This window comes from Paramisgurnus dabryanus, chromosome 11 (genome assembly GCF_030506205.2).
Source record: "Paramisgurnus dabryanus chromosome 11, PD_genome_1.1, whole genome shotgun sequence".
NCBI lineage: Eukaryota > Metazoa > Chordata > Actinopteri > Cypriniformes > Cobitidae > Paramisgurnus > Paramisgurnus dabryanus.
In genome coordinates this window covers 34,055,838-34,200,016 of record NC_133347.1, presented here as the reverse complement: position 1 = coordinate 34,200,016, position 144,179 = coordinate 34,055,838, and the positions used below count along the sequence as shown (strand labels likewise).

At 40.4% G+C, this 144,179-nt stretch overlaps 2 protein-coding genes and 1 long non-coding RNA gene across 3 annotated transcripts; 2 read left to right on the top strand and 1 right to left on the bottom strand.

The window, feature by feature from the left end:
- Window positions 1-13,542: 13,542 nt before the first annotated feature.
- On the top strand, window positions 13,543-23,608 carry LOC135753290 (uncharacterized). Its single transcript, XR_010533566.2, has 5 exons — window positions 13,543-14,088; window positions 14,913-14,950; window positions 15,050-15,085; window positions 16,636-16,680; window positions 22,950-23,608. It is a non-coding gene; the product is annotated as an uncharacterized lncRNA (long non-coding RNA).
- Window positions 23,609-55,440: 31,832 nt separating this feature from the next.
- On the bottom strand, window positions 55,441-108,503 carry LOC135753278 (taste receptor type 1 member 1-like). Its single transcript, XM_065271311.1, has 6 exons — window positions 108,322-108,503; window positions 107,011-107,308; window positions 94,656-95,399; window positions 88,613-88,825; window positions 88,408-88,528; window positions 55,441-56,375 (listed from the first exon to the last, which is right to left on the bottom strand). The coding sequence occupies exons 1-6, from the start codon at window positions 108,501-108,503 to the stop codon at window positions 55,441-55,443; spliced, it is 2,493 nt and encodes an 830-aa protein (XP_065127383.1).
- A 19,061-nt stretch (window positions 108,504-127,564) lies between these two features.
- Window positions 127,565-129,222, top strand: LOC135753326 (C-type mannose receptor 2-like). Its single transcript, XM_073816140.1, has 4 exons — window positions 127,565-127,679; window positions 127,768-128,109; window positions 128,286-128,618; window positions 128,858-129,222. Exons 1-4 carry the CDS (start codon window positions 127,643-127,645, stop codon window positions 129,220-129,222), a joined length of 1,077 nt encoding a protein of 358 aa, XP_073672241.1. The 5' UTR covers window positions 127,565-127,642.
- The last annotated feature ends 14,957 nt before the right edge of the window (window positions 129,223-144,179 follow it).

The following is a 144,179-nucleotide window of genomic DNA, read 5'->3' as shown; positions in this document are numbered from 1 at the left end:
TGAAAAACTAAGTGGATGTCCTCATTTGAGGTGTACGAGTGGTGGTGGCTTACAGTTTGAAATACCCACAGTATTTCGGCCTTAAGTGTACCTACATTCGCAAAGCTGCCGAAGGCATTGCTTGATGAAGTGGACAGCTTTGTGGGAGGCTGAGAGGTCGAAGTGCTAGGTTCAAGAGGAGAAGATGAGAAGATACTAATGGGCAAACTACTTGCCTGGGACGACATATACTTCTTGTGCTTCTCTGCTGTCATGTGCGAATTGATGGCTATGTGGCCCATGGTCCCCAGCTGTATCGTCTTTTTACATAACACACACCTCGCTTCATAAATACTGTTTTCTTCAGCCACCCCCGATACTTTTCCTCCTCCAACCATTTGTCATTAAACACACATTTGCCCATTCTCGCGATTTCGTTGCAACCAAAACACCGTGGTGATGAACCATCAACACAACGCATTCATCAATCACTTACTCGTCAGTCATCTATGGAATGATGCAGGTTGCACCCACGTATATATAAGTGCTGCCCCCAAATGGTGCGCTGGTCAAATTGCGGTTGAAAAAAAACGATGACGAGTCGGACATGAAATTTAAGACCACCTTAATGAAAACTCTAGATTTTAAGACATTTTAAGACCTTAAAAATCAAAAATTAAATTTAAGATGTTTTAAGACTTTTTAAGGACCCGCAGGGACCCTGTTGTATTACTGTTTTTGGGTTTAGTTAAATCAAGAATGGTTATTTTAATTATATATAATTAAAATATATATAATTTCCCCAAGTCAATTATCAAACCTATCAAGTTCCACCAAGTCACACCCAGATGTCTGTTTCTGGAACCCCTTTGGCAGTTCCACCTGTAAAAATAGAGTTCACAAACTTTAATAGTAGTGAAGATGATGATCCAGTTGCATTTATTGAGCGATGTGAAGAATATCTAGCCATTCGACCACTGTCTGACTATTAAATATTGGCTTATCTTACATCTGTTTTAAAGAGCACCGCAAAAGACTGGTGGGTGGCTGAGAAGAGAAATGTACAGACCAGGGAGCAATTTAAGAAAGTCTTCCTACGTTCATTTTTAAACGAAGACTATGAAGATGAAACAGGTAGAAGGCTCCTAGAGAGAAAACAAGCTGCACAGGAGAGCATACGAGATTTTGCTTTTCACTATAGAGCCCTGTGTTTAAAATGGAAAAAGGATATGTCAGAAAAAGAGATCTTGCAATCCATTCTTAGAAACTGTAACCCCCGTTTGGCTAGCCTACTTCGTGGAACAGTACGAGATGTTGGTGAATTAGTCAGAATTGGCACACAAATTGAGAAAGATTTGGAGGAATCAAAAAGGTACTGGAATAATGTGAACGCTGAGGCTCAAAAGAAGAAATTACAACTTAACCGAGAAACAGTTCCTAAACCTCCCCATGCTAACACTAGAGTAATGCAATCTAACCAAAGTTCTCCAATACAAGATATGAATATGATTACCTGGCCTATCTTGCTAAGAAACAGGTACCTACAAGCTGTCATCGATACAGGAAGTACTCTTTCTTTGATCCAGGAATCCTATTGGAGACAATTGAAAAATCAGGAAGTATGGAAATCAAGTAACGGACAAACATTTCTGCTGGCTAATGGACAAAGCCAAACAGCTTTGGGAAAATCTGACTGGGAGTGTGAACTTCAAGGTAAAACATTCAAGTTAACCTTGTATGTAATGAGGGATTCTGATCTAACCGTTCCAGTCATTCTAGGTATGGATTTCTTGATGACTTCAGGAATAATGTTAGATTTCAAGAACTTGCAATATAGTTTTCCTTCCAAGGATGATGGTGCTGTGCAGAAGTTTCCGTTTTGGTCCCATTAATCTCCCAAACCTTTACTCAACTTTCTATGTTGCCCTACCTACTCCACAAATGACAGTAGAAACATTACAATCGATCAACCAACTGGTCCAGAAATCAGACTCCTCTGATCAATTTAAAAATCAAGTAGAAAGTCTGATGAGAAATTGGCCAATTGTTTGTACTAATGAAATTGGTCACTCAAAAATGGTAAAACATAGGATAATAACAACAGATGAAATACCTGTTAGGAAGAGAGCATACAGAGTGTCAGTATCTAGACAACAGTTCATTGACAATTCAAGAGCTATTAAGCAAGAACATTATTCGTCCCTCAGTTTCTCCATGGGCTTCACTTGTTGTTATTGTACCTGACAAAGTAGGTGATTTGAGATTGTGTGTCGATTATCGTGGACTGAATACAGAAACCCACTTAGATGGTTATCCCATTCCCCAGATCCAAGATATATTGGAATCTTTGCATGGAGCATCAATATTCAGCACTCTGGATTTGAAAAGCGGGTACTGGCAGTTAGAAATGGAACCTGACAGTATTTATAAGACTGCATTTGTAACCACAGCAGGACAATTTGAATTTTTTCTCTTCCCATTTGGTCTAAAAAACTCGGCAGCATCATTTTAAAGGTTGATGGAGTTTGTTCTCAAAGACCTTAGAGGAAAATCTTGTTTTTTTACATAGATGATATATTAGTGTATTCAAAGATGAACAAGAACACTTACAACATCTTGAGCAAGTCTTCAACTGTCTCCAAAAAGCTGGTCTTACATTGAATCTGAAAAAGTGTAACCTTGTGCAACAGTCACTTGCCTTTCTAGGTCATGTGGTATCCTCTGAAGGAATAAAAATGGACCCTTCTAAAGTTGAAGCTATTTGTGGTTTTCCAGTACCCCAGTCTCTTAAAGATTTACAAAGATTCTTGGGATTGTCTGGATGGTACCACCGTTTTATTCCAAATCTGTCTGAAAAAGCCGCACCACTTCATTCACTAAAGAAGCAGCAAGCTACGTGGACATGGACAAAGGCATGTCAACAGTCATTTGAAAGAAGCAAGATTTGTCGAGAGCTCCTGTTCTTATCCCTCCCGATTTCAATAAACCTTTCAAGGTACAAACTGATGCAAGTGAAATAGGCCTCGGAGCTGTACTGACACAAGAGATTGATGGACAAGAACATGTGATTGCATATGCATCTAGGCTTCTTCGAGGAGCAGAACAGTCATATTCTGTATCTGAAAAAGAATGTCTCGGAGTTGTGTGGGCTATAGAAAAATTGAGAAATTATTTGGAAGGAACACAATTTGAGGTAATCACTGATCACGCCGCTCTCCAGATTAACTCGCTGGACAATTCGACTTCAAGGTTATGAGTTTAAGGTTAAGTATAGAAAAGGACAGTGTAACATTGTACCTGATACCTTATCCCGAAGTTTAGACCCGACCTCAACACACATGATTGCAATAGTCAAAGCCACCAGAGATTCGGATGCCCCAGCAAAGTTGCCTGTTGACTGGTCAGACATTGCTATAGCACAACAGAATGATCCAGAAGTACAGGAGTTGTGCATGAAGGCTAAATCACAGACAAGTTCAGATCCATCTAGAATTCATTATGTTATTCAAAATGGATTCCTGTTCCGCAGTGCACCAGATGGACAAAGAGGGCCAAAGTTACTGTTGGTAATACCATCTTGTTTACAACCTGAGTTTTTAAGATATGCACATGACAATCCACTAAGTGGACACTTGGGTAGACTTAAGACACTATTGAGATTGATGGAAGTTGCTTATTGGCCAACATTGAGGAAGAATGTGTGGAAATATTGCAAGGAATGCCAAACATGCCAAAAGTATAAACCAACCCTTACTAAGTTATCTGGCTACTTACAGTCTACTCCTGTTGTAGACCCTGGACACATGTTGGGTGTGGACTTGATGGGACCTTTTCCAAAGAGTCCAAAACAGCATGAACATTTGTTAGTTGCAGTGGATTATTGTTCAAAGTGGGTTGAATTGTTTCCGTTACAGGTTGCCAAAGCACCTCAGATAGCACGCATCCTCATTGATGAGATTTTCACAAGGTGGGGAACCCGGGTCTACCTAGTATCTGACAGAGGGGCACAGTTTACCTCGAATCTCATAAATCTTGTATGCAAACAATGGAGTGTAATACAAAAATTAACCACAGCATATAACCCTCAAACCAACCTAACAGAACGCATTAACAGGACACTTAAAACCATGTTCGCTTCGTATGTGAAAGACAATCATCGTAACTGGGATAAGTGGCTTTCAGAGTTCAGGTTTGGCATTATCACCGCCTGGCAAGTAAGTACTGGATTTACCCCAGCTGAAATTGCTATAGGACGTAAACTAAAAGGCCCACTAGAAAGAGCTCTAACAAAACCACCCGATCCTAGCAATCCCACCTATGATACAGTGGAGTGACAAGAGAACCTCCTCCAGCTTGTAAAGGAGAATGTGCAATGAGCTCAGTCTAAGCAGAGGCACTACAATAACCTGAGAAGAAAACAGACTGTCTATAAAGAAGGTGATCTCATCTGGGTTTGTACCCATCCTCTGTCAAAAGCTGATGATGGTTTCATGGCTAAGCTATCACCAAAATGGAAAGGTCCTGCCAAAGTGTGTAAATGTTCGGTAAATTACACTATTTCTTTCCTTGATAACACTGACATTGTTGATACTTGTCATGTTCAAAACTTGAAACCTTTTTTTGGGAGTTCAATCTTCAAATGAGGGGGGTGATCTGTAACAGTCACAAGCCTGTTATAGGGTAAGTTTTCCTCCTCACCACTAGGGGCACTAGAGGGCAAAGTGTGGGGATATAACTCATGTAAAAGGTAGAGGGGGTAGGTGTATCAGAAAAAGGATGAAGCCTGGGTTGGCCATGAAAATGTGAAGTCATGGTTGAGAAACATTTGCTTGATGCTCAACTTTAAAGACTTGTTTGTGCTGGAGGAGCATAATCCATGAGAAGAACTATGTAAATGGATTGGGACTGTTCTTTTTCTGGAGGATATACTGGACATTTCTGGACTTTGAGGCCCACAGATAAGACTTTATTATTCTTACTTGCATCACCCATGGACATTGATTGTCTTGAACTTTATATACATTTATATGGTGTGATTTTTTTGAAGTGAATATTTGTGATGGAAGGTTGAACTTGATTGGTGTGAATGTGTTTTCTTGCTATATAAACTACAAAGATTTTGCATTTAATGAAAGGCTTTAGTGTGGGTTTATATTTTGTTAAATGGACTATGTTAATGCAGTAGGTTTCCTTTATAAAAAATTGTATTACTGTTTTTTGGGTTTAGTTAAATCAAGAATGGTTATAAGTCTTATAATACTAAAAAAATACCAACCTACTTGGAGAGGCATAATCCATCAACAAGGACTTTATCACCGACAGACAGTAGTTAAGACATCAAAGCAACTTTCCATATTAAATCTGAAGGGAATGCAGTTTGTCCTCTATTGGGACGTATCCTGTAAATGCATCTATAAATGTGCTATTGGTAATGTATGTGCAGGGTAGTGGTATGTACAATTATTAAATTGAAGTCCCTGTAAAGTCAATCTTGAAAATTGTTTTGTAAACTCACCATAAAACAGAAGTAGCAATTGCCTTTTTTCCACATGGTTACATACAGGGCTTGACATTAACACCCACCAACCCGCCAAATGCAGGTAGATTTCGGCTGTGGCGGGTAAGACAGCCAATCCCACTAGCCACTTTGGCAGGTTGAATATAATTTTTTAATTGTAGTTTTCTTAAAAGTTATGCGAAATGATAAACGATGCACAATGCAACACTGGGAAACTACAATTCCCATGAGCTCTCTGCATCCAGCGCAATGCACAGAGACCATTTGTTGAGACGCTTGCGCGATCAGCGGAGCATTGCGGACCAAAGCGTCACCTTCAATCAAAAGGAAATCAAAGGAAACTCGCCAGCTAAGAGGTTCGCACATTATTTTAATGTACGCTAATTTGGGCAAAAATAATGCCCTCTCGACATTAGTCATTAACTCTTTCACCGCCAGCATTTTAAAAAAAAAGTTGCCAGCCAGCGCCAGCGTTTTTCATGATTTTCACCAAAGTTTAATGCCTTCCAGAAAATGTTCTTCTTTAAATATATAAACATACAATATACCAAATGAAAGAACAGACCCTCTGCTTTCAAACAAAAAAACCCCGTTTCATCATACCTTTAGTGGTTCTTTTGTAATCAGCTTTTGAATATGGGTAGGTTTCTGCAAAAACACCCAAAAAAATTTTTTGTGACGGACTTTTCATAGAGATCCCATTCAGAGCGATCTTTAAAACAGACACGGACATGCAGCCGCTTGCCATAGAGCAATACTTCCGGGTTTAAAAAGTTGCGGAAGGGCGCCACCCGGTGGATAATAGCGGTATTGCGGAAAGACTGAAAATCTCGTCATTAGCGGGGAAGCGTTTTCTCTTAATTGACGAGATATCTCGTCAATGGCGGGGAAAGAGTTAAAAGTCTTAAATCACTTTTAACAAAACCATGATCAAGGTTTAGTTGACATAGAATTTATGTACATTTCTTGACAGTATTTACTGCTGTTTTTAATAAATATTTAAAGTGGTTGTCGAAGGGTTTGTGTTTATCTTTTCAGTTAATCTTCTACACCCCTGTTCCACTTTTAATATATTCATTCAAAGTTAATCGATTTATGTGTCACGGGGTGATTCAAGAGCGGAACTAAAAGTGGCAACTAATGGTTCCGCCTGGACGAGAATCCGTGATGCACCACTACTTCTTGGTTACTCTGGGCAACCGAATTTGGGCTTCATTGCAAGCAGGTGTGGAAATAAACGTGGCGATTGGTGATTGGGTGAATCCAGGAAGAGGTAGAGTATAAAAAGAGCATTGAAGGAACAGGAAGATAAGTTGTTATTCCGGTCGAGAAGGGAGGTGAGACGGAGCAGCGAGTGGGCTGAGAAGGAGAGAGAGAGAGAGAGACATACTAAGGATATTGTGGAATTGGTAGCACACCCGAAGAGGAATTAAAGAAGTAGTGAGTTCCATATATGTAAGAAGTCTTCATTGCAATCTTGTGTTTACATGCACTGCTTGCTCTTCAGTCTCCCGTGTTGATCATCGGCTTCATTGAAGGACGCATTGGGGAGGATAAGGAGAGTGTTTCACCCGTCGGGTGCTTTGTGGACATCGGACAGGAGAAGGACATTGTCGTGGATCGACAAACCCATAAGTATGCATTGTTACAGCTCTTGTAATGTTTGTATGAGCGGTGTATGCCAGCATGACTCAAAGGAGAACACCAGTGTGGATTACGGCTGCGGGGTGATGCCTATCTAGCCATCCTTCACGTCAGCCTTTCTGTCTGCCATCCCGGGTCTACTCCTAGCTCTTGTGGCGATGCGGCCTTAAGTCACCGTGAGTGTGTGGATTGCTGTGGGTGAGTCTTGTCACTGCTGTGTTTACACTTAAATATTTTCGTGCAGTGGTGTGTAAATGTTGTCAGCACTCACCCCTTAGGCTGAAGAGGAAGCTCTGGATGAAAGAGAGTGAGCTGGTGTCGTTGGATGACTGCTACCTTTATACATACCCAGACGGCGATCTATAATCCATCCCTTCCAACTGCTGGTGCTGTGAACTTTGTAAGGAGAGGAGTTCGCTTTGAGTATAGTGTGAAGTACTAGGGCGTAAAGATTAGATCAACTACTGTGTGGAAAAGTGGACGTGCTGTATTGTGTGTGAGTGTTTCAGATGCCCGCCCCTATCTAGATCTCTGGTCACGCTGTGGAAGAGAGGAGAGGGAAGCGTTAGGCCGACTCATATAGTACATCCTTGGTGCGGTTCTGCAATCTGGGATACCCGCCTGAGAGATTCTACCTGTGGCCGTGTGAGGCCCGACGTGCAGCAACCTGCCTTGTACTTCCACCGAGTCCAGTGGTGATGTATTCGTATTTATCTGCTCACTGAAGTATTGTCGTCGCTTATAAAGCTCTGTGTGTGTTGCTGCAAATCCTTAGTTTCGAGCCAAGAACTCTGCATCGACGAGGGACTGTGTCACGATACGTTGGGAGTCCCTGTCTAAGTGTGTGGCCACCAGGAATCCGTCCCAGTAAGGAGGATCCGCTGAGTGTGTGGGAAACTACGTTCTCTCTCGGGGTTGAAGGTCTGGGGACTAAAGTTGTACTCCCGTCGTCTCCGGGTTAGTGAGTTACATCCGTAAGGCTAAAGTTACTTCCCCTTTAAACTTACCTGTGCATTCAAGCTACGAGCCCAGTGCATTTGCCCCTTGACACCTACCTGTATATCCAAGCTACGAGCCCAGTGTATTTGCCCCTTAACACCTACCTGTATACCCAAGCTACGAGCCCAGTGTATTTGCCCCTTGACACCTACCTGTATATTCAAGCTACGGGCCCAGTGCATTTGCCCCTTGACCCCTACCTGTATATCCAAGCTACGAGCCCAGTGTATTGCCCACTTTACACTTACCTGTGCATCCAAGCTACGAGCCCAGTGTATTGTCCCTTTACACTTACCTGTGCATCCAAGCTACGAGCCCAGTGTATTGTCCCTTGACCCCTACCTGTATACCCAAGCTACGAGCCCAGTGTATTGCCCACTTTACACTTACCTGTGCATCCAAGCTACGAGCCCAGTGTATTGTCCCTTTACACTTACCTGTGCATCCAAGCTACGAGCCCAGTGTATTGTCCCTTTACACTTACCTGTGCATCCAAGCTACGAGCCCAGTGCATTGTCCCTTTACACTTACCTGTGCATCCAAGCTACAAGCCCAGTGCATTTTCCCTTTACACTTACCTGTGCATCCAAGCTACGAGCCCAGTGCATTGTCCCTTTACACTTACCTGTGCATTCAAGCTACGAGCCCAGTGTATTGTCCCTTTACACTTACCTGTGCATCCAAGCTACGAGCCCAGTGCATTGTCTCATTACGCTTACCTGTGTATCCAAGCTACGAGTTCAGTACATTGCCTCTTTACACTTATCTGAGTATCCACGCTACGAGTTCAATGTCCTTACCTGGTTCTCCTGTGTTGTTGTTTGAAGTTGTGAACTCTGCATAATACCTTCTATACTTACCTGTAGAAGTCCCCTGACGTCTGGAGACGGAACGCTGGACCCTTTTATACTCTCCTAAATAGCCGAATACTCACCTGTGTGTTTTCTAGGCCGTTCTAGGCTGACCCCCGGGACCCCACTGATTCACTGGACACCTCCGTATACGACCGCAGGATACGTATCTGTTGGGCTAAACAACCCCAGGTACCCGTTCTCTTCCATACTTGCCTTCATACCTACCTGTGTGCGTCCTTTCCGTCCAAGAGCCAGGAGTGGAGGAATTGGGCTGCAACGGCTGTGGACAAAAAGGAGGAGCTCGATTAGGAATACCCACTGCAAGTCACGGACGGACACGATCTCACAAAGGCGGAGCAACTTGCCCCCTGTCCCCGTGAGAGTCCAGGCGACTCTGAAAGACCCCGCTCTCCCTGGCCCGGAGAGTTAGAGTTTTAGTGTCCCCTTCCCCTTGCCCTTTCTTTATTTTGAATAATTTAATAAAATTTGTTTTAATTGTTACTTACTGTCTCATGTGTCTGGTCATTGGGGTGCTTTTGGGACCTCCTCAAGGTGGAAACTAGGGAGGGGAGAGACTCACGACATCTGTTGTCCGCTCCGACCTGTGACATATGCCTTACTAGCATGTTTTTCATGAACCTAAATATATGATATGATCTATACTGATATACCTGGCATATACCAGATAATAAATGTTTTCTTAATTTGGGTGGTTAGACTGCATTTGAAATTCAAAATGCCTCCAAATAAGCTAAAGCAAGTAAATTTGCTCGAATTAAAGTCATTTTAGGATGCCAAAGTCAGGTTTAATCATATAAAATTTATTTGACCAGCATCAAAATTGTGGACAGTAAAAATGCTGAGTGGCTAGTAACTTTGGAAAACAACTAGCCACTTTGGCTGGTGAGCAAAAAAGTTAATGTCAAGCCCTGGTTACATAAATACGAGTGAAACCAGCTTCTCAGATGAAATAAGGCAGGGCTGGATTTGAATTTGTCCATCGAGATCTGATTGATCATTTGAAGTTTGGTTGTGTTGGTAATTGCTAATCGCAGCGATCTTCTCATGTACCCCATATCATATGACTGGTAGTAAAGAGAGATCATTTTGAGGAGGGGAGGAGATTTGCATTTTATTTTCATAGAGACTTTAACACATTATAAATATTCAAATTATATTGCTGAAACACAGCACACAAACTGTAAACTATGTATTACTTAATTGCCGAGTTAGATCGTTAAACATTTTTTTTTACCATTTCTGAGTTCAGAATATCTCATTCGGCCTCGGCTCGATGATGCACTTAAACCACAGTGCATGGCTCCGCCCATAACACAATCGAAAGTATCTATTCAGGTTGTAGCAGTATTAAAAGTTGAGATGGACAGCAGCTTTCCTGTAAGTGTGCGTGGGTTTAACACTGACAGCAGAGAATGCTGCCTACTTTTCCAAGATTTCAAACAAATTTTATTTAGTTGCCATTTTTCCATTAGTTGCCAAATTTGATTGGATTGCTAATAGCAATGTGTTCATAGTTTGTCACACCACAGAAAAAAAATTGTATCTTATTTAATATCTCACAATTAATAGGGACTTTTAAATATGCATGCGTGAACTCCTGGTTTAAGGGGCATGTACACCAAAGCGTTTAAACGCAGCTGAAAAAGGCAGGCGGACACCGACTGTAGGCGTTTGCCAGCTTTTTATTAGCTGAGTGCTTTGGTTGATACTTCTGCTTTGTTTATTTAATTTGTTGAATGATGTGCTGGTTGGTTGTTGTGATATTTGTCCTGCCCCTCCTCCACTATGATTGGACAGCCGAGTGAGAACTGACATTGGTTGAAATGCCCAGCTTGTCAAAGTTTAAATTTGTTTAATTTGTCGCTCAGCACAGAAAAAACGTCAGCTGCTGGCGCCATTGGAAACAATTAAAAACATATGCCGGCCACCAGCGGAAATGCTTTGGTGTGCTTGCTACCTTTGAGAGGTCCGGGGAAGTTTGCTCACAAGAAAGTGACAGTCATTGGTTGTTGCTACGTTACCTGGATAATTCAGGCATGACAATAGCTGTAAGTGTGTTTTGGTACTCGACCCGACTCCCTTTTCCAAAGTGTTTTTCAAAAATCAGGCAAAAGGGAGTTGGGCCGAGTACCAAAACACACTTGTATCTAATCAACAGTAAGGGGCGTGTCTACTAACTGACATTGTTGCCTGGGTTGTACATGTGTGGGGCAGGTCAATCAAAAGAAGGTCCAAATGGGATAGGTGTGTGTTTGTTTAAGTGATTAATTCTTCTTCTATTTCTTTACGCCATTACAGCATCTACGGCTATATTCATGGCAAGAACAAGTTAATCCATACACAAGTTTTATTCAGACAAGTTGATCCATACACAGGTTGGGGATTTGGCATCTTCAATCTGCCTAACTTGCATGTTTTTGGCCTGTGGGAGGAAACCGGAGTACCTGGAGTAAACCCACGCTGACACAGGAAGAACATGCAAACTCCACACAGAAAGGCCACCTGCCCTAGTTTAGGTGATTTCAAATGTCAACATTGGCTTACAAAAGATGTTGGGAGTAACGCATTACAAAATATAATATATTACAGTAATATATTAGTTTTTGCTGTAACGCAGTAATTTAACGCATAACTAATAAAATTTTGGTAATATTTTACTCGTTACAGTCTTAGTAACGAGCGCGTTACAACAATGCATTTCAAAAATAGACGTGTTATTTTAATTTTTTTTATTTTTGACCAATGCGCGCGACCAGCATCCACACAGGAAAAAGCTGCGGGTAAAATAGTAATGGCTGCGTCCCAAACAGCATACTTCCATACTATATAGTAGGTGAAAAGCACTACTTCTCGTACTCTTTGCCTACTATATAGTATGGACGTAGGCGGTTTGGGACGCAGCGTATGTCTGTTTCCAGGTGCTGTATGCAGCATGTTTTTTTTTTTTGTTTTTTGTTTTTTTTTTAGCAGTAGCTATTCTGCTCAAAAGGAGTAGGCAGAAGCAAGAAGCTTATAAACGCCCTCCCCAAAAATTAATATTACAGTAATACAAAAATCATAATACAAAACAACACGACCACAATACAACATCAAACAAAACAAATCAAACAATATACAATCAGACAAAATTTATATACACTTGCAATGTCCAATGATAACAATACTCCTAATGATAAACACGTTCTTCTTCTTTATACCTTTTAAAAATCTTTTGTTTGTATTTATATTTAAATAGATTAATATTTGGACAACATTTCATCTCCATCTCCAAATTATTCCACTGTCGCACCCCATTAACTGTAAGGCTAAAACTTTTCAAGGTTGTACTATGTTTTTGCATCCTAAAATTCATTTCATCACGTAATGCATAACCACCAGTGCGTTCTTGGAACCTTCTTTGTATTTGGCTTGGTAACAATTTGTGCCTTGCTTTATATAGCATCTGTACTGATTGAAACTCAACAATGTCATAAAACTTCATGATCTTAGATTTTAAAAATAATGAGTTTGTATGGTCCAAGAACCCAACTTTGTGAATTAATCGGATAACTCTTTTTTGCAACATTACTATTGGTTTTAATGTACTTTTATAAGTACTACCCCATACCACAGAGCAGTAATGTAAGTAAGGCAAAATCAGAGAACAATATAAAGTATGCAAAGCTTTGGTGTTTAAAATATGCTTTACTTTTGCAATTACCGAAATGCTTCTTGAAATTTTAGTACTTACATATTTAATATGAGAGTTCCAAGTAATTCTATCATCTATAATAACTCCAAGGAATTTAATTTCATGCACCCGCTCTATAACAACGTCCTGTATCTGAATTACTTCCTGAGCATTAGAATTACCAGGTCCGAATATCATCATTTTGCTTTTTCCCAGATTTAATGATAATTTATTTTCTTTGAACCACTTATTAACACGTTTGAGTTCCAAAGTAACTATTTGACACAGTTGTTTTAAGTCGTTTCCAGACGCAAAAATATTTGTATCATCTGCAAACAAAATAAATCTAAGTATTTGAGATGTTTTACAAATATCATTTATATACATGTTAAACAGTTTTGGGCCCAGTATTGAACCTTGAGGCAAACCACACACGATTTCTTGATAACTTGATTGATAATCTCCTATTTTCACATATTGTTTTCTATTTTCCAAATAACTGATCATCCACTGTAATGCGACTCCTCTAATTCCATAATGTTCTAGCTTATTAATTAAAATATCGTAATTTATTGTGTCAAATGCCTTACTGAGGTCAATAAATAATCCTATTGCATATTTCTTTTTATCTACAGCATTAGTTATTTCATCAATTGTATCAAAGAGTGCATGCGAAGTTGAACAATTATTCCTAAAACCAAACTGATTATCTGAGAGTAATTTATTTCTTTCAATAAAACTACTAAGTCTAGAATTAAAAACCTTCTCTAAAATTTTTGAAAATTGCTGTAAAAGTGAAATAGGCCTATAATTAGTAAAGAGATCCCAACAAACATGAGACGTCCAAAGGACGTTCAGATTATGTCCATATCGGGTCGGTCGGTCCAGAACCTAATCTGCACCTAATCTGCACGTCTTAACGACGTGCAGATCCAGTACAGTATTTGGACGTCTGACTACGACGTCTTTTGGACGTTGATATGCAGTTCAATATTTGAGGGTCCGTTCTTGGACGTCATTTAGACGTTCAAAACAGGTTCAGAAAAAAAATATAAAAACGTATGCAATAAAAACGACAAATGAGTTCTGATTCAAAACAATGTAACATGACGTTTTTTTTGTGAAAATTCTTTAAGGTGATAAAATATGTTATATTTTTATGAATGAATGTTCACAACGCGTGCCAAAATCTACTGCATTTCTTTTGTGTAATTTGCAAATTAAACCAAATTCAAGTGTGATTTACAAAAATAATCAACATTGCAATTTTAAGTTTAACCACACGGGTGTGTAAAAGCTTAGGTGGCGAGGTGGCGCGTGATCTTTTTTTGCACGTGATCAACAGACGTAATTAAGCATCGCCAGCGTAAACGTACTCAACGGACACAACCTGCTGTGAACAGGTAAGTTATGTTTATCCATTCCAAACAGTGTGTGTTTATTTTGTTTTGTGTACTTATTTTATTGTCAAAAATATTTTTGTTAGAAAACGTCGAGTTTTTCGAGAATTGTTTTCGATAAACTGATGACAGAATTTGACACCGCGGAGGATAACGTTCCGTAGGCTATTTTTAGACTTGGTTAGTTGTTATTAACGAACTGATGCCTTGGTTAGTTGTTAATAACTGACTGTTAATATGTTCGCGTATTAAATATTTTTCAGTGAGTTATTTTAGACCGTCTTGGGGAACTCTATTATCTCTTTCAGTCCGAGGGGGACTCGTTCCTTAATAACAGCCACGTGAAACTAAATACACGGTCGTAAAATTGACTTTTTCTTCCCACACAAAAAATGACATCCGTCCTTTTATAATATTAACCATTTGAATGCATTTTTAATGATTTTGTCTAAGTGACATGCTTGAAAGTGGGCTTCTATGGTAAAAGTTCACCTGTCAATCAAAGAGCTCCGTTCAATACAAGCGCACAGGCACTGTAGTAGACAGCCAGACAAAGAAGTGATTAAGTAAGGAAACTAACATAATGATAACTTGATAATGACCCCCTTTGCCTTGCAATCTATTCATAAAATTAAGAGCCTTTATTAACCTTTGGAATTTAAACAAAATAGAATAATTGTCTTTTCTGTCATGTTCTTAACATACTGTTTAGTCAATAAAGATGAATGAATACTGAATGCATATTAATTTACAAAGGCATTTGCAATATATTTGACTTCTTTTTCTCCTTTCTGTTTTTGTAAACAGGACCTACAAACACCCCAAAGGCTCTTTTCAGAGCCATTTGACCAAGCATCTTTGTACAGTAAGTATTTGTTTTGATTAACCTCAAAGAAAACAAAATACATTTTAATATATGCTGACGTTTGTAATATCTTGCTCTTTTTCAATTATGTTTCAATAGTGCCGGTTTTCCTTCAGTAGTGCCAGTTTTCCTAAGGTAATTTAAGATCTTTTTAATTAACCATTTTGTTCAATTTCATGTAAAGGTCCCGTTTTCCGGATCCCATATTCCAAACTTTAGTTAGCATTTAATGTTGCTGTTAGAGCATAAATAATACCTGCAAAATGATAAAGGTATATTTTCTCTAATACAATTCACCTTTCAAAGCCTTCAGTGACCTGCCGGTTTGTACTACAGTCCTCTACTTCCTGGTTGAATGATGTCAATATTAGAGGTGTTTTTTCCTAACCTCTACCCACAGGAATATATCAGTCACCAGCTAAGCTCAAATGCAGTGTTGCCAGATAGAATTGATGGTTTCTACCCCAAAAACTGTCCAAAACCCACCCAAAGGCACAAAAAATGCCCAAAACATTTAATCAACATTTTGATTCAATTTGATCAGCATTTAGTTCTTTAACTACCACAGTTATTGCACTATAGACTACTATAGCTAGCAATTAAACCCCAGCAGCTACAGAATCACAATAGTAAAATGACAACATAACTCGTTTACATATACAGCTATGCCCCTCACCACATGCAAAATGCACGTTTACAGTGTATATTTAGATAGTTTTGGGATAATACAAATATCTAATTCGTTATTAATAAATTCAACAATGTCTGATTTTATCTATTTATATTATTAATAATAATATACCTGTATTATACTCCTTATAAACAGGTGTGTGAGTAAGAGCTAGAGATCGTATAGGCTAACTTTTAACGTTAAATGCACAACAATAATTGGCTGTATGTTAACATGCAAGGATGCTGAAAAGCACTATGAACATCTGAACCTTTCAGAACTATGTAGCCTACGAATCATTTTGATTGGTTGATTCTTTGTTATTTATAGGGGCGGTTTCCCGAACAGGGATTAGACAGAGCTGTCCAAACTGAAAACAACTTGCAGTGACATCTTAAAACACATCAGTGCTCTTTGTTTTGGTTCAAAATGCACACAAGTAGGGGTGGTTTCCCGAACGGGTATTATTTTATGCCGGGATTAGGCCTTAGTATAATTAGGAATTCTAACTAGTTTTCAACAAACATGCCTTACTAAAAACATTACTGGTGTCCATTTTGAGGCTAAACAAAGGACACTAATGTATTTTAAGATATATCAGTGCAAGTTGTTTTCAGTTTGGACAGCTCTTATATTTATTTTAGTCTAGGAGGACTAATCTAATCCCTGTCCGGGAAACCACGCCGTAATGTTTTTAGTAAGGAATGTTTGTTGAAACTAGTTATATTTCCTAATTAAACTAAGGCCTAGTCTTAGCTTAAGCTAATCCCTGTCTGGGAAACCACCCCATAATGTCCCATGTTTAAGACTGCATATCTATACACACGCATGTAATAACTTTTAATTTGCTTGTCTTGATTATTGGCATCCTAAGATATTATATAACTGCCTGTGACATTCTTGGAGTTTGACTTTAATAATAACATAATTCTCAACACTTGGTAATGACTGTACTGTAATATTGTGTGTCAACAATTGCAAATAACATATTAATGTTCTTTCTTTAATATATTAGATTTTACCTCGTCCTCCACTGCCTCCAGTAATTCCTGGTTTTAAGGTTAGTAATTTTTTTGTTTGTTTTCAGTGCCATTCGTCTCAACCCTGACTTCCTAAATAGTCTAAATTTGAATACAAAAATCTGGGCTTGATTTGGTTTTTCTGAAGGTGTTTAAAAGATTTACTGTTTTTGATCCTCTGGGTCTAAATGACCCTACAATGTGAATAAGACAAGTTACAATTTTTTAATAGTTTAATTTGTCGAAAAAAGAAATGCATCCAATATTAATGTGAAAATAATATACATGTACAAATCCCCGGTTCTAGAGAACAAACATACATACTTTCTTAAGCACACACAAACACACAAGTAGAGTTTTTTTACAGATGTTATATATACATCAGGGTTCCCCAAATCTTACCCTGGAGGGCCGGAGGACTGCAGAGTTTAGCTCCAACGCTGATCAAACACGCCTGAGCAAGCTAATCAAGGTCTTCATGATCACTAGAAAATCACAGGTGGGTAAGTTTGATTAGGGTTGGACGTAAACTCTGTAGTGTTCCTTAACTCCAGGATAAGATTTGGGGAACCCTGATATACATAGTCATCATTCAGTTATTATTGAAGAGCCACACAGATCCAAAATCGAAACTGACCTGTATTGCAGTGTGTCATGTAGCTGCCCATCAATGTAAACAATGTGCAAAGTAGTTGAACCAAAAACTTTAATACAAGTTATTGGCTTCTAAAGTAGGTCGACTCTTACTCACTGAAACGAGTCGTTATATGGACTGATTCTCCTGCCTGACATTTTCCACGTCACACGAACACTTCCACGTCACACGAGATACTAATCTCCGCCTACAGCCTTGCCTGCGGGAGAAACGAAAACTATGACCTGCCCAAAGCTAGTTAGTGTGTAAACATCATGCTGTGTTTTCAGTTTGTGCTGTTTTCACTACCAAAGGAGACATTTTCAAGGAGGGTATACTAAATGTTTGGCTGTGAAGAATCTGTGGTTAAAATTAGGGGTCGATCGATTATCAATCTGGCCGATTATAGACGTCGATATTAAGCATTTTGCCGACTATCAACATCGGACATTTTAAAAGCCTATTTGCCGATAATGTAATTTGATTTGAAATGCACTATTTCGGCTCTGACGCAGCCATGGATTTAGTGAGAGCCGTCGGAACACGGAACAGGGCACTCTATTCAGTTGCCTACAGCAATGCCTGCCCCTCGCCCATCTGATTTGTTGGGAGTCATGAGTCCGGCCAATCAGCGCAGGAGGCTGAAGACACCGCAGAAAGCGCTTGCTAACTCGAGCTGCTTTGCAATGATTTCGCTCTGTGAGTTGACACTGCAATACAAGAGTTTAGCACGCGTTTCAGGCAGTTGACCGAGCTGGCATTTGCACGTCAATGTAAGTCATGTCATTTTAAAAATACAAGCCACTTTAAAGCATAAAGAACTTGACCACTTTGGTCTTCACTCAGTGTGCTCTTATGCACGCGCACACAGCCGCCTGCTTGCAACAAGTAACAGATCAAGTTATTTTTTGCGACTTATTTATTACACAGAAATGTTCATATACACACGGGTATGCTTAAATGCCTGTTTTGAGGACATACAGTTGCAATCAGAAATATTCAACCCCCTCACCTCAAAAAACATTATAGTGATGTTGATAAAAAAATAATAAAAATCTCTTGGAATGTTAAATATTTTGGAAATCTTCTTATACCCAAGGCCCTTCAGATGTGATGAAATAATCTCCTCTCTTAGCTTTTGTGGAAGCTCCTTTGTCTTTCCCATGATTGCAACTCACCTTGAAGACCTTGATGGTTGGAGTTTATATATGCATCACAGCTGAAGCAAAATGGATCGTTATAGAGTTCCTAAAGGCTTAATGAGGTTTCAGCTGCACTTCAGGCCATAAAATCTGTCAGAAAGCTTTAAAAATAACAATATTATATAGGGGTTGAATAATTGTGACATGGCTATCTTAACAAAATATACTATTACACACAAATACTACATCAAACATTTTCTGTTTTGATTTTATGCCTCACTTAACTCATAAAAACTCATCCAAAGCAGAATCCCGCACTTTGAAAAGATTTTTATTTATAAATCCTTAAAAAACTCTTTGGGGGTTGAATATTTCTGATTGCAACTGTATATACTTAAGGAATAGGCTGTTGAACCAACTAATTGTGCCTATGATATGGTATTAATGTTATAGTTTTATGAAAACATTTGTAGTCTTTTTAAAAACATACAGAATGAAGCTATGAAGGCAATTAAATTAATTACACCTATTACATAATACAAATTGTTTAGTTAATCATTATATCCATATGATTAGGGATGCTCCGATCAGGATTTTTGCAACCAATACAAATTACCGATCTTTTATCTTCGCGATCGGCCGATACCAATTCCAATTTTTTTAGCTGATATGCAAGCTATTTGATGACTGTAACTGTTACATTTTTTTCTAGATAACGTAATACCACAGATGTTGCCTTTGTTATATTACTTACAGTAATTGGGTATATTATTGTTTTAATAGAGAATCAAATAAATTAGCACTCTTCTCCAAAGAGTTATTTAATATCTCTTTAAAAACGTTTGTCTCCTAAGAGTACTGAAAATAAAACACTTCACAGTCTTTACTGTATGTATTAAATATACACACATTCGTATGAAGTATAACAGTTCCTTAGTCAAGAGCAGAGAGTGATTGTATTGAGAGATGAATTATGATACTGTAGCTTTAAGACGTGAGAGAGATCGCTCTGTTCACTTGCACTGATGACAGGCTGCTGTGTGTGCGTGCGGCGGCTGAACGCAGACAAGAGCAGCTGTGAGGAAAATGAACGTTTAAACGCTCAAATGTTGTTATTATTAATATGATTGTTATAATTAACATTTCTTAGAGTCAGAAGAATTAAAAATGTTTCAAAGCATTGAGAGTTTTTGTCAGACCCTGAGTCTTAATTTTGACATTAATTTTCATTTTTACACCAGCCATATCAGTTCAGAATATCAGTTGTCGGTCTACTTGATCAGTAATAATCGGTATCGGCATTGGCTCTGAAAAACACATATCGGTTGACCTCTAGTTAAAATAAATTTTTCACAGAGGGATTTATTAACTTAGACGTTTGGCAATGAAAGATTGTTCAGTACCCACTTTATTTGAAACAACATGCGTCTCCTAACCACAACCTGTAAGTATGAGTATAGCTACATACTTGCTTAAATGAGTGTAAAATGCCTATCATCGTTTTTATTGCTTCGTTGTTTAAACTCGGAGAGTCACGTTAGCAAGCAGTTAACGCATGCTCACTTATTGTTTTGCTATGACCCGGTTAGTTTACATAAATGCTTAAATGAGTGTAAAATTGTTAGTTTCTATCGTCGTTTTTACTGCTTGGATTAATGATGAATGATGGAGTTGTTTAAACTCTTAATATACTGTCAGAGAGTCACGTTAGCAAGCAGTTAACGCATGCTCACTTATTGTTTTGCTATGACACGGTTAGTTTACATAAATGCTTAAATGAGTGTAAAATTGTTAGTTTCTATCGTCGTTTTTACTGCTTGGATTAATGATGAATGATGGAGTTGTTTAAACTCTTAATATACTGTCAGAGAGTCACGTTAGCAAGCAGTTAACGCATGCTCACTTATTGTTTTGCTATGACACGGTTAGTTTACATAAATGCTTAAATGAGTGTAAAATTGTTAGTTTCTATCGTCGTTTTTACTGCTTGGATTAATGATGAATGATGGAGTTGTTTAAACTCTTAATATACTGTCAGAGAGTCACGTTAGCAAGCAGTTAACGCATGCTCACTTATTGTTTTGCTATGACACGGTTAGTTTACATAAATGCTTAAATGAGTTTAAAATTGTTAGTTTCTATCGTCGTTTTTACTGCTTGGATTAATGATGAATGATGGAGTTGTTTAAACTCTTAATATACTGTCAGAGAGTCACGTTAGCAAGCAGTTAACGCATGCTCACTTATTGTTTTGCTATGACACAGTTAGTTTACATAAATGCTTAAATGAGTGTAAAATTGTTAGTTTCTATCGTCGTTTTTACTGCTTGGATGAATGATGAATGATGGAGTTGTTAAACTCTATGGGGCGGTTTTCCGGACAGGGATTAGACTAGTCCTAGACTTAAACACTTAAGAGCTCTCCAAACTGAAAACATCTTGCACTGACATATCTTAAAATACATCAGTGCCCTTTGTTTTACCTCAAAATGCACACAGGTAATGTTTTTATTAAGGCATGTTTGTTAAAACTAGTTATATTTCCAAATTAAACTAAGGCCTAGTCCTGGATTAAGCCAACCCTGGTCCGGGAAACTGCCCATATATACTGTCAGAGAGTCACGTTAGCAAGCGGATAGCGCATGCTCACTTAGGTTTTGATATGACCCAGTTAGCTAACATAAATGCTTAAATGGGTGTAAAATGTTAGTTTTTGTTGTCGTTTTTATTGCTTGGATTAATGATGAATGATGTGTATTAATGTCGATTAGGGATGCAGCGATTAACCGGTTTCACTATTAACCGCACTTTAAAATGTCAGGGTTAAGTAACCGTAAAGTTTTCACTACACTGCGTGTTTTTGTTTCACGCACGCACAGACAAACCAGATCCACGAACCACCAAGAGGCGCATGCATCATGATGCACTGTATGACAAAGCTCCGCGTTCAAAAGAATATGTGGCCGCGTGACGTGTCTCTTGGTTGTTCGTGCATCTGGTTTGTGTGAGTGTGTATGTGTGTGTGTGTGCGTGCGTGCGTGCGTGTGTGTGTGTGTGTGTGTGCGCGCACTTACATGAGTACGTGAAAGAGCCAAACTCCATGTCTGTACAGCATTAAAAACCCCCTGCTCGTGGATCAAACCTGGGCGGGGCTCCTGGTGGTCTGACTGCATTTCCTTATGTTGAATACTTTTAACGCGTTTATGATTAATTAATGAATAGCTTGAGTTAACATGTTAATCTTGCCACCCCTAATATTTATATTTTATTTTTGTGTAATATAAAGCTACACCTGTCAAAATGACTCGCAGTACCTGGTCCAGGATGACCCTGTGTTATTATTCGTTTTGAGAACGACTTAATGAATTCGTTTTACTTCAAACAAACCAAAATAATATACATTTATTCAGTCCAAATGTAAAATTACATTTATTCAAAAGATCATTAAAATGAATAGCCTATAGGTTTCAAAAGACACCTATAATGTTTAAGTCAAAGCCAGCTAAGTTATTATTATTATCATTTGTCCAAGAATTGTAGAAAAATACACAAACTGAAAATACAGAAGAATTTAGCAATTGTTAAAAAATTTATTCATGTGATTTTATACATTAATGTTGTAAAAGAAATGAATTCTTAATAACCGTAAAACCGTGATTATTTATCAGACTATAACCGCACCATCAAAATCTATAATCGCTGCATCCCTAATGTCGATAATGTCTTCTCAGTAAATCATGTTAGCACTAGGTCAATACATGTTGCACTATTGTTGGTCTGTGCCACTGATCTGTGGTCTGCGCGGAGACTCTGTCAGTTGTCCAATCAAAGCAGTGTAGGCTACTGAAAGGTGGGGTGTAAGCAGACTAAGTCGTTGAATGGCTTCACACGAATAGTTGGGGGATCTCTGAGAAATGGGTTAATTTTAAATGTATATTTTGAGAAAATTACAGTGTGTTTTGACCTTGCATGCGTTTAAACCTGTTGTCCGGGACTAATAAACAGTGATAGGATGCTTAAAATTGTCATCTTACTGGCTCTTTACTTAATGTTTAAAATGTTTTAAATATTTTTTGTTTCAATGAAATGATTCAAAAAAAATATTTTTAATACAAACATGGCTTGAATTGCCTTTAATTCATTATGTCATGTCAAGAATAGCGTTTTACAATATTAATAACTATAGATTTATATCTAAATTAGCTATATAGTATGTAATATTATTTGTTATTACTGTAATAAGTAAAAAAATTAATCTGTCAATATAGGTATTACAGTAAAATACACTAAAAATAAACAAGAAATAGACGTGCTGCCAGTACTGTAAAAATACAGGGAAATTGTTAACAGATGATAAATCATGAGGTGAAAATTTACACCTAGAGGACAGTTGGTACAGTGCTGCAAAAGCTATGAAGTAAGGGTGTACAAAGGATTTAAACCTTGCTGTTTTCTTATAACATGTATGTGTACTTGGTGTATGACTACAGGCTGCTTTTGCATATTTATATTTTTTGTCTTTCCATTTTTACAGGTGGAGTAATGGAGTAAAGATGCAACGGAGCAGCTGATAAGAAAACATGCTTAAGATCATCTTAAACGTGCACCATCAAGAAAGGGAGGGGTACACAATAAACATTTTTTTTAACATTACTTTTTGAATAGATGCACTTTTTAATTTTTTTTTTAAAGTATATATATTGTTTATTTATGTTGTTTTTAAATGTTATAATTGTATTGTTTTTATTTGTTGTATTTAGCTTTTATGCATTTGTACACACACAAACACACAACCACATTTATACAAAATAAGTTTTGAATAAATACGTTTAATGGAGTGCAAAGTGTGAGTCTTTATTTAGCTAAATGATGTCTAAAATGAGTCTGCAGTTGACGTTATAAGACGTTGAAAATATGTCCACAATGACCACATTTCAACTAAATTTGGACCTTAAAAAGACGTCCTATGGATGTCATTATTGGACGTCCAAAAGACGTCAGAAAAAGACGTCGGAAAACCTTTCATTCTGCACCCTGATGGGGACGTCTTTTCAACGTCTTTATTGGACGTCCAAAAGACGTCAGAAAAAGACGTCGGAAAACCTTTCATTCTGCTCCCTGATGGGGACGTCTTTTCAACGTCCGACAAAGATGTTGAAAAGACGTCTTTTGGACATACTTTTGCTCAGTGGGATGCATATCTCCTGCCTTAAACAAAGGAATCACTTTTGCTATTTTCATACCTTCAGGAAATTGGCCAGTTTGCAATGATAAGTTACAAATGAATGTTAACGGCTTACTAATACTTTCAATAACACTTTTTAAGGTCTTCATATCCATATCATAATGATCTGTCGAGGTTTTATTTTTACACCCTCTAACAATGTCCAATATCTCATTTTCCTCAACAGGTATAAGAAACAGCGTTTTAGGATTTGTATCTATTAAATCACAATTGTATCTCTTAACATTTGCAATATTTGCAGCATGTTCATTTTTACTTTAATTTTGTATTTGACGCGTTTCTTAAAGAGCCGAATCTGGGAAGTCCGCGGCTGTATAAGCATTGACTAAAGTGGTCGCAATCAGGTCCGGTGTTGTGTGAAATTCTGTCCCCGTGAAAAACTGTCCCAATGGGCGGAGCATACATGCATATTCATGAGGTTTCTTCACAAGATGGGCGCGGATTTTGTACTGCGAGCGATCGCATGGAATGGTCATTATTTTTGTTTCAACTCTTGTTTGATGGATTAGTTATCTAAGGTAATGAAGCCGAACTGTCATACGTTTCATTTAGATGTACAAGAATGTTTGGTTTTTTTTACAATTTAGGCTAATGCGCTTTGGGCAAATAATTTGATATGAAAACGCTATGTCATGGCTACAAAACATCGTTTATGCTGTTTAACTTACGCGTGTGATAAGTGCACAGATCGAGCACATTTCTCTTGTTCCTCGTTTGTCTTTGTCCTGTCTTTTAAAGTTCTCCTATAAGCTGTAGTGTATTTTAATGCATCATAACTTTTACAAGAATGATCTGCAGTAAAGCTACTGTAACTGAATGATCAAATAAACACTTTGAAATGTTCTCTGTCTGTTGTTGTTTTGCTTCTTGTCAGTTTTTAAACGCAGTTTTACTTTAAAGGGCCTGTCACAAATAAGCCGTTGCAGTTATTGTAATGCATTCAGATTTGCAATAGCATCTTATCATGGTCAAAAACACAAAATCACGTATGAAGGACAGATTTTCATGACATAGTCTGTGTACTCATGTTTCCCTGGTGAGTTAAACATGTTAATGAAATGAAAAGTTTTAGACCCCTATTTGAACAGCTTATCTAAATGCAAGACCCATGTTGTGAACAGCTGAAATATTTTTTTCAAAGTATTTTCCTGTGTGCTATGAAAATAGGTTGAGACAGACCAAAAAGGTATACCAGTTATATAAGGAAATTTACAATTCGTAGGCGAAACAAAATAGCTTGTCAGTCCTTAAAACAAAACACACAAATTAACTTAAAGTATTGTATTTATTGCTTAAATACATAACATATATACATATTACAAAATTAAGCTTAACGTAATTTCAAAGTTGCCATCCATTACAAACCTAAATGACTCTATAACAAAAATACAATTAAACCAAATTCAAAATCGGCATCCGTGACAAACAAATACATTAGACAGACTGGGTTGGTTTACACATTCCCAGTGAAACCAACTACTGCAACAATCACACTGAATCTGAAAAAGAAAAAACACACATGACAACATGTTTTAATGCAAGGTAAAAATGTATAGAGCATACTGCTTTTATTAACACACCCAACAGTCCTCAATGTCATCCGTGAAAGAATGTTGGTCTCCACATGACAAACATAATTCGGACAGATCATCTGTGGAATAGAAGGCATCAATTTGATGCACATAATGTTAGAATATTAAGTAAGTGTGTTTGCGTGTGTGTGTGTGTGTGTGTGTGTGTGTGTGTTATACCACTTCCTTGTAGCAGACAGAGGCCTATTTGTTGGCGTAGCAAAGAAATGTTGTCTGCTGTGCTTGCAAACTGGAAACTGCCACCTGTGAGAATAGCTTCTGCAAACTAAAAGATAAGGGCAAGAAAACTTAAACACATTAATTCACATGTGAAATATTACAGACTATGCATAACAGCAACTTACTTTACAGACAAATACACCACATGAATTGCCGTCCTGTTGGAAGCAGTGCGGTACAGTGGAACATTTCCACTTTCCAACCTTTCCCCTTCTGTCCATAAATTTGCTTTGTTGGGTTCAAAAGTATTTATAATGTCAATACAAGTTAACAGTCAGACCAACAAATAAGAAATGACATGGCTGGCATATTTTAACTCAGTGGTTCCCAAACTTTTTCAGCGTGTGGCCCCCCTTGTGTGCGGGGCATTCCTTAGTGGCCCCCCAAAGAAAATTTGTGACAATTTTTTTTTCTAAAACTCAACATTTTAATTAAAAAAACATTAAATTATACAAAAAAGTAGTGATTTTGGTTAGTAGCCTTATTTTTTTTTAGGTTTAATTACACAGAATTCATGATAAATTTATGTATTTCATAAAATGTCATAAAACTGGGGCCCCCCTGGCACCATCTCGTGGCCCCCAGTTTGAAAACCACTGTTTTAACTGACCTTACAGCCTTTTCGCACTGAAGCAATTTAGTCCGGTTTTACCCCAATGAGTTAATGTATAAAATACTCCATTCCTTACGATATATCACCTGTAAAATGTTAATGAAAGAATGAATCAGGTCCTAAATTTTTTCACTGTGGTTTCTAAAATGTTATGAGTTCAGAATGGAAAGAAACAGACCAGAAGTGTCCAGTGGTGATTCTCATTAATGGACCCAATCAGTACATCATATTCATCTGGATTCAGCTGCAGTACAGATACATAAAATACTGTTAAAGCTCATTATACTAGATTTCAGATGACATGAAAGATTTAATTGCAGAATTCAGAAATTTTACCCTCTTCATAGAACTGCCATTGCCCTTCCAGATGTTTGTGGCCTGAAAGGAATCAATGACATATGCCTTGCCTGCATAGTTTTTGGTCAGCAAAGTCAGATATGCATTGATTACCTAAACAAAAGAGAACAAAGTTCACAGTTATTTACAGTCTTTTTAACAATGTAAAAACCTACCCAGTCTCACAAAGTTTTGTGATATAGTCACGTATTTTTTTGATTATTTTTTCGTGCTATTATCACGAAATTTCGTGTTTTTTCGTGATCGTATAACGAATTCCTGTTTTCGTGTGATTATCACGTATTGGTTACTCAACTGCTTTTTCCTATTTTTAAACCATTGTCGCTTCGGTTTAGGGTTAGATTTGGTGCTTGCATTAGAATGTCACTTTATATATTGGTTTATACTATTTTTTCTGATTTATTTTTTTATATGTCGCCTGGCGTTGGGGTTAGAGTTGGGTTTGGTTAGGGATGTCATTTTATGTAAATCTAACCCTAAACCGAAGCGACAATGGTAAGAAAATAGGACAAAACAGTTGAGTAACCAATACGTGATAATCACACGAAAACAGGATTTCGTTATACGATCACGAAAAAACACGAAATTTCGTGATAATAGCACGAAAAAAGAATCAAAAAAATACGTGACTATATAACGAAATTTCGTGAGACTGGGCTGGTAAAAACAGGTATGACTTGCATCACCTACTTCACTTTCAAGCCTTTCTCCAGGTCTGAGGCGATCGACATCCCACGTGAACACTTTGTATGGGCCAATTTTACTGCACAATACACCACCTTTTCTTTTGGCCCATATTTCTTGCAATACTGTGTGCAAGATAAACATTTATTTCCAATCCATTTGTCTACATTGAAAATAACATTTCTGTAATTCATATAAAGATGTACATGCATGTCATCAGAAAAATACATACAGATTGCACTGTTTGGCTGGGAGGTCGAGGCACAGACTGGTGGCTGGGAGGTCGAGGCACAGACTGGTGGCTGGGAGGTCGAGGCACAGACTGGTGGCTGGGAGGTCGAGGCACAGACTGGTGGCTGGGTGGCAGGACAAGCATGTTCCTCCAAAAAATGAACTAAATGGTCCTTGTTAATTTTGGGAAATGGTTGTCCTTTGTCGTCCCTTAAATCTATAGACTTACCGTCTACACTCATCACAGTGTATGGACCAATGAAGTCTGGGTCCAGTTTGCCTCCCTTCCTCTGCCTGCTCCGTATATTTTTCAGCAAAACCCTGTCACCAACCTTAATGTCTAAAGACAATTGTCACGGCCGGGGCGGACCCAAGCTAGCTACCAGGCCACGCCCCTCTCCTTTTTTCACTTCGAGGAGGTTCCCAAGACCACCCCAATGACCAGACAGACGAGTATACTACAATTAAAAGGAATCTTTATTAAATATTTAAAAGGAAGGGGAAAAAGGGGAAGGGCAGTTTAAAAACAATCTGCTTCTCGCCTCCAGGGCGGGTTGGACCAGGAGATGGGGGCCAAGGGTCTTCTTCCTTGTTTCTCTTGAGCTCGTGGCGCCCTCCGCTTCCTCCTGGAGGCAAAACAAGGAAAGTACAATTAATGTTGGTCCAGCACAGAGTCACAACTTATCTGACTGTTGTTTCTGTCTCTCTCTTGCCCTCAGGTCACTCCGTCTCGACCTCACTGGACGCAGGGGATCCACCACAAGGCGTGGCTGCAGACACAGGTAAGTTACCCTCTGTACAGGTAGGTTACTCACAACACTTGGGCCTTTGGTTCGTTCCAAAGCATACGTGGACACAGAGATAAAGGGTTTCTCACCACTGACACTGCTTGGTTTCCTTCGAGGCGTTGCTGCAAACACAGGTAAGTAATACACTGCACAGGTAGGTTACTCACAACACTGGGGCCTTTTGTTCACTCCGAAGCATTCGTGGAGACAGAGGTGAAGGGTTTCTCACTACTGACACTGTTTGGTCTTCTTCAAGGCGTTGCTGCAAACACAGGTAAGTGATACACTGCACAGGTAGGTTACTCACAACACGGGGGCCTTTAGTTCACTCCAAAACATTCGTGGAGACGGCGGTAAAGGGGTTCCCACTACTGACACTGCTTGGTCCTCTTCGAGGGGTTACTGCAAACACAGGTAAGTGATACACTGCACAGGTAGGCTACTCACAATACGGGGGCCTTTGGTTTACTCCAAAGCATTCGTGGAGACAGAGGTGAAGGGTTTCTCACTACTGACACTGCTTGGCCTTCTTCGAGGCGTTGCTGCAAACAGAGGTAAGTGATACACTGCACAGGTAGGTTACTCACAATACTGGGGCCTTTGGTTTACTCCAAAGCATTCGTGGAGACGGGGGTAATGGGTTCTCACTACTGACACTGTTCGGTCCTCTTCGAGGCGTAACTGCAAACACAGGTAAGTAATACACTGCACAGGTAGGTTACTCACAACACTGGGGCCTTTGGTTTACTCCAAAGCATTCGTGGAGACGGGGGTAATGGGTTCTCACTACTGACACTGTTTGGTCCTCTTCGAGGCGTAACTGCAAACACAGGTAAGTAATACACTGCACAGGTAGGTTACTCACAACACTGGGGCCTTTGGTTTACTCCAAAGCATTCGTGGAGACAGGGGTAATGGGTTCTCACTACTGACACTGTTCGATCCTCTTCGAGGCGTTGTTACAAACACAAGTAAGTTACACACTGCACAGGTAGTGGTTGGTTTCTCTCCTCTGGCTCGGGCCTCAACGTGGTATTTTCTTCGCACAATCTGCACGGGGCCCGGGCGGCTTCGGTTACTGTCAATACAGCACACACACAGCAAGCTTAGTGAAACACACGGTAAAGGTCACACTCACCACAGCACTCTGCACACGCACTCCACGTGAAGTTAAGACTTGGCCGCCTAGGTCTTGGCTGCTCGAGAGGCGGGTTGGGCGTTCTACACGCCAGCAAGAGAGAAAAGATTTCACAGAGGAATATGTTCAACAACGCCCCTCTGTGTCTCCTGGTTACCTCTTCGGCTTACCTACGCATTTAATCCCCGCAGGGCCGGTAACCTTCAACACCCCCACAAAGACACCAGTAACTCCTCTTCTAGATAGCACAGAGCGTTTGTTTCGATTGTTTACTCACGCTTTGTTGTCCAACCGATTCCCCAGTCATGCATCCAACAGCGTCGCGTTCTCTTTTCCACATCCAAATCACACGATAACTTCCTTACTCCAACGTTGCCAACCTCTCGTCTTCCCTAAGGGATTAAAGGGAGTCAACCCAGCCGATCTCCACCGTAGCAACAAGCGCAAGCAGCAGATTCACAAAGTGCCACCAACAACACCCACGGACATCTTCAAAGGTCTTTATATGCTCAACCTTCTCTCCTTATCAACCTATCAGTGATCGCTGTGTCAATCGCTCTCACCTGAATGTTATCGGGCTTGATTTAGTGTTTTTGGGGAAACCCCGGGAATTCCGGTGTCTCGCATCAGTCGTCCGAGCGGAATCAATCTCACACACTTTTGGTTCCGCCCTCACAGATCGTCACTTGGTGACACAACCTTGTTCCAGCTTCCTTTTTTTGGCCTTCTGTTGGGCACAACTAATAATGTCCCGGACTGTTTGGAAGATCCGGTCTTGCCTTTTTATGCATTCAGAGATGCACTCCTCAGCCAGAATGTCCTCCACAGATTCATTGATCTGTAAATAAAATGTTGCATAGTTCAGTCTTAAAATTAATAAATATAAAACGTAAAACAAAGCAAAGTTAAAAGCTGACCTCATATTTGTCAGGTACCTCTGATGGATACCTTGCCTCCCGGCCAAACATCAAGTAATATGGAGAATACTTGGTGGGGACTTGTTTTTTGGTGCGGAGACCAAACATTGTGGCCTCCAAATAATCAGCCCACTTGTGTGGCTGCTTTCCCACCAGCTTGCTTAAAGACCTTTAAATAAGAGAAGAGTCACAGTAGTAAAACATTTATATGGCAGCTCTGACAAATCTATCTGCGAGCTGTGAATGTGGGAGACAAGACAGAGGCATTCTTCATTTACCAACTATACACTAGGCAAGTATTTATTTTAACTACATTGTCAAATATTCAATTATTTATAATCTAACTATTGTTTTTATTATTGTTATTATTTTTTAAATGTAAGTTACCTCTGTATTGTGCCATTCAGCCTTTCGACTAGACCAGGGATGGGCAACTTCGGTCCTGGAGGGCCGGTGTCCTGCAGAGTTTAGCTCCAACCATATTTAAACACACCTGAAGCAGCCAATTAAGGTCTTACTAGGCATACTAGAAACTTTTAGGCAGGTGTGCTGAGGCAAGTTGAAGCTAAACTCTGCAGGACACCGGCCCTCCAGGACCGAAGTTGCCCATCCCTGGACTAGACCATTGGCTTGTGGGTGGTATGGTGCACACAAACTCCTTTTGATTCCCAGCAGCTGACAGACACCCATATTGACCTACATACACATACAAAACACACTCAAATTATACTTTTCAATTTCAGAAACAATTTCCAACAAGTAAATGAAAAGTAAATTCTTTGCCCTGGTCAGTTAATAGCCTTTTGGGGGTGCCAAATTTGTAGAACAGTTTCACAATACAGTCTGTGACCTCCTCAGCACTTTTGGTCTTTAGTGGGAAAGCCTCACACCACTTAGTTAGATAGTCCACCATAACACAGATATACTGATACCCATCTTTTGTTGATGTGAGCTTTCCCACTAAATCCATTCCCACAATCTCCCATGGCTCAACCACCTGTGAAAAAGTGACCTGTTCAATGTGGTTGCTTTAAGCAGAAAATAACACCAGCATGTCATTTACAGAAACTCACCTCAATTGGTGTATAATCTGCATGTTTTTTATGTCAGCTTGGTTTGCTTGGCAGGCTGCACAGTGTTTGACCTAAAAAGAGATTCATGTTGTAATGCTATGCATGACCACATCAAACAGTATTCATTGATTACTTACCCAATTTCTAATGTCCACACTCATCGAAGGCCAATAAAATCGACGGCTGATGGCATCAGTACTTTTTACAATGCCACAGTGGGCCCCGATGGCATTGGTGTGGAATTCTGTGAACACCTCTTGGGCCTCACTGCAGCACAATACTTTGGCTAAACCACCCTCTTCCTTTCTTCTTATGTAGTACAAGAAGTCATCTAAAACCAATACGTTGTGTTCATTAAGAAATCTTTAAAGACCAGATAACTCATCCAACCAAACTGTACATGGGTACTTAACCAAATTTGCACCACTCACCTTTAATGACATACTGCTTTGCCTTTCTTATGAGTACTCTTTTTTTGTTTTTTGATAAACCACCAGGAACCTTTCCAGACTTTTTCAAATCAAAAAGCAACTGGTATGTTGATCTGTCCATTTTGCCAATTAAACCGAAAAATTTGAAATGGTTTGTTGGGCTTTTATCAGAGGTTGGACCCTTCACTAATTGGTTTGATTTAGCTAATTAAGAAGGATGTTCTTAATTATCCAATTGTCTAAATGTGTGCAGGGATTGTGACTAATAAACAGATTAGAAACAGTGATTGGCTTTGAAATATGTTTTTTTACTGGTTTTGACCAATAAACCAGAACATTTTGGGATAGGTGCTTGACCTATGATCAGAGTTGGATGTGTAATTTAATGGTTTCATTTAGCCAATTAATACAGATGCTAATAATTAACCAATTGTTTAAATGTTTGCAGGAATGTGGGTAATGAACATATTATAAACAGTAATTTGCTTAGAAATTTGTGTTTATACATGGTTTATGAACAACATTTCTTTGGATTGTGCCACTATAATTGTGTATTTCTGTTCTTAATGAATTGAGGACCACTCCAAACCTTTGCCAGTAGTAGATGTTTAAGTTTGAAACATCTGTGTTTTACATTTGGATAAATAGCTTTTCAAATATGCATGTGTAATGTTTTTTTGTTTGTTCCGGGAGTCATTTTTTATTGTGATGAATGGCACTTTTGAAATTACTTTAAGCTTTATTTTGTAATATGCATATGTGCAATGTATTTAAGCAATAAATACAATAAGTTCATGTGTTTGTTTTAAGGACTGACAAGCTATTTTCATTGGCCTATGAATTGTAAACCTCCTTATTATTATTCCTCATTTCAGACTAATGGGTCCATATCAGAAGAAAAACAAATTACAATACATACAAGAAATAATTATTTACAAACAATATACGAAATTTAAAAAACATACAGGCTTTCACTCCAGTGCTCCCAAAGACAGGAATTAAACCTTGTATCACTTAATGTAATATCATTTAAGACCATTATGATACTATTTTTTGAATCACTCAACTGACACATGAAATTATACTTTTAGTTCCTTAAAACAGCATACAAGGTGGGTACATTATTAGTTACAAACATTTGGTTTGCACTAGTCAACCTTGGGAGTGCATCATAAGGGCTATATGCCATCTGGAGCTTTTTCATTTTAGTTTTAGTATATTTACACCACAAATGGGTTTTATGCTTGTATAACTGGTATACCTTTTTGCTCTGTCTCATCCTATTCCCATAGCACACAGGAAAATACTTTGAAAAAAAAATATTTCAGCTGTTCACAACATGGGTCTTGCATTTAGATAAGCTGTTCAAATAGGTGTCTAAAACTTTTCATTTCATTAACATGTTTAACTCACCAGGGAAACATGAGTACACAGACTATGTCATGAAAATCTGTCCTTCAAACGTGATTTTATGTTTTTGACCATGATAAGATGCTATTGCAAATCTGAATGCATTACAATAACTGCAACGGCTTATTTGTGACAGGCCCTTTAAAGTAAAACTGCGTTTAAAAACTGACAATAAGCAACACAACAACAGAGAACATTTCAAAGTGTTTATTTGATCATTCAGTTACAGTAGCTTTACTGCATATGATTCTTGTGAAAGTTATGATGCATTAAAATACACTACAGCTTAGGAGAACTAAGAACAGGACAAAGACAAACGAGGAACAAGAGAAATGTGCTCGATCTGTGCACTTATCACACGCGTAAGTTAAACAGCATAAACGATGTTTTGTAGCCATGACAAAGCGTTCTGATCAAATTATTTGCCCAAAGCGCATTAGCCAAAATTGTAAAAAAAACAAAAACATGTTTGTACATCTAAATGAAACGTATGACAGTTCGGCTTCATTACCTTAGATAACTAATCCATCAAACAAGAGTTGAAACAAAAATAATGACCATTCCATGCGATCGCTCGCAGTACAAAATCCACGCCCATCTTGTGAAGAAACCTCATGAATATGCATGTATGCTCCGCCCATTGGGACAGTTTTTCACGGGGACAGAATTTCACACAACACCGGTAGCGCCGCATACGCAAAATTCTGTGAATGAGAGCACTAAGTAAAAGCAACAAAGTTTCTATCGGTCTCCTGTGCTGCTTGAACCTCAGAAGTAAAGAGACTTTTAGAAATTTTTCCAGTAAAATCCATTTCACCACACCAGCAATGACAAGGTAAGCTAACGTTGCTATGGTTACAGTCCATATACATAATAGATTGCTAGGCTATTTCTATGCTATCTACAGTTTTATTACAGACAGCAACCTAAACTACAACATAACATTAATGTAGACTTAAACATGGTTATTTAAATAGTACATTTAAACATCACTGTTTAAAGTTTTTACCAGTCTTTGTATGGGAGCCTATTTTCATTGTTTGGCAAAAAGCAGTGTTCCTCTGTTTGTCCGTGTTTTATTAAGCAATTATATGTTAACCTACATGTAATCCTTATATTGTACTGAAATGAGCTGTATTACTTAAGGCCTGATCCTCCAATAGCACTTTTTGATAAGTTGTGTCAACGCATGCCAGGTTTGTGCTGTGAATCTGAGTTAAAAGTGAATTAAAGAATAGAAATGAAAAGAGGTTGCGTGTCTTGCCATGTTATTAGTCTATACATGGGTTTCAGTCATGTGACTTTTTACGTTATGCCGCCATCTTGAGGACCTACCGAGTACCAGTAGGCTACTGACAAGCATTGGCTGGCTTGCTACGATTTACGGATTTCTTATCTTTTACGGTCTATGATTCTTATGGATACGGGAAATGGCTACGAAAGACAACATGTCGCACCTCGACTGTCATGAAAAGAAACGCGACTTTAAAAAAATATACCTTGGTTTGGGTGTGATGCCTACTCAATCCCCGATACGTTCTTCCAGCCGCTGTTCGCTGCTACCGAACTACCACTATTTTACAACACTAAGGCGGCGCGTCACAACATGAAACTTTGCTCGAAGTATCACCTGGATCTCTACTCATGAACGCGAACATTGAGAACATTGTTTGTGTACACAGAGTTTAATAAAAAGAAAGTTTTGTACAACTGATTTTGGCTGTTATGGTGTCTGCTCGTCATCCCTGCCAGACGGAAATAATCGATTTCTGAATGCGAATGAATGAATCTCATATGAGGCTCCTTTTTCAACTAGAAGGTCAATATTGTTTTTCACTTGCGACAAAACAACGAATTATCTGTGCATTTATATGGAACTATGCTTTAGGAGCTATCCATCTTTACTCTCCTCCCTCCTTACGTTCCATTCGCAGATCGATACATCTAGACTGGGAAGATGGCGGCGAGCGGAAGCCAAATCAACCAAAGTCAGTTGTTCAAAACCTTCTTTTTAGTAAACTCTTTGTTCACAAACAATGTTCTCAATGCTCGAGTTCACGTGTAGAGACAGGCGATACTTCGAGCAAAATATCATGTTTTGTCGAGCCTTCTTAGTGTTGTAAAAATAGCGATTTTGATGCTCACAACATATTGAAGGCATAGCTTCTAGTTCTTTTGCGACCACTTCAGGTCCTCAAAATGGCGGAAGACAAGAGAGTGGCGCCAGCTGAAACCCATGTATATCTAGCTTTATTGTGTTTGGTATGTCTACCATCCTTTACCAGACTTTTACCAGATCATTTGTCCATGTTTATGACTCTGACAGTCATTGTTACTGTTTTTTGCCATAAGTCTTCACTGTGCCCATTCAAAGCTCGAGGTCCAACACATAACTTCTAGATTTATAAGCATCATTAAACTACATTTTAACATTTTATAATGCCTAGTCATACTTCTGTTATTTTGATGAAAGTAACTCAAAAGTAACGCAAAAGTAGTGTAACTTATTACAGTTCAGAATCAGTAATATTGTAATGTAACTAATTACTTTCAAATGGCAGTAATTTGTAATATATAATGTATTAAACTTTGGAAGTAACTTGCCCAACACTGCCCTAACTACAGACACTGAATGAAATACACTACGTTGTACAGTACAAAAATGTTTGGTCTTCCTTCCTTATACTGCCTTATAAAATTCCAAATCAAAGCATTAACAAAATTATCAAGTAAGTAATGAACAGCGTACAACAAACGTTCCCCCCCCCAACTGCTACATTTGGATTGGATTTTGGTGGGTTAACATAAACCTGTGTCCAGTCAATCAGATAAGGCTGCTCAGACAACTATTTTATAGTCCACAATGGTGTCAAAGTGGGAAGGGGGAGGACGTTTTGATTGGTCCACAGCATTTATCCTTATCATCCTCTCGAAACCCATTCACCCCATCAGAATCCAGGCCGATCGTAAATTCCTTAAGCACACAGCATGACTTTACAAAGGATTGGCTAAACCAAAGGACAAATCTTTGCATCGTTCCACCATCAAAATGGACTTAAAACTATTACCTATTTACTTTATATTCATTTAAAGACACTAGCATTCTGAATTAAATCTATGTGTTATGAAACTGTTCAAATAATCACAGTAAATAACATATAAATTAATGAATACATGTTTGATGTGGTAACATTTTGCAATCATGTTTATACTTTTTACATTCAGGATAATGCCAATGGTATTTCAGAAATGGTTTGGTAAGTGGAAAATGCTTAGATGAAGTTCTAAATACAAAGTTAAACTCTATACTTTATCCTTTGCAAATGACTTCCTCACAGTGAAGAGAGGTGGGCCACATTCTGTGGGCTTCCTCTGACATCCACACAGTGCCGGCGCCAGCCGAACGCTGATGAGGGGGCGTCTAAAATACCAGAGGGGGCGATCAAATGAATGCATATAATTCCTCCAGCTAGAAAATACATAGGTTTGGTACATTAAGTTTTAAAGTGTTATAAACAAACATCTCTGTAATACAACCACAAAAACTACAGCTATAGTGAGCAACGTACAGAGCTCTGAACAATACAACAACAACAAAAAAACGCATACCTAACGTTACATATTAGCACAACACTGCTCATTTGAAGTTCAGACCCAGATGGTAGAAATAAATTTTACGTAATGGTGGGGGGCAGTGTTGGCAAATAGAGTTGATGGTTTTCAGCCCAAAAACGGTCCAAACGCAACATTTTATCAACATTTTGGTTCAATTTGATCATATAACGTAGTTATTTTAACTGCCACAAGTAATGCACCATAAGCTAGCGATTAAGCAGCTACAGAACCACAATAGCAAAATGACAATAACTCGTTTACATATACAGCTATGCTGTAGGATAGGCTAATTCAAATTCGTTAATTATAAATTTAACAATGTCTGTTTTTTATCTATTTACTCCTGATAAACAGGTGTGTGTGAGAGAGAGAGATAGTACAGGCTTACCTTTAACGTTAAATGCAGAACAATAATAGGCTGTTGGTTGTACGTTGACTTGCAAGGATGCTGAAGAACATGAACATCTGAACTTTTCAAAACTATGTACAGTCTGGCTGAAGTTCATGGTGCCCGAATTGACTTAATGACAGCCGAACATTTGGATCTTTGCACCTGAAATGCTCCGATAATTCATCCACGCCACGTACGGCATTAATTGATGTGTGACAATCCGGAGTCCGGTTTGTAGAACTTCCAATGCTATTTTCCATATATCCATTGCTACAGGGCAGGCCCAGGTCACTCTCACACTCCTGTCTGTAAATTTTTATATAATTTCCCACTTCGACATCTTGATTTCCCTATGAGACTCAGAACGCGGGCTCATTGTCGGCGTGCCTCAAGCCGTCAACACAAACTTGTTCAACTTCAGGCGCGGCTGCAAGAACCAACAACCACATGACGTCAAAGTACCGCGAGAACGATTCGAGAAATCATACTAAGTGTCGTTTCGTCTCGCTCTCGCGGCATTTTGACGTCTTCGCCTGAAGAATTCGAACAAGCCTATAGGCTACACATGAGTGGGCGTGTGTCACGGTAGAATACATGCACACTTGTTTTTTTGTTTTGTTAAATAATTAGACTTTAAAATTCACTTTAGGAAGACAATACACAAGGCAAACGTGATTTTTAAATAGCGCATTTTATCATTAAAATCCCATTCAACATTAATGGTGATCTGAGGGGGCGGGATAGTGCCAGTGAGGGGGCGACGCCCCCTCACGCCCCCTCGTGGCGCCGGCCCTGCATCCACAGCCAATCACCATTCTGCATCAGGAAAGCGCCAAGATGCAAACTCCTCCTCATCTAAAGTTATAAAAGTACTTTTTTCCCCTTAACAAATCTGCATGTTCCAGATTTGTAAAGGACCTTCTGCACCGACTATAGGACCGAGTCTGCATGTTCCAGATCGCTACAATCCTCTTAGTGCTTCCCGGAGATCAGCATTTTTACAGCACTTTGTGCTCAAGGCTGTTGAACTGAACCTGACTCTTTCCCATTTGCATCACGGAAAAGCCTGACCCTTGGACGACGTTTCACCACCGAACAGCTCATTCAACCACACAGAACGTAAATATCACATAAGCAAACCTCTTTCTTGAAACCATGGCATTGGTCTATTCTATCAGTAACTATATACCATAGTTGCTTTTCAATATTGCATAACTGAATTCTTAAATGTTTAGCAGATAATTATTTGGGTGATTAGAAATAACAGAGGCGTCATGCCCATTCAAACTGTGGGGGCACGTGCCCCATCTGTTTTTTGAGCCAAATGGATTTAGCATGCAACCTCAAAATCAAAGAAGCGTCCATTAATCTGTTACTTGTCTTTTAACCTGTTTAATATGCAAAATATTATTAACTCAATGCTGCCTCCTTGTCACTTTTCGGAGATTTTCGCTGTTTTGATTCAACTATGTCACTTCAATTTTCTATTCTTTTTGGATATTTGTTAGTATTTTAGTATCATTTAGTAGTGTTTTTAGTTTTTCATGTTTATCTTTTGTTAATAAATTCCATTTTATTACCACTGTGTCTTCCTTGTGTTGATAATATAGTTAAAGGGTTCTAGAAGCTGGTCCGAATCTCACAAAATCCTTCAGATAAATTAGATGACAAACTCCCTCCAAAATTTGCATATTTTAAATTAAAGCAACACTATGTAGTTTTTTTACCTTTAAATAATGTCTCTAAAATTATTTCAGTGATAGAACAACTTATAACTGGACAAATTGTCCTGTTGCTGCAACCTGAGCAGCCTCCTAGCTGCTACAAGCACACTCTGAAAGTGGCGGTGGAGAGTAGGAAACACAGCCCCGCCCCTCCCCCTGCCTGCAGAAGAGTGTCTGATACCAGCCACTGTTGAGCTTTTCAACCACATGGGGGAGCTGTAAGTCATTTTTACATGGAAACTACATAGTGTTGCTTTAATTGTTGCCTGTTTTAAAATCACTACAAGTATGCCTTGTCAATGTCTTGTCTCCTTAATGCTCCACTGTGTAGTTTTTTGAGTTAATTCTTAGCAAAAACCCATGTGTTCTTTCAAAAGTATGTGCTCATTCATGTGTAATTACTTCTACCCACTAATCAAAGTATTCTCGTAAGTGTAGAATCTGCTATTTAAAATACATACGGTCGAGTAGCTCGACTGGCTGAATCCATGTTGTGCCTCCATCTTTGAAATACATTCGCAGACGAGAGACATTCCTGAAATTCAAGCTCCGCCTTTCGCGCTTTCAGACTACACTCACGCTGGTGTAGGCGGTATACGTCATTAAGACAGTCTTATTTCAGAATATTAACAATTATAAAGCTGACAATTATTCTTAGTTAATTGTAAATTGATGAAATATGCTCATGACTTGCGAATGTAATGCGTAGACTGAAATCCTTCGGATTCAACAACAGCCGCACACCATGATAATCCCGCGATCTAATGCTTTGATTTGAAAGCCTGTTGAAGACATATTCTCGAGGACATTAAAACAAGTCACCAAGGACGTGAAAAAGAGATTTAAAACGACAACGCGACAGGAAAAACAACAAGACCAAAGTCAATAATGGAGTAATGTTAGTTTCCCAATATCATGAGGCTCACGGGACGCCGAAGTTGCCTGCTTTCTATCTTCACAGGTAATCAGTGTTCGAATTATGTAAATGCTTATATAGGGGTCCCCTAGCTAAGCACATGCCCCCCCCCATTATAGAGTCGCTGTGATTTCACAAAGTAAGATGTGATCCTGGATCAACAATCATCTGATCCTGGTTTTAATCAAAGAAACCCCAAAATACCCTTAACTCAAATCCTAAACATTTTTTATTCCTTAAATTAGTGTACTTAACTTAGAAACACTGACAAGGCCAGAAATTTTTAAAAGAAAAGGGGTGAAATAGGGTGGACCTCAATGACTTCTTTCAAATTACATAATTTTACTATATAGTAGTGGTTAAATGGATTACATTGCGTTTTCTGAGTCATAGATCAAATAATTTTCGGTTCAGCAAAACTGGGGGTGGGAAAAATGAAATAAGATCAAATTAAGAAATTATGAGCATAGCATATAAAAATAGAAAAGAACAAACTTACAAATAAAATTAGATCTATTAAGGTATATAAACAGAATCAAATAAACATTTACACTGTCTTCTTCATTGTATAAATTAAATATAATTAATCTGTTTAAAGATACAGAAGTGATTTTCCTTTGTTTGCTGTTGTTAAATTAATATGAATGACACAAACATAAGCAGATAAGAACTGCTACTTTCAGAAACAAAGATCTGATTTCTTTCTGAACTGTTTGCACTCACTTTAAGACATAACGGAATAACTGAATGTTTTTATAAGAATAGGTATCAAGACTGTGGTATTTCGAGATCGTTCTGTGTTTGCATGCTAGGAAACGGTCGTCTTCGCTTATGAGTGTGCGTCATTGTCTGTGCGCACACAAAACAGCTCACTTTAACATTTTGCGCTCAAATAGTTTAAAATTGTTTGCTTGTAAACATTTGCAAGGCTTCAAACCACACCTGCAAAACATAAGCTTTCTATAAATAGTTATTTATTTCTGAATGATGTATATTCGAGCGATTATAAAGAGACTATAATTTATTATCATTTATGCGTGGTATCTTCTGCTTTCCCAATAAAATATTTGTGTTTCTTTTGACTGGGGGGACCAGCCTCACCACTGGTGTTAAATAATAGTTTGAAAAGAATTAAAAAATAAAAACCTAATCCTAAAGATTCTTACCGTCAATGAGGTGAAAATAATCCACAACTCGTCTGTCAATTCCTCCAGAAAACAGCGTGAGGCGCACCTGAGAGTTAATATCTATTTCAGACAGAAATCATTTGAATTAGTTTACTTTGTGGCAGCGCAACATGAGAATTTTAAATTCACGTAGTATTTTAATTTTAATAAAAACCAGGGGACCCCCATAATTTTGTGCTTTATGGGGGGTCCCTCAAGGCTTATAGGAGGTCCGGGACCCCCCCAGACCCCTCAATTCGAACACTGCATGTAATTCAGCATATTTGTTTAAATCTATACAGTCTATGGTGTAAACTTAAAGTTTTATAGTTCTTTGGCTAACTATAGCATGGTTATACGCAGAGGTGGGCACAAATACATCAAAAACTATTTTGTTACAAACTACAAATAATGGTTCATGAAATGTAACAAAATACAATACAAAATACTGATAAGAAAAATGTATTTAAATAAAATACAAGTAATTGGTATTTTGAAAATAAAAAAATACTCCCACAATAATCTTAAGTCTTTTTTATAACGTTACTGCAAATGTTGGGGATAGGCTAGTACTCCAGGGGGAAAAATAACAGACGGAGAATGTTCGTCACAAAATCAAAATTCCATTTTAATAATAATATAATATATCATTAATCATATTAATTATAATATGTGTGGGTTTGTTTAACACAAGAGACTCTAACTGCCCTGACCGTGTATGCCTTTTCCATAGTAGAATCTCTCTGCGTGCGCAGTTATTGAAAAACAAAAGGATTTATTATTATTTTATACAAAATCTGACACAATATCAATATTTTTCATAAGTAGTATGTTTAAAAATGTGTACAAACTGCAAATGGATGTTATATTGTGAACGCTTGCTTAGCATGGAGATTTCAGTGGAGTAACGACAGATGGGCTGTTTCATAATAAGTAGGTATGATGTCCTTTTATGATCATTGATCTCATGAAGCACAATTATTTTCTCTATAATGCCATTCAGTGTGCAATATGTGTGTGTAGACTGTATATTTTTTACAAAACACTTAACCTTAATGCTGTTTTTAAGAGAAGCAGCGCCACCACTTCTCCTGTGTCAAAACTCATTCACTTCTTGGAGCCCGGTCTACAGGGTGCCACTTGATTCTCGTGAATCTAATCTGGACATTGCTAAGATCAGACCGAAAATATGGCAAAATCTTTTACTATGGTGATAAGCATATGGTGATTTTTAATGAAGTTCTAAACGTATGTTCGGGAGGAGCCTAAACATTCAGGCCTGTCAATCATCATCATCATGGGCGTATATAAGGCAGCCTTCAGGCCTCCACATCCAGCTGCTTTCTTTTCCGGCATCCCTCCTCCTCCCCATCTCCTCCTTCACTCTCTCTTTCTTCCTCTTTGCAGTTCTGTTGCAGGGGGTTCAACTTGGGGCTCAAGCCCCAGCCTCAGGTTCGCTCTCTCTGAAGGTTCAGAGCTCAGGTACAGAGCCCCCATTGAGGACAGCAAGCCAAGTTCGTTTACCATTAATCATTAAGACCTGAATGCGCAGACGAACTAGTAAAAGCATTTAAGTATTTGAAATACTCTAAATACATTCCCTAAAAATATTTTGTTACAAACTACATTTTATTTTTTCCACACCTGCAAAATATAAATAACAAAATACACTAAAGCAGTGGTTTTCAATCTTGTCCTAGGGGACCCACAGCTCTGCACATTTTGTATGTCTCCCTTAACTGACACACCCAGTTCTGTTCATGGATCTCTCCCTTAACTCTTTCACCGCCAGCGTTTTTAAAAAAAGTTGCCAGCCAGCGCCAGCGTTTTTCATGATTTTCACCAAAGTTTAATGCCTTCCAGAAAATGTTCTTCTTTAAATATATAAACATACAATATACCAAATGAAAGAACAGACCCTCTGCTTTCAAACAAAAAAACCGTTTCATCCTACCTTTAGTGGTTCTTTTGCAATCAGCTTTTGAATATGGGTAGGTTTTTGCAAAAACACCATATTTTGAGCAAAAAGCAGAGATAATTCCATTTTTATGGCGAACTTTTCATAGAGATCCCATTCAGAGCGATCTTTAAAACAGACACGGACATGCAGCAGCTTGCCATAGGGCAATACTTCCGGTTTTAAAAAGTTGCGGTATTGCGGAAAGACGAAAAATCTCGTCATTGGCGGGGAAGCGTTTTCTCTTAATTGACGAGATATCTCGTCAATGGCGGGGAAAGAGTTAATGAGCAGATGATCTGAATCAGGTGTGTTAGACAAGGGAGACATGCAAAATGTGCAGGGCAGTGGGTCCCCTAGGACAAGATTGAAAACCACTGCACTAAAGTAATTAAATACGTATTTAAAATACATTTAATTGAAATACTGCCCATGTCTGTATACGCCTTATCAGCGATCAAAAGATTCATTAATACTCTTTTGATGCATGGTTACATATCGTTTTCTCTGATGGACCCCCAAAAAAGTAGCCTTGCACCCGCTTCAATAGTTCTAGTTCCACCGCTGCACCTGTGTTCCCAGGGGTCTACCATCCAGGTACTAACCAGGTAAGACCCTGCTTAGCTTCCGTGATCGGATGATACCTGGCGTACTCATGGTGGTATGGCCGTAAGCACGTGCTGTCGGGAACGACTGGGCCTTTGAAAAATACCTGTGAGCTGAACCCAGGCACGTATATGCTGGCCATCTGTCCGCAGCATTAGGCATGTTGAAAATTATTAAATGTAATAATATTGTTGTATCAGTCAAACTTCATACCTTTGCATCTCTCACCGGACAAAATAAGTTACAAAATACAAGCTGCCAGCCTGACAGGTAAACATAGTGTGGTATTGGGAAATCTATTTATGTCTGTCCAGTAGGTGGCAGTAACGGGATGTGTTGGCACTGTTAAAAGCCTCTGAAGAAGAGCTATCGGGGCTCACCACTGTTCAGACTAATGTGTGTATGTTTGGCTGCTGTGATGTGTCCTAAATAAAAGCGACCATCAAGAATGACTTCTCTGCGTATTTCTAGTTGATATCTCAAGATATTACATATGGCGACGAGGATAAACTGAGAAGAATGGAAGATTGACAAACGGCTATTTCCTGGAAATAAGTGAAAAGCAAGACCACGTGAAGTGATTAGGAGGAATAATGGCTGGAATGATCGGATTGGTAACGCCATTTGATAGTAAATCACAATCATGGGAAGAGTATTGTGAAATACTGAATCATTTTTTTGTGGCAAATGATGTTGAAACTCCAGAGAAGAAAAGAGCCATATTGTTAAGTTGTGTGGGACCACAAACATATACATTGATGAGAAATTTGCTAAGTCCAGAGAAACCAGGTGCAAAGAGTTTTGAAGAATTGGTGAGTTTATTGAAAAACCACTTTAATCCAAAGCCAAGTGAAATTGTACAAAGATGGAAATTTAATTCAAGAAACAGACATTCTGAGGAAAGCATTGTGGAGTATGTGGCGGAATTAAGAAAATTGGCACAAGATTGTAATTTCGGAGACACACTCACAGTTATGCTACGAGACAGATTAGTTTGTGGAGTTAATGATGACAGTATACAACGAAGATTACTGGCTGAGGATGGATTAACGTTTGAAACTGCACTGAAGAAAGCTCAGGCTATTGAAGCGGCAAACAAAGATGTGGCAGCTTTGAATAGAGAGAAGGGCAATCATGTGAGTACTATTTTTAAAGTGGAAACTGCAAAAAGAAGTAACTCAAATGACACAGTAACCTGTTATCGATGTGGTGGAACTAATCATATGCCCAAAGATTGCAGATTTATTAATGATAAATGTTACAAGTGTGGAAAAATTGGACATGTGAAAAGAGTATGTAGATGGAAATCACAAGAAACTTTTGTTAACAAAGGAAAGAAACTGGGAAAATGGAAAGAGGATCAGACAAAGAGAGCAAATTATCTTCAGGAGGAAGAGGAAGAGCAGTGGGAAGAAGCTTTTACTATGTATAGCATACAAACAGCCCAGTCACAGGTGCCTCCTCTCACAGAAAGTTTACTGGTGAATGAATGTCCTGTGAAATTCGAAATTGACACTGGATGTAGTGTAACTGTGTTATCACAAGTGGAATATGGCAAACTTCAAGTTAAGAAAAAACTGCCTAAATTGAAACCAAGCTCTCTCCATTTAAAGACATATACAGGTCAATCAGTGGATGTTCTAGGAACTAGCCAAGTTCAAGTGAAACATAACGGAGTAGTTAAAGATCTTTCAGTGGTGGTTGTGGCAGGATCTGGTCCTAATCTGCTGGGAAGATCATGGCTGGCAGAATTAGAAATGGACTGGAAAATGGTGAATAAAATTCAAACAAGTTCAGAAATGTTGCAAGACATGTTACAGAAGCATGAAATTGTCTTTAAAGAAGAACTGGGTACATTAATTGGAGCCACAGCAAAGATTCACGTAGCCAGTGGGGCAAAGCCTCATTTTTTTAAACCACGGTCATTACCTTTTGCCATGAGACAAAAAGTGGAGGCTGAACTTGATCGTTTAACTAAAGAAAAAATAATTGAACCTGTAAAATTTTCAGAGTGGGCAGCTCCTGTCGTGCCTGTGTTAAAACCAGATGGATCTTTGAGACTTTGTGGAGATTACAGAGTGACTGTTAACCGAGAATCATCACTAGAAGCAGTATCCTATTCCTCGGATGGAAGATATGTTCACAGTTTTGTCTGGAGGTGACAAATACACGAAACTCGACATGAGTCATGCATATCAAACGAATGCTTTTGGATGAAACATCTAAGAAATATGTTACGGTAAATACTCACAAAGGTTTATTCACTTATACAAGATTACCTTTTGGAGTGAGTTCCAGTCCAGCAATATTTCAGAGAACTATGGAGGGAATTCTAAAAGATATTCCAAGAGTAACAGTGTATTTAGATGACATTCTGTTGACAGGAAGCAATGATCAGGAACATCTGAGAACATTGGATCAAGTGTTACAGCGGCTTGAGGAGTATGGATTAAGGCTGAAAAGAGGAAAATGTAAGTTCATGGATAAAGAAGTGGTGTTCCTGGGACATAAAGTTGATGCCACAGGTATTCATCCTGTTCCAGAAAAGGTGCAAGCAGTAAAGGATGCACCAAGGCCGACATCAGTGACGGAGCTGAAAGCCTACTTGGGTTTGTTGAACTTTTATAACAAATTTCTTCCAAACCTTTCCACTCTTCTGGATCCTTTGCATAAGCTTTTAAGGAAGGATGTGCGTTGGAGTTGGGAAGAAGAGCAAGAAAAAGCTTTCCAGAAATCTAAAGAATTGTTACAGTCCAACCGTGTGTTAGTTCATTATGACGAAAGAAAAGAACTGATACTTTCTTGTGATGCTTCAGCGTATGGTGTGGGAGCTGTGTTAGCCCATCGTATGAAAGATGGAACTGAAAACCTATTGGATTTGTGTCCAGGACATTGACAAAAGCAGAGAAGAACTACTACAGCTGGAGAAAGAAGGATTGGCTGTTGTGTTTGGAGTGAAAAAATTCCATAAATATCTGTATGGACGTAAATTCTTAATCTGTACTGATCACAAACCTCTATTCAGTCTACTAAATGAATTAAAGGCTGTTCCTCAAATGGCATCTCAACGAATTATGAGGTGGGCAATAATGTTGGGAGCATATGAGTATGTGATTTCTTATAGAGCTGGGAGAGATCATGGCAATGCGGATGCCCTCAGTCGTCTCCCTGTGTTACAAAAATCTTTGGAAGAACCAGAGGAAGAACAGGTACTTATGTTGGACAGTGTAATGGGCCCCTTAACTACAGCAGACCAACTTAGGCACTGGACTAATAAAGATCCTGTTTTATCACGAGTTCGTGAGTATGTGCTTAAAGGCTGGCCTGATCACAAGACATCTTCTGAATTTATGCCTTATAAACAGAGACAGCAAGAGCTCAGTGTTCAGGATGGATGTGTGCTGTGGGGAGCCCGTGTTGTTGTTCCAGTACAAGGACGTTTGAGTTTGTTGGAGCAGTTACATCAGTTTCATCCAGGTATGTCAAAAATGAAAGGGTTGGCCAGAAGTTATCTATGGTGGCCGAAACTGGATGCTGATATTGAGACTCGAGTGAGAGATTGTACAGAATGTCAAGAACAGAGGAAAGCTCCTGCAAAAGCACCACTTCACCCTTGGGAGTGGCCCAGACAGCCCTGGAGGAGAATTCATATAGATTATGCAGGTCCATTTCTGGGAAAAATGTTCTTAATTCTAACTGATGCTCATTCTAAGTGGATTGATGCCTATCCGGTAACTGCAGCAACAACAGCTAATACATTGGAGTGTTTGCGGAAAAGTTTCAGTGTACATGGGATTCCTGAAATGATAGTGTCTGATAATGCCCAGTGTTTTGTGAGTGAAGCAAGCAAGGAGTTTATGTGTAAGAATGGAATAACCCATGTTACTTCTGCACCATATCACCCTTCATCTAATGGTTTGGCAGAACGAGCAGTTCAAACTTTTAAAGATATGATGAAAAAAAGTGTTGGCGCTACACTGGAGACCAAGTTACATAGAGCTTTGTTTAACTATCGTATTACACCCCAGTCTACAACCGGACTGTCGCCTGCTGAAATGTTGATGGGAAGGAAATTGCGTTGCACTTTAGACAAACTGCATCCTGACTTCTCTAGCAAAATGGAAAGGAAACAAGATGTTCAGAAAGAGTATCATGATCAACATGTGAAACACAGACATTTCCAAATTGGAGATCACGTGTATACGAGAAATTTTGGATATGGCCCAAAATGGGTACCAGGAGTAATTCAGGACATTACAGGACCTGTATCCTATAAGGTAACTTTGGGAAATGATCAGGTAGTGCGACGTCATGTAGATCAATTGTTTAGTCGCCCACATAAGGAAATAACTGACTTTCAACCAATGAGAGAGCAGTGGTTAAATTGGCTTTTGTAGGGAGGGGGAGCCCTTATTTATGGTAAACAGTCATCATTCAAAATCACGCCGAAAAATTACTTAATGTGTTTTACACTAAAGGGGCTCTTTTTCCAGTATTAATGTGTAAGGTAAGGTTGAGTAGTTATTCAAACAAATATAAATACTTTACAATTCACTTACAAGTTTCAGCTTTAAAGCTGTGCCAGAGGTTGATCCAAACTTTAAAACCTGAACTTTAAATTATGCTAATCTATGAGTCTGACATCCTATATGCATTTGTTGCACATGTTATTATGCACAATTGATCAAACTTCGAAAGAAGGTATAAGACTCAACCTCCTTGACTAATTCTAAGCATAAGATAACCCAAAAGATTAAATTAACAAGAAAAACGACAAACTGAATCAGCATCAATATGTCTTATAAATTAGCCATAGAGATAAGCTGGTCAGCAGTTAGTAAAACAATCACTATAGTTAGGTTGTAATTGATTTGTATAATCAAAATACATTATTTTATTAAACTATACAATAAGTTCAGTGTTCTCTTTTAACATAGTGTAATGAGATGAGTGATATGGCTATACATACTTTAATCATTTGTTTCTAGACTTCTATTAAGTTTTCTCAAGGTGTGCACCACTCTTACCTCTCTATCTCTCATCTCTACAATGTCTAATGTCATCCTGTGAGAATGCGCATTCTTGAGGATCTGAGTGAGACGCGGGGCTGCGTACCAGACCAGTGATACCCGCCGGTTGTTTGGATCGCAAAAAAGACGTCTGTGATTTTGGCCGATTCGGACGGGATAAAAATTCTCATGCTATTCCTGAGAAAGGTGTCTGTTTCATGCGTTTTGGCGTTGCAGAAGATCACGTGCTCTGGATATGCGTGTTTGCAGCCTAATGTTTGATATTTTGCTTTAAATGTAAAATTATTACAGAACATGTAATTTATTAATTTAATTTTAACTAATCAAAATAACTTATACAAATCATATAAAGTAGCCTACATGTTTTATATAACTGGCTGCTTATAAAAACCCAAATAACTTAAGAAATAATGATAAGTAACAATTTATTATCTTTATTTACATTACCATTCCAGATTGAAACAAAATAATGTTGAGTTTATACCTTATAACGTTACTGATATTACAGTGTTTAGTCTTAGTGGATGATATTCAGCTCGTCTTGATTTAATTATTTTATTCAGCCAAATGGAAAAAAAACATCCATATCTGAATGAATGGGACTCAAGACCTATACGGCAGATTGTGTTGGTAAAAAACACCAAAATAACCGCTTTTTCAAAAGATATTGCGACAAGACACAGATATTTGCATCCGGACGGGATTACATTTATCAAAAGACCTCTGAGTTTGGCGAAAAAAAGTAGGTAAATTGCTCTGGAATTTTTACAGAGGCTGCAAAGAAAAACACAGACATGGCCGATTCGGACGGGATTAAAATCACAGTGGACCTCTGAGACGCATGATTTTCTCAGAGTAAAACTAATCCCGTCCAAAATTACAAAGGTTTAAATGGCATTTTTAATGGCCCAATTTAACCCTGTTGCTGAAGGAGACGGAGCTGAGCTCCGGCAGGGTGTGTTGTGGACTTGAGGAGGCGGAGCTGCGCTCCGGTGAGCTCCGGCCCAATTTAACCACTGTGAGAGAGACTCAATTGTGTGAGGATGTGGTGTCTATAGATACTGATGCTGCTGAAATGTTAACATCACCCAGTAGTTCCCCAAAATCTATCTGTTCTGCTCCTGAGGAAAATGAACTGGTAATGGTACAACCCACACTATCAGAATTGTCAAGTACTCCTAAAACACCTAAAGTAATACCCCGGGCAGAAATAATTGAAACTGTACCTTCTGTGGGTTTACGACGGTCTTTGAGAGACCGGAAACTACCCACACACCTTAAAGACTTTGTGATTTAAATGTGTGGAAAACCTCTGAACTTTGTGAACTTTATTGTTAAATTGGTAATGGGTAATGCACTTTATTGAAAGTATTGAAGGTGAAAACAAAGATGTATGGCCTATTTTTTTGAAGAGGAAAGTGTTTGACTTAAGTGTGGGGGGAATGTGGTATTGGGAAATCTATTTATGTCTGTCCAGTAGGTGGCAGTAACGGGATGTGTTGGCACTGTTAAAAGCCTCTGAAGAAGAGCTATCAGGGCTCACCACCGTTCAGACTAATGTGTGTATGTTTGGCTGCTGTGATGTGTCCTAAATAAAAGCGACCATCAAGAATGACTTCTCTGCGTATTTCTAGTTGATATCTCAAGATATTACACATAGGGTGACCATACATGCCATTCTTCCCGGACGCATCCCGTCCAGGATTTCGGTGCGTCTTCCGGAAGTCGTATTTGTTGACCGCATACGCCATTCAGTTAAGAACATAAGATATACAATCGTAGTTTCATTCTTACCTTAAAATGTAACGGTTGCTTTTCTGTAATAATAATAATAATCCTCTATGACGTATGCGGTTGACAAATACGAGTTCCAAAAGACGCACCCGAAATCCTGGACAGGACGGGTCCGGGAAGAATGGCACGTATGGTCACCCTAGGTAAACAGGCGTGTTGATTTTATGACGTGTGCATGTCGCACTGGCTAATCGGAATCAAGTTATTACAAACAGTAGATGCGGACGACTTTATGCGCAAGATTGCTCGGCGTATGACGTCAGTTTAGTGCAATAACAATGGCAGAGCGAGCGCTGATCAATGACAGCAACTCCCTGAAACCTGCTGACAAAATCTTACAAATAAGTCTCGTATTAACGGAGAAATGGAGAAAAATAAAAAGCCAAGTACTCGTGGCACAAAAAAAACTCAAGATGTTTAACTCTTTCCCCGCCATTGACGAGATCTCGTCAATCTGCAATACCGCTATTATCCACCAGGTGGCGCTCTTCCGCAACTTATAAAAACCGGAAGTATTGCCCTAGGGCAAACAGCTGTATGTCCGTGTATGTTTTAAAGATCGCTCTGCATCTGATCTCTATCAAAAGTCCTTCACAAAAATAGAATTATCTCAGCTTTTTGCTCAAAATTTGGTGTTTTTGATGAAACCTACACATATTTGAGAGGTGATAAAAACAGAACACATGAAGGTAGGATGAAACTGATTTTTTGTTTGAAAGCAGAGGGTCTGTTATTTTATTTCATATATTGTATGTTTATATATTTAAAAAGGAGCATTTTCTGGAAGTCATTAAACTTTTGTGAAAATCATGAAAAATGCTGGCGGTGAAAGAGTTAAAAAGCAAGATAATTTTTTCCCTGGCATAACTAGTGTAAAGTAGCCTGTGCTAAAGCCCCTACAATTCAAAATAAAGAAAAGGGCTGCTTTTATTCATCTGAGTGTGTTGACGTTTTATATTTCACGCAAGACAACATAAAACGCTGTGAAAATGTATACCCCAATTCGCTTTATAAGCCCTAATAAATCTTGCTTCTACTTAGATCAATGGGATTAGCCTACTATCAGTTGCCAGCGGATTCAAAAAAGAAATTAATTAATTAATTAATTAATGATTCCTATAAATGAATAAACGAACCATTTAATACTATTTACAATAAATTTTATCATATTTATTCCTATAAAGTTTTCTATTTGTGTTTTTACACTGTTTCAAACAAATATTAACAGAACATTACGGTCATTGCTAATGCTACATGATATAAGCTGGAAGTGTGTATAATTGTCTTTCTGTGGACTGAATAAAGTCTAAGATTGGCATCTCTTTTTCAGTTTGCATTTTTTTTACAACCAAACACAAGGCTGTGTTTTTATTCTTGAAGTGAGCTTCATGTAGGTCAGGTACTGTATGATTATTAGTTGGACTGGACTGCCACCCTTGAACTTGAAAACGCGCCGTGCATTATACCCAACGATAGCACGGGTGAACAGCTAGAGCTTAAAAGAGTTCATAATCCCGTCTTTTTGGCTTAAACGCTCATATGTCAAAATAGCTGTCTTAGTGAGTGGCACAGTAAACACTTGGTTACTGTACGTCTTAAACGAATAAACATTTTATTGCATTCAGTCTCAAAATAAGCCTAACCTTTTCAAGTCTCTTTCATTAAATTATATTAAATAACAAAAGAAGAAGAGAAAATCACCCACTGCTCCTGACGTAGTAACTTTTGAAACTTTGTAGAAAAGGATGAATCTATGTTTACTTAAAAAAATCCTTATTTAATAAGGGAGAAATGGAGAACAACAAAAAGCCAAGCACTCGTGGCAAAAAACAAACAAACAAAAAAACTCAAAATGTTTGAAAAGCAAGATCTTAGTCAATAAAGTCTGTTTTGTATCACACATGATGTTGTTTGTAGCTCATAATCTGGAGTCACTTATATTTAAAGTTATTGCTACCTGCTCTAGTAGCGGTTGGATCAATTTTAGGATATTTATCTCCTAAGCCAAGATACCTATATCCTTATATATAGCATAACTAAACATTCACTGGACGAGTGTTGGCACCTTTAAGTGTGCCCAGAATGTGTCTGTAAAGTTTCAGCTGAATTACCCCATAGATCAGGGGTTCTCAAAGTTTACATTCAAAGGTCCAAATCTGAATTCTCATCATTTTCATAGGTCCGGAAAAACTTTATGTAAATAATTTGTTTATATAACAAATCAACACAAATAGTTTGGGAAAAACATAAATGTATTTTGCATTTAAGGTAAACATTTTTTTAAACATAAACACAAGAAATATGCCAAAAGTAACCAGGTGCAAAATACAGAGCAACCTGATTAGATAAATGGCACAGTTTGTTCTCCATCAGATGCATAAACCATGGCAAAAAAAAAGTGTGGTTGGTAGGCAGAGACACTGACCAAAATTAGGGGTGCACCTATAAATTGGCTGATGATGCTTGCTATGCTTCTCAATGAATTACGGTGAAATGTCGCTACATCCAAAAGGTAGGGGGCGCTCTCAGGCAGAAACTTAATATGCGCTGCAGACGAAGAACAAGACACACGCAGCTCCAGGAAATGTCTTAAGGATATATTTATATTGCTGTTCTTCAAACCTTTTCAGGTATTTTCATGATAATAAAGAATATGTATAAAGATTATGTTTGACGAGTGTTGCTTTTTCAAATGCATGTTTTAAATCATTGGTTCTTAACGTTATTCCTCGAGGCCCACTGCCCTGCACATTTTGTATGTCTCCCTTATTTAACACACCTGATTCAAATCATCAGCTCATTAGAAGAGATCTCAATGAACTGAACTGAGTCTGCCAGATAAAAGAGACATACAAAACATGCAGGGCAGTGGGCCTCCAGGAATAACGTTAAGAACCACTGTTTTAAATAACTCAAAACAACAGTGATTTCAGATTGATAAGGACTTACTGATCAAAAGCCGCAGTACATGAAATAGCTGTGCATAATATCTGGGTGTGATGGCTACAGCGTCACACAGGAAATTTTTAAATAACTCGTTTTATTTTCGGACCAGGAATACTCTTAAATCTAAAAAGAAAAAACAACTAAACGAATGGTTTACAAGTTTAATATGCATTTTTAAAGTAGCAAATGCACACATTTATCAGTCACATAGAAATGTATGCACTTGTAATATGAAGTGGACGCGGGTCCGGATCAAGTTCCCGTCGGGTCCGGATCCGGACCGGAGTCCGGACTTTGAGAACCCCTGCCATAGATCATTGATTATGGCATGTCCAAAATGCGACCGTGAGACTTGGTTTAATATGAGGATTAAAAAACTAGGAGCGGGTGGACTTTTTTATCGTAGGTTGGTTGTGTTCACACACTGCCAACACACATTTTGTCCAAACACCTTGTAAAAGTGGATTGTGCATTATAGGTGCCCTTTAAATAAGGATGGTGAAGAATGTTTAAACTTTGGCTCTGATCTACCTGTCTGATGTTCAAACATAAGATTAAACTTGTTTTGGGTATATCTAACCAACAGTCTTTGGCCACATTAATAAGCATTGGGCTACCAAAATTTTTCCTATTTAAAAAAGTGTTGCTTTAATATAATATATATTCTTTATAACGATCTATTAACATAAAATAACCCATCATTTAATGTTTTTAAAAATAATTTTGTAGACTTAACAACATTGTAGGTAACACATTGTCTCAACTATGTCCAACTAAGAACATTAGTTCAACTTAGTTATTTTTGCTCTTTCAACATTTTATTAATTGGCAGGAATATTGGTTACCCTTTGAAAAACAATCCTACTTCTGATGGCCTTTGTTGTAACTCTGGGTCTGACAATATGGTCTGCAAACCCTTTCCAAATGTCAAGTCTTATTTTACCACAACATTACCACCTGCCAGGAACCAAATCCGTTTAAAAAGCTTTTAATGTATGTGGTCAATATTTAATACTTTGGTATAAAATATAGCTTATTTTGTCAAAATAAAGATAAAAACAGCTACCACATTTGTCTGTATGTAATGCCTTTATACAGATTCCAAATGTATATAAATTTATCATTGATACCTAAGTACTTACATTACCACACTTGCTGATGCCACATGCACATGTGCGCTATTATGTTATGAGATGTTGTTCACATGTGGTGATTTTGTCCACAACAATTTCACATATTGTCCACATGTGAACAACTTGAAAAACATGTGAAATTCATGTGCTTTTTAATCCTCAGTTTGATATTAAAGCAACACTATGTAATTTTTTTTACCTTTAAATAATGTCTCTAAAATTATTTCAGTGATAGAGCAACTTTTAACTGTACAAATTGTACTGTTGCTGCAACCTGAGCAGCCTCCTAGCTGCTACAAGCACACTCTGAAAGTGGCGGTGGAGGGTAGAGCACACAGCCCCGCCCCGCCCCCTGCCTGCAGAAGAGTGTCTGATACCAGGCACTGTTGCACTTTTCAACCACATGGGGGAGCTGTAAGTCATTTTTACATGGAAAATACATAGTGTTGCTTTAAATAATCCTTTATTTTAGCACTGAACAGTCACTAGGTTTCAATAATTTAAAAATGCATGCAGTCTTGATCTTATGCAATTTTTGCCAAGTAACTTAATTCTGAAAAAAAAAACATAAAATCTTAGTTTAGCTAGCAAACCATTATGATTTAAAAAATGATTTAATGTTGAATCTACACTGACCAAAATTATAAATGCAACACTTTTATTTTGTGTAACCTATCTCAAAGTATTAATTGTACTGAGAAAATGTTTAGTTAATGAAGGCTTTTATTTTGTCAACAATAACAAAGAAAACAAATGTGAGTGATTATGATAATCACACGATTTTTTATTTAAACTAACTGATAATAACATGTCAATAAAATGAGGTTGCCCTGCGTAAGACACATTTTACACTGTAGACGCACAGGGCTCAAGCTACAGTCAAAGGTCAGAGTTTTACATTGGCTAAAATATTTACAGTAAGAACAACATAAATAAAATTAAACAACGTTATGGATATGTTCAATATCAAAACCCAAAATGCCAAACCCCTCCACCTGGAAATCTCACTCCAAGCTGAACTCAATAGTTGGTAACATTTCCGTTGTGATTTAAGTTCTACTAATAGTTTGTGTGTAATTCTGAATAGATGTTTGAAAGTATGCAGCAGTGTTTTTCTTTGGTTGAAATAACATGATGTAAGATTTTGGTATGAAATAGCTTAAGAGAATTCCATATATACTGCTTATTTGGGCAAGTGCGTTCAAAAGCAGGACGTATTTGCTTTTGAAGCTGAGATATATTGTGAAATAAATAATCCAGCTCAGATAGTACATAAGCAGACTGAAAGTTATTGATTTGGCCTCATTGTAACTTTTTGGCAAATCTCTTCCCATGTAAGAAAATGAGATGCACAGGAAACCAAGAAACCAACTTATGAACAAAACAATGCTGATGGTTACAGTGTTCCTCCTTTCACAAATGAGCATAGTTTGGTCATTAAAAGTAATTGAGTCCCTGACGGGATCATCAGGTGAGACAGTTGCCCATAAAACACAAGAAATTAAATGAATAAAAGAAGAAGACATAATGAAGAGCCACTGGCCGTTGTGCTTTACCCACAAGCTGTGTAATTTAGGGAACTCTGCAGCCATTTTGAAGACACAAACGATTTGAAAGGAACGAACGGTCAAACAAGAGAGACAGATAGTGAAGAAAAATGAAAATATAAAATTTCTCAAGACACAATGTACAGATGTGGGTTGTCCAAAGAAAAAGAACACACTTATGCTCGACATTGTTAAACACCCTAACATTAAGAAGCACATGTTGCCACCAGCAGATCTCACCACTGGTGTGTTGTAATTGTAGGCAAAAAGACAAAAGATGAAAATGAGCAGAGCAATGAGGCAAACAGTAGAAAATATGACAAGAATGGAGGCAATGTCTGTAAACTGTAGATAGACGACAGTACGTATCTTACAGGTTGTGCTGCCCTCATCAGACCATTCACTCTCTGCACATGGAAAACAGGTATAAGGGTCTCCTGAAAAATAAACAACAACAAAAGAGTGTGGACATTTAGTATTACTGCCAAATTATTGTGGTCCCCTCCTACTCCACAGCATATGAGGAAAATCAGAATTTTATTGTAATATGTCTATGTGGTGTTTTAATATGTTTCTAAATTGTGGGCAAATACACAATTTAACACCATTGATGAGTATTATCTAAATAAAATTAGAAACAGTCTCATTCCCCCATGGATTAGTATTCTGAGTCATAGAAATTATAATTGGATGCCCTCATAGACATGGTGCTGAAACGATCACAGCACTGCTGCTTCAGCTCTGCTTCTGTGCTGCTCAAACATACAGGGTGAGTGCTGTAACCTGTTAATATCAGCGCTTAAAGATTAGTGCTGCAAATGCGCAAGTTTATGTATGCATTGTGTCAAACAGGACTTAGCAGTTATGTGTCTGAAACTGCCAAATGTAGCATCTATTTACATATATATCTATGGTCTGAGGTCGTGCCAACGAATGGAGATGGGGACTAATTTGTATATTCATATCTATGGTCCAAGCTGTGCAATTGAGTAGAGGCGGGGACTAATCAGTGTATTCATGTATCCACATATTCATAGAGTTACATTCAAGAGGTTTTAAAGCAAGAAGAAATTACTGTGACAGATAAAACTATATGCTATTATGGTGCTCAAAGATGAATGAATAAAGATTTATTCAAAGATGAATAAAATTCTTGACTACAAAACTGGATTAAGATCGCTCAAGGTGACTCATCAATGGCAGGAGAAGAGTTACATAAACTCCTGGCTCTTCTCAGCCTTAAACAGCACATCCAAGTGAACTGATGAGTTTTTGTAAGTAAATGATTTCTAATTTAAACAGTTCAAGATACGATCACTGTATACATTGGTAAACAACAGTTACACTGATTTCTGGGAATGATGGATTAATACAGATGTGGCCTTTAAGAATGGTTGTTTTCTCCCAAAGCATCCGGTAATTTGTCCCACAGTGTCTTAGGCTGCAGTCACACAAAAAGCGCTTTAAACGCTTGCGACGCGGCTTTTCATATTGCTAAGCAACCACCTGTCTTGTCAATCAAATATTGAAGCGTGAGCGCTCTTTTGCTGTTAACTGTCATATCAGCAGAAACTTTAAAAAGAGGGCGCTTGCTCTGACGTTGTTTGAGGGTGAGAGGTGCACAAACACACAGGAGAGAGTGAGCGAGCGGTGTCCGGTTCTTCAAAGCAACTGTAAACTTCCCTCACCACAACGTAAGGCCCGCCTCTCCCCTCATTCGATTGGACAATGGAAAGACACAAATGACGTCGGACGCTTCTCCGCTCTCAGCGTTCCTTCAAAAACGCGTGCGCGGCAGGCGGCAAAAAAACGCAAGGCGCTCGGCGCGCATAAACAGCGCCCAAACGCGCCCTGCCCATAGAATATCATTCAAAAAAGGCGCCTGCAACTGCCATAAACGCTTTTGGTGTGACTGGCCCCTTACAGAATCTTGTGAGTGTCTTTCTTACAAGTTAACTCAGTGTGTTTCGCTTCACAAAATATCTCAAAACACTCAACACTCAAAAGTTTTTTAAGATTGTATAATATGTATATAGATTATTAAATTACATTTCAAAAGTTGAGATTTTTTATTTTACTTCACATTACATCATGATTGTGAGAAAACAGCCACAATAAAATATAAATTATAAATAGTAATAGACACAAATATTTACAGTAGTGTATATGGTAATACGTACATTTGAAAATCTACACTATTCAACATTTTAAGTAAACCCAAAAGGCTTAAAGTACTAAGACAAAAAGGGGAATTGGTCAAAAATTTTAGACAGTGTTTATGAAATGTTTTTATAAAATGTGGTCGGTCATTGGGCGCATCCAGATATCATAACCCAGTCAACACTTTTAACTCTCAGTGAAGTCACCATGAGCTTACAAGATCTCAAAATGTTGTCACAATGTGTGCGTCACAGTGAGCTAAAATTGTAACCACACAGCGCACTCACGGTTTGCTCATATATTAAGGTCACCATATGAGGTCACTGTACACTCACTGTCAGCTCATACTACCCATAAAGCACATGGGATAAAAGGACCTGGGCCCGTATGTATAAAACTTCTCAGAAATGCTCTTAAGAATAGTCTTAAGCTATGACTTAAGTGTCAAAAAAATTCTTAGTAAGGAGTAGGACCAGTCTGTGAGTAGGAGACATTTATAAAGGAGCTGAAAGCAACTTTCAGTAAAGGGTAAGACTCATTCTTAAGTGCTGACTTAAGTGCTGCAAACTGAGAACTTCAATGATTTTAACCTAAAATGGCCGCCCTTAACCTCTGAATCAGCCAATAGAAAGCAGGCAATGTTATACAGTCACAGCAGCATGTGACACCATACATTTATGAATCATGAAGACATTTAAATTATATTAGTATTTAAATATTTTAATTTTAATTTCCCTCACGAAATGTTTAACAATATTACAAATAAGTGCATGCATTTATTTTACACGATTTTGCACCATCTTGATTAAGTTTCAACATGTTAATGAAATAGACAAACGTAATGCTAATTAAAAAAAATTAAGATGATTAATCACATCATTTTGATTTTACTCACAAGCTGTTTATAAAGAAAAGGCTAAAGTTTGCAAACACTTAGATAAAAAAACTTTGATGATGAAGCCTGAACAAGATGATCAAGTTAAGTTGGATTCCTCCTTTAAACACAATTGTAATTTTTGCCATCTTTGTCACTTTCACCTTTGGCTTGCTCACTGCTAACATTGCTAACATTATGTTTTGGGTTAGGGTTTTATACTCTATTAATATCACTTTACATGTAATGGTGTAACTGCAATCTTGTAGATACTTCACATTTTTTATTGTAGATTTTATTTACATTTTATGGGATTTATTTACCTATCATAAACTGTAAAATGTAAAAGCGGCTCTACTTAAAAACTTACTTCAATTGGTATCACCTAATATTTAATTTTTTTTACTTTAATTATTTCACTTAAACTGAGAAATTTAAGTTGAAAAAACATGAAATTTTTAGCCATTATCAATAATTTGATCCAACTTTAACTTTTTACAATGTATATTATTCAAATTTATATACATTATACCATTGCTGTCTTGATAATCCCATAAAATTTCTTGGTACTGTGCAAGCACTTGAATAAGTTTCACTAATATACATTTTATACTGTATACATTGTGTAACATAATATACATTGTATAGAAAACCATTTACTCTTGGTTACACGCACAAGTCTGACTCTCTAACCACTAGGCCACAGGGCTTGGACAAATAAATCTGTGAATCCTGGTCCTGGGCCCGTATGTATAAAGGCGCTCAGAGTAAAATTTTAGTCTTAAGTGTGTCAAAATTCTAAGAATGATGTCATTTTACTCTTATTCTTAGACTTAAGAACCTAGTTAAGAGTAACAAGAGGGCAGCAGAAAGGCGGAGGATCATGCACTTTATTACAAAGAATGTGTTAAAATGACTTTAATTCAAATGTATTTTTATAGCACTTTTGAAAAAAAATATTGTTGCACTGTTGCAGAGCAGAAAATGTACAATAAATACATGTTAGTAGTATATAGACAGTAGACAGGAATTAATATAACATTATGAAATATAGAGAGTATAGGGTTTTTATACAATGTATATTATATTACACAATATAATATACAGTATAAGATGCATATTAGTAAAAAAGCACATTCAAGTGCTTGCACAGTACCAATAATTTTTATGGGATTATCAAGACAGCAATGGTATAATGTATATAAATTTGAATAATATACACTGTAAAAAGTTAAAGTTGGATCAAATTATTGATAATGCCTAAAATGTAATGTTTTTTCAACTTAAATTTCTCAGTTTAAGTTAAATAATTAAAGATATAAAATGTTTAAATATTAGGTGTTAACAATTGAAGTAAGTTTTTTAAGTAGAGCCGCTTTTACAAAAAATGTGAAGTACAAGATTGCAGTGACATCATTACATGATATTAGGAGTATAAAACCCTGACCCAAAACATAATGTTAGCAATGTTAGCAGTGAGCAAGCCAAAGGTGAAAGTGACAAAGATGGCAAATATTACAATTGTGTTAAAGTGGAGTAATCCAACTTAACTTGATCATCTTGTTCAGGCTTGATCATCAAAGTATTTTTTATCTAAGTGTTTGCTTTAACTTTAGTCTTTTCTTTATAAACAGCTTGTGAGTGAAGTTAAAATAATGTGATTAATCATCTTAATTTTTTAAATAACATTATGTTTGTCTATTTCATTAACATGTTAAAAACTTAATCAAAATGGTGCAAAATGGTTATTTCTAATATTGTTAAACATTTTTTGAAGCAAATTTAAATTAAAATATTTAAATACTAATATAATTGTAATGTCTTCATGATTCATGAATGTATGGTGTCACATGCTGCTGTGAATGTACCGTTGTCGGCTTTCTATTGGCTGATTCAGAGGTTAACTTCTTCCACCCTGAAGCTATTTTGGGGATTTTCGCCTGGATTTGGCCTACCCAATTTCAAAAGCTTCCCATACCCACATGCAGAGGTTTACATACAAAAGTTTGGTATCATTTTACAGGTAACCCTTTGAAATTACATAAAACACTGTTGAAAGTGCTAAACATGGTTGTATGTGATATCAGTCCTCTAATAAACACAAAAATAAATAGGCGCTTTTTGATGTTTTTTTTCTAAAGTTCCCTTTCAGTCGGTCACTACGACGTCACGTCGTGACCGACGAATTGGGAACTCGCTTAGAGAGACCAATCTGCTTCGTATACTACTAAAACGCCAATGAACTTGGCATTGAGATATTTGCATAATGCTGGCGCCGCCCCGCCAGGTGCCTTTATAAGCAGCAGGTGCAAATAGGGAAATTAGCTTTTTCGCTTCGAAAGCCGGCTTTATCTGCTACTGAGAAGCTACTTTACTCTGTTGGGATTTGATTGCTGAAGTTGGTTGAACTAGCAGTATCACAGCGGACGCTTCGCTTATTCCACGGCTCTACATCTGTTTATTGTTTTGAGTTTAGTGTGTGCGTTGCCTTCCTGTGCGCTCATCAACTAAGCATCTGAGTGAATTTCCCTAAAAGAGTGATACGAGAGAGCTTTGTGCCTTGTTAAAGGCAGCCACTCTCTCGTATATGCGGAGATCAGCGTCCTTTTCAGGATAGCTTTTCGCCCGTGCGATCTTGGATGCGAGAAGTATAAGGGTTCCAGTGACGGTCACGAGCGCTGTCTTCGTGCTCAGGCATCGAGCACTCCGGGGCTGCGTTCGTGGAGAGTTTCTGTTCTCTCTGTGAGAGCATAACCCTCTTGGATTGCGGAGACGACTGTCGTTTCTACGGGAACGCTGTCCGCGCCTTTGCAGTGCTGACGCCGCCATGGTGCGGCTGTCAAGCGCTCGCAGGGCGCCCTTCGCGTCACTACGCTGAGTAGGACGGAGGATGCGTCCTCCACCTACCGGCCTTCTCATCCTCAGCCGGTTGAGGCTCCGGTGGAGACTGCAGAGTCGTGTTCTACGATGTCTGCCGAATCCATTGGACCTCCTTCTGGTCCCGTCACTTCTGCAGCATCAGAGGGGTGTCCATTTTTCCTCCGAGGCAGAGTCGTTCCGGAGATGGCGGCCGTGCCCGCGAGCGGCGGAGACGGTAGAGTTGGAAAGGTTAACCCCTCTCCGCCCGAACCGTCCCGCCCACATGATTGGTACTTCGGAGCTGCTCGGGCCTCTCGGTCCTCTCCTCCTGTGCCTTTCTTTCCCGACGGCACGAAGAGCTGACGTGATTTGCGGCCGTCCGGCCGTTCAGCTTCACCCCTCACCTCCCTCACCAACGGAGCCGCTAAGGGCGGGGACCCCTTCAGTGGAGCGGGATGCGTTCCTGGAGGGACCACCCAACCCTTCCCTCCCGTGTTTGTAGACAGTCGTCCGGTTACGGACGCTGCCCATCAGGCATGCCGGAGAGGCGGCTTCGGCCCTGCACGCAATAACGTTGCTGCAGGCTCACAAGGATTTACGAGGGAGCCCGCGACCTTCAGTCGTGCGATGTCCACCACAGTGGTTCAAGATCGCCACCTTTGGCTGTGTCTGGCTGACATGACGGACGCAGACGAGAACAACTTGAATGCTCCTGTCTCACAGACCGGCCTCTTCGGCGAGCCAGGGGAGTCGTACAGCTCCGCTGCGCAGACTGAGGCGATCTCCTAGGTCATGCCCCGGCGGAAGAGAGCTGCCCTTGGTCCACCACGCCGGCTCCTCAGTCTGCCTCTCGCCGTCGGCGTCCTGCGGCGACCACCTCCGTTCCCCTCCTCGGACCCCATCTCGGCAGCGCAGGGGAACCGGTCGTCAGCAGCTCGCCCCGCCCGCTTAGCCGCTTCCCGTGAAATTCGGGAGTTTAAGTGGCCAGTGAAGGGCGACCCGGATTGGCAGAGGATCACTCTTCAGGAGATGGAGCTCCTTCCCCCGATAGAGGGTCGGGTGGAAAATCCTTGGTTTGCATGTGTTCCACCGGCTGTTCGGCCGGTACCCACTTAACCACACATAAGAGTGCATTCCTCTTCCCTCTCTAGGTCTCCGGAGGATCGAGAGAGCCGTGAGCGGGTACACACCAGCTCCCCTACCTCTCCTCTATCGCCAGCGGGTGACCTGAGGAGTCCGAGCTCTCCGCTGAGGAGACCGGACCACCAGCACCCTCATCGGAGTCTGCGCTCTCCGTAGAGGAGACCAGACGACCGTTACCCTCAGCGGGCTCAGGTCAGTGTCACACACACATACTGTAGATGTTTATGCTGTCACAGCAGACGCACCGGCAGTCCCACCTGTCTCGCTTCGCTGCCCCACCGCGGGTACTTCGGTAGTGTCGTTATTTCTCCTCGTACGGTGCCTGGGTGCTTGGCTTCAGTTCCCAGCCCGTTTCGTTGGGTTTTACGCACGATCCGCCTCGGTTACGAATCCGGCACACCCCAAAATTCGGGCTTTCGTTTCACTGTAGTGAAAGCGTCCGATGCACATGTACTGCGTGCAAAAATCGATATCCTGTTGGCGAAGGATGTTCGAGCCGGTCCCTCTTACCGAGATGATGATGATGATAGGGTTTTTCCAGCCTTATCTCATAGTACCCAAAATACGCGGCGGGTTACGATCGATTTGATTTACGCACCGGCTCTACGAAGATGTTCTTTTTGGATGATAACGCCGAGGCTCGTATTTCAATATTCAGATCGGTTTGCAGCCTTAGACCTGTAAGACGTGTACTTTATGTGTCCATCTCCCCTCGCTTTAGACCGTTTTTCGCTCTGCGTCGTGGGGTGGGCATATTGATACTAAGTACACCAGTCGAGCTGTCTCTCTCTCTCTCCGTGTCTCCATGTGCTAGTCACGGCATTAAAATGTCAGAGAGAGAGCGTTGTTCGCATTCTGCTTTTTTCTACGTCGACTTATAATAGCCCGTTCTTGGCAGACGTGCGCGAACACAGAGAGTTAATGCTTCGGCATCTCGCTCGTTTAAGTCTTCAGGTCGACTGGGAAAGAGCAACTTTGCCCCGTGCAGAGGATCCTTTTTCTCAGTATGGAAATAAGACTCGATCGACTAATTGGCGTGTTTAACAAGAGCGCGCAACCAGTCAGTTCTGACTTGCCTCGCTTTAATTCGAGGGAAGTACGCGGTCCCTCTGAAACAATTTCAGAAGCTCCTGGACATATGACAGCATGCTGCGGCTGTGACGCCGCCCGAGCTGCTTCATATGAGACCGCTTCAGCGTTGGCTTACGATCGAGTCTCGAGGAGAGCGTGGCACACCGACATACACCGTGTAAACATTGCACCTGCGTGTCATTTAAATTTTTCCCCGTGGTAGACCCGGCATTTCCGATAGAAGATATGCCCCTGAGGGGTCTCCTGGCATTCTGTATATTGCAATGCCCTCAGCACGGGATGATCAGCCACGTATGACGGGCTTGCAGTCTCAGGGGTGTGCATAGCACCCCAACTGCCGCGAGCGGTGCGCTGTATATCTGGGACTTGTACGCTCCGCTATGGAGATGCGAGGGAAGGATGTATTAGCCGACACCAATAACATTGCGACTGTTGCGTTATTTACCGTTAAGGCGGTTTTGCGCTCTCGTCACCTGTCGCATCTCGCTCGTCATCTCCTCCTTTGGAGTCAGAAGCATCTGAGGTCCCTTCGTGCCATTTACTTCCCGGGTTCGCTCAATACAGCGGCAGACGCGCTTCCCGAGCTGCGCCCCCGGCGAATGGCGACTCCACCTCCAGACGGTCCAGCTAATTTGGAAGAAGTTCGGTTGTGCGTAGATAGATCTGTTTGCGTCGCCGGACGATACCCACTGTCGCCTATTTTATTCACTAACCGAGGGCAGCCTCGGCGTGGATGCGTTGGCACACAGCTGGCCGCGGGGGGTGCGTAAATACGCATTCCTTCCAGTGAGCTTTATTGCGCAGACACCGTGCAAAGTCAGGCAGGACGAGGAGAGCCTTTTATTAGTCGCCCCGTACTGGACTACCAGGAATTGGTTTTCAGAGTTAATGCTCCTCGCGACAGCCCCTCCCTGACGATTTCCCCTGAGGAAAGACTTTCTTTCTCAAGGAAGGGGCACATTATGGCACCCGCGCCCCGACCTGTGGGATTTCCATGTATGGTCGTTGAGCGCGCGCAAGGTTTAGGTGATTTATCGTAAGCGGTATCTAACACCATCGACGCGGTTCGAGCACCGTCCACAAGACGGGCTTACGCGCTTAATGAAACCTTTTTCGTCACCCGGTGCTCTTCGCAAACGCGAGGACCCCAGAGAATGCCCATTAACATTGTGCTTTTATATCTTTAACATAGGTTAGATGGTAGGCTGTCCCTCCGCCATTAAAGTTGATATCGCCGCTATTTCTGCTTATCACTCACTTATCAACGGCAGATCAGTTGGCCAGCATGATTTAATTATTACATTTTAAGAGGCGCTCGTAGGCTAAACCCCTCGCGCCCTCCCTCTTTCCGCCTGAGACCTGTCCATGGTGCTGAAGCCTTCAGGTCTCCCTTTTGAGCCTTTGCAGTCTACGAGTCTGATGTTTTTATCAATGAAAACTCTGACCCTGATAGCATTGGCCTCCATGAAGAGAGTAGGGGATTTACATGCATTCTCTGTTGACGATTCGTGCTTTAGTTTGGTCCTGCTGTCTCACTAAGACCCAGACCAGGCTACGTGCCCAAAGTTCCCACCACTCCCTTCAGAGATAAGGTGGTGAGCTTGCAAGCGCTGCCCCCGGAGGACGCAGACCCAACCTTGGCTTTGTCGTGCCCCGTACGCGCACTGCGACTCTACGTGGTTCGCACGCAAAGCCTCAGGACCTCAGACCAGCTCTTTGTTTGTTATGGTGGCCAGCAGAAAGGGAAAGCTGTCACTAAGCAGAGGATGTCTCATTGGATAGTTGATACTATCGCCCTGGCTTATAATCTTCAGGGTATTCCTTGCCCCTTTAATTTGAGAGCGCACTCCACACGGAGTGTTGCCTCATCTTGGGCTTTAGCTCGTGGTTCCTCGCTACAGACATCTGTAGAGCTGCTGGTTGGGCGACACCTAATACGTTCACTAGATTTTACAGTGTTCGTATCGAGCCTGTATCCTCTCGTGTTCTTTCCTCACCAGGGGGAGCACGGAGAGCAGTCTCACAGGTCGGCTTGCAGCCTCCAACTGATGCTTCATAACTGTGTCAGTATGGAAGGCCTTCAGAACAAAAATGCGTAATGGTTTGAATTGTTCTTCCTCCGCTGCCTTGGCAGCCTTTGTTGCGGAGCATTGGCTGTCAGCCTTTCACTAGCTGTATCCTCGCGAACCTACGTGTCTGGCTCGGGCTCCACATTGTGTCCCACCGGGTTCCTTTGTGAGTATTTTTCCGTGGGGTTAATCCTACCAGCCCACGTTTCCCTTAGCAGAGCACTGCTTTGCTTACACAGCCACGGCTGTCTTTATTCCTCAACTACGGTTGACTTCGCCCACCATTAGCCCTTAAGACGGGTGGTGGCTTCCGCAGCGTTCCTATCCCGCTCAGGTAGGGCGCTTCCCAGTCGCTGGCACTTCTGTGGGGTTAAAGGAACATCTAGTGCCCGGCCTTCTGCCTTAAAACCTACCTCCTCCTCCTTAAGTGGAACCGGAGGGCTTTACGCAGACACTGGAAGAGGTCAGCCCCTAGTGGCGTTTTGGTAGGGATTCCCAATTCGTCGGTCACGACGTGACGTCGTAGTGACCGACTGAAAGGGAACGTCTCGGTTACGGATGTAACCCTCGTTCCCTGAAGGAGGGAACGGAGACGTCACGTCCCGTCGCCACAGGTGCTGCCACCTGCTGTTACGGCCGGTCACACTTTCCGGCTTTCTCAGCGAAAAGAAGCTAATTTCCCTATTTGCACCTGCTGCTTATAAAGGCACCTGGCGGGGCGGCGCCAGCATTATGCAAATATCTCAATGCCAAGTTCATTGGCGTTTTAGTAGTATACGAAGCAGATTGGTCTCTCTAAGCGAGTTCCCAATTCGTCGGTCACGACGTGACGTCTCCGTTCCCTCCTTCAGGGAACGAGGGTTACATCCGTAACCGAGACGTTTTTATTTGAAAGTATATAACTCTGGCCCTGGATATCTCAGGTCCGTGCAGACAGTTTTGTTTGATTCCAGCAATTGTCAGCTTACAGAGGAAAAAAGAATTTTTTCTCTATCATAATCTATGCAAAAGTTATTTTACTCCAACTGAAAGGAGGAATAAAACCCTTTTTGTATACAATTTCTGCCTAAAAACATTTGAAGTGTCTCCATAACCACATACAGTGGAATAAATGCAATTTCTTTATATCATTTTAAAGAAAACCCTTTGAAGTTACATAAAAAGCTGCTGTTTGTGACCAATTTTGTTATTTATGTTGTTTTTCATATGATGAAACACCAAATTGTCTTTTTTATGTTGTAAATACTGTCTTTGATAGTGTATAACTCTGGTTCTGGGTGCTCTAGCACAGTGGTTCTCAAATGGGGGTACGCGTACCCCTAGGGGTACTTTGGGGTACTGCAGGGGGTACGTGAGAGAAAGTGGAAACTGACATTTAGGAATACATCAATAAAATCAGTAAATCATGATGATAGTATTTTATATGACATTAGGGCTACACAAAGATGCATTTAAAAAAATCATAAATTTAAAGCACATTGTACAAAATGCATGTGCGAGTTCAACCTGTTGATCTTGTCTGGCGCATGCGCTAAGGTTTCAGTTCAGCAGCTTTAGCAACGGAGATACACGGAGAGTCGGCTCCTGTTATCATTTCATACTTAAAGTTTACTTTCTCTTGTGGTGTTGCTGTGCGTATATATATATATATATATATATATATATACAGGCCAGCTGACAGTCTTGCCTGGGCCCGGGACAAGATAATCTTAGAGGGCCCCCCACCCCTTACTTTTTACTGGTAACAAGAGATTTGGCATTATCAGATTCAGGACCCACGAATATTGCATATTATACATTGTATAAAACATTTAGTTAAAGGTGCTTTTCGTAATTTTTAGAAGGATCTCTTGACAGATATGCAAAATAATATACTAAACTATATTATCAGGGGTGTTTAAAGACCTTTTTATAATGAACCGTTATGTTTTTATTACATTAGAATGAGACGTTTTTATCTACATACACAGAGGGTCCCCTTACGTGGAGGTCGCCATTTTGTGCTGCCATGTTTCTACAGAAACGTTTAACGGACAAACTTTTTTTACTAAGTTGTCTCTGACGATGACATGTTTTACTGTAGCTTATCTATGCGTTTCAAAAGCGAGGGGTGAGCAGTGGATTGAGCCGTTGGTTGCAATTTGCAACCTCACCACTAAATGCTTCTAAAATTTACACACTGCACCTTTAAATGTAGTACACTGAAAAAAAATATTCATTGAATTTAATACATTTTTTAAGGTAAGTGGTTGAAATCAATTTATTTAAGCTACATTTAAACAAAAAGATTAGTAAAGTAAAATAAAATATAAAACTTTTGTTTAAATGTAGCTTAAATAAATTGATTGCAACCACTTACCTTAAAAAAAAAAACGGATTAAATTCAATGAATCATTTTGTTTCAGTGTACTGACGCTGTATACTGAAACAAAATATCATAATCACGTATGAATTATGAACAGACTATTGGAAATATCAGTAAAACAACTTCAGCTAATATGGACTAAATATTGAATAAATATTACTCATCTCTTTAGAAATTTGAAGTAAACATATAAACTCCATCAATATTTCTCCAAACATGCACGCCTTTGAACCAAAACCCCAGAGGGATATTATTTTGTAAAGAGCTTTCATGATGAGCATGCATTACATTTTTCTCAATGAATGCGACTGAGAGTAGAGCCCTGCATTTCAGCCCAAACCCGAACCGACCTTTTTACACCCCTCAGGTCGGGTTTCGGCCAATTTTAACGTCACAGCTGATACGCGGGCGGACCTCGGGCTTATAGGCTTCTCCATCTTTTTATATTTTTCAATTTAATTAAAATAACATTTTGACAGACGATGATTGCAAAACAAACGTAATAAGACTTTTAACCTATAGCACGAGTCCGCTATAAGCACAGCCAGCCACACATTTACAATTCAGCTGTTGCGTATTTAACAGCAGGGCTTCAGCTCACCGGGAAAAAATATTAATGGAGGACTTGATTAAAACCTTGGATACTGCGCATAATCTATGCAAACAGCATCCAAGACATAATCTATAATATATATATATGCATAGCGAAGTTGTAAGATAAGGCAGGTTGCATGTTTATTCGTTTCATGTTTATTTCGTTTCGTTTTGTAGCTATAGCCCTTTTCATTTTTTTATTTCTGCACCCGTTGCAGCTGCGAGCAGCAGATCAACCTGCCTACGCTTTTTAAAAATAGTGTGTGTTGATAATAAACGTTTAAACTAACACTGTGATATGCTGAAAATATATATTTTATATAGTTGTTATTATAGGCAAGTGAAGTGTTGATTTGAGAGTTCAATTCATCAAACATGTCGTCAACTTGCTGTCGGCTGCGAACCGCTTGTTGGAACAAACAAAAATACTCTAAAATGTAAATAAAAAAAGAAATATAACTATTTTGCCATTTAAAACAAATCTGAACTGCTTTAATTGCTGCAAGAGTAGTACAGCTGTGTAAGGAATCTGTGTAAGGAGTTATTTTTTCTATTTCTGCGGATTTCTTTTGCAGAATCTATGCGGAATTTTGCAGAATAATTAAAAATGTTTTAAAACGATCTGAGAGAATGTGCGCTGTGAATATTACAAAACAATAAAATATTTTATAATTACATTTTATTAAAGGATTACCCTGAATTAAACTGGACCAACATGAACCAACAGATAATGGACAATGTGCTGTCACAACCATAGAGTTTAATATAAATTACATATATTACTGTCTACAGTGTAACAGTAAAAAGAAAAGGCTTCTCATAATGAATGTAGCCTATATCAAGATAATTTCATCTGTTTAACAACACAATGTATATTTATCTTGTAAACGGATTTGAAATAATACATAATTTTCGCATCACTTAGCAATAGAGACGATAGCGAATTCATTATCTTCTCCGCGGTAAGTTTTATTTCAAATTCAAGTTTTACATATTAAATATTAAATAGTTTGTGCTTTCTCTCATAAAAACCTCACAGCAAACACAGACTTCTAAACACACGCGATGCAGTGACTATATCTGCGGTCACAGATTCCTAACGGGGATAATTAGGAATTCTATTTTCCTCTATAAGGCCTATATTTTCTTCTTTTCTTTTCTTTTCTTTTCTTTTCTTTTCTTTTCTTTTCTTTTCTTTTCTGAGCACCGGACTTGTGCTGAGTCTGACCGGACATTTTGAGCGTACTAAACTTCAAATCAAATGAATCAAATATTTTCTTTATTTTTTATCAATTATTCCATAGGTTCCAGTACTGGGCCCCCCTCTGGGCCCCACCCCACCCTGGGCCCGGGACAACAGACCCGTTTGTCCCCCCCTGTCGGCGGGCGTGTATATATATATATATATATATATATATATTCAAGTAAGTGACATCTGTCAGTGTTGTAAATATGTTTGAGTTTTATTTGGTTAAATGTACTTCATTAAAGCTTCCATAATAACCTTGGGAAAGCAGCTGTAATCCACACAAAATCGATAATTCAAAGGTTTATTTTCAATTTAATATGAATGTCAATCTATTTAAATATATATTTATGCCATATTTGTTCAAATGTATGTTTAATTGCATGTTTGCAAATCTGATAATAGCGCATCGCGGTGCCTCGTCCGTTTGGTAAAATGCGCGGGCGATCCGCGGAGGCTTGCGTTGCGGACCAAAGCTCGAGTTTAAACAAAGCTTGAGGCACACTCATTTGTAACCTGACACCGCTAACCAGCTGCATAGCAGGGGCCAGCAGACTAATCTTTAATACTGCCATATTCAACTTGTAGCTTGCAGTTTATAGCCTACTTTGCTATAGTTACTGCTTACTGCTATACGTTTAAACCTTTTGTTAATTAATATATGTTCAGTACTAAGATCATTAACAGTATTTATTGAGACCTGAATCCAGAATCAGGAGCAGAAATAATTTAAGTTAGGAGAGGTGGCTTCTTAAAAGAGGATGCTAAAAAGAAAAAACAAACCAGAACCTCAAAAATACCACCAGTTTTGTGATGAATACTAATAAGCAATAAACCTGCTATGGGGCAGCATCAGATATAAGAACTGTCTCACTCTCTTTTCACTGTATTTTAAAGCTAAATATTGTTGTCTGGTTAAGGGGTACTCGGCTTGAAAAAATCATAAAAAGGGGTACTTCAGCCAAAAAAGTTTGAGAACCACTGCTCTAGCAGACTGCAGACAGTTCTGGTTGTTACCAGCAGCAGACAGTAAACAATCAAAAAAAGTATGAACTCTTTAGCATGTCGCATTCAAAAGTTATTCTTATTTTACTGAAGGGTGCGAAAATACATTTTTCATATAAATATTAATTTTTTGTTTTGCTCATATAATAAATAGCAAGGGATTTGTCATGATTTCGGTCTTATTGGCCGCTTTGTCTTTGTTTCACCCTGTGTTGTGTTGTGTTTATGTTTTGACAGCTCCACATGTGCGCGCCTTCCACCTGGTGACCTCATTATCTCCGACTCTTCTCACCGGCGTCCCACACCTGATCCTTATTATTTGCCCATCCGGTTTGATTTAAATTCCCCTCGTTCCCTCTGTTCTTTGCAAGTTCGTCTTAGTATGTTCCTGCCCGCTAGCTTGTCTAGTTCTAGTCCTGTCGTGTCTTAGTTTCTGTCTCTTGTTCTCATTTTGGATTACTCACCGTGCTCTCTGCTGCCTTTACCCCTTTAGACTCCGAGCCCCGCTGTCAGTCTCTCCCGAGTGGTGTGTCACCGTCAAGCCTCAGTGTTCTCTCTGTCTGTGGATTCTCCGAGCGCCAGTCTACCTCTTGCGCTGTCCAGCAGTAGTGCGCTTTCGGGCGCGTAATTCTGCGTAAGGCTCGGACTGCATACATCTCCACGAACACAGAGTGTCTTCTCATATACATATTGACTTTCACTGAGTGTCTCCTGTTATACATATTGACTTTCACATTTGTGTCCTCTCTTATACATATACACTGAGTGTCATCTCCTACACATCTTGAATAAACACCTCTGCGCTGGGATCCTTGTGTTTGTCGTTCCTAACAGGACGAACTTGCCAGTTATGGATCCCGCGGAGGTTGACGCGCTCCGGAAGGCACTTACTCAGCAAGGCTCATGGTTAGGCCAACACTCGGCCCGTCTCACCACCACTTCACAGGAGGTCGAGGATTTATCCACGCGCATGTCCGACCTTTCCTCCCGTCTTGACCAGGTTCAGCAGAAAACCTCACAGACCAGTCAGCAGTTTGAGACGGAGCCTCATGCCTCAGCCCCACCACCGTATGATGGCAATCCAGCCTCCTGCCAAGCGTTTCTTTCACAATGCTCCCTGGTATTTGCACTCCAGCCACGCCGCTATTCCTCTGAGCGCACCCAAGTGGCGTACGTAATATTACTGTTGTATAGTCAAACATGGCTTGAGTCATTGTGTTGTAGATTACTACACATTTCCGGTTTGTGACGTCACGCTGAACAGATCGTGCATCGTAGCTCCGTCGAGTTCATCATCTAAAAGCTTTTTTTTACCATCTTATTCCTATTTATATAATATAACTTATTAGTTTTACATAGGAATACTTTACCATGACGATTATTGAGCAGTACTACCACGTGAAACTATCACTAATAAACATCCAGTGTTAGCATATAGCCCGCTAGCATCCACACGGTGGAGGCTGAAGCTAGCATTTTCCGATCTAATGGCGGATTCATCTGATATATGCTTTTCTGACCTATCCTCACCTGAGCGGGAAGCTGTGGAGGAGTTGTTTCCCGGTTTTAGCAGATCCAAGGCGAGGTACAGCGCCCACTTCACCCTGCCTTCCGACGTCCACAAGCGAGCAACAAACATGCATTCCACGCGATGCAGCTTCACGGACCGTGAACGACATGAAAGCGATCGGGAAGCTGTGGAGGAACCGCTGCCCGGCCTTCGCAGATTCAGCAAGCCAAACATCACCCTGACCCCAGACGTTCGCAGGCGACCGAGGCGTGTCACAACCGAACACCCCACGCGATGCAGCTCCGGGGAGCGCGTTCGGGTAAACGAAGACGCCATCGCCCAGCATGAAAGCGGTAAGACTCCGCTTGTTATTGTAACATGTACTACTTGCCACATGTATAGTTTAGCTTCTGCTGTTAGCATAGAGGGGTTTACATGCACTAAGTGTATTGAAGTATTAAGGTTAACTGAGAAGGTTGCTGAACTAGAATCGCGCATCCGAACGCTAGTTGAGGATAGCAAAACCGCTAATGTTACTGTCGCAAATAATCTATCGAGCGAAAAGACTAATGGCTCGGTTCCGACATCAGATGCTAATATAAATATTACAAATACTGTATCGAGCGCGCATAGTGTTTATCAAAATACACATGGCTCGGTTCCGTCATCAGAGTCAAGTCGGCGGTCAAACTGGGTGACTGTTAGGCGGCATAGTCATATAAGGCGTCCTTCTAAGACCCATAACGTAACGACAATTTCTAACAGATTCGATCCCCTAAGGAGTATACCAGCTGAAACACCTTTTAAAAGTGCCCTGGTCATTGGAGATTCTATACTCAGGAACACTAACATTGAGGCACCAAACACCATAGTCGACTGTATACCAGGAGCCAGAACGTCTGACATTAGATCCAAACTTAAAGTGCTGGCTAATGCTAAGCGGAAGTTTTCTAAGATTGTTATTCACGCCGGCACGAATGACACCAGGCTCCGCCAGTCGGAAATCACCAAAGATAATATTAAGGAGATGTGTGAAATTGCAAAAACAATGTCAGACAATGTAATATGCTCTGGTCCCCTCCCCGCCTACCGGGGAGATGAAACACATAGTAGATTAGTGTCTCTCAATGGATGGATGTCAAAGTGGTGCCCTCAGCATAACGTAGGGTTTATAGACAATTGGAAGCATTTCTGGGGAAGACCATTTCTCCTAACCCGAGATGGCCTTCATCCGTCATCGGAAGGAAGTGCTATACTCACTAAAAATCTGATCAATAGTCTTAATTCTGATATAGTCTGACTATCCAGGGCCCAGGTCAGGAAACAGACGGATCGGCTTAACCGTCCATCTGTTAGCTGCCGTGATATGTCAAGACCACTTATATCCCAGCACTTCGAGTCAATCTTACCGAAATATCAGCACATTTCAACTGTATCTGTTCCCCGAACAAATAAATACAGGGCACCGCTTGTTACATCTGGTACAAATCTGATTCAAATAAAATTAGAAAACAATACATTAACAGATGAATCTCGAATCTTAAAATTCGGCCTTCTTAACATTAGATCGCTTACCAATAAAGAACCTATTGTCAATGAAATAATTACAGACCAAAACTTAGATGTACTCTGTTTAACAGAAACCTGGCTTAAAGCAGACGACTACATTAGTTTAAATGAATCCACCCCACAAGACTATTATTATAAACACGAACCTCGATTAAAGGGGAGAGGGGGTGGTGTAGCTACAATATACAACACAATGTTTAAAGTAAACCAAAAATCTGAGCTAAAATTTAAATCATTTGAAGTAATGTTGTTAAATATGGAAATAACTGATCGTAACCACAAACAGCTTTCTTTTGCTTTAGCGACAATCTATAGACCACCGGGCCACCATGCAGATTTCCTTAATGAAATAGCAGATTTCCTATCTGAGCTTGTAGTCACTGTAGATAAAGCTCTTATTGTTGGTGATTTTAATGTCCATGTGGACAACCCAAAAGACGCATTAGGACGTGCGTTTATAGATGTTCTAAATTCTCTCAATATTAGACAAAACGTGACAGGGCCAACGCATACTCGTAAGCACACATTAGACTTAATTCTGTCACTCGGACTCAATATTAATGACGTCGAAATATCACCTCAGAGTGATGCAGTTTCTGACCATTACCTTGTGTCATACACTGTACTTCTAGATAGGATCACTCAATCTACAACATGCTACCGACTAGCCAGAACAATAATTTCCACCACTAAAGATAGCTTTATTACCACTCTTCCAGACCTGTCCCAAATGAAACATGTAGCAGATAACTGTGACGATCTAGATATTGAAATAGAAAACCTAAACAATGTCTGTTCTAACACATTGGATGCCGTTGCTCCCATTCGAAAAAAGAGATTCAAAGAAAAACCGCCAGCTCCATGGTATGACCATCACACAGCGGCCCTTAAAAAGGCAGCTAGAAAAATGGAAAGAAATTATAGAAGCACAAAGTTAGAAGTATGGCGCGCAGCATGGAAACAGAGTGTTAAACACTACAGACAGGCTATTAAAACCGCCAGATCTACATATCTTAGCAAGCTTATAAATGAGAATCATAATAACCCTCGTTTCCTCTTTAGCACAGTTGCGAAACTGACTAGAAACAAAGAACAAACAGAAACCAACAGTAAACTTCAACACAATAGTAACGACTTCATGAACTTCTTTTCTAACAAAATTTCGGCTATTAGGGAAAACATCGTAGCTACCCAGGCAGCCACCACTCTACCCATTAGTTCACTTAACACTAGACTACCATACGAACATCTTGATTCATTTAAACCTACTACAATAGATGAGCTCTCTAAACTAGTCACATCATCCAAATCATCGTCCTGTATATTAGACCCCGTTCCCACAAAACTACTTAAAGAAGTATTCCCTGTAGTGTCAACCCCGGTTCTAGGTATCTTTAACTCATCGCTAGAAATAGGATACGTTCCAACAGCTTTCAAACTAGCAGTTATTAAACCGCTGATTAAAAAACCACAGCTTGACCAAGGAGAACTTAATAACTTTAGACCAATCTCAAATCTCCCTTTTCTTTCGAAAATATTAGAAAAGGTAGTGGCAAGCCAGTTACGCACATTCTTGACAAATAATAGTACATATGAAAAGTTCCAATCAGGATTCAGGCCCCACCATAGCACAGAGACAGCGTTGCTTAGAGTTACAAATGACCTCCTATTAACATCCGATCGTGGTGAAATCTCAATTCTTATATTACTAGACCTTAGTGCAGCATTTGACACAATAGACCACAGAATCCTACTCAATAGACTAGAAAACTATGTTGGTATCAGTGGTCAGGCGCTAGCCTGGTTTAGGTCATATCTAACCAATCGCTATCACTTTGTTTATGTAAATGAGGAAGAGTCATATCACTCCCTGGTTAAATACGGTGTACCGCAGGGATCAGTTTTAGGTCCTATCCTGTTCTCGTTATACATGTTACCCCTAGGAGACATTATCAGGAAACATAACATAAGTTTTCACTGCTATGCGGATGATACCCAGCTTTACATCTCCTCGCATCCCAGCGAAACACACACGTTTTCTAAGCTAAAAGACTGCATTAGCGATGTTAGTGACTGGATGGCACATAACTTTCTTAAGCTCAACTCCAATAAGACAGAGGTACTTATTATTGAACCAAATCGCTACAAACATAATATGTCAGATTATAAATTGCACATAGATGGCTGTACTGTGGTGCCATCTTCCACGGTTAGGAACTTAGGTGTGATGTTCGACAGCAACTTATCCTTTGATAGTCATATCGCCAACGTCTGCCGCACAGCATTCTTCCATCTTAGAAATATCTCAAAAATACGCCATATACTGTCTACATCTGACGCAGAGAAGCTTATTCATGCTTTTATGACCTCTAGAATAGACTATTGTAACTCGCTACTCGGGGGATGCCATTCAAATCAGGTCAACAAGCTTCAGCTAGTTCAAAACGCTTCTGCAAGGGTACTTACTCGATCTAAGAAGTATGACCACATAAGCCCAATTCTGGCATCTTTACACTGGCTACCAGTTAAATATCGCATCCAATTTAAAATATAACTAATCACCTACAAAGCTTTAAATGGCTTAGCACCCTCATATCTTAGAGAATTACTATCAGAATACAATCCATCACGCACACTACGGTCGCAAAATTCTGGCCTATTGATTATCCCTAGACTATCAAAAGTGTCTAAAAGTGGAAGATCCTTTTCCTACTTAGCCCCTAAGCTCTGGAATGATTTACCAACCGATGTCCGAGAATCAGACACAGTCGATCATTTTAAATCTAGACTTAAAACTTTTCTCTTCAACAAAGCATTCGCATAATTTGTCTAGTAAAGGTTCTTAACTCGCAATAGTTATTTTCACGGAACAAAGCACTCACGGTCATAACACAGACCAACCAAATAAATAAATAAAAACCTTTTCTGCATGAACACTTAAAATGAATTGCATTAAATAGTTTGCCACCGTTTGCCACTGAACCTGCATTAACGACGACAGTGGGGCTTCCGGCCTTAGTCAAACGGTTTGGCACGTATGGTCGGGTTGCGATTTTGGTGCTTTCGTGTGTCTTGTGAATAGTATGCCATACAGACCCCTTTGCCACTGAACCTGCATTAACGACGACAGTGGGGCCTCCAGCCTTAGTCAAACGGGTTGGTATGTATGGTCGGGTTGCGTTTTTCGCGCTTTCGTGTGTCTTGTGAATAGTATGCCATACATACCCGTTTGCCACTGAACCTGCATTAACGACGACAGTGGGGCCTCCAGCCTTAGTCAAACGGGTTGGCACGTATGGTCGGGTTGCGATTTTGGCGCTATCGTAAGTCTTATGAATAGTATGCCATACAGACCCGTTTGCCACTGAACCTGCATTAACGACGACAGTGGGGCCTCCAGCCTTAGTCAAACGGGTTGGTATGTATGGTCGGGTTGCGTTTTTCGCGCTTTCGTGTGTCTCGTGAATAGTATGCCATACAGACCCGTTTGCCACTGAACCTGCATTAACGACGACAGTGGGGCTTCCGGCCTTAGTCAAACGGGTTAACACGTATGGTCGGGTTGCGATGTTTTTGGCGTTTTCTCCTGGTCCTGTAAATGGTATACAATATAGACCCGTTTGCCACTGAACCTGCATTAACGACGACAGTGGGGCTTTAGGCCTTAGTCAAACGGGTCGTCAGGTTTCATTTTCTCTTAAAGATCGGAAGGTGACCCTTATTTACCATATATACCCTCGCATTGGGCCCCCAATTTGCTAAATCCTCAACTGTGGATAACATAATTATGCCGCAATATTTAGTCTGTCTGGAACTAAGCTGAGTTAAACCACATCACTGTGTGACACTTCAATACATATGAACGGCCGCTACGCTAATACGATTTTGTTTTTCTCTCCCTGTCTCGTCCTCGACCCGAGGACGAGACAAACAGACCCAGTCCCGGTAGATGTGAAAGTCGGCACACCTCTGATCTACTGGCTGTCCTTCAACGTTATGCCCAGCTGATACCTGACCAACGATCACCGGCAGAACCGCTTAATCTCCGCTAAATCTCCATTTCCGTTCTCCCAAGGGTTTTTCCCTCCTAGGACTTATTTTTCCTCGGATAAAAGCCCGGGGTTTTTTTTCTCCTAGGGGGTTTTTCACCCCGGGGAGGCAGCCTTTTTGGGCTTTACCTAGCTTCCTCTTCTATACGTTGCTTTAGTAATACGTGCAATTATAATATTGAGTCATAGCCGCAGCAAATTTAACTGCTCATGCTATCATGTATTTTGTTGTGCTATCTGTCGTTTTCTGTGCTTTTCACTGCTTCTATTTATGTAAAGCTGCTTTGAAACAATTGACTTTTGTGAAAAGCGCTATATAAATAAAATTGAATTGAATTGTTAAGAATAGGTACCCCCTTCCTTTAATGTCTACTGCGTTTGAGCTCCTGCAGGGGGCGCAGTTCTTTACTAAGCTAGATTTACGCAACGCCTATCATCTGGTGCGAATAAGAGAGGGAGATGAATGGAAGACAGCCTTTAACACCCCTACCGGACACTTTGAGTACTGCGTTTTGCCGTTCGGCCTTTGTAACGCCCCCTCTGTCTTCCAGACTCTGGTCAATGATGTGCTGAGAGACATGATTAACAAGTTTGTCTTTGTGTACATAGATGATATTCTCATCTTTTCTCCCTCTATGCAGGAACACACTCAGCATGTCCGCCGAGTCTTACGTCGGTTGTTAGAGAATAAGCTGTATGTCAAGGCGGAGAAGTGCGAATTCCATCGTAAGTCAGTTTCGTTCCTGGGTTTTGTTGTTGCCCCCGGTGAGATCCGTCCTGACCCAGCCAAGATCAAAGCGGTGGCCGAATGGCCAGTCCCCGACTCCCGTAAGGATTTATTAAGATTTCTGGGTTTCGCCAATTTTTACCGGCGGTTTATCAGAAATTATGGTCAGATTGCTCAACCTCTTACTGCTCTCACTTCCACTAAGGAGAGGTTTGTCTGGAATTCCAGTGCTCAGGAGGCCTTTGATAATTTAAAGTCCCGTTTTATCTCTGCTCCTGTTCTCTCTATTCCAGATCCGGCTGCTCAATTTATTGTGGAGGTGGATGCTTCGGATGTCGGGGTAGGCGCCGTTTTGTCTCAGCGGTCTGCTAAGGATGGCAAGGTGCATCCCTGTGCCTTCTTCTCCCATCGGTTAAACCCAGCAGAGCGAAATTATGACATAGGCAATCGGGAGCTGCTGGCGGTCAGACTGGCTTTGGGTGAGTGGCGTCACTGGTTAGAGGGGACCTCGGAGCCCTTCCTGGTCTGGACGGATCATAAGAATCTCGAATACATCCGTTCAGCCAGGAGGTTATCTTCTCGTCAGGCTCGTTGGGCGCTCTTCTTTGACAGATCAACTTCACCCTTTCGTACCGGCCCGGTTCCAAGAATACAAAGCCCGATGCTCTCTCTCGTTTGTTCGAAAGCCCCGGTTCCGCTGAGGACGAAACCATCCTCCCGGAGGGGCGGGTGGTGGGTGCCCTGCGCTGGAGAATAGAACAACGGGTGAGACGGGCCGGCCGGGAGGGGGAAGTGCCAGAGGGGTGCCCAGCGGGTCGATTGTGGGTTCCGAATGCGCTTCGCTCCGAGGTCATCCGGTGGGGTCACGAGTCCAAGTTTGTTTGCCATCCGGGGGTTCGGAGAACGTTGGCTACCGTACGTCAGCGTTTTTGGTGGCCCTCTATGGGTCACGATGTCAGACAGTTTGTGTTAGCCTGTCAGGTTTGTGCCCGTAATAAGGCCTCTCATCAAGCCCCTATTGGTCTGCTTAATCCATTACCCATTCCCTCTCGTCCTTGGTCACATATCGCCATCGATTTTGTAACCAATTTGCCTAGTTCTAAGGGAAACACTGTAGTTTTGACCATTGTCGACCGCTTCTCCAAGGCGGCTCACTTTGTCCCTTTGCCCAAATTGCCCACTGCTAAGGAAACTCCCAGGTTATGATTGAGCACGTCTTTCGCTTACATGGTCTGCCCACAGACGTTGTTTCAGATAGGGGTCCTCAGTTTATTTCTCGTTTCTGGCAGGAATTTTGTAGACAAATAGGCTCCACAGCTAGCTTGTCTTCGGGGTATCATCCTCAGACCAACGGGCAATGTGAACGGGCTAACCAAGATTTAGGTAGAGCTCTCCGCTGTCTGACATCGCAATATCCGAGCTCCTGGTGCCAACAGTTACCCTGGGTTGAATACGCCCATAATTCTCTCCCTGTTTCTTCCCTTAACATGTCCCCTTTTGAGGCGTCCATGGGGTTTCAGCCCCCTTTATTCCCATCACAGGAACCTGATGCGGTGGTTCCGTCTGCGCTAGCTTTTGTCCGTCGTTGCAAACGCACCTGGAGAAGGGCTAGATTTACATTACGCCAGGTTTCCAGACGAACCAAAGCCGCGGCCGACCGTCACCATAGAACCGCGCCCCGTTTTATCTCTGGGCAGAAAGTATGGCTTTCGTCCAAGGATTTACCTCTCCGTGAGCCTTCTCGCAAGCTGGCTCCACGATTCCTTGGGCCATACAGCATTGTTAAGGTTATTAATCCCGTGACGGTCAGGCTCAGATTGCCCCCAGCACTCGGTCGGGTTCATCCAGTTTTTCATGTGTCTAAACTGAAGCCTGTGTATTTTTCCCACCTTAATCCTGTTCCCTCTGCCCCCACCCCTCCCACCCCTCAGCTTATAGATGGTGCCCCTGTGTATTCAGTTAAGTCTTTACTGGATATGCGTCGCCGGGGTAGGGGATTTCAATATCTCGTTGACTGGGAAGGATATGGTCCGGAGAAGAGATGTTGGGTACCGGCCCGGGACATCCTGGACCCTGGGCTGATAGAGGATCTCCGCCGGCGACGGGGTGAGCCTCCTCATGGACTGCCCGGTGGCGGTCGTGGGGGGGGAGTCCTGTCATGATTTCGGTCTTATTGGCCGCTTTGTCTTTGTTTCACCCTGTGTTGTGTTTTGTTTATGTTTTGACAGCTCCACATGTGCGCGCCTTCCACCTGTTGACCTCATTATCTCCGACTCTTCTCACCGGCGTCCCACACCTGATCCTTATTATTTGCCCATCCGGTTTGATTTAAATTCCCCTCGTTCCCTCTGTTCTTTGCAAGTTCGTCTTAGTATGTTCCTGCCCGCTAGCTTGTCTAGTTCTAGTCCTGTCGTGTCTTAGTTTCTGTCTCTTGTTCTCATTTTGGATTACTCACCGTGCTCTCTGCTGCCTTTACCCCTTTAGACTCCGAGCCCCGCTGTCAGCTCTCCCGAGTGGTGTGTCACCGTCAAGCCTCAGTGTTCTCTCTGTCTGTGGATTCTCCGAGCGCCAGTCTACCTCTTGCGCTGTCCAGCAGCAGTGCGCTTTCGGGCGCGTAATTCTGCGTAAGGCTCGGACTGCCGCTGTGCGCTGTCCAGCACAGACTCTGCTGAAGACTCTGACCGCCTCTCTCTCTCTCTGTGCCCCGCCAGGATTTCTTCTCTGAGGATTTCGGATGTGCGAGTGGACGTTCTACGGCTGTGCTGTGTTTCCCACTCTGAGCCTTTCCCGAAGGGATTCCGTTGAGCCTGTCTCGCCTGTGTTGTCTCCTCCTCGCATACATCTCCACGAACACAGAGTGTCTTCTCATATACATATTGACTTTCACTGAGTGTCTCCTGTTATACATATTGACTTTCACATTTGTGTCATCTCTTATACATATACACTGAGTGTCATCTCCTACACGTCTTGAATAAACACCTCTGCGCTGGGATCCTTGTGTTTGTCGTTCCTAACAGGATTATTCATACACACAACCAAAGAAAATGCTGTGAATGGACTCATTGTTTAGAGTAGGACCTAAAATAAAAGATGGTGTATCATTTGTGACTATATGTGCTATCTGAGGCAGTTCACACTCAAGTTTCCCATATGTTTACAAAAGACCATTTTTTACCTTATTATTCATTCGATGATTGTTGGATGTGTGTTAATAATAGAGCAAAAATAACGCTGTAGCCTTATTCCTGAGAATTAGAGCTTTCATTTGATATAAGACTTGCCCATGTTTGTCATATTTGACAAATATGAAGTATGTGAATATTAAATGATATAAGAAAATATGGGGGGGTGATAGTGTAAATTAAGTGTAAATAACTTTCTTACAGTAAAATATATGTCAAAGTGATGCATATCTGCAGAAAGTAGAGACTCTACGCTTTCAAACAGTATCTCATATGTGTTACTGGGGTCCATGACGGAGCATTAAAGATTAAAAGAATATTTTATATTAAGTCAAAATACGGAATTCTGGACCCGGGAAATTCTTCACTCACAGAACTATCCAAATAACAGGCCAAATATTTACCACAATGTTTAGCTTCAATCTGGATACCCCACAGAAATTTTGAACTCAGGAGTCCTATTCAACTTTATTTTTGAACCAAATAGGTTGGTTTCTGTTTCCCCTAAATGTAAAGACAATTTATTCAGTCATTCACTTACTAACTCAACAGTTAAAGGGTTCTCAATAACTTTTATATCCTTAAGAAAGAACACCAAGGCTGAATCATCTGCATAAAGAAAGGGATTACAATTGCAAACAGATTTCATATCATTAATATACAAGAGAAACAAAATGGACCCAGGACACTACCCTGTGGCACCCCACATGTTATTTCTCTTGCCCCAGACAAAGTGCTGTTACAGGGAGTGCAGAATTATTAGGCAAATTAGTATTTTGACCACATCATCCTCTTTATGCATGTTGTCTTACTCCAAGCTGTATAGGCTGGAAAGCCTACTACCAATTAAGCATATTGGGTGATGTGCATCTCTGTAATGAGAAGGGGTGTGGTCTAATGACATCAACACCCTATATCAGGTGTGCATAATTATTAGGCAACTTCCTTTCCTTTGGCAAAATGGGTCAAAAGAAGGACTTGACAGGCTCAGAAAAGTCAAAAATAGTGAGATATCTTGCAGAGGGATGCAGCAGTCTTAAAATTGCAAAGCTTCTGAAGCGTGATCATCGAACAATCAAGCGTTTCATTCAAAATAGTCAACAGGGTCGCAAGAAGCGTGTGGAAAAACCAAGGCGCAAAATAACTGCCCGTGAACTGAGAAAAGTCAAGCGTGCAGCTGCCAAGATGCCACTTGCCACCAGTTTGGCCATATTTCAGAGCTGCAACATCACTGGAGTGCCCAAAAGCACAAGGTGTGCAATACTCAGAGACATGGCCAAGGTAAGAAAGGCAGAAAGTCGACCACCACTAAACAAGACACACAAGCTGAAACGTCAAGACTGGGCCAAGAAATATCTCAAGACTGATTTTTCTAAGGTTTTATGGACTGATGAAATGAGAGTGAGTCTTGATGGGCCAGATGGATGGGCCCGTGGCTGGATTGGTAAAGGGCAGAGAGCTCCAGTCCGACTCAGACGCCAGCAAGGTGGATGTGGAGTACTGGTTTGGGCTGGTATCATCAAAGATGAGCTTGTGGGGCCTTTTCGGGTTGAGGATGGAGTCAAGCTCAACTCCCAGTCCTACTGCCAGTTTCTGGAAGACACCTTCTTCAACGAGTGGTACAGGAAGAAGTCTGCATCCTTCAAGAAAAACATGATTTTCATGCAGGACAATGCTCCATCACACGCGTCCAAGTACTCCACAGCGTTGCTGTTAAGAAAGGGTATAAAAGAAGAAAATCTAATGATATGGCCTCCTTGTTCACCTGATCTGAACCCCATTGAGAACCTGTGGTCCATCATCAAATGTGAGATTTACAAGGAGGGAAAACAGAACACCTCTCTGAACAGTGTATGGGAGGCTGTGGTTGCTGCTGCACGCAATGTTGATGGTGAACAGATCAAACACTGACAGAATCCATGGATGGCAGGCTTTTGAGTGTCCTTGCAAAGAAAGGTGGCTATATTGGTCACTGATTTGTTTTTGTTTGGTTTTTGAATGTCAGAAATGTATATTTGTGAATGTTGAGATGTTATATTGGTTTCACTGCTAAAAATAAATAATTGTAATGGGGATATATTTGTTTTTTGTTAAGTTGCCTAATAATTACGCACAGTAATAGTCACCTGCACACACAGATATCCCCCTAAAATAGCTAAAACTAAAAACTACTTCCAAAAATATTCAGCTTTGATATTAATGAGTTTTTTGGGTTCATTGAGAACATGATTGTTGTTCAATAATAAAATTAATCCTCAAAAATACAACTTGCCTAATAATTCTGCACTCCCTGTAATATCAACTCTTTGATGCCTCTCAGTCAAGTATGATCCACTCATGAATCCATTCACATGCCATACTATTAAAACCTAAGACTTTTAGTTTAATCACAAAGATTTGATGATCAACTGTGTCCAAGTTTTCTGGAAATCTAACAATACCATGCCACAAAGTTTACCCACATCAATCTCCCTTCTTAAATAATCTGTTAGATATAATAAACATGTATCTGTAGAATAAGAATGCAAATCATAAAACAAATCAAAATTACTTATGTCATTATATATTTGCTCATGTATTATTTTCTCCAAGACTTTTGAAACAACTCCCTAAATCAAAACTGGTCTATAATTACCCTCTTCTAATTTGCTCCCTTTTTATAAAGGGGAACAACTCTAGCCAGCTTCAGATCTTTCGGAAATCTACCTAGCATAATTGAAAGAATGAAAATATGAGTAAGATATGGAGAAATAAATTCTGCAGCATCTTTTAAAAATCTGGCAGGTATTTCAGACCAATTGCCCTCGAACACTTTAGTTTATATAATACCTTTAATACCTTCTCCTGTGACACCATGGAAAGGCCAAAAGAGTCTGCTACCACTCCAAGCTTAGAATAATATTTAAACATGACCTCACCAGTCAGGGCGGACTGGGACAATAATTCAGGCCGGGAATTGACTCCATCCCAGGACACCGTGTTGTTCCACCGGACTTGCTAATCTTATAGGTTTATATTATTAGTTGATATAACAGGTAGACTACCAGACAAATTATAACCTCAGCCCTGTGTTCATCTGACTGGGAATACATTTATGCAAATTTAAAATATAGAAAAGAAAAGTGGACTGACCAACAAGTGATCTATCTAAAAATGAGTTGTCAAGATGGAGTCTATGTCTAGGTCAGGGGTAGGCAACATCATTCCTGGAGTATATTCACTCGCTTTGTCTCTCTTCTCCTTTGCGTTTGCACTGCATTTTTGTCAAATATAGCCAAAAAGGCATTGAGCTGCCGCCGTAAAGTCATGCTGTGGCAATTACGCACAGCAATTGCCTGATTCGTAGATTTTTAAAGATCCGTCATTTATTCATATCATGGCTGTTTCTCAATCCGAAGGTAGCAGCCTTCGGAAGTCTTATTTGTAGGCTGCATACGTCATCAATCTTATTTTAAAATATTAACAATTATTAAGTTGACTATTATTCTTAATTAATCGTAAATTATTGTAATATGATATGACTTGCGAATGTAATGCTAGTTAAATTAAATAAACCAGGTTCATGAAGTATGCAGCCTGCATATGCGACCTCCGGAGGATGTAGCTTTCGGATTAAGAAACGGCCCATATCACGTCAACCTGAGCTGACTGCACAGCAGGCCAGAATGACCGCCAGGCCACCGGGAAATGTCCTGGTGCTCCAGATGGCCAGTCCATCCCTGCTCACCATCATATAACCCAGGCTTTCTTGGTATCTTTTCAACTAAGTGTCCAGCTATAGAAGTAAAAAAATAATATTTATCTGCAACCTTTATTTGATTAGAAGTGAGCACCCCATTGATATTAAGGCAAATATTGTTTGTCTTTGTCTTAAGTCTATTAATGAACCCAGTTTGTTTCATTGACTGCCAGAGTTTATTTGGGTTACCTTTGTGCTCAGTTAATTTACCACAGAAAAAAATCCCTTTTACACGTTTTGATCATCTTTTGCACTATATTTCTAAGCTTCTTATAATTATCCAAGTCAACCTGCAGAGACACTGGCCCTCCAGGAGCAGGATTGGACACCTCTGACATACACCATTCGCACAGTACAACACTGACACTTCACAACTGATGGACAGCTACTGTATGACACAGCATTCTGTCTTCAAATGGAAAAGTGCAAAATAAAACCCGTTCATCACTTTCAGGTCAGTTCACATTCACAACCCTTTTAAAATTTTTAGCTTTGGACACCACCAACTCATCTGCCTGACTAAATAGTATAACAACCAATATATTTCATGTCACTTCATTTGTTTAAATGAAATTGTGCTACGTTGGGTTTTGAAGCATGGTAAAGATATCTATGCGTGTGTCTCAATCAGCTCCAGTAGTCAGGGCACTGATCAGGGAGTCGGCCATTTTAAGGGCTGTCTCAATCGCAAAATCCGTTCAGTGCACTGGAACGTTCGTTCCCTAAAAATCCCCACAATGCAACGCAAAAACCAGTGAGCATCGATGGTCCCTATGTTCCCTAACCGGAAATCACGTGACCTTTTCTGAAGCTCGCCAACCGAACATCACGTGATCCAACTCAATAAACTTTATGAAATGTTACAGAACTTTTATAAAGACAAACGTTTGTTTTAGTTGTAAATATAAACACACATCGTTACACAGTAAGGGACCACAATCTACTCAATATTTAAAATAATAATATTTATTTAAAATTGTAAATATATTTATTACATTTAAAATGTAATTATATGCCTCCAATTTTATGCACAGATATGTAAAAGAATAATGACAGCATTTTTCACAATGTACTGTTTTTAAAATTAAGTCAGAGAGATGTTGGTTTTGCCGGTTGTTGATGAGTAACAGCTGTGATTACAACGCGCTTAAGCAGCCACGTGACAGAAAAATAAGTGAACATTGTCCCAATGTGAAGTGAACTAGGGTCCTTACCAGTGCCCGAACCTGTGTACACGATATACTGATTCACGACCTCGGGAGACACACGGTATGTTAAAGGCATTCGTGGTTTTGTATAATAACTACACGTATTTATTATTTGAATTAACTAAACCTGCTTAACTGAATGCTTGAGTGTTAAATCAATAAAACACGTGTATTATTGACATCTAATCATACATACCAACTTTTGTTAATAGACATCTGCTGTTTTCTTAAAGCTGACTTTTAATTTACTTACAAGAAAGACATTTAGTTATTGCCTAAAATTGCTTGGATTTATACTGACACATAAGATTAGCTTTGTCACATTAGATTAAGCTAAAGTCCATTAGCTACACAGGTACAGATGCAGAAATATAGGCTATAATATATAATTGCATAATTGTATAAATATGGTTTATGTTGGTGTCAAAATACTATTATAAATGATAACAATAGCATCTGTATAAACTTTTATTCTCACACATACTATAGTTTTGTGTGTTGGGTATTTTTTAAACTAAAGAGGGCGCCACAGGGAACCCATTTGGCCAGCAGCAGCCCTGCTGTGAAGTTTGACTTTTTGCACCATTACAATACTTATAGGCAAGTACTGTAGTCATCATATCTTCTTCTCCATGAAACACATTAATGCTCTGTAGTACACCTATGGTTCTATAATTAAATGGTATTTGCATTGTACTTTAATGCATTCATTTTAAATGGGCATATATGGGCTAAAACAGGTAGTCTAGGTCATCCAAATTTTTTTAACATTAACATTTTAATATAACACTATAGTCATTATGGCCTTTAGAATTTTTTTTTTTTTTTTTTTGAGGAGGTAGGGTAGTGGCCTAAGCTTTTGTCCTTAATGGCATTTTTTCCCCTTTACATTACTTTCACTTTTATACTTTAAGTAGTTTTGAAACCAGTACTTTTACACTTTTACTTGAGTAAAAAGCTTGAGTTGATACTTCAACTTCTACAGAAGTCTTTTGAAACCTTAATATCTATACTTCTACCTGAGTACTAAATGTGAATACTTTTGACACCACTGCTCACAGTTTAAAGTACTTACGAGAATAGTCCACATAAGTGTTTTGTGGGCATTTTTTACACCGAAAGCAGCAAGCATGCAATCCCTCATGTTCCCTCGAATATCCCTCCTTACACTCAACAGAGCAGTTTGAGAAAGGAACCTTGATAGAACGATAAACAGTGTTAAAAGAATATTAAAAACTAAAGACAATCTAGCATATGTAAAGCTTATCAAGACAACTTACAGAAACATCTTTACGCCAGGGCATGAGTGAGTTGTTGATGGTAAAAATAGTTTCTGGATATGTGTCATAAGTGCCCACCATCTCAATCCATGAATGATTTGTTTTAGTGTGCCAAAGCACTACTGCGTAACTGATGGTTGGATCACCATTAACATCATATTTCACCTGACGTCCAATGAGTGGAAAATCCAAGTTCTTAATTTCTCTCAAAATCTATTGTGATATGTAATAATGTCAAAAAAGTATATAATATATTGTTATTACATTATTATAAGATATAAATATTTTTGTCATAATATATTTAAGAACCCTAGTTAAGTTTTTAATGTTCTCTCTATGTCTTTTTTTCCTGTTCCCACACTGTACTCCCCATGAGCATAGTCTGGGTTTTTTTTTTCTCCTCCCCTCCCTTATGTTATACTGTACATCTTCCTCAATACCCTGTCTTCCCGTTCTGTCTACCCCATTGTCATATTTTATTTATTGTATGTAAGGACAGGTTAATGTATAATTTCACTGGAACCTGTGACAATCTCAATTTGTGGTGGTGTGCTCTAAGACAAACTGTTGAGTATTTTCTTATTAAACCTGTAGCCATGTTCTCATATAAAGGACAACTCGGGTACATTTTACATAGCGACTGAACTATGTAAATGATGCACAGTGGTGTAAAAAAGTGTTTTCCCCCTTCCTGATTTTTATTAATTTTTGCATGTTTGTCACACTCACATGTGGGTTTGGATTTTGTTGTCCCTTCATAATAAAAACTGCATGTTGTGTTTAATTGTTTTATCTTTGATTCATATTTATATGTGTTTCATGATCTGATTCATTAAACAGACATGCAAAAACATCAAATGAAATTCAGGAAGGGGGCCAACACTTTTTCCAGGGCCGGCCCTGGGCATAGGCGGAATAGGCAAATGCTAAGGGCGCCGCTGACCCCTTGGGGCGTCCGTGCGCCCAAATTATTATTTTTTTTAATATATGTATATAAACATTTTACTATAAATATTTAATTCTGCAGCAGTAATTAATGAATTATTAGTAGCATAGTATCTCGGAAGATCGTGCTTGTTAAATAGCTCTATACTGCACTGAAGCGGCAGTTTAAAATATAAACCCAGAATTCAGCGAACGTCAAGACAAAGAAAACGGAAACAACAATCAGACCGAGATGCAGAATTTACATAATGTTACACAGACCATGTTTAAATTTCAATGTTTCTGGACAGAAATACCAACTTGTTCACTTTGTTTGGTATGAATAAGTGCTGGCCGCGGTGCTGAAGACGCGCTCGGACGGAGTACTGGTGGGACATGCACAGATATTTACGTGCAAGCCATTGGAAACTATTATTCGTTATTATATAATTATTATTCGTTATTTTACTTTATTACTTTCACTTAAGAAGAGTTCTGCACTTTTTATTTCAACATTTCTCTTTATAAAAATACTATTTTGTACTTCAATCTATAATTTCGTTACTAACCCAACAAACTCATCTGCGCTTTCCAATAGGTTGCACGTAAGGGGAAAAGTATAGCTTTCTTCCACTTGAGAAGAGTTGTGCATTTTTAAACTTTTTAAAAAAATATCTCTTTTTTTCTTCTATTTAAAATCTATAGTTTCGTTATTTTACTAACCCACCTAATGACTTGTCCGCTTTCCAATAGATTGCACGTAAATATCTGTGCATAAGTGCCACCAGTACTCCGTCAGAGCGGGTCTTGGTCTTCAGCACCGCGGGGAGCAGCCAGCACTCCAATGCGCAGCTTATTAATACCAAACAAAGTGAACAAGTTGGTATTTCTGTCCAGAAACATTGAAATTTAAACATGGTCCGTGTAACTTACTTTATGTAAATCCCGCGTCTCGGTCTGATTGTTGTTTCCGCTTTGTTGTTCTTGACGTTCGCTAAATTCTGGGTTTGTATTTTAAACTGCCGCTTCAGTGCAGTATAGCCACAGTATGCGTGCGTGCGTGTTTGTTTGTGTGTGTTTCCAAAATATTTTCAAAATAAAGAAAAAAGACAAAGCTGTGCAGTTTGTGTTTCTGTATAAGTTTATGAGCAAAATGATTGGAACACAATTGTGATTCTGTGATTCTAAAGGGCACCAGGTGAAATCTTGCCTAGGGCAGCAAATTGGCCAGGGCCGGCCCTGACTTTTTCACACCACTGTATATTATGATTGAAGTGAAAGATGGGAACATGGTTTGTGTAACCTGATTCAGTAGATGACTGAATTAAACCAATATTAACACTTGCCATTGTGTCGCCTTTACTACAACTGACCGAGTGGATCAGATAGTGAGTGAAGCTACTGTGACTGAGTAGAGGCAGAGACTAATTTGCATATGAATGGTTTCATGACACAAGGATGTAAAGTTACATTCAAGCTATTTTATGACATAAATATTTTTTACAGAAATAGTGTTTAAGTACAGTTGTGTACAGAAATATTAGCACCCTTGGTAAATATGAGCAAAGAAAGCTGTGAAAATAAATATGCAATATTTCTCTTTTTGAGCTTTAATTAAATAAAATAAATTAAAAAAGATCACAAAAATACAATGTTTTATTAAAAACAATTGAAACGGGGGGGGGGGGGGAGTGTTACATTATTAAATAATTTTTTCTCTAATACACACTGGACAAAATTATTGCCATGAGTACAAAAATCTATCAAGTATATTCCCATTGATATTAAAATTTTCTTTGCACACCAAGTTGACTAGAAACATGATGTTGTCCAGTTATGGCTTCCTGTTTCACATGGGAATAAATAATAAAGTAACACAAAGCCCAAATCCCCTTAATCCTTCATCACAATGGGTAAAACCAACGACTTCAGTTCCGATGTTCAAGCGTAACTAAACCCCTGGTCAGAGCCTGACTCCACCCACTGGCAATATTTGAAAAATGCAAGAAAAGTGAGCAGATCCCAACAGAGATAGAGGGGACGAACTAAGCTCGTACCAAGTGTGTGGTGGTGAGATCGTAACAAGGGCGTGGTGATCTTGAACCTGCTTACGTCACGAGTCATTTTTTGGACCCAACATCCAATAGGAAATTTTAACTGCAGTAGCCACCGTTCAACCTGAAGAGGGCAGCACTCACTCGTTTTTACACCATATATTGTAGTTTTGAAACACTTTATATCCAAATGTTAAAAAACGTACTAAAATAAATGAACAGCACTAATAAACCATCATTCTTACAGATCAGTAACTAAAAAAAGTTGGATTAGGGTTTAGTTAAGCAAAAGATTAGTGAGCTGCACAAAATAAAAAGTGGCTTTAAAAAAAATAATTAAAACCATAAAACATATTTCCACAATCAGGCCAATAATGAAGACAATTTAATTGACTAAAGATGAATAATGAAGACAATTTAATTGACTGAAGATGAAAAATGAAGACGATTTAATTGACTGAAGATGATGCAAATCTGCCTGAAAAAGGTCTGTTTTGTCTTAATGCTCAGCAAGGAGAATAAATTGAGCAGACAAAGACTCTCGAAAGATCACAGATGGAGAACTTCAGAAATTCATTTAATCTTGGGGTCAGAAAGCTTAAAAAACAAGTTGTTTGAGACACAGTTTTAACTCTTACCCTGCCATTGAAGTTATATTGTCAATAAAGAGAAAACATTTCCCTGCCAATGATGCTTTCCTGATGATAATCCTTAATAAAGTAATCTGCAATTCCACTATTATTCACTAGATGGTACCCAATTTATTAAAAACTGAAGCCAAAACTAATTTTACAACATTTTAAACTCTGTTCATCGCTCTGAATATGACCTCTATCAAAAGTTCTCACAAAAATGAAAATATTTCAGCTTTTTGCTCAAAATTTGGTAATTTTAAAGAAACCTACCCATATTTGAGAGGTTATAAAAAGAGAACAAATGTAGACAGGGCTTGACATTTACACCCGCCAAATGTGGGTAGATTTCAGCTGTGGCGGGTAAGACAGAAAAAAACGCATACACACTTCGGGAAAGATAAAACAATTGCATGGAAGTGATTGAAGAGATATAAATTGTGTGCACACTCTCAGGGCAAGAGGAGAGAGAAATTAAGCACATACGTGACACACGAAATCAAAGGAAACCCGAGTGAGTGGATGTCCTACGGCTGTGCTGTGTTTCCCACTCTGTGACTTTCCCGAAAGGATTCCGCTGTGCTCTGTCTCTCTAGTGTTATCTATTCTTCACGTCATTCTCACAAGGACATCAATTGTTTTTCTTCTATACATATTGACTGTCATATTGTGTTTTCTATATATACATTTCCTGATTACATTGAGGGTCATCTTTTATACATATTGAATAAATACCTCTGCGCTGGGATTCCTGTATCTGTCATCCCTAACAAATAAATGATAAGATCTATACTGATAAACCTGGTATATGCCAGATAATAAATCTTTTCTTAATTTGGGTGGTCAGACTGCATTTATAATTCAATCTGCATCTAATTTATCTAAACCAAGTAAATTTGCTCGAATTAAAGTCATTTTAGGATGCCAAAGTCAAGTTTAATCATATTTTTTTTTATCAGCAACAAAATTTTGGCCGGTGAAAATGCTGAGGGGCTAGTAACTTTGAAAAACAACTAGCCACTTTGCCTGGTGAGCAAAAAAGTTCATGTCAAGCCCTGAATGTTGATATAGGATCAAACGTTTTTTCCCTTTTTTGTTTATTTGTTTGAAAACAGAGGGTCTTTTTTTTCATTTGATATATTTTTATTTTTATATTCTTACAGAAGAACATTTTCCTGGGAGGCATTTTTTTGAAACTTTTGTGAAGGTCACAAAAAAAAATGCTGGCAGGCAACTTTAAATAAAGTTAAATGAGTTAAGAAATATTCAACATCATATTCATTTGCTGTACTGGAACTTTAAAGGGCACATTTCACAAGACTTTTTAAGATGTCAAATAAATCTTCTTCACATACATGCTTTCCAGAGTATGTATGTGAAGTTCTAGCTCAAAAAAGATAATTTGTTAAAACGTTAAAATTGCCACTTTGTAGATGTGAGCAAAAATAAGCAGTTTTTGTGTGTGTCCTTTTAAATGCAAATGAGTTGATCTCTGCACTAAATGGGAGGGCCGTGGTTGGATAGTAGAGATTAAGGGGCGGTATTATCCCCTTCTGACATCACAAGGGGTGCCAAATTTCTCTGATCAATTTTTTCACGTGCTTGCAGAGAATGGTTTACCAAAAGTTACTGTTTTTTTCTCACATTTTCTAAGTTGATACAAGCACTAGGGACCCAATTATAGCACTTTTACATGGAAAAAGTCAGATTTTCATGATATGTCCCCTTTAAACAGGACTGAGTTCTGCGGCCATATCAAACAAAAACAGATGTTATCTTCAACCCTAATAAAACTTCTTGATTAGTTGTTTAGGTGTTCTTGATTAGAGCTGGAGTAAACTCTACAGGCACTCCAGAACCGACGCTGCCTACCCCCGGATTATATAAAATACCAACAGATAAAAAGTAAAAACCTTACTTGCTCTGCTCGAAATCTTATAATGGGTTGTGGTTAAATCTTCCATCAAGACATTGGTACAAAACAAGCATCAAACTCAACAAGAAATGGGTCACTGCAGCAACATATGAAGGGTCTGGAAAAATTCTTTATGAATGAATAATCTAAGATCACTTGCCATAAATTCTTTAACCCATCAGACATTATAATACATTAAATAAGGGGGGGGGGGGGCAATAGTGGTGTCCAATGTCTATTTGAGGAAAAAATTATGATGTGACCCCCCACCACCACCACTTTCATATATTTTTGAAAACTATTGAATTCTTGTGATTTTTTTTTAATTAAAGCTCAAATGGAGAAACATTTATTTTCACAACTTTCTTGCTCAAATTTACCAAGGGTGCCAATATTTTTTTCCATAACTGGATGTAACCTTGATGATTAAAGATGATAAAATTATTAAGAACTGGGACATTATTATAATGCATAATACTTAAAAGATATATATTTTAAAAGGATAATAAATTACTCACCATGTATGGTTTAACTGTTATGTTTTTGCTGCATTCATTCGTGTTGCACTGCAGAACTTTATGTAATGCATGAGCCATGGAATACATTGAAGCATAAATGCCAAAAGAAAATGAGGGATTTTCATTTATTATATCTTGTGCAGTCAACAATGCACCTTCCTTACATTCTTGATTGCATATCTTACTCTGGATTTCACTCTCAACATCACCATTAGTATCTTCAATAGTTTCTTTGATTTTGTAAATGTATTGATCAAATCCAGGCAATGACAATAATCTCTCTGTGATGCCAATTATTGTTCCAATCTTCTCGATTCCTGGCTCTATTGGAAGCTGCTGATTCATAGACCATGTTTCACTTGCAATCCAAACTTTGTCTTTGATGTTATTTTCTATGGCAGCCATCACTATATTTTCTGCATATATTGGCACAGCAAAAACCACAATGACATTTATGTTAAGCATGTTGATATTTTTAAGTGTTTGATTGTAGTTTCCCTGGATTGTAAGAGTCTCCTGATAGGCCAAACAGATGCCAGTACCACTAGTATACTTGTAAAAAAGTCTTAGGCCATCTTCACTGTAATTGTCTGGGCCTCCAAGAAAGGCAACCCAGTTCCACCCAAACCACTGAATGATGTGAATAATCATCTGTATCATGTCTTTGTTGCTAGGGACTGTTCTTATGAAAGTTGGATACTGAAGTTTATTACTCAATGCATAACTAGAAGCTCCATAATTCACCTTTGGAAGAAAAAGAAAACATTTTAATATGCCTAACATTGTGATATAAAATGCAATATATTATATACTCCGGTTGAAAAGTTTAGTACAGTAAAGCATTTTTTTTAAATAAATTAATCCTTAAAATGTTTAATTAAATATACATAAAAAATTGAGTAATATTTTAAAATAGTAATACTTCCTGAATTATATCATTTAAAAAAATGCTTTTATAAATAAAGGCAAAGTTATATTTTTAACAGCCTTTACTCTTAAGGCTACGTTAACATGGCACCAGAATACAGCTTTCACAGCCATATTTTAGTCCTTAATACAGTTAAATTCACACACAGCTTTGGCAACCACATTATAAAACCGGATTCTATAACCAGTGTTCAGATTTGCTCTATTATGTGATGCGCAGCCGACCTTCAAGAACGCAGCACTGTAATGCGATATCTTTCATGGTTGCGTTAGGCTTTTTAATGTTCTTGTTTTCATGTCTTTTTATTTTAAAATGTAGTAATGCCTCCTAGCTTGTGTCATGATTCTTTTGCTCCTCTTGTTAGCCTCAGAACTGTCTAAGGGGCCAGTCACACCAATAGCGTTTATGGCAGTTGCAGGAGCCTTTTTTGAATGATATTCTATGGGCAGGGCGCGTTTGCGCGCTGTTTATGCGCGCCGAGCGCCTTGCGGTTTTTTGCCGCCTGCCGCGCACGCGTTTTTGAAGGAGCGCTGAGAGTGGAGAAGCGCCCGACGTCATTCGTGTCTTTCCATTGTCCATTCAATTGAGGGGAGAGGCGGGCCTTACGTTGTATTGAGGGAAGTTTACAGTTGCTTTGAAGAACCGGACACCACTCGCTCACTCTCTCCTGTGTGTTTGTGCACCTCTCACCCTCAAACAAGGTCAGAGCAAGCATCCTCTTTTTAAAGTTTCTGCTGATATGACAGTTAACAGCAAAAGAGCGCTCACGCTTCAATATTTGATTGACAAGACAGCTGACTCGGTGGTTGCTTCGCAATATGAAAAGCGGCGTCGCACTGCTCTTTTTATAAAAAAGGCAGTGCGTCGCGCCTTGCGTTTGCAAGCGTTTAAAGCGCTTTTGGTGTGACTGAAGCCTAAGAATGTATACTGACAAGAAATGAAACTCAGTAGAATGTTCATTTGCAACACCAGCGCCCAGCAGCAGCCCTATGCCTCTGCCATTTTGGTGTAAAAGTGGCTTGGCAGTTCAGTATGTTCTTGCTGTGGCTATGGCATATACTAACAGTTTATTTTACCGACATTGTGTCTTCCTTTTTATTTCAAAAAACCTTTGCTCTCTAGAAAACATGTCAGTACCTGTTAATATTCTTTTAACTCTTTCCCCGCCATTGACGAGTTAACCCATAAATTAAGAAAAAACGCTTCCCTGCCAATGACGAGTTTTTCAGGCAATCCGTATTTCATCTGCTAGAGTTAGCAAGTGAATGAAATGCAGCAACAAAGCAGTTGTAGCAGCAAAAACACAGCAAAAGAGACAGAAGATGAGCGTGTGTTTAGCACTGCAGCTGATGTTGTCCCTGCAAAATGCAGTGTCCTCTCTCACATGTTGATCAGTTGATTTTTTTAGAGAAAAATCTCTCAAGAGAGACCACTGCAGAACTTGTTTGACTGTTAGATCTGATGTTGTGTGACAGATCAAATGCTTCAGTTTAAGAGCTTTATTTTTCAATTTAATTAAAGGTGACATAGAATGATTGAACAGAGTATTTATCCTTGTTCTGTGATGTGACATGTAGACAATTTTTCTTGGGGTCTGTAATGCCTTAGAAGCTTCCTAAAAACCTCTCTCAGATAGCTCTATTAGGATGGGGGATTTTAAACAAGTGGTTTTGCACCTATTTGGCTCCCCCTACTGGCTTAACTTGCAATCTCATTACTGATTGGCTGACTTTGCTGCCACTAAAAAAATGTAGCCAATTATTTTAAAGTGGAGGGGCAGTGAGATGCCTGTGATGTCATCACAAGCATCAGTTTTTCAGATTGGGCTGTTTTCTGGCTGACATTTCTAAAAGAGGAATTTCTATGAGACTAAGATGTTTAGCATGTCTAGCACTTTTTGTATGTTTGTGAATGTGGTTAGACTACCATTATTCAACAAAGACAAGGTAAAAATGGTTTTTCATTCTCTGTCCCCTTTAATTTTTTTTCTAAAACTACCTCAGTAATTGTCACTATTGCACATTTTGGCCATCATAAGCTTGATTTTATGTCACATTTTGCCCCTCATTATTAATTTTTCTTTATTAAAAAAAAAAGTATTTTTTTTTGTTAGTTTGATGTTGTAAATGTTCCAATTGGGACAAAGATTGTGCCATTTTCAAAGAGTTAAAATAAATGTTCATGTTATATATTTTGGTTGCAGTAAAAATGTAACTGCTTAACTAGGCACGTAATATAAAAATATCAAAAACTGATCAGATCGAATCATAATCGCCTCGAAGAAGTGTTTCATGTATCTGCAAAAAACGCACTGCTGATGGAGAAAATCGATTTTGTATTAAATTGTAATGAACTGTCCGATTTTCACCCCTATTATCCACCAGGTGGCGCTTTTACCCAACTTATACAACCCGGAAGTATTCCCTTATGGCAAACATTTCAAACTCTGTGTATGTTTTGATCTTCGCTCTGAATCTGATCTCTATCAAAAATCCTTAACAAAAACGCAAATTGTTCAAAATTTGGTATTTTTGAAGAAATCTACCCATATGAATCTGTAACCATGATTCCCTGAGATAGGCAAGAAGACACTGTGTCATGGAATTACATTTTGAGGAATGCCATGCAGCCTGATGCACTTAAATAATGTGTGAAACCAGGGGCGTCAGTTTGTGTTGAAAAGTGGTGGGGACAAAAGATCAGATGAAAAAACAGCAGGACGGGAAAAATACTGAATAACGGCACATCAAAAATGGGCATAGCCCAGTCAACAACACAAAAATACTCAGCATAAAACCCTCAACAATGCCGACTGCACATGTAACAGTCCCTACAACACCAGCTCAACCGAACAGTGCCAAAGCACCATACTGTAGAAAACAGCAGCGCGTTAAGTCATTAATTACAATGAAATTCATTACATATGTAAAAGAAAACACACAATGCAACATATGTGACCCTGGACCACAAAACCAGCCACTGAAAAAAATGACTTTCTTACTTAGTATTTTTGTCTTGTTTTCAGTAGAAATATCTAAAAATTCTTAAATCAAGATGTATTTTCATGATGAGCAAAATGAGGTAAGAAAATAAGTCTAGTTTTTAGACAAAATCTATAAAATTTAAGTCAATTTGTGCTTAAAACAAGCAAAATTATCTGCCAATGGGGTGTGAATTTTTTTTTGAAAATTTTAACCAAATGCTTTCAAAAAGTGGAGGGGACAAAATCAGCCAATTCAAAAAGTGGTGGGGACATGTCCCCAGCGTCCCCAGTGTAAATGACACCGTGTCATTTCTGTGTGTGAAACTAGAAAACAGCTTTGATGAAAGACACCAGAGGGTAAGAAGTGATGGATAGAAGTTTAATATTAAAAGAGTAAATTATACGATGTAAGTAACAAAAGTACTACAGGCACAAAAGTAGTTTTGTCAACTTTGCTGTCACATGGATTTTAATGACTGAACGACATTTTCCATAATGGGCTGAATAACCTTTTGAATAGCAGTGGCCCATTGTTGGGAATATAGTGATTGTCACAGGTCGGAGCGGACCCGAGATAGCTAAAGGGTCACGCCCCTTCCTTGTTTCCACCTCGAGGAGGTTCCCAAAGCCACCCCAATGACCAGACACACAAGGTACGAGTAATATTAAAATAAACTTTATTAAATATTTAAAAAGAAGGGATAGGGAAAGGAAAAAGGGGGGGGGGGATTTTAAAATAAGGGCCTCTTCTGGCCTCCAGGCAAGCTACACAGGAAAAAGGGGGGCGCAGCCTTTTGGGGTCTCTTCTATTGGTGGCGCCCTCCGCTGTCCGGGAGGCAGAAATCTGTTGCTCTGGGCAGTGAGCACAGTGGGTATCCTTCGGATACGGGTCTATAATGTTCCTCCTGTGGGCGGGCTTGGGGCTGCAACACAAGATCACACGGCACCTTTAATGATAACTTTCTCTCTTACTTGCAGGTGAATTTGCGGCAATGGATATGACGAGTACTTGCACAGGTAACTTGTTGGATGCCTTCCTCCTTCAGAGGCTCGCTGGAACACAAAGCATATTGCACCTTTAACTTTCACTTTTCTCTCTTACTTGCAGGTAGACTGGTGGCAGCGGCTATAGTAAGTACTTTCACAGGTATCTGGTTGGATGCTTTCCTCCTTTAGGGGCTCAGGCTGTAACACAAATCACACGGCACCTTTAACTTTCACCTTTTCCTCTTACTTGCAGGCAGACTGGTGGCAGCAGCTATGGTAAGTATTTCCAGGTAACTGGTTGGATGTCTTCCTCCTTTAGGGGTTCAGGCTGTAACACAAATCACACGGCACCTTTAACTTCCACCTTTTCCTCTTACTTGCAGGCAGACTGGTGGCAGCGAATAGGGTGAGTATTTTCACAGGTAACTGGTCGGTCGTTTTCCTCCTTTAGAGGCTCAGGGCTGTAACACAATTCACACGGCACCTTTAACTTTAACGTTCTTCCTCTTACCGATGGACTGGTGGCAGCGAATAGGGTGAGTATTTTCACAGGTAACTGGTTGGTCGTTTTCCTCATTTAGAGGCTCAGGGCTGTAACACAATTCACACGGCACCTTTAACTTTAACGTTCTTCCTCTTACAGGTGGACTGGTGGCAGCGAATAGGGTGAGTATTTTCACAGGTAACTGGTTGGTCGTTTTCCTCCTTTAGAGGCTCAGGGCTGTAACACAATTCACACGGCACCTTTAACTTTAACGTTCTTCCTCTTACCGATGGACTGGTGGCAGCGAATAGGGTGAGTATTTTCACAGGTAACTGGTTGGTCGTTTTCCTCATTTAGAGGCTCAGGGCTGTAACACAATTCACACGGCACCTTTAACTTTAACGTTCTTCCTCTTACAGGTGGACTGGTGGCAGCGAATAGGGTGAGTATTTTCACAGGTAACTGGTTGGTCGTTTTCCTCCTTTAGAGGCTCAGGGCTGTAACACAATTCACACGGCACCTTTAACTTTAACGTTCTTCCTCTTACCGGTGGACTGGTGGCAGCGAATAGGGTGAGTATTTTCACAGGTAACTGGTTGGTCGTTTTCCTCCTTTAGAGGCTCAGGGCTGTAACACAATTCACACGGCACCTTTAACTTTAACGTTCTTCCTCTTACCGATGGACTGGTGGCAGCGAATAGGGTGAGTATTTTCACAGGTAACTGGTTGGTCGTTTTCCTCATTTAGAGGCTCAGGGCTGTAACACAATTCACACGGCACCTTTAACTTTAACGTTCTTCCTCTTACAGGTGGACTGGTGGCAGCGAATAGGGTGAGTATTTTCACAGGTAACTGGTTGGTCGTTTTCCTCATTTAGAGGCTCAAGGCTGTAACACAATTCACACGGCACCTTTAACTTTAACGTTCTTCCTCTTACAGGTGGACTGGTGGCAGCGAATAGGGTGAGTATTTTCACAGGTAACTGGTTGGTCGTTTTCCTCCTTTAGAGGCTCAGGGCTGTAACACAATTCACACAGCACCTTTAACTGAGGCTATCTCTCTTTCATAGGCTGGCTGGTGGCAGTAAATGTGGAGAATACTTTTACAGGTAATTACTTAGTTGACTTTCTTCTGTGAAGGCTCAGTGCCGTAACACAAGTTGTGGGTGCAGTGGAAAGATCTACTCACAAACCAACCGTGGTGAGATGGATTCTTGTGGTTTTTACCTCCCAGTCCTCAGTCACCACTAGAGGGGGAAGTACCGTCACTGACGAGCCGAACGCTTCCCTCTCCTCTCCGTAGGTGGATCTTCAGAGATCTGGACAGGGGCGTACCCTTGAAGAGACTCCGTGACAACCAATTACTGTACTTCTACACACACTGGGTTTTCCTTTTCATACACATCAGCACTCAAATTTCTACTCACACCAGGGTCATGGCATTCAATGTGATCCACCACCAACTGCACCAACTCCACGACAGGGGCTCTCAATGCCACACCCGTCTCTACACAAACCCGCTGCACAGCAGATGTATAATTAGCACTTCGCCCACCGCACGGTTTCTTCTCTTGCGACTGACTCACTGTAGTGGCTCCTGACAACAGATATACAGCATAACACTTCACAGCATCAAGTGTAACACTCAGCAAAGTCAAAACTCACCCACGACTTTGTGACAATTAGTAAGGTCAGGCCACGATCTTCCCGGAGCCAGCTATGGACCGGCGGGGCGTTTTAATGAAGGCTGATGTCAAATATAGCTGTAGCAAGGGTTCTCATTTTCGACAAATAATACACAACCGGCTCACCCTCCACTTTGCTCTGTGACGGGGCCGCTATCTTCATTCACTGGGGGCGCACACACACATGAAACGACAGGTTCTCAATATATACACATTCCACAGTAAATTCCTGGTACTCACATTAAGTTGTCACACTCTCTTAGACTGCGGGGCACCCGCACAGTGAAGCTGCATATAATTTCCAGTCCAGTTTCATCCAAGGATTTCAAATGAAGCGATACATGTCAACACTTCCACAATGTCAAGAACTTCCAGTATACTCAGCCAACGATCTCTTCTCTTCTGTTTCTACTCACAGTTTGTTCATTCCTCCGTCTGCTCGCCACAACAGCACCAGTATCCTCTTCACCACCGTAGCAATAAGCTCAGTAACTCAGTAGCCCGATGGGCAATGTAGCAACCCGAAGTGACAACAGCAACTCAACTCAACAACACGCGCTAACCTCTGATTTTCTTCTCCCTTTTGTACTCCTTCGCTTCCTTACGTCCTCCAATCCTCGATCGCTGCATTTATTAACCACACCTGCGCATCATTAGCTTGATTTTGGTCGCAGCGTTCACCCGGAGATTCCGGTGTATCTACTCATGCCGCCGGGCGGAACTCAATTCCGTGCGGAACCAATCTTCTCGAATTTTGGTTCCGCCCCTTGTATTTGTCACCGTGTGACATCATTATACACTTTTGTTGAGTGGTTTTCATTTACTGCGAGGACAGTGGAAGAAAAACTTCAAAATTCTATAGTACCTAATGTTCCATGGTCTACAAGCACACCAGAGTGTCTCCATGCCCCTAATGTCATGTCTGAAGTTACTCGCATCATGGTCACCACTACACCAGAGCCCTCTCACATTGTGACTGTTGCCATCCCAGTGTTCCCAACACCAGTGATTCCAAAGGTGGTTCCTGAAGTCTATCCCCAAGTCTGGTGGTCCTATGTCCAGTGGTCCCTGAGGTCTATCCCCTGTCTTCTGTTCTCTCTGTTGTGGCTATGGCCATGTGGTGTGTTTGGGCCACACACTGTTTTACTGTTCTCCCAGAGGTCACTGCAGCCCATAAGTCCACTTCAGAGCTTCCCTGTCACGGCCAAGATGGCTTCCCCTGAGTTCCCTATGCTTCCTCTCATGGCCACGATGGCATGCCCTGAGTCCCATTAGCTTCCTGTCACAGCATGATGGTTGAACCTGAGTCCCCTGTCATGTCCAAAATGGTTGAACCTAAGTCCCCTGAGCTTTCTATTACAATCAAGAAGGCCTGAACCAGAGTTCTCTGTGTTCCATGTCCCAGCTAAGATGGCTGAAGCCTGGCTTCTTACACTGTCGGCTCCATCCAAGCTTTCTGTCCTGCCAGGACCTCCAGTGCTCCCAGCCCTATGGTTCATGGCCAATGTCCTTTAGTATTCCACAGCCATGGTCCACCACTGCACCATGAACCTCTGCTCCCCCGGCCTTGGTCCTCCAGTGCTCCATGGCCCAGGTTCACCACAGCACCATGGCTCTCTGCTTTATTGCCTGGGTCCTCCAATACTCTACAGTCATAGTCCACTGCTAGGCAATGATCCACGGCCTGGCCCTCCAGCCCACCCCCAAGACCACCCTCGTGGACATCTTGTAATTTTTGATGTTTTGTTAGGTCATCAGGTGCTGGAATTCTTGAGGGGGGAATCTGTCAGTTGTGTTGATTTTGTATTTTAATGTTTTTAATTTGAAATTAAGTATTCCCTATTGGCTTGTGTCATGATTCCCTTGATCCTTTTTTTAGCCTGCCCATGTGTAATCTTTTGCCTAAATCCCTTGTTTCTTGTGTATTTTTTCCATTGGTAGTTGTTCTCATGTGTTCCCCATGTTTATGAATTTAAAGCAGGGGTGCCCAAGCTTTGTCCTGGAGGGCAGGGCACACACCTGAAGCAGCTAGTAGTTAAGGTCTTACTAAGCATACTGAAAACTTCCAGGCAGGTGTGCTAAGTAGTGTTGCACGATGCATCGATACTTCCGATTCTCGGAAATAAACAATGTCACGGTTCCTAAATGTATTAGTATTGATGCTTTTAGGAATGAACGCATCCCAGATTTGTAAGTGACACATTTCATGTTGGTGCATGCAACGCATGTTTCCATTGCCTCCCTGTGGACGTCTGTGTTTTTTCTCCTCACACATGCAGCCAAAACTGCAGCTGTCATGTGACATGCATGTGCGAGCACTAAGTGATACTGCCCGCTGTAGCTCAGTCCGACTTCTGAAATTCAACAGGATGCGTTCTCTTGCCTTCAAGCTTTGTTTATTCTCGCGCTTTGGTCCACAACACAAGCTTCTGCTGATCGCGCGTGTGTCATAAAGAGATGATTAATGTGCACGGTGCGCGAGCGATAGGCAGTGGAGCTCGTATATGCTTCTGATATACTGTTGTCATTTTCTTTCAGTTTGTTTCACTAAACCGTATCTCCGCTATTTTAATGAATACTCGACATGCACTCAATGACTTTTTTTTAAACTTCTCAAAAAGAATGGAGTAATTAGTAAATGGCTAATTCAACATCTCTAAAAACGTAACTTTCATAAATAACATTAATAATTTGCAAGCTGCTAAAATAAAGCATACAAAACATCAGATAAAATGATCTACAGCATAGGCTATATGATTATAATCAGAGCATGTGCATGTTTGTCAGTGATTTATTTATATTAGGTTATTATATTAAAGCATTTAAAGAGCACAGACCTACACAAAGGAGGTGTATTTCATTTGTGAAAAGCATTTTGGACTCAAATATAAAGTTAACCACAAATAAATCAGACATTGAAGTACAGGAAACATTCGCCTATATTAATCCATATATAACAGATTAAATAACATATGGTTATTATTTAGGCTCATTATTTCCTATTAATTATGATAATGTTATGTGAATGTTAGCAGTTATCACTATAACCACTGCATATAGAGATGTTTTTCATATTTTGTTCAAATGTTTAATATATCTGCTGTTCATATGTTCATTTATTAGTGTGTTATATCATTAGAATGTTGTCCTGGGTTTAAAATAAAGCACAGCAATGAGATTTGAGAGTGTTTCTCCCTTTTCAGGAAAATTATTGAAAAGTATCGGAACCGCGATTCTTGACTTGGTATCGGCACCGAAACAATATTTTTGGTACAGTGACAACACTAGTGCTATGGCAAGTTTGTACTAAACCGACCCTCTAGGACCGAGTTTGGGCACCCCTGGGCTAAAGGGCGATTTATAGTCGTGCGTAGGTGCTATCCGTAGCCTGTGCGTAGCTCTGCGTAGCCTGACGCGCACCTCACAAAATTTCTAACAGCGTGTCGGCTCTACGCGGACCGCAACCTCTGTGATTGGTCCACCGGAACCCCTCCCGTCAGGTAAAAAAACTGCGTCATAGGTATTTCCGTTTGAGACGGTGAAAACAAAGATGAGCCAAGTTGAGGAGTGATTTAACTCAAACTGCAACATAAGTCGCTGTTTATTTACTTCCATCATTGCTGGTCTTCTCAAATTATACACAACAAGTTGCTATTTCGTCTTCGTTTGTGTGTTAACTTGCTTAGCTTCTTCTTCTGTGACGACTTCTGCTGCTACTGTGGTTACACGCGTGATAACTGCCAACCAGCGGTTTCGCGTGTGTTTGCACGTCGACGCGGACGGCGACGCACAAGTATAAATGAAAACTGACGCGGAACCTACGCCGTCGCTGCTACGCCGTAGCACCTACGCACGACTATAAATCGCCCTTAAGGCCTCTTGTTCCATGTTAGAATCGCGCTGCGTGCGCAATTATTGAAAAACAATAGGATTGATAATTATTTTATACAAAATCAGACGGAATATCAATATTTCTCATATGTAATACGTTTAAAAATGTGTGAAAACTGCAGATGGATGTTATATTGTGAACGCTTGCTTAGCATGGAGATTTCAATGGAGTTACAACAGATGCCCTGTTTTATAATAGCTAGGTATGATGTCCTTTTATGATCAACACAGTGCATTGATCTTTTAGGGCACATTTATTTTCTTTATAATGCCATTCAGTGTGCAATATGTGGGTGTAGACTGTATATTTTTACAAAACACACCTTAATGCCGTTTTTTTAGAGGAGAAGCGCCACTACTTCACCTGTGTTCAAAACTCATTAGGTGTGTTCGAGATCATGCGGCGCTGCGCAGACGGATCAGCGACATTTGCCGCTTGCATTCGAGGGAGGAGCTGAAGACAGAGCCATAAAGCTGGACACCTGCTGTTTGCCATAGTGACGTGTGCACCGTGTATCCTTTTTTTATCGCGAATGAAGTAAATTAGATGGTGAATTTTTAAAAACAAACCTTTTAATTAAAAATTGCAAACAGAAACATTTTAGATCTAATATTTTAATGCTGTTTATACTGTATGCCCTAAAATAACAGGAAACAAGCCCATATTATTACAATACCAATAGATGTTGGTATTTTAATTTTATTACACAACACAATATAACATATGTATGCATTTTAAAGTATTTTACCTGTTAGAAAAAAATGAATTTATAATGATTATTAGTGGAACTTAAGGTTGGATTAAACATGAAAGCATGTGATTGTTATCATCACTGAGGTGACCAATCATTTTTTATTATTTTGTAAGTATTTGAAATATTGTAAATACACTCCCTCAAAATATTTTGTTACAAACTACATTTTTTCCACACCTGCAAAATATAAATTACAAAATACACTAAAGTAGTTAAATACGTATTTAAAATATATTTCATTGAAATACTTCCCATGTCTAATTGTATGTACACAAAGTAGCATTCTATACTGTTTCCATATGTTTAGCTTTTCCTCTTACATTTACTAGTTACTTTTGCTTTGCTTTCTGAGTGCTTTATTGTTTAATTTGCTCTTGTCATTTCTATCTTAAATCATTGTCTTTAAAGTGACAGCTTTTAATCAAAATTCTGATTAGATCTGGCATTTTCAAAGATGTAACATTGTAGTCCTCATCAATAAAATGAATAAAAACAAAATGATTGCAGATATGGTATAAATCACATATCACACTGTATTTGTTTGTTAGGTTAAAGAAAATCTAATATACATACACATAAACGAGCCATATTACTTCATGTAAACTGAATGTGATATTAAACATCTGAAATATAAATAATTTACCCATGGTATAAGGTCCATTGTGATCAGTGGTGCAATAGTGATAGTTCTTGTGCTTCCATATGGTCCTGTTAAACCAATGACTTTAGTCTTATGGCTGTTGAGTTTTTCTTGAGGATCTATTGATTCGTTCTGTGAGATAAAACTCAAGACTGAAGGGAAATTTTTGGTGTTAGAACAATGATCAAAAATTTCATAACCCAGAGAAACATTGGGCAGCAGGGTGGTGGAGTTATTAATCTGCTCAACAGCAAACCTCATAACTTGAAACATCTGATAACCAGATTTTGTGAAAGTTTGCCTAGAAAACATTAATTAGACAATTAACAGTTTCACTGCAAGTTCACTGCACTCAATTCAAGTTTCAACTTTTAACATTACTCATAATTACAGGGTTCCTATAGAGTTTGGAAAAGTATGGAAAATTATGAAATTTGATTTAAGTCATTTCTAAGTTCGAAAAGTATGGAAAAATATTTACGTTTCCAGAATATTGTCCCTATTTCGTTTTCTAAATATAAAGTTAAGAATTTATAAATGTATATAATAAATATATATTATATATACAGTACACAGTCGTTTTTTTAATGGCGTTTGGATCAGTCTGCCAGTACTGCCAAAAGATTGTTTTTACACTTGATCTTATTAGTTTAGAATGACATGAGGGTAAGTAAATGATGATAGAAATTTAATTTTGGGGTAAATTAATAACCCTTTAAGTGTGATTGATTTAGCATTTTGTTCATTAAGGTCACAAAAGGCGATATTTTTTATATAGAATTTCTAAATATTTTATTTATAATCAGCCTATTTAAACAGTCTTTTCAAGTTTGCTGGACCATAAAGACAATTAAGCATTGTCATTTGACTTTAGCTCTATTTTCAAATTTTCTGGTTAATTGTACATGAACATCCCTTCTGTTTCTGTATTTACAAATTTAACATGAGCTGAGTTTGAGTCTTGGCTCGTGGACTTTTCCCCATCCAGCCCCACTCTCTCCCCCATCCTAATAAAAGGCAAAAACACCAATACTAAATATTTAGAATGTAAAATACTTTTTAGCAATTACATTTTAAAACAATTTATCAGAACAAGTTAAATATGGTTGGAAAAATCTGTAGGGAAGTCTGGAAATTTGAGTCTGGAAAAGTAAATTGTGTAGGAACCCTGTAATAAAATACAGATTAACTATTGTTTCATTTTATATTACTGGCTTGTGATGATATCCATAGACCATGGTGTAATAAGCATCCATATGATGACAGAATTGTTAAACCACCTCGTATAAATGCAATAAAAACGTATTGGCTTACCTTTTACATTCAATAGCCTCCGGATAGAACATGGGTGCCGCCTGTTCAACTTCATGTACTGGAAAAAGGCCACCCAATAAATAATCTCCATCCAAGCTGAACTCAGATGATAAGCAAGAAACCTTTAAAAAGACACAATTAATAAATCCCACAAGGAAAGTGTAAAAATGACTCAGAAGCATGATTTAAAATGCACTGTTGCTCATGAAACTTGTATGTGTAGTGCCCTGTTATTGAAGAGAATAGAGACTTATATACAATACTTAAATTTGCTTAAACCACTATATTCACTGATTCAAGTCCCAATTTCCATACCTAAATCCACTGAGCATATGTAGGGTGACCATACATGCCATTTTACCCGGACACATCCCAGCCAGGATTTCGGGTGCATCCTCTGGAAGTCGCATTGGGCGACTGCATATGTCATTGAGGTTTATCCATTCAGAACCTCGAATAGATGACATTTGCGGTCAACAAATGTGACTTCCACAGGACGCACTCGAAATCCTGGAATTCCGTGTCCGGAAAAAATGGTATGGTCACCCTAGCATATGTGACCCATCACGGAAACCAGTGACACAAGTCGGCAGCACATTGCAGAATATGTTAGTTGAGATCACGAAGAAGCCTCTCCATATTTGATATAGCAGTTTTTGTATATTTAAAAGCCTACATTTTGCGGTTGAAATAAGCTTGTTTTTCCGGAGATTCTAGCGTGTAGCGGGGGGCGTCATTGTCTGTGTGTATATTTACATACTGTATAAGCTTGTGTTTTCGCCTCCGCCGCCAAAGGGAACAGCGTGACTACTGAATAAGGATAGTTTGCCCAAAAAAGAAAATAATGTAATTAATGACTTACCCGTATGTCGTTCTAAACTCGGAAAACCTCCGTTCATCTTCGGAACACAGTTTAAGATGTTTTAACGTTATATTAAGTCCGAGAGCTTTCTGTCCTCCATTGAAAATCTGTGTACGGTTTCCATGTCCAGAAAGGTAATAAAACATCATCAAAGTAGTCCATGTGACATCAATGGTTTGGTCCAAAAATAGCAAGAATTCCGACTTTATTCAGCATTGTCTTCTCTTCCGGCTCGAGCGTGAAGTCACGTGACTGTAGTGACGCGGCTGCCCTGTTCCTCAGACATGTTTGCTAAGTTTTTTTTATTTCAAACTTATAGCGTGCGTCTCCACAGACTGTAAACAAAGCTATTTAAAAGAAAAATAAAAGAAGCTGGGGCGGAACAAATAACAGTCAGCCGCATCGTATGTCAGCCGCTTCACTGACTTTATGCAACGCTGCAGTCAATTGGCTACATGTTTTGTCTATCAATATTTTCCATGAAGTCATTGGCTGACGGAGGAACGCGCGAGCGATTGGAAACATCTCTAAAGGACGTCACGTTTTTGACGCCGCTGTTTGGATTGTCTATTATACTACCGCCCTATTTTAAATACAAACTTTGAAGGTGGGTTCATGTGTTTAACGGAATGTAAATTACCGGAGTTTAATCTCATACCCTTACATGTTACGATGTAAATAGTCCTCAGATTGTATATTACCAGACGTTCATGCGAAATCTGATGTAAACAATACTCTATATATTTCACGGATTATAGAGGGTTTTCACGACGCGTCATCAGAGCGGAAGACGCCATATTGGAGGCACTCCGCATCACAACAGAGCACAGGCACTGAAGTATATCCCGAACCTCTTCAAGGAAAATGGTTAATTATTGCCTTGTTTGAGGTTGTACCAATAGGACAGATTGAGAAAAACATTTGGAATATTATCGACTTCCAAAAGTTATTAAAAACCAGGGAAACGAATGCAAGAAATTATCAGAGGAGGCGCTTGTGGTTGGCAAAGCTCAGGAAAAGTAGTAGTATTGTATTAGAAATATGATTGAAGTACATAAAGCATAAAACAATTATGCTTATACTTGTTGTGCTTTATTTAACGAGTATTTAATATGTACTTTTTAAAAGAATACTTTAAGTGTTTGCACAAAATGTACTTAAACACAACTAAAATTTGCGCTGCAATGCCTTAATGCCAGTGTGCTTACACTGCATGAAAAGAGGTGTATCTGTACTAGGAAACTCCTGTAAACACCACTGATTTTCGGAAGTATCTACTAGTTCCACCGACGGTAAACTACTAATTCCACCAAGTTAGGAATCTCCAGTAATGATACCAATTCGGATGTATCTTGCTGAAGGGATATCCCCGTGGCATATGCAGCCATTTGTTGCCATGGCAAGTAATCCCATTGAAGATTTTGGCAAAGGCCACTTTCACACCTACAGAGGTATCACACCTTTGCACAATTCTGGTGTCCCCATTGGTGTTTAATCTCAACACGGATTGGTTGCTTTTAAAACACCCTCCCAAAACTCTGACAACTATTGGGACACAACTTTGAAAATTTCCTGTTGAGATGATTTGATTGGTTACACTTTGTTTTTAGCTCAGGCCAAGCCCTCATATATTTGTGACTTGATTGGTTATTTGCCTGCTATGCAGATAGACTACAACGCTCCCCCCACACTATATACTACTACACACCCCAAAACCCTTAAAAAAAAAAAAACTTGAATTGAGTTTGAAATGTTTATTTAATAAAAAACTGAACAATCCACAATTGTCACACAGTTTGGTGGTAAGCAAGTGGGTGACTGTTATCTTTAGATATCTCTAACAATAAAATTTATATCATTAATCATTTGCATTATTTCCTCCTATAGCAAACTCATTTTAAGTATAGCTGAGGATGCAAAGAAGAATTAACACTGTTTATAATGCACAGCCAGACATTCAGGAATGCAACAACACAGTAGACCAGATGTTTTATATGCTTACGTAAAGTACTGTATGCTTTGTGGGTCCACTTTTTGATTATCTATCCAATATACACGATTGTTAATGTTTGCCATAGGCACCTAAATTTAAATATAAAAATGTGATCGTATGATTAATACATATTTTTGGATGTTTCCATTTAGGTGATCCTAAAGCAACAAAGAGGAACCATATGGAGAGGAAGAAGTGGTGTCCAGATGTTTAAAAGGCGGTGTTCGGGACAGGAAACAAAGGCAACAAAGAGGAACCTCTAAGGTTTAATGGCACTGCTTGCAGAGACAAGTGTAGGAAACAAAGACAGAAGACCTGACGAGAATGTTTTATGATTAAATGTTTTTGTTATGTACATGCACATTAATATTTACAATATATTTCTAAGATACAAAAATATGTATATGAAATCCAGGCTACTGTCTTAACATCTAATGACATCTAAAGTTTGAATTTACTGATTTAACATTGAGTTCAGTCTTTGGCATGACCTTACTCAGTCAGTATTGAAGAATTTTATGTAGAAAACAGTAAGTCACAAAGAAATACTTTGCTGGGTTTTCACAGGCCGTGTCCCATTTGTACAACATATGTGAATTATCTTGAGACTAAAACTTCTGAAATCCAAACTGTTATATTTTAACATTTCAAATGCAGCCACCCTTTGAAATATATGGGTTTTTTCAGTAATTTTTTGAGATCTCACCCTGAGATATTTTTAAAGAAATTTCCATGTATTATGGGCTTGAATTACTTGTTTATTTTATCATTTTGTCCAAGTAATTAGAAAAAAGTTTTAAATTAAATTGTAGTTCTCAATTGAAATAAATGTATATGTTGAGACTATAAATTGTCCACAAACGTAATTGAATCATATACCTTAAAAGTATATTATTTTGAAGGGTAAAATAAATATTTGAGTTAAGTGTAAGTAAAACGTTTACACAGTAGTATAGCAGTGTATGGTAGTTACAGAATATGTAATTTATGTGTGACACATCTAAATATTCTGTTACTGATTTATCCAAGTTGTTTATGTGTTATATTTGTCAAATGAATACATTTGCAAGGGTTATTGACAGTGGTGTACTTGTTTTTAGTTATTATTGCACAGAAGCACATTATTCTGAATAAGTGTGAATGAATAAATGTTTAAATTAATAAATAAATGCCCGGTAAAGCCCACGCAGAGTGGCTGAAATTGCATTGTTTAAACATTGGCCCGAGGGCATTTGCAATGAGATGCCGACATCTAGACGACATCTTCCCAATTACCAAACGCTCCCTGAGCGACATCTTGCCGATGGAACTTTGAAAGTCGGCACAACGTTGGCCAGATGTATGTGTGCTGTATGGGCTGAGACCAGGGGCGTTGCTAGACATAAAGCTCTACTGGGGCACAGGCCCCCAATGTTTTGCTGACTTTTTTTTGAAAGCCTGCTGTGTGCAAGAGGTGTGCAACACTTCTATACAATGTAATTTGCTTAACCCACTATTCTAGTGCAACAGTTACTGCGAAAGATACATATATACAAGTGTAATCTTCATCATACCTAACATTATTAACATGTTTGGAGGCATAAATGGCATAGCATGTTTGGAAATAATGACAGCAGAGAAATATTTTCTACATTATACAATGATAGCAATGATTATTTACTTATTTTTACAAGAATATTTTAAGAAACCAGTCATTTTATGACGGCTATACTAAATAATCTCAGTCATAGTTACTGCTAACTGTTATGTAAGAGTTAAATATTAGTAAACTAAATATTAATTTCATATCTCAAAATACAGAACAGTATATCACATACATCTGTTGATTTTCTCAGCAACGATGCAATTCTATAGACTTGACAGAGGTTTTCCTGAGATTTTGACCTGACAGGGTGAGGATGTACTGTAGTTTGTCTTACCTCCTAAACTCATCATCTCTCCTTTCTTCTTCCCTTTCCCTGCTTTGCACAAAACATTTCTGATGTCCATCTACATAAGCCAATAATGATCGAGTCAAAATAAGATTAGCATTATTATTTAGAAACTTACTTTAGTTTCGTTATGCTTTCATAAGCACTCGCGTGGCGTCACCTTTTGAATGCGGTTGTGCGCGGTGAACGCAAACGCGCGCGGCCATGGATACGTGCGTGCACGCGTCAATGCGACTACTTCGTCGCTTTTAGAAGCCTAAATTGGGTAACTACTTTGCATAAAGATCTGTTATTGCCGCGATTGTCTTTGTAAAGGAATACACTAGTTAACTGCTAAAATTTTAACTTGAGATTTACACCGGGGCACAAAAGATTTACACTGGGGCACATGCCCCAGTAAAAGGGGTCTAACGACGCCCCTGGCTGAGACCAAAAGGCTTTCTTTATCTCTCCAAAATCTACTTAACCCTCTACTACATACATTTTGACATGCACTGAGTACGGGGATTAAAAACAGTTTCCGTTGCCTGAGGGCAACGCTGCGATGTTAATTTGCCTGCTTATCTGCCTGGTCATCTCGCTTTCTGTGTAAACTTCCAGCCCAGTTAGATAATGCAATATCTATTCTTTGTAACCGCCATATGATGCTATAGCTGCAATTAGCAACTGGCGTCTCACGCCATACATCCATTTTCTCACGCATGCCCACCATTGAAACAACACTGAGCATCACTAGAAGGAGACTTTATGGGTATATCAACCCAGCAGGAACAGGCAATACTGTATTTTACAGCCCTGATATCAAGTAGTTTCTACGAAATTACTTATTTTGTTTTGTGGAAGTAACAGATCAAATTTTACCATCTAGCCACTACAATGACTTGGTTAATCTCTTTGTTTTGTTTTGAGGAAGTAACAGAAAACATTTTTACTAACCACTCCAATGACTTTTGTTAGTCTATTTGATCATTTAAAAGTAATCGTGTACTTACCGACATTTTACTCCTTCATAACACCATTAGTCTGGTGTAATTACATAAATATTTCTTCACAATAAGTAAATCCTATATTTTATAATATCTTTAAATCAACACAATTTACATTGGTATCATCTGGAAACAGCACAGTAATTGTCTGAACGTTGCAGAGGAATTACTTGTAATATGTGGTTTAAAAATAATATTACCATGAAATTACATATATATATTACCATAACATTACCCAGTTATTACCAACTGTAAAGTGCTACCAATAATTTCCTAATATTCCTTACTGTACAATACCTATCTCTATCTGGTCTGCTTCAATCAGCAGTCTAAAAGCGCTTGTCAATGTTATAATGATGCGATTACCAATCAAATCAAGGAAGCTGGAGTTGTTTATTACATCCGGACACAAGCTACAAACTACAGCGCTAGTGTGCATCTGCACGATGTTTCTGGTTGTTAACGGCACTTTTATATTTTAAGCGTACCTTTAATCATACTTACATCAGAGCACCGCGAGAGCAAGTCGAAATCTTACAGAATGGTCCAGCTTTATTGCTCTTACGGTACTCTGATGTCATATGCCGATCATTCTGCACAGCAGCATACAGAGGCTGTTTACACCTGGTTAAGATGCGTTTTGGTTGATCGGATAACAAGTGGACGACATTAATAACGGGTTAATGCTCTCTGCAGCTCTCTGCCTCTTTCTTTTTTATGTCATTTTGCAAGCATTTAAAAGTTACATGAGCTTATTTCATCAATTGCTCAGAAATATCAGACTAAGCTCTTACATATACATGTACAAAACAATGTGCAGCGTGTTTACTAAAAACACAAGCAGTGAACTCTGACATAATAAGTTCTCGTCAAAGTGTGCCTTCCAGCATGTCATATGAATATAATTTCATGGGTTTTATTTTTTCAAACGGCAAAAGATCGCGTAGCTCACGTTTAGAAGCCAGTTGTAACTGGTGGTCGCTTGGTTAAAGTTTATATAAAAAAAATGCCTTAAAGGGGAATCAAACCCAGATTGCCTGTGTCATAGGTCCATTACACTAGCACGGCGCCACAGTGTCACGTGATATAAATCTCTCTGTACACTCTCCAAGTACCCTCCAGTAAAATTCATGTTTTATAGTGTTCAGGCGCTAGACAGGACTTATATAGCAATATAACATTACTTACTAGTCCAAAAGCAGGAGGGCCAAGTCAGCATCAGTCAGAAACCCCTCTTCCTCCTTAAGTTCACACCAGCAAGCGAACGCTGGCCCAATATAATTGATCCGTGCCTTTTTTTATTCTGTCACTCTCCCCTTTTCTCTTTCTGGTCTCCTCCGACAAAACTTTGGGTTTCTTTTTCTTAGTTGATGCTTTGGCCATGACAAAAACATCAGGAAAATAAATAGTTAGGCTCTCACTTCTTTTTTTGTGCTTGGGTTACTACCCGAAACCCCTAGTTTAAAAGTACAAGGAAAAGCAATACAGACCCGTCAGGCTATGGTAGACATGTCATTTAACCTATTTTAAGTCGATGTACCATCACAAGGGTCTTGAAAATATTTTATGAAGGTTGAAAAACTACAAAGTGTCACTTTAAAGAACTGATGAATGGTTTTTTAACTGGTTCTTTGAAAAGAACTGTCTGAAAGAACCGGTTCACAAAAAAAGTGTCAAGGTGCGTTCCATTCAACAGGGTCCCTATGGAGTGTTCCCTACTCCCTGAGCACGGTATATTAGTCAAAGTGGACTTCACTGACAATAACCTCTCATTTGGAACGCCCTGCAAACGTCATCAAACAAAGTCAACGACGAGGTCGCGCAGATTTATATAACATAAATATATATAGGACTACATTCATATTTACATTTTTATTTACTATCACATTTAAAATATCTACACTATACAATAAAAAAACATTGAGTACTGTCATGAAAAATCTTATGTTTATTATACACTTTTTTTTTCTACTGCCAGCTCTGTTAGGATTATGTTCTTTGACTTTTCGAGTGCTTTTAATACTATACAGCCACATATTTTAGCTAACAAATTAATTAATTTTAAACTGCACAATACAACTATTTCCTGGATCTTGGATTATTTGCTATCACGTGTCATGATTTCGGTTTTATTGGCTGCTTTGTCTTTGTTTCACTTGTGTTGTGTTTTTGTTTTGACAGCTCCACACGTGCGCGCCTTCCACCTGGTAATCTCATTGTCTCTAACTCTTCGCACCGGCGTCCCACACCTGATCCTTGTTATTGCCCAATCCGGTTTGATTTATATTCTCCTCGTTTCCTTTGTTCTTTGCAAGTTCGTCTTTGTGTGTTCCTGCCCGCTAGCCCTGTCTAGTTCTTGTCGTGTCTAGTTTATTCCTAGTATATTTCACCGTGCTCTCTGCTGCCTTTGCCCCGTTAGATTCCCCGCCCTGCTGTCAGTATCTCTCGATTGGTGTGGCATCTGTCTAGTCTTTGGAAGCTTTCAGTCAGAGGAATCTCCGAGCGATATTCTACACCTTGCGCTGTCCAGCCGCAGTGCGCTCACGGGCGCGTAATTCTGCAGAAGACGCTGACAACCGCAGTGCGCTCTAGCGCGTAATTCTGCTCTACACCCTGTCCAGCCGCAGTGCGCTCACGAGCGCATAATTCTGCCGAAGACGCTGACAGCCGCAGTGCGCTCTAGCGCGTAATTCTGCTCTACACCCTGACTGCCGGAGTGCGCTGTCCAGCGCGCGTACTGCTGAAGACTCTAACCGCTCTCTCTCTCTCTGTGCCCCACCAGGATTCTCCCTCCGTGCCACCAGGACTTCGTCCCTCTGATTACTGTGTCATCTCTTCTCCTTTTATGCATACACGGACACTGAGAGTTCTCCATTATACATATCTGATCCATCTAGTGTTTTCTCCTATACATTTGCATCTGACTACATTGAGTGTTGTCTATTATACACATTCTGTGAATAAAACCTCTGCGCTGGGATTCCGGTCTTGTGTCTTTCCTAACAGGACGAACTTGCCAATATGGATCCTGCGGAGGTTGATGCTCTCCGGTCGGCGCTCGCCCAGCAGGGCTCATGGTTGGGACAACTCTCGGCTCGTCTCACTACAACATCTCAAGACCTGGAGGAGTTATCTGTCCGTTTGGCTGACCTTTCCTCTCGTCTTGACCAGGTCAGTCATGATGCCACCCGACCCAGTCAGCCATCGCAGACGGAGCCTTATGTCACAGCCCCACCTCCATATGATGGTAATCCTGCCTCCTGTCGGGCTTTTCTGTCACAATGCTCTCTGGTTTTTGCCCTCCAGCCTCGCCGCTATTCCTCAGAGCGCAACCGGGTGGCGTTTGTGATTTCTCTTCTGGTTGGCAAGGCGCGCGAGTGGGCTACGGCCGTGTGGGATGCTCGCGACCCTTGCTGTCGGTCGTTTGATGAGTTTCGCGGGGAGATGGAGAAGCTCTTCGACCGTTCGGTGCGTGAGGACGCCGCTGCGGCTCGGTTGGCACATCTGGCTCAGGGAAGGCTCTCCGTCACCGAGTACGCCATTGAGTTTAAGACCTTAGCGGCTACCTGCCACTGGAATGAAGCGGCTCTCCGAGCGCAGTTTGTGGAGGGGTTATCTGAGGATCTTCAGGACGAGATCGCTGTCCATGATCTTCCTTCCTCGCTGGAGGCCATCATTGATCTCGCTCTCCGGATCGAAGCCCGGAGATTGCTTCGTAGTCAGCGTCGCTCTCTGCGCCGGCGAGTGCTTATGGGTGAGACTTCCACTTCTCCCTCTGCCCCGACGTCTCCACCTGTCGAGTCGGAACCCATGCAACTGGGGCGCATGCGCCTGTCACAGAGAGAGAGAGAGAGGCGGCTGCAGAATGCCCTCTGCCTTTACTGCGGGAGACCCGGACACCTTGCTAGGACCTGCCCGTTAAAAGCCGCTGCCCACCAGTGAGTCCGGGAGTCCTGGTGGGCACTACATCTTCTAAACTCTCCCCTGTTTCCAGCACCCAGCTCCCCGTCATGCTGTCCTTCGCTGGGCGTGATCATCCGTCCACCGCCCTCCTCGACTCTGGTGCGGAGGGCAACTTCATTGACGAAGCTCTGGTCCGCTCCTGGAATCTCCCGGCTGTCCCTCTTCAATCCCCTTTGGATGTCTGGTCCCTAAAGGGGCAGCAGATGGCGCGGATCACTCATTGCACTCCCCCTGTGAGTCTCTCTGTGTCTGGCAATCATCGTGAAGAGATTGTGTTGCATATTCTTCATGCTTCTCTGTCTCCTATTATTTTAGGGCATGGTTGGTTAGCGCAACACAATCCTCACGTTGATTGGCAGCATAGTGTTATTTTGTCTTGGTCCCAGTCTTGTCATGTGTCTTGTCTTGGTTCTGCTGTTTCTGGTTCTGTTCTTTCTCTTCCTCAGGTTCCGGCGGTCGATTGTCTAGTATGCGGATATCGCTCAGGTGTTTAGTAAAGCCCGGGCCACCTCCCTTCCTCCTCACCGGCCATATGATTGTGCTATTGATCTCCTCCCCGGCACTTCTCCGCTTAAGGGTAGACTTTATTCCTCATCGGGTCCTGAGAGAGAGGCTATGGACCAGTATATTAATGATGCCCTGCGTGCCGGTCTCATCCGTCCCTCCACCTCGCCCGCAGGGGCGGGGTTTTTCTTTGTTGGCAAGAAAGACGGCTCCCTGCGCCCTTGTATTGATTATAGGGGTTTGAATGACATTACTGTTAAGAATAGGTACCCCCTTCCTTTAATGTCTACTGCGTTTGAGCTCCTGCAGGGGGCGCAGTTCTTTACCAAGCTAGATTTACGCAATGCCTATCATCTGGTGCGTATAAGAGAGGGAGATGAATGGAAGACAGCCTTTAACACCCCTACCGGACACTTTGAGTACTGCGTTCTGCCGTTCGGCCTTTGTAACGCCCCCTCTGTCTTCCAAACTCTGGTCAATGATGTGCTGAGAGACATGATTAACAAATTTGTCTTTGTGTACATAGATGATATTCTCATCTTTTCTCCCTCCATGCAGGAACACACTCAGCATGTCCGCCGAGTTTTACGCCGGTTGTTAGAAAATAAGCTGTATGTCAAGGCGGAGAAGTGCGAATTCCATCGTAAGTCGGTTTCGTTCCTGGGTTTTGTTGTTGCCCCCGGTGAGATCCGTCCCGACCCAGCCAAGATCAAAGCGGTGGCCGAGTGGCCAGTCCCCGACTCCCGTAAGGAATTATTAAGATTTCTGGGTTTCGCCAATTTTTACCGGGGATTTATCAGAAATTATGGTCAGATTGCTCAACCTCTTACTGCTCTCACTTCCACTAAGGAGAGGTTTGTTTGGAATTCCAGCGCTCAGGAGGCCTTTGATAATTTGAAGTCCCGGTTTATCTCTGCTCCTGTTCTCTCTATTCCAGATCCGGCTGCTCAATTTATTGTGGAGGTGGATGCATCGGATGTCGGGGTAGGCGCCGTTTTGTCTCAGCGGTCTGCTAAGGATGGCAAGGTGCATCCCTGTGCCTTTTTTTCCCATCGGTTAAACCCAGCAGAGCGAAATTATGACATAGGCAATCGGGAGCTGCTGGCGGTCAGACTGGCTTTGGGTGAGTGGCGTCACTGGTTAGAGGGGACCTCGGAGCCCTTCCTGGTCTGGACGGATCATAAGAATCCCGAATACATCCGTTCAGCCAGGAGGTTATCTTCTCGTCAGGCTCGTTGGGCGCTCTTCTTTGACAGATTTAACTTCACCCTCTCGTACCGGCCCGGTTCCAAGAATACAAAGCCCGATGCTCTCTCTCGTTTGTTCGAAAGCCCTGGTTCTGCTGGGGACGAAACCATCCTCCCGGAGGGGCGGGTGGTGGGTGCCCTGCGCTGGGGAATAGAACAACGGGTGAGACGGGCCGGCCGGGAGGGGGAAGTGCCAGAGGGGTGCCCAGCGGGTCGATTGTGGGTTCCAGATGCGCTTCGCTCCGAGGTCATCCAGTGGAGTCACGAGTCCAAGTTTGTTTGCCATCTGGGGGTTCGGAGAACGTTGGCTACCGTACGTCAGCGTTTTTGGTGGCCCTCTATGGGTCCCGATGTCAGACAGTTTGTGTTAGCCTGTCAGGTTTGTGCCCGTAATAAGGCCTCTCATCAAGCCCCTATTGGTCTGCTTAAACCATTACCCATTCCCTCTCGTCCTTGGTCACATATCGCTGTCGATTTTGTAACCAGTTTGCCTAGTTCTAAGGGAAACACTGTAGTTTTGACCATTGTCGACCGCTTCTCCAAGGCGGCTCACTTTGTCCCTTTGCCCAAATTGCCCACTGCCAAGGAAACTGCCCAGGTTATGATCGAGCACGTCTTTCGCTTACATGGTCTTCCCACAGACGTTGTTTCAGATAGGGGTCCTCAGTTTATTTCTCGTTTCTGGCAGGAATTTTGTAGACAAATAGGCTCCACAGCTAGCTTGTCTTCAGGGTATCATCCTCAGACCAACGGGCAATGTGAACGGGCTAACCAAGATTTAGGTAGAGCTCTCCGCTGTCTGAGATCGCAATATCCGAGCTCCTGGTGCCAACAGTTACCCTGGGTTGAATACGCCCATAATTCTCTCCCTGTTTCTTCCCTTAACATGTCCCCTTTTGAAGCGTCCATGGGGTTTCAGCCCCCTTTATTCCCATCACAGGAACCGGATGCGGTGGTTCCGTCTGCGCTAGCTTTTGTCCGTCGTTGCAAACGCACCTGGAGAAAGGCTAGATTTACATTACGCCAGGTTTCCAGACGAACCAAAGCCGCGGCCGACCGTCACAGTAGAACCGCGCCCCGTTTTATCTGTGGGCAGAAAGTATGGCTTTCGTCCAAGGATTTACCTCTCCGTGAGCCTTCTCGCAAGCTGGCTCCACGATTCCTTGGGCCATACAGCATTGTTAAGGTTATTAATCCCGTGACGGTCAGGCTCAGATTGCCCCCAGCACTCGGTCGGGTTCATCCAGTTTTTCATGTGTCTAAACTGAAACCTGTGTATTTTTCCCACCTTAACCCTGTTCCCTCTGCCCCCACCCCTCCCACCCCTCAGCTTATAGATGGTGCCCCTGTGTATTCAGTTAAGTCTTTACTGGATGTGCGTCGCCGGGGTAGGGGATTTCAATATCTCATTGACTGGGAAGGATATGGTCCGGAGGAGAGGTGTTGGGTACCGGCCCGGGACATTCTGGACCCTGGGCTGATAGAGGATCTTCCGCCGGCGACGGGGTGAGCCCCCTCATGGACCGCCCGGTGGCGGTCGTGGGGGGGGAGTCCTGTCATGATTTCGGTTTTATTGGCTGCTTTGTCTTTGTTTCACTTGTGTTGTGTTTTTGTTTTGACAGCTCCACACGTGCGCGCCTTCCACCTGGTGATCTCATTGTCTCTAACTCTTCGCACCGGCGTCCCACACCTGATCCTTGTTATTGCCCAATCCGGTTTGATTTATATTCTCCTCGTTTCCTTTGTTCTTTGCAAGTTCGTCTTTGTGTGTTCCTGCCCACTAGCCCTGTCTAGTTCTTGTCGTGTCTAGTTTATTCCTAGTATATTTCACCGTGCTCTCTGCTGCCTTTGCCCCGTTAGATTCCCCGCCCTGCTGTCAGTATCTCTCGATTGGTGTGGCATCTGTCTAGTCTTTGGAAGCTTTCAGTCAGAGGAATCTCCGAGCGATATTCTACACCTTGCGCTGTCCAGCCGCAGTGCGCTCACGAGTGCGTAATTCTGCAGAAGACGCTGACAACCGCAGTGCGCTCTAGCGCGTAATTCTGCTCTACACCCTGTCCAGCCGCAGTGCGCTCACGAGCGCGTAATTCTGCCGATGACGCTGACAGCCGCAGTGCGCTCTAGCGCGTAATTCTACTCTACACCCTGACTGCCGGAGTGCGCTGTCCAGCGCGCGTACTGCTGAAGACTCTAACCGCTCTCTCTCTCTCTGTGCCCCACCAGGATTCTCCCTCCGTGCCACCAGGACTTCGTCCCTCTGATTACTGTGTCATCTCTTCTCCTTTTATGCATACACGGACACTGACAGTTCTCCATTATACATATCTGATCCATCTAGGGTTTTCTCCTATACATTTGCATCTGACTACATTGAGTGTTGTCTATTATACACATTCTGTGAATAAAACCTCTGCTCTGGGATTCCGGTCTTGTGTCTTTCCTAACATCACGACCACAGTTTGTTAGATTTGGAAACAAACAGTCTGACATTATTCTAACTAACACCGGAGCACCTCAAGGGACAGTTTTATCTCCCTTTTTATTTACACTTTATACTGCTGACTATAGGCATAGTCAGCCATCCTGTTTGGTACAGAAATTCTCTGATGACACTGCCTTAGTTGGTCTTCTTAATCATGGTGATGACCTTGCCTATAGAAGAGAGGTTCAGTCTTTTTCCAGTTGGTGTGACTCAAACTTTATAAAACTAAACATAGGGAAGACTAAAGAACTTGTGATTGATTTTAGGAGGAAAAAGGAGAAGGTACTTCCAGTCACAATTAATGGACAGCTAATTGAAATTGTGCAGTCATATAAGTTTTTAGGAGTGCACTTGGATGAGAAATTAAATTGGAAAGAGAACACCAATGTTTTAATGAAGAAGGCTCAGTCAAGACTATTCTTCCTAAGAAAACTGAGATCATTCAACATTAGTACAAAACTTTTAGAAGTCTTTTATCAGGGGATCTTGGCTAGTGTGCTTTTTTATGCTGTTCTTTGCTGGGGGGGAAGCTTATCTGTTGAGGATAAAAATAGAATAAATAAGTTGATCAGGAGAGCTGGCTCTGTTATTGGCCTTATCCCAGACTCACTTGAGGTCAAGTTTGTTTTTAATGGACTCCGAAGCTCTTTTAGTAAGCGTTTAATTATGCCTCGGTGCTCTAGCGAGCGACTTAGGAGGACATTTGTTCCTGCAGCAGTCAGATATTTTAATGAATACTGTTGACTGTTTTACTTTGGAATTGATTGTATTGTTTCCTGGTATTTCTGAATTGTGAAAGTGAATTTTTATATAATCATGTCTTACTGATTTCTTAACCATGTTTTAATAGTCTTTAAATGTAGAGTTATTTATTTATTCTGTGTGTTAGTTGTGTGATGTGTTTGTTGGCTGTATGTTTTAGTTGGTGGCAAACCAGTTTCCCCTTGGGGATTAATAAAGTTTTCTCTCTCTCTCTTTCTCTCTCTCTCTCTCTCTCTTATTGACTATATTGCTGCTATTACTTGACTATTAACAGAAATGAAGCCCTGCTGTAAAAATATGCAAATATGAAAATAAACTTTTATTTGGTTAATGTGTATGTATCTTTTTTTATTACAAACTTTTTAATCAATGGTCATATAATTGCATAGCGCTCTTGTGCGCCTTCTTCCCGCGCACAGTATAGTAAACAGTCTGTGGTAAATAAAGAAAAATGGCAGAGCCTCATCTGCTTCTCGTCGATTTAACTTTATCATACCTATTTATAATCAGTAATGAATATAAAAGAAGACAGCGAAGGCGACGACTACTTCGTAAGAGACTGCTTCTGGCCATAACTTTTGAACGGGTGAGTTAAGCAACTATCGGAACCTTCTGGACAGATTTGTAACTGCTAGTTTAGCACAGTGAAAAAGGTCTATGAATAATTGTTTTATTGCCAGAAACAATATAAGAAGTGGGTTTATGTTAAAAAAGTATTATTGAATTATTCATTGATAATAATTAAAAAAATTCACTTTTTATATAGTTTCTTATTAATTGATAATAATTTAACAAAAACCCACTTTTTTATTTAATAATTATTTTTTTGGGCCATTTTTGCCTTTATTGATAGTCAGTAGATTTGAGAGACGACAGGAAAGTAGAGGGGGGAGGGAGTGGTATGGAATCGGCAAAGGACCTCGAGCCGGGATTCGAACTCAGGTCGCCAGAAGTGCATTAGCACCATATGTCGGAGCGCTGCCCACTAAACCATCGGCTCCGACATAAACCCACTTTTTATATGGTTTCTGGCACTATATCTCTAAAAAAAAATTCACAATATAGCCCAGTTAATAAACATATGCATATAACCATATACTTTATATCAGTAACTCTAAATAGAATGATGGATGTCACAAGTTTATTACAGCTGATTAATGTGTGGCCCTGCATCTAATTTTGTAGGATGTAAATCCTGCAGCCTACAATAAAATGAACCCTACTGTGCCAGTGCTTCGTCTGTTTTTTATGAAGAAAATGACACCAGACCTGATTATCGCCTTAGTCGTGAATCCCTGAATGCACTCTTGAGCATGCTTCATGATCGACACCATGGTTGGGGGCAAACCATAAAGGTGCTGATATTCATATTCTGGTTGGCTTGCGGTACCTCCTACAGAGTTGTCTGCCGGGCGTTCTCTATTCCCAAGACCACAGTCTTCCGGTCAGTAAGAGAGGTACTTGGGTCCCTCCTGCACCTCCTGAGGCAATATAAAAAAACTCCCATCCACAGAAGATGCAAGGATGGCAGTAAGTGAAGAGTTTGCCAGGTTGGCAAATCACAATGCTTTCCTGGGGGCTTTGGGTGCTATAGATGGTTGCCATATACGCATAAAAGCCCCGGTGAGAGATGCCAACTGTTATTTCAACAGAAAACTTTTTCATTCTGTTGTATTGCAAGCAATCTGTGACCACACTGACAGGTTTATTGATGTGTTCTGTGTATACCCTGGATCAACACATGATGCCCGAGTCCTTCGGTGCAGCCCCATTCTGGAAGCTCCACAGAAGACGATGAAGATAATATAAATCTGAATAACAAACAGAGAGTCAGGTTAGTCCACAATAGCTCACAGTAGTGTTGCTAAGACGAGACCGGACAAAGAGTGTGTGTCTGTGGTTGCCTTATTATAAGGCAGCTACAGACACACACTCTTTGTCCGGTCTTATCCGTAGTTATATTGTGTGGGTGATGATGAAGACGACAGGTGCAGTGAATCAATAGTGCGGTGATTGTGATTGGGGATGAAGAGTGATGTGTGTGTGAGGACCTGGTGTATCCGTGACACACAAACAACGTAAACAAAATGTAAAAACAGATATAGAAAGAGAACAATGCCTTAGAAACAAGAACTTATTTTTTCAAAAAAGACTCTCATTGAATTGTTTCTCTTGTTCCTCCTCTTTGGCAGATTCCTCCTGGAGGAAATCTAAAATTTCAGTTGCCACACGTTTTTTTCACCTGGTAGGATGGATGGGCCAGCGACCGAAGTCATAGGAGAAAAGCTAGCGACTGAAGTCATAGGAGAAGGGCCAGTGACCGAGGCCATAGGAGAAGGGCCAGTGACCGAGGCCATAGGAGAAGGGCCAGTGACCGAGGCCATAGGAGAAGGGCCAGTGACCGAGGCCATAGGAACAGGGCCAGTGACCGAGGCCATAGGAGAAGGGCCAGTGACCGAGGCCATAGAAGAAGGGCCAGTGACCGAGGCCATAGGAGAAGGGCCAGTGACCGAGGCCATAGGAGAAGGGCCAGTGACCGAGGCCATAGGAGAAGGGCCAGTGACCGAGGCCATAGGAGAAGGGCCAGTGACCGAGGCCATAGGAGAAGGGCCAGTGACCGAGGCCATAGAAGAAGGGCCAGTGACCGAGGCCATAGGAGAAGGGCCAGTGACCGAGGCCATAGAAGAAGGGCCAGTGACCGAGGCCATAGGAGAAGGGCTGTTGAAGAAAGTGGGTGAACTGATGGTCAGGTCCTCATTTGAAAGTAGGGATGACATTATTGATGGTGGTGTTATGGATGCCTTCTGACCAAATCGCCTCATTCATGTCATTATACCATGGCCATGAGGTTAAAACTTGCACAATATTCGAAATATAATTTTTTCTGTGTCAAAAAATGTAGTTTTAAGTGCTGTTTAGTCGAGAATATAGCTGAATAAACTTCAAATATGTGGTCAGTTTGTAAAGATAGCATCTATATTTAAATTTTCATTTGGATATGTGAGTTCCGGTGAATCATCGGGTGGTCAGTGGTGTATATGATGGTCAGTGTATGATGGTCAAACATGATGAAATATTCCCTTTTTTGATATATCTAACTGGCATTTTTTTGTTTAATCAATTTATTTCTCTTAATTAATCATATTAAGTCTGTAATTTGTTATTATCGTTTTAACTTAAAGTTAAGTTTTATAACTTAAATCACATATATTTTTATATAACCTTAACAATGTAGTAAATAACTGCACTTTACTTTAATCTGATGTTTTTCTTGTGTTTATTTCATGTTGTACAAACATTTTGTAGTATTAAAATAAATGGTTGTGTTTTATCCTAATTCATTTAGTAATAAATACATTAAAGCTTATCAGCATAAGCACATGTTGCCTTAACCGCATATTTCATATTATTTCAAAACAAAAACATACAGGGCTTTTGCATTTTATATATTTTTCATTAAAAATACATTAAAATAAGAATAGCCAGGATTGCATGTATTGGTTAGACTGAATGATGACCTCAAGTACTCCATTTGCAATATAACCGGATTTGTGTACTTCCGTCCAAGGGAGTTCGTTCTTCCAAGTCTGAACTTGCAAGTCCGAACTACGAAGGACGCAAGTCCGAACTTGGTGTTGAGAAAGGGCCCTGGTCTCTGTTTCTTTAATGGTCTGACTAGTTGCTAAACTTAACTCTGGAACAAATACCTCTGTGAAAATAACACATGTTGGATCGCCACTATTTGAAGGGTGTTTTGGCAGCCAATCAGTAGTTAACATTGTATACGTTATTTTTGTACAAATTTTACACAGTAATGTTAGCTCAGTCTAGTTTTTGATCCGCTTCAGCTATGATTATAAATAAGGTAATCTACTTGTTGTTAATTTTGCTTGTTATCAGAAATAAACTACTCTAAAAGGACTCTATTGTTATTGATTCTTTGCTGAGTTTATCGGAAGTTACGCTCGTTCCACAAAACTGTGTATGTTTATGTGGTTACTGCTGAAACCATCTTTATGCAAATAAGAAAAGAACTGACATGACATATGAAAATAAAAATGAATGATGGGAGGTGCTAAATATAATAAACTAATATAAAAGCAAAGAAACACAAAAGAATTTCAGGATTTAGGAGTGAGACACAACCTCAAAAGTAAGAACTATTTACATTTTCATTTCTATTAAAATTATACTTTTAATATGACACTGTTTCATAAGAATTGGGAATTAATGTCAGTGATCTGTTTAGTAACTTCTGATCAAATAAAAATCTGTAACTGGTACAGTTACAGAAGAGATGCAGAATGTAATGAAAATGTTGACAGTCAATATTTAAATAGTAATGTTACAAAACATGACAGACACTAAACCAGCTGTGATATAATATTCCCAAATGTATTTGCTGCAAATTGAATTAAATGAGAAATCTACTACTCACAAACACCAGTATCTCATGATGTTAATTTGTATTGATAAAATGTAATGATTAAGTTGACATTTTTAATTTTGTGCTCCCACCTCTCACCACAATGCATAGAATTCTGAAAGAAAGATCTGAGAAAATTAAAACACAAGGTTTTCAACCTCAGAAATGGGTCAAACGCTATATTTCAGACTTCTTTTCATTGGTGAGTATGTGTGTCTGGTTTTATGTTTGGTTTAAAATGAAATAACAATTGACCTTTTTTATTAAAAATGAAACACTCTTCCTTATAGCTCTCTGTCCAGTATCTGAATGCGTTCAACGGCAGTATTACTATAAAAACATGACGAAAACCTGGACTGATGCCCAGACTTATTGCAGAGAGAAGTACACAGACCTGGCCACAATCAGCAACATGAAGGACATGCTGACAATTGAAGTGAAAACAGTTCTCTTTTGGATAGGGTTGAAGAATACAGGTGTTTATAAATGGAAGTGGTCTCTTGGTGATCCTGTGAACTATCTGAACTGGGCAAATGGACAATCAAATGGACAAAATTATTGTGCTTTTATCAGAAATGGAAAATGGCATAATGAGTCTTGTGAACTCAAATTAAGATTCATCTGCTACAATGGTGAGTGCAGCTTCCAAATATGAAAGCAAATGTAAACTTATATGTCAATGCAACAACAAACATCACAAATAGAGGGGGTGTAAAAGGGATGTAAGAAATTATTAAATTATTCCGCACATAGTTTGATTCCTATCAGTAGTAAAACTAAAAGTCAGAATTTTTATTTTCTTAAACAGAGAGCAGTAATGAATACATAATTGAAACTTCTAACAAAACATGGAGAGAGGCTCAACAGTTTTGCAGACAGAATCATGCTGATCTGACCAGTGTGAGGAATCAGACTGAGAATCAACTGATTCAGAAGATTATTAATGACAGTCAGATATCTGATGTCTGGATTGGTCTGTTCAGTGATTCTTGGGAGTGGTCAGCTAAGAGTGACTCCACTTTCAGAAACTGGATGTCTGCTGAACCCAATGGTGGTAGTAAACAACAATGTGCAACAGCCCGGCAGACACAATGGAATGACGCAACCTGTACTGACTCTTATTACTTTGTGTGTCATGAAGGTGAGTGAATCTCATGAAGCACAGAAAATCTTTCATCTTACCCTATTATCATAAGTCTTTGTGTTGTCAGAGATGTGCTCTCACTTTCCAATATTATACCTGCTTGCCATGCACCCCCCAAACCCCATTTCTGTCATCTCTCTAATGTCCTTATAAGTCAATGTGTGTTTCATGACAGAAGTTTATTTTCCTGTATGTTTCTTTTGATTTATCTTATGTGTGGTTTGCTCTTTGTGCAGATAATCTGGTTTTGATCAAAGAGAATCTGACCTGGCTTGAAGCTTTGACATATTGCAAAAAAAATTATAGAGACCTGGTTTCAGTTAATTCAGAGGAGATTCAGCGCTGGGTGACAGAAGTGGTTAAACAGGCCTCCACTGCAGCCGTGTGGATGGGTTTACACTATTATTGCCACATGAACCTCTGGATCTGGGTACGAGGTGAGGCCGTGTGCTATCAGAATTGGGCTTCGGAAAACGGGACAATACTGACATACTGCAACACTGAAAATAGAGCTGGAGCAGTTCAGTCTAGAGATGATCAGCGCTGGATCAGCCTTCATCAAAGTGAGAAACTCAACTTCATGTGCAGCAGATATGATTAATCATTAATTATCACAGAACGATCCTGCTTTATTAATTTAACCACATGGTGATTAAATATTAAGAAGAAATATTTTAAAAGAACGTTCATAGTATTGTAACAAGTTGTTTTATGTTAGGGTTCTTGCACTTTTCTTTTGATCTTATGACTAAAATTGCATCATATATGTGTGTTATTTCAAATATATATTTATTTTTGTTTTTTGAAAGACTTATGTTGACATGTAATGCTTTAAAACATACAGTACCAGAAGGATTGAATAAAGCACTTCCTATTTCTGCTTATGACCAGGCTGCCTGTCTTTTTGATTGTGCATCTTACTGAAAGTTTTATAAGTTAAATAATCTAATAGAATAGTTCAGCAAGAAATTAAAACATGCAGTTAATTTACTCACCTTTAGGTCATCCAAGATGTAGGAGATTTTCTTCTTAAGAAAATCTTTTTTCTGTCAGCTTTGAAATATGATCCAAGAAATAATGTTTACTGACCTGGTCGGTGAACGTGATTTCACCAAGTAGGATGTGATTCTGGATGACTGGATCAACACCATTGTTGGTCCTGGATCAACACTTTCATTAACCAATCAGATTTCAGGATTAGGATTAATGTGTATGTTAGATTAAGGATTGGGGTAGGGCCTTTTAAAAATTACTCCTCAAACTATTATTTCAAATTAATTTGAGGGTTTAAAATGGTTAGGGTTTGAGTTAAGGGTAAGTTGGGGTATCTTTGATTAAAATCCAGGATCACATAAAGACGACAAGAAAGAAGAGAAACGAAAACGCAAAAGGAAGACACACCAAAGTCAATATAGAAGACATCATCACTAACGCAAGCTGGATGATTAGGTTAATAAGGCAAAAATAACAAATTAATAAAACTTTAATGATGCTGATAAAATAAATACAGTTTTGTTTGATAACAAATTTGTAACAGATGAGGTTGGAGATTTAGCAGTCTAAAATAAAGTAGTGGATCTTGTAGAGTTGGGAATTTTCTATTCACTCATTCACATGAAACAAAATATTGTTTTAGTAATATATGTACATTTTTGTACTCAAACATTTTAGCAGAAAACTTTGTGTCAGTTTGGAAAACAGTTCCACAAGATACAAGTAAATATCACATGCCTGGCATTTCCAAAGTCTTTATTCAAACAATGCTAAGAAACTGATACACAACAGATAAGCTGTAACATAAACTTTATGTGGTTCATGTAAGCATATAACTTTAATGTCTAAAAAGTGTGAATATGTCTTTAAACTTAATGGTGTTGTGCAGTGTGCAGTGTAGTACTGTAACAGCTGAGAGGGATGCAGACCTGTAAGAAAGTAGTAAACAGCTGTTAGCATATATTGTCCACAGAGCTACCACCACTGGCTGCTGGTCAGTTGGCCTAAGAAGAAAGGTAACATGTTACCAAAAAGTTAAATATACCGTGCAAATTAATACAAAATCAATTAGTTAATTTAGTTGTACTATTTCACTGTTAGCCATGTTATCATTTATTTAATAATTTGTTGTGTGTGTGTCATGTGTGTGTCTGGGGTGCCACCCAAACAATTGTGTATGAAGGTCAGTAAATTTGTTAAAAGCATGTAACTGAGCTATAATTGTTACTGTGCGCCCCAAACCCTCCCACTTACGTTGTAAGTGAAACAATATTGGTTTTTTTATGTCTTTCACCTCATGTGATTGGATCAAGTCTCAATACGCGTTGCATATTGCCATGTAAATACTAGCTACAGTACTCATTAGTGGAAACAAGTAAATTGAAGGACCACATTGAGCAGCAGGAAGTAATTGCGGTCGAGCTATGCTTTTTCAGCACTTATGGCAAAAGGAGTTGGCTAACGTTAGCTGGATTCTATGCAAGTTGTGAATTTTTGGTTTTCCGTTTGCTTTTTCAAAGTCTGCGTGATAGACTGCGCAAAATGTTGTGGCGCAGTACTTTGTTGCAAAGTACTGGTCTGTGATTAGGCAACTTTAATGTGTGTGTGTGTGTGTGTGTGTACCTTGTAATTATCACATTGTGGGGACCAATTGTCCCCATAAAGATAGGGATACCAGTAAATTTGTGACCTTGTGGGGACATTTTGAGGTCCATGAGGAAACAAGCTTATAAATCAAACAGAATTATGTTTCTTGAAAACCTACGGTACAAGAAAGTTTTCTGTGATGGTTGGGGTTAGGGTTTGTGTTAGGAGAAGGGAATAGAATATAAAGTTTGTATGGCATAAAATGCATTACGTCTATGGAATGTCCCCACAAAACATGGAAACCAGAAAGTGTGTGTGTGTGTGTGTGTACCTGGTAATTATCACGTTGTGGGGACCAATTGTCCCCATAAAGATAGGAATACCAGTGTTTTTGTGACCTTGTGGGGACATTTTGATGTCCCCATGAGGAAACAAGCTTATAAATCAAACAGAATGATGTTTATTGAGAGTGTGAAGTATCAGAAAGTTTTGTGTGATGGTTGGGGTTAGGGATTGGGGTAGGTAAGGGGAATAGAATATACAGTTTGTGTGGTATAAAATACATTACGTCTATGGAATGTCCCCACAAAACATGGAAACCAGAATGTGTGTGTGTGTGTGTGTGTGTGTGTGTGTGTGTGTGTGCGTGTGCGTGTGTGTGTGTGTGTGTGTGTGTGTGTGTGTGTGTGTGTGCATGTGTGAAAGATTACTGTACCTTGATTTGTTCATTACTGATAATAAATCCACATTATTCTCAGATTTACAGATTAATAGAACATTTATTTCATGCTTTAGTTGACTTCAACAGTAACATTTTCAGCATTTTAGCTAAGCAGTAATGATATTCATCACCTAATTAACGGCTATTTACAGACCTGCATTACTACAGTAAAAGTTTAATTTCAAGTTTTAAGTTTTTTTTTGTATGCCCCCCATTTATTTTTTAGCACAAACCGCCACTGTGTGAGACTATGGTAAATTTGTGGTTATATTCCAACACAAACAATGGTAAACTATGGTTAATTTTCTAAGGGATGGGCGTTGTTCAAGCAAACCTACTAAGCGCTACTTCATGTTGGTTTTATACTCGATTAATTACAGAACAGTCAATACCAACTAACCAGAATACGTACTAACCTAGTGTCTCAAATAATCAATACAATTACAATAAAGTTAAACACTTGTTTTAAAACATTAAAGGTGTAATGTGTAAGATTTAGCGGCATCCAGCGGTAAAGTTGCGAAATTGCAAACAACGGCTCAGCCCATCGCTAACCCCACCCCTTGGATACGCGTCATGAATCTATGGTAGCTGAAGCGGGACAAAGATGTCATTGTCTGAGGCAGAGAGAAGCCAGCCAAACAATGAGGTTTCTTTTAAAAGCTAAATTAAAATTGTTTATAGTTAATTTTTCAGCAAAATTATGTTATTGGGAATATTATTATTACTTGTTTATCACTGTGTCAGTTTTATTCTCTGACTTTAGCTAGATTAGTACAGTGTAGGATAAGGGGCTGGACACACCAAAACTTTTAAACGCGTCTGAAAACGCCTTGAGGACACCGAATGCCAGCTGTTTTTCAGCTGAGTGCCAGCTTTCTTCAGCTGAGCGCTTTGGTAGCTGTGATACTTCAGCTGCGAGCTGGTTGGTTGCTGTGGTAATGTCCCGCCCCTCCTCCGAGCACGGAAAAAACGCTGAGCGCTAGCTGCTGGCTTATTTGAAAAACGCTGAGCTTCCATTGAAAACAATTGAAAACATGCGCCGGCCGCGGGCGTAAAAGTTTTGGTGTACACAACCCTTAAGTGAAGTGCCACAGGTCGGAGCGGAACACTAATGTCGTGGGTCTCGCCCCTCCCTAGTTTCCACCTCGAGGAGGTTCCAAAAACACCCCAATGACCAGACACACGAGAGAGCGTAAGTAAAATTAAAACAATCTTTATTAAATCATTTAAAATGATAAATGGGAAAGGGGAAAGGGATGACTAAAACTATAGCTCTCTGAGCCAGGAGAGCGTCGATTCTGGGTCGCCTCTGACTCTCACGGGGAATGATAGGTAGGTCGATCTGACTTCCTCTTCTTCTTCGTCCGTACGTGACTTGAGAGTGAATATTCTTGCTTTTGTGCCTTGTGTCTCCTAGGCAAGCTGCAGACAGAGTCTCTCAACCTCCTTTCCTGGGCGTAGAGAATGAACACAGGTAAGTACTCAGGTATGTATATAGGTAAGTACCTAGATAAGCGACCTTGGCAGATAAGTGGCACACTGGCTTCAAGCTGGGGCGTCTAGAAGGCCCACAAGTGCGTCCTGGAGGGCAGGGCTGGAGAGGCCTAGAAGGTACACAGGTAAGTACTCAGGTATGTATATAGGTAAGAACCTAAACAGGTGACCTTGGCGGATAAGTGGCACACTGGCTCCAAGCTGGTGCGTCTGAAAGGCCCACAAGCAGGGTCCGAAATTAACTTTTTGGCTCACCTGCCACGGGGACTGGAAGATGAAAAAATCCACCAGCCAAGCATATTTTTTACCGGCCAGAATAATAAACAGCCTTTTTTTGTCACATGTACATTAATTTAATTTGCTGTATTCATGGCAGGGCTCGCAAAATTTCAAAATCCCTGGTAGCCCTTTGGGCAGGCACTCTTTAGTTTTTGGTAGCCCGAAATGAATGCAAGTAGCCCGAATAAAAAATACATTACTTTTAATGTAGAATATTAAGACAAAACATCTATCAATATCAATCATCAGTACAAATCTTTCTTCTAACCGAAGTGAAATATCTATACATCAGTGTCACGCCTTCTGGGTGATCGGTTGTGTGGGTGTTTGTGTTTGTTTGTGTTACCTCTGTGGTGAAGGATCCTCACGTGCGCACTGGCTCCTCCCTCTATTTCTGTGATTTGTGTCCAGCTGTGTCTTGTTCCCTCTTGTCTATTTATACCTTTCTGTTTTGTTTTCCGTCACGCGCTCGTTGTTAGATCTCTGTCTTGCCGCCCATCCAAGTGTTTCTACCACGCATAGGTTTACATCTCCTTTCTGCTCTCGCCATAGGTTCAGCCTGCCTGTGTTGGATTACGGTCTCTGTATTCGGGATCCTTATCCTGTGTTCGGGTTTCTGCTATTTGGTTCCCGATTGTGTTTGTCTCCTACTTTTTGGACTGGATGCTTTGCCTTCAAGCGTACGCCAGTCATTTACTGTGACTCTGTGTCTGCGAGGAGGATTATTGTGTGGCTCGGTGTGTTTCACGGACGGCTGAGACAACTGTGACTTTCATATGTGGATTATATTTTCCTGTCTACATCCAAGTGTTTTCTTCTATTAAAACTATACTTGCATTGAGACTCTGACTCTGGGTATTTCCTAACAGTACGAGCGCGTCAACATGGAGTCTGCGAGTAGTGACGGAATGGATGTTTTGCAGTCCACATTGAATCAACAGGGCGCTGTCATCGACCAACACTCTTCACTTTTAGCTGCTGCTTCACGGGACTTTCTAGCTCTCTCCAACCGGCTCTCTGAGCTAAGCGATCGTCTGCAGCTTATGCAACCCGGCGGAGAGCCTCCGCTTCCTGTGCCCAGCGTTGTTTCCCCGAGCACCGACCGAGAACCACACACTGCCACACCACCCACCTATGACGGCGATCCCAACACCTGCCGGGCCTTCTTACAGCAGTGTTCCTTGGTCTTCGCTCTCCAGCCACGGAGATTTGCTTCTTCTATGTCACAAGTAGCGTTTGTCCTCACGCTGCTCACCGGGAGAGCGAGAGACTGGGGAATGGCTGTATGGGAGGTCAAGGCCCCGTGCACGACTTCGTTTGAGGCTCTCAAAGAAGAGATGATGAGACTTTTCGACCGTTCTCTCCAAGGTGACATGGCAGACGCTGAACTAGTTCGATTACTACAACGAGGATCGTCTGTTACTGACTACGCTATCACTTTTAAGACGTTAGCAGCTACCTGTGGATGGAATGATGCCTCTCTTCGAGTCCAGTTTCTTGAGGGTCTCGATCATAACATCCAAGATGAAGTCGCTGCACGGGATCCCCCTGCGTCATTGGAAGCCGCGATCGACCTGGCGTTGAGAATTGAGACCCGCCATCGTCAGCGTAATCTCCGCCGGTCGTTTCGTCAGGCTATTTCTTCACCTGAGGTCCTTTTACCCGTATCTACACCTGAGCCAGAGGAACCTATGCAGCTAGGCAGGCTGCGCCTCACCAACAGCGAGAGACAGCGTCGTCTGACGAATGGACTATGTTTATACTGTGGTAAAGCGGGGCATCTGGCCGCATCATGTCCGGTAAAAGGAAGCGCCCGCCGGTAGATTCGGGAGTATCGGTGGGCGTTTTCTCCTCTAATTCTCCCTCTAGCCGCACAGTTCTTCCTGTTATGTTAAGATTTAATCAGTCTGATTTCCGTTCACAGGCATTATTGGATTCCGGTGCGGAGGCAAGTTTTCTAGATGCTGGTCTGGCTGAATCTTTTGGTATCCCTGCTATCCCTTTAGATTCTCCTTTATCCGCTTGGACATTAAAAGGGCAGCATATGGCAGTGATCTCTCATCGCACACCCCCTGTGAGTCTTTATGTTTCTGGCAATCATTGTGAGGTAATCGAATTCTTTTTACTTCATGCATCCCAATCGCCCATTATTTTAGGGCATGATTGGTTGGTAAAACACAATCCTCACGTTGATTGGCAGAATGGTATTGTCTTGTCTTGGAGTTCTTCTTGTCATATGTCATGTCTCGGTCCTGCTTCTTTGTCTTCTGTTTGTTCTACGTTTCAGATCCCTGCTGCCGATCTCTCGGGGGTCCCGACGGAGTATTCTGATCTGTCCCAGGTGTTCAGTAAAGCTCGGGCCACCTCTTTACCTCCTCACCGGTCGTATGATTGTGAGATCAAACTCCTCTCAGGTACTTTTCCGCCTAAGGGTCGTATTTTTTCCCTTACCTGTCCAGAAAGAGAGGCTATGGACAAATACATAAATGATGCGCTTAGTGCCGGGCTCATCCGCCGCTCCTCGTCTCCAGCAGGTGCTGGATTTTTCTTTGTGAAAAAGAAAGACGGGTCTCTTCGTCCATGCATTGATTACAGAGGGTTGAATGACATTACTGTTAAGAATAAATACCCCTTGCCTTTAATGTCTTCAGCTTTCGAGTTATTACAGGGAGCTTGTGTATTTACCAAGTTAGATCTCCGCAACGCTTATCACTTGGTTCGTATTAAGGAGGGCGATGAGTGGAAGACAGCCTTTAACACCCCTACTGGTCACTGGGAATATTGCGTTTTACCATTCGGTCTTTGTAACGCCCCAGCTGTCTTCCAAACCATGGTCAATGAAGTGCTGGGAGACATGATTAACAGATTTGTCTTTGTGTATCTCGATGACATTCTCATCTTCTCTCCCTCCATGCAGATTCACACCCAGCATGTTCGCCAGGTTTTACAACGGCTTTTAGAGAATCAGCTTTATGTTAAGGCGGAGAAGTGCGAGTTCCACAAGGAGTCGGTTTCGTTTCTGGGTTTTGTCATTGCCGAGGGAGAGATTCGTTCCGATCCCGCCAAGGTCAAAGCGGTCGCCGAGTGGCCAGTACCCGACACCCGTAAAGAGCTTCAGCAATTTCTGGGATTCGCCAATTTTTACCGGCGTTTCATCAGAAATTTTGGTCAGATCGCTAAACCTCTTTCCGCTCTCACTTCCCCTAAGATCTGTTTCCGTTGGAATAGCGATGCTCAGGAAGCCTTTGATGCTTTAAAGACCAGTTTTATCTCTGCTCCGGTCCTCGCTATCCCTGATCCGGCTAACCAATTTATTGTGGAAGTAGATGCTTCTGATGTCGGCATAGGCGCCGTTTTGTCTCAGCGATCTGTTGTTGACGGTAAGGTGCACCCGTGCGCTTTTTTCTCTCACCGGTTGAACCCAGCAGAACGAAATTACGACATAGGTAACCGAAAGCTGTTGGCGGTTAGACTTGCTTTAGGTGAGTGGCATCACTGGTTGGAGGGAACCTCGGAGCCCTTTCTGGTCTGGACGGATCACAAAAATTTAGAGTACATCCGTTCGGCCAGAAGGTTAACATCTAGACAGGCTCGTTGGGCTCTTTTCTTTGACCGTTTTAACTTCACCCTCTCGTACCGGCCTGGCTCCAAGAATGTTAAACCTGATGCTCTCTCCCGTCTGTTCGATGGTTCTGAGGTTGAGCGGACCGAAACCATTCTCCCGGAGGGGAGAGTGGTCGGTGCCCTCATTTGGGGAATCGAGCAGCGGGTGAGAGAGGCCGGCCGAACGGGGGAAGTTCCGGAGGGGTGCCCAACGGGTCGTCTATGGGTTCCTGAGCGGTTACGTTCCGATGTCATCCGGTGGGGTCATGAGTCTAGGTTTGTCGGCCATCCGGGTATTCGGAGAACACTGGCTGCCATCCGCCAGCGTTTTTGGTGGTCGTCGATGACTACGGACGTCAGACAGTTTGTATTAGCCTGTTCAGTCTGCGCCTGTAATAAGGCGGCGAATCAACCCCCTCATGGTCTACTTAAGCCCTTACCAATTCCCTCCCGCCCCTGGTCTCATATAGCCCTTGATTTTGTCACTGGCTTACCGGCTTCTGAAGGTAACACTGTTGTTCTGACTGTGGTGGATCGCTTCTCTAAAGCGGTTCATTTTATTCCCTTACCTAAACTCCCTTCTGCCAAGGAGATGGCTCAGATTCTGATCAAACACGTTTTTCGGTTGCATGGTCTTCCGACTGACGTGGTCTCAGATAGGGGTCCTCAGTTCATCTCTCGTTTTTGGCAGGAGTTCTGCAGACAGATAGGCGCTACTGCCAGTTTGTCTTCAGGCTACCACCCACAGACCAACGGACAATGTGAACGGGCTAATCAGGATCTCGGTCGAACGCTCCGCTGTCTGTCGTCACGTTATCCGAATTCCTGGTGCCAACAGCTCCCCTGGGTCGAGTATTCACATAATTCCCTCCCCATCGCATCTACTAATTTATCCCCTTTTGAATTATCGATTGGGTTTCAACCCCCCCTTTTTCCATCACAAGAACCCGATGCAGCGGTTCCGTCTGCTCTAGCTTTCGTCCGCAGGTGCAGACGCACTTGGAAGCGAGCTAGAACTCTTTTATTACAGAACGCCAGACGAACCAAGGCTGCGGCTGATCGATACCGGCGACCTGCCCCTCGTTATGTGTGCGGTCAGAAGGTATGGCTTTCCACCAAGGATTTGTCTCTCCGGGAGCCCTCTCGCAAGCTGGCTCCCCGTTTCATTGGGCCATACAGTATTGTTAAGGTCGTCAGTCCGGTAACGGTCAAGCTTAAGTTACCACCTATTCTTGGTCGGGTGCACCCTGTTTTTCATGTATCCAGGGTTAAACCAGTAATTTTTTCCCGCCTTAATCCCTCTGCATCTGCCCCTTAACCCCCCGCTCCCCGTCTAGTGGATGGTGCTCCTGCCTATACGGTTAGGAGATTGTTAGATGTGCGTCGCAGGGGCAGAGGTCATCAGTATTTAGTGGACTGGGAGGGCTATGGTCCGGAGGAGAGGTGTTGGGTTCCGGCTCGAGGGATATTGGACCCTGGTCTGATTGAGGATCTTCGTCGGCGACAAGGTGAGCCTCCTCCGGGACCGTCCGGTGCCGGTCCTGGGGGGGGGGTCCTGTCACGCCTTCTGGGTGATCGGTTGTGTGGGTGTTTGTGTTTGTTTGTGTTACCTCTGTGGTGAAGGATCCTCACGTGCGCACTGGCTCCTCCCTCTATTTCTCTGATTTGTGTCCAGCTGTGTCTTGTTCCCTCTTGTCTATTTATACCTTTCTGTTTTGTTTTCCGTCACGCGCTCGTTGTTAGATCTCTGTCTTGCCGCCCATCCAAGTGTTTCTACCACGCATAGGTTTACATCTCCTTTCTGCTCTTGCCATAGGTTCAGCCTGCCTGTGTTGGATTACGGTCTCTGTATTCGGGATCCTTATCCTGTGTTCGGGTTTCTGCTATTTGGTTCCCGATTGTGTTTGTCTCCTACTTTTTGGACTGGATGCTTTGCCTTCAAGCGTACGCCAGTCATTTACTGTGACTCTGTGTCTGCGAGGAGGATTATTGTGTGGCTCGGTGTGTTTCACGGACGGCTGAGACAACTGTGACTTTCATATGTGGATTATATTTTCCTGTCTACATCCAAGTGTTTTCTTCTATTAAAACTATACTTGCATTGAGACTCTGACTCTGGGTATTTCCTAACACATCAGATTCTGAATCTGAAATATTAACTGAAGTCACAGATAAGAAAATGCCACTTGACTTTGTGGGCATAGCACAGGCTTATTCAATTAGTTTTACCACAATTCAATTAAATTCAATTTTATTTATATAGCGCTTTTCACAAAAGTCAATTGTTTCAAAGCAGCTTTACATAAATAGAAGCAGTGAAAAGCACAGAAAAACGACAGATAGCACAACAAAATACATGATAGCATGAGCAGTTAAATCTGCTGCGGCTGTGACTCAATATTATAAGTGCACGTATTACTAAAGCAACGTCTAGAAGAGGAAGCTAGGTAAAGCCCAAAAAGGCTGCCTCCCCGGGGTGAAAAACCCCCTAGGAGAAAACCCCCCCCGGGCTTTTATCCGAGGAAAAATAAGTCCTAGGAGGGAAAAACCCTTGGGAGAACGGATAAGGAGATTTAGCGGAGATTAAGCGGTTCTGCCGGTGATCGTTGGTCAGGCATCAGCTGGGCATCACGTTGAAGGACGGCCAGTAGATCAGAGGTGTGCCGACTTTCACATCTACCGGGACTGGGTCTGTTTGTCTCGTTGTCCTCGGGTCGAGGACGAGACAGGGAGAGAAAACAAAATCGTATTAGCGTAGCGGCCGTTCACATGTATTGAAGTGTCACACAGTGATGTGGTTTAACTCAGCTTAGTTCCAGACAGACTAACTATTGCGGCATAATTATATTATCCACAGTTGAGGATTTAGCAAATTGCGGGCCCAATGCGAGGGTATATATGGTAAATAAGGGTCACCTTCCGATCTTTAAGAGAAAATGAAACCTGACGACCCGTTTGACTAAGGCCTAAAGCCCCACTGTCGTCGTTAATGCAGGTTCAGTGGCAAACAGGTCTATATTGTAAACCATTTACAGGACCAGGAGAAAACGCCAAAAACATCGTAACCCGACCATACGTGCTAACCCGTTTGACTAAGGCCGGAAGCCCCACTGTCGTCGTTAATGCAGGTTCAGTGGCAAACGGGTATGTATGGCATACTATTCACAAGACACACGAAAGCGCGAAAAACGCAACCCGACCATACATACCAACCTGTTTGACTAAGGCTGGAGGCCCCACTGTCGTCGTTAATGCAGGTTCAGTGGCAAACGGGTCTGTATGGCATACTATTTATAAGACTTACGATAGCGCCAAAATCGCAACCCGACCATACGTGCCAACCCGTTTGACTAAGGCTGGAGGCCCCACTAGGGTTGCCACCCATGTCTGATAAAAAACCTGGACATATCGATGATGACCCGGCCAATTGGTTTGCTCACAAGCCACCCCTCCCCCCCATAGCATAATATTTCTATAGGCCTATGCCATTATTGGCAACACTTTACAATTCTCTTTTTTTTTCAATTCTTATTTGTTAACTAACCGTGAGCAGTACATTTGTTACTGTATTTGTTAATCTTTGATAACGTTAGTAAATAAAAATACAGCTGTTCATGGTTTATTCATGTTAGTTCACAGTGCATTAACTAATGTTAACAAGATTTAAATAAATGTATTATTAACATTAACAAAGATAAAAAATTGCTTTATGCTATAAGTGCAGTTTATTATTAGTTCATGTGTTAACTAATGAACCTTATTGTAAAGTGTTACCCAATTATTTGTTCATTATGTTAAAATATGTAAATCAAGTTTACAATTTATTTATACTATTTATGTAAACTGTTTTTATTTATATTCCATTGCACCTTTAAACAGGTCTAAATAGCATCTAGCAAATATGCACATGAAATTAAACTTGTTGAACTCACCTCAACATGTATTTTACAATCATTTAACCCGCCATGGGAAAAGCTGAAGTCACTGTTACAAACTCTACACCATGCAAGATTTTAACTCTTTTAAGACAGGTATTCACTTTCGTGTAGTCTAGTGTAAAATGTGTCTTATATTTTTGCTTTTGGGGCACTCTCCCTCTGCCATGGCGCTCCTGTTTCTAGATACACTGATAGTTTGGTTCGGGAGAAGAGATAAAAGCCCGCCCACACTGACAATTGATTGGTTGATGTCCTGAAACAGGCCAATCAGGATGCTCTCTGTCTTACATGCGCTAAATGAGGCAAACACACACACAGACGCAAGGTCTCCCTCTCTGCCGTGTGCGCGCTAAACTTCATATTCACATAGCTTTTCGAAAACCGGGACATTCAGTGTCCCGGGAGAGTTGATAAATTTCCCGGGACAGGTTATTAAAAAGAAGGACAATCCCGGTAAAACCGGGACAGGTGGCAACCCTAGGCCCCACTGTCGTCGTTAATGCAGGTTCAGTGGCAAACGGGTATGTATGGCATACTATTCACAAGACACACGAAAGCGCGAAAAACACAACCCGACCATACATACCAACCCGTTTGACTAAGGCTGGAGGCCCCACTGTCGTCGTTAATGCAGGTTCAGTGGCAAACGGGTATGTATGGCATACTATTCACAAGACACACGAAAGCGCGAAAAACGCAACCCGACCATACATACCAACCCGTTTGACTAAGGCTGGAGGCCCCACTGTCGTCGTTAATGCAGGTTCAGTGGCAAACGGGTCGGTATGTCATACTATTCACAAGACACACGAAATCACCAAAATCGCAACCCAACCATACGTGCCAAACCGTTTGACTAAGGCCGGAAGCCCCACTGTCGTCGTTAATGCAGGTTCAGTGGCAAACGGTGGCAAACTATTTAATGCAATTCATTTTAAGTGTTCATGCAGAAAAGGTTTTTATTTATTTATTTGGTTGGTCTGTGTTATGACCGTGAGTGCTTTGTTCTGTGAAAATAACTATTGCGAGTTAAGAACCTTTACTAGACAAATTACGCGAATGCTTTGTTGAAAAGAAAAGTTTTAAGTCTAGATTTAAAATGATCGACTGTGTCTGATTCTCGGACATCGGTTGGTAAATCATTCGAGAGCTTAGGGGCTAAGTAGGAAAAGGATCTTCCACTTTAAGACACTTTTGATAGTCTAGGGATAATCAATAGACCAGAATTTTGCGACTGTAGTGTGCGTGATGGATTGTATTCTGATAGTAATTCTCTAAGATATGAGGGTGCCAAGCCATTTAAAGCTTTGTAGGTGATTAGTGATATTTTAAATTGGATGCGATAATTAACTGGTAGCCAGTGTAAAGATGCCAGAATTGGGCTTATGTGGTCATACTTCTTAGATCGAGTAAGTACCCTTGCAGAAGCGTTTTGAACTAGCTGAAGCTTGTTGACCTGATTTGAATGGCACCCCTCGAGTAGCGAGTTACAATAGTCTATTCTAGAGGTCATAAAAGCATGAATAAGCTTCTCTGCGTCAGATGTAGACAGTATATGGCGTATTTTTGAGATATTTCTAAGATGGAAGAATGCTGTGCGGCAGACGTTGGCGATATGACTATCAAAGGATAAGTTGCTGTCGAACATCACACCTAAGTTCCTAACCGTGGAAGATGGCACCACAGTACAGCCATCTATGTGCAATTTGTAATCTGACATATTATGTTTGTAGTGATTTGGTTCAATAATAAGTATCTCTGTCTTATTGGAGTTGAGCTTAAGAAAGTTATGTGCCATCCAGTCACTAACATCGCTAATGCAGTTTTTTAGCTTAGAAAACGTGTGTGTTTCGCTGGGATGCGAGGAGATGTAAAGCTGGGTATCATCCGCATAGCAGTGAAAACTTATGTTGTGTTTCCTGATAATGTCTCCTAGGGGTAACATGTATAACGAGAACAGGATAGGACCTAAAACTGATCCCTGCGGTACACCGTATTTAACCAGGGAGTGATATGACTCTTCCTCATTTACATAAACAAAGTGATAGCGATTGGTTAGATATGACCTAAACCAGGCTAGCGCCTGACCACTGATACCAACATAGTTTTCTAGTCTATTGAGTAAGATTGTGTGATCTATTGTGTCAAAGGCTGCACTAAGGTCTAGTAACATAAGTATTGAGATTTCACCACGATCGGATGTTAATAGGAGGTCATTTGTAACTAAGCAACGCTGTCTCTGTGCTATGGTGGGGCCTGAATCCTGATTGGAACTTTTCATATGTACTATTATTTGTCAAGAATGTGCGTAACTGGCTTGCCACTACCTTTTCTAATATTTTCGAAAGAAAAGGGAGATTTGAGATTGGTCTAAAGTTATTAAGTTCTCCTTGGTCAAGCTGTGGTTTTTTAATCAGCGGTTTAATAACTGCTAGTTTGAAAGCTGTTGGAACGTATCCTATTTCTAGCGATGAGTTAAAGATATTTAGAACCGGGGTTGACACTACAGGGAATTTCATTTCATTTCATTTTATTCATTTATAAAGCACTACTAAAACAACAGAGTGTGTTGACCAAAGTGCTGTACAATATACAGAGGAAAAAGGAGAAAAGAAAGAAAAACAGCACGAGCAAAGCTAGTAAATTAGTAAGAAACTAAAAAACCGATATCACCATATAGACACATAACCATACCATACAATGGACAACTCAACACACTTCCGGCTGAAAGGCAAGATGTAAAAAATGAGCCCTCAGTCGGCTTTTAAAAATTGTTAACGTACGGGATGCTCTAATATGAGAAGGCAAACTGTTCCACCTCTTTGGAGCTGCCCCTGCAAACGCCCGATCACCCTTTCGTTTGTACCTTGTCTTCTGGACAGCTAAAAGTAATTGATCTGAAGACCTTAGGTTTCTGATCGGGCTATGCCTTACTATAAG

What these genes read in the sequence shown, in the direction of transcription:
- LOC135753326 (XM_073816140.1), top strand. Translation starts at nt 127,643, where the DNA reads ATGGGTCAAACGCTATATTTCAGACTTCTTTTCATTG. An exon ending in TTTCAGACTTCTTTTCATTG is followed by an intron (nt 127,680 to 127,767) that starts GTGAGTATGTGT and finishes TCTTCCTTATAG; the next exon opens with CTCTCTGTCCAGTATCTGAA. An exon ending in TTACTTTGTGTGTCATGAAG is followed by an intron (nt 128,619 to 128,857) that starts GTGAGTGAATCT and finishes CTCTTTGTGCAG; the next exon opens with ATAATCTGGTTTTGATCAAA.
- LOC135753278 (XM_065271311.1), bottom strand. Translation starts at nt 108,503, where the DNA reads ATGCTTCTGAGTCATTTTTACACTTTCCTTGTGGGATTTATTAATTGT. An exon ending in CAATGGACCTTATACCATGG is followed by an intron (nt 95,400 to 107,010) that starts GTAAATTATTTA and finishes TTTCTTCCAAAG; the next exon opens with GTGAATTATGGAGCTTCTAG. An exon ending in CACTTATGTGGACTATTCTC is followed by an intron (nt 56,376 to 88,407) that starts GTAAGTACTTTA and finishes TTTATTTTTCAG; the next exon opens with GAGACCCTTATACCTGTTTT.